Raw genomic sequence first — 144,179 nt, 5'->3', positions numbered from 1 at the left:
CACCAACATCGTTTATATGGGTTTGTTTATGAAATATACAATCTGGTGAAAACATTTTACCAGACGGTCGAGTTTTCTTTTCATTTCGTGCATTTTAAAATCTTGCAAGACCAAATCGAAATGTGGAGTGATATTTTCTGTTCATCGATATTGGTGAGTACTAGAAGCATTGTGGTACTGATAAATAGTAAGTTCGGCATTTAATTCAGTTTGCAAGTATCGAAAATCAGCTCCGGTTGGAGACGGTGAAATTTCCAGTTTTTCATCCAAAAAACATAATATAAACTAAATCTTGTCGTTTTTGGGTGGTATAAATAGCTAAGTATTTATCACGGGGGTTAAATACCAAACACATGACGTCATAACTATTGATCAAATATTTGCCGAGTGAAAATGAAACGTGACGAGAATTCATGTAAACAAATATATGAAATGGGAGTTTTAAAGCATATACCGTGGATGTTATGTGTGATTCATAAGAAATTAAAGATTATGAATCAGGTACGCTTATATATTCTTATCATGTTTTCTTGTAATGAACACAGGCAGTGCTTTGATCAGCCTTTCCTCTGTCACTCTATAACAACAAAGATGCAAAAGTTCAACACTACGCCGCATACTGTGAAACATAATTTTCGTATGAATCGAAAGCTTATATTCTATAGTACTTGGAAAGTGCTGCTAGAATCGTGTGGTTAACATAAATTGATGACAATTCCTTGATCGTATGTATAGAATGTAAAAATTCTGGTAAGGTTTCATGCGAAACTTTGGAATATTTTTTTCTGTGTTTTGAGAGTAGGATTCTAGCAGCACTTTTTATGGTTCAGTGACGTTTTTACGTAATCATTTTCACAAAAAGAAATGAATTATCCCCGGGGTAGTGTTGAACTTTTCACTTTTTCATTAAGGCAATTTTTCTATTTATACCCGTCACGTGATGACGTCGTAGTGGGGTGCTTCTTTTAGCCTAAGACTCAATGACGTCTATACAATGGATAATAATAGTAAATGTTTTATCTATGGCTTTTCCGATTTATCAATGTTAAATTTTACGAAAAAAGTCTAAATTCGCCGAAATATGATCTGTGTACTGCCTTAACGTACCCGCGTAATATATTTTCAATGTTAAACCAACTTAGTCCTTCTCTGATGCCAGACACCTCTACCAAGGGTCATGGATTTCACAAATTTGGTTGAAGGCTAATTGCTCATTATACCCATGCAAATAGTTTGCCTGCTTTTTTCCTAGAGGAGAGAAAAGTATTTTCAAAATTGACATGAATTTTTAATACATGGTAAGCAAAGCCCCAAGCTGCATCTGCCTGTATCCTGGATTTCCACTAGTAGATTGTTGACTTCTCTTAATACGCATGCAAACAAGTTGTCTGCGAGATGTGCAGGAATAAAGAAAATACTTTTAAATATTGCATAAATAAAGATGGCTTTGATTCAATCTTTCAAGTAAAATAATATAAAATGACGCATTTCCATTTTTAGATATAATATCTTTTCAAACAGGCCGGTAGTACGTGTGCAATTTGGGGGGTGGGGTGGGGGGGGGGGGGCTCCCCCACCACACTTTTTGGGAGAATAGTCTTGCTATAGCTTAAATATAAATATTCATTTATTGGCTGCTTGGTCCCTGAACATTTTGTTGCAGTATGGTCAAATTATCGCATTTATAAAAAAGTTTTACCAAAAAGTTATAAAAAGATCCCCCTTGAGTTTAGGCAGTTTAGTAGTGTGTGTGTGTGTGTGGGGGGGGGGTTTCTTGTTTTTTTGTTTGCTTGTCAATTTTTGGGGAGGTTGCTCCACCCCCTTTCAAAAGCGGGGCCTGTCAAAGGCATAATAATGGCTCTTCAAAGGGCATAATAACGCCTTTTCAAAAGGCGTAATAACGTCTTTTTAGAAAGACGTAATAACGTCTTTTGAAAAGGCGTTATAACGCCTTTTAATTTTTTTTTTCTTCTTAGATTGATCCTAATAGGCTTTCGTAGGATTTAGCATATTGGCTTACTATATAGATTGAAAACCATTTGACATAATGATAAATTCTTGAGTTAAGAACTATATTAGAGATGGAAAACAAAAAAAAGTTGCCCTTGATGATTATGAATCTTCACTTAAAAATATCTATGCTAAACCGTCAGATATTAACATGTTATATTACAGTAGTTTGCGTTGCCGATACACCACCCTGCTTAAAACATATTTTGATTTGTTTAAATTCTGTTTGAAATGAACATATTTTTCTTTTATACAATAAACAATACCCAACACTAGGTACAGGTAATGTTATGAGGTATTGTTAGCCCCTGAAATAAAAATCAAAGCAAAGTGAAACTGAAAAATTTTGCTATAATTCAAATTATGTCCGTTGTCATGACAAGTTACGAAAATTCAGTCCGTTGTCAGAATTGTACAGTATACAACATTGGTAAACTACTGTTTAATGCATTCTATTTATCAATTTTACCTGAAAATAGAGGGAAAAGATGTTGGAAAGGAAAACCGGTCATACATGTATCATTTCGCCGAACGAATATATGTAATTTGTCCGAACGAATATATGTAATTTGTCCGAATGAATATCTAATTTGTCCGAAGAAATATTTTATTCGTCCGAACAAATAAATATATTTTTTTTATCTGGCCCTCCAACGGCGCCGTAGGTTTCGAACAAGTTCTTTTAATAGAAACTTTAAAAGCATGTTTCATCGATAACATGGCACTGATTCTTCTATGATTGTTTCTATGAGAAAAACTTAATAATTATGTTCCCCAAACGAAGTTTGGGAACATATTGTTTTTACTCTGTTTCTTCTTCTTCTTCTTCTTATTATTATGTTCCCCAAACGAAGTTTGGGAACATATTGTTTTTACTCTGTTTCTTATTATTATTAGGTCTTCCGTTCACAACGGAAGACCTATAGTGATTGTATTGTTTCTTTTTAAGTCTTCCGTTCACAACGGAAGACTTATAGTGATTGTATTGTTTCTTTTTATTATTATTAAGTCTTCCGTTCACAACGGAAGACTTATAGTGTTTGTATTGTTTCTTTTTATTAAGTCTTCCGTTCACAACGGAAGCCTTATAGTGATTGTATTGTTTCTTTTTATTAAGTCTTCCGTTCACAACGGAAGACTTATAGTGATTGTATTGTTTCTTTTTATTATTAAGTCTTCCGTTCACAACGGAAGACTTATAGTGATTGTATTGTTTCTTTTTATTATTATTATTATTATTATTATTATTCCTCCCAAATTTTGTGAGCGCGATTACTTAGAGATGGTTGGATAGATTTTCACAATTTTTCACATGATAGTAGGCTGATATATGAAGTTTATATAAAATTCCGCTTTTTGAAAAATTCACTTCCGGTCCGAAGTTACGGCCGAATTTCCAATTTTTAAATGGACTTTTGTCCGGAATTTTTCTCGGAAACGGTTTGAGGTAAAGATGTGAAATTTACAGGGGTATTAGATCATGACATTCTCTTTGTTTCGAAGTTGTTTCCGTGTGTTTCCGGTACTTCCTGTCCGAACCGGAAGTGAACTTGTGTTTGGTCAATTTTCAACTTTTTTGTTTTTTCATATTTTTTTCCAGATATTATTATGTATAACAGAGGTTCTTCTACAAATACTAAATATATAATTTGTTTTGAAATCAGATTCCACATTTTGTAGATTTTCGGTACCGTCATTTTCCCTATTTACCTAGTGTGTATACAGTGGGCAAAGAAAGATAACTCTGACTTGTAAGTGAGAATAGAACTTTCGAGATAAAGGCGGAAATAGTATCGATGACGTTATAGACATATACACCCTCCATATCAAAATATTTAGACGTTCTATATTCACTCTTCAAAATTTAAGAGGACGTTGGTTACCGCTTCCAGTGCATGTAAAGTTTGAAGTTGCCAGTGTAGTGTAAGTTTGTATTGACAGTTAGTTAATTTACACATGAATATATCTAAAAAAAATTAATATATATATGCTAGGTAGCTAATTCAAGTAAATATATTATAAGCACTGAATATACATTTATAGTGATGGACAGGCATGCAGTTTTATCTATTTCGTATATTAAGTTCAGAATATGATAGTTATAAGCCTTCTATAATGCAGACGATTTATTATTCTCTATGATCTGAATGCGAAATTATCCCGATTTCCGAGTTTTACTTTCGATATTAAAAAATATTACATACACTCAAAAAAGGAATTAAGCGATAGAAAATTGTAATACAGTACTGTTTTAAAGCCTTTATAAATAAATTGATATCTGCCACTGAAAAGAAAGAAAATCAATCTATAGATTAGATTTGGTTATTACATATATATTAGATAAAAGGTTAAATTATTTATGACACATGATCTATACTCTATATACCCAAGGAATTATAAAAGATGTGAAAAGGCGACTCTTGGATTCTTGTGAAATACTCAAAGAGTTAAAGAGTGTGTGAAATAATGGTACGCTATATGTTTCTTTTGAAAAAAAAAACATGATAAAAAAATTGTACAACTCTGTTGATATGTGGGATAAGTATATCTGAATGAACACAATTTTATGCAATGATATATAATCATGTACATGCAACTGACGTCCGTACTTTTCCTTGTAATTCATAAAATTATCTAATTCCTTTGAAGCCCCCCCCCCCCCCCCGTCTTGAATTTGAATTATATATTCGTTTTAGATTTAAATCTGGAACATGTGAATAACATTACCATTTACATGTATACAGAATTTCATATTTTATAATTATGAAATGTTCAATTTACATGTCTGAGAGAGAGAGAGAGAGAGAGAGAGAGAGAGAGAGAGAGAGGAGAGATTCCCTCTTAATCCCGATCCAGACCAAAAATTAGTTCTTTATCGGTCACACCCATTCTTTATTAGATGTTTTCTGATTTCATAGTCAGTCATGGTCACATCCTGTATATTTTTCAGCTTAAAAAGTATCACACGAAGTGCACGTGTTTTGACCTGTCAATCAAAATCACTTGACGCTGTATGCACTGCAATTAAGTAGCCTGAGTTCGAAATGATCTTGAAGTATGATCTTTAAGTAAATCTGCTGCAACAAACTTGTGAAAAAAATAGAATAAAATAAAAAATAAAATATCTCGGTATTATGAACTTCGACTGTGGGACGTAGAGACCGGTCCTTTGGATGAGATCGTATAAATCGAGGTCCCTTGTCGCAGAAGATGCTGGCATAAAAAAGATTCCCCACTGCTCAATTGCGATAAATGCCAAAGTATAGGACAAAAATTTACAGTCTCCACCGGCGAGTGGTGGCGTCTCCATGTGAGTGAAAAATTCTGGAGAGGGACGTTAAACAACATACGTATAATCAATCAATCAATCAATCAATCAATCGATTGCTGAAGAATTACTGTAATTGAATAATCTGTCTTATAGGTATGTTGTCAAATCTTGATATTATAACTTTACAAAACTCAGTGACTTTACGTTTAATGTGATACTAACTTAATTCATTATATTTTTTATAACACCATCACAATTATGCCAAAACATACACACAGTGAAGTTTATGATAGTACGGTGTTCGTTCGTCTGTTTGTTTGTCTTAGAAATGATTGCAAACATTTTTTTTTAAATTGCTAATGATATACGTATACCTCTTATAGGTGCCAAATGTATTATACAAGATTGATAATGAAAATCAAAGTACCTTAAGTACTGAAAGGACTTTTTTCCAGTTATTTTTTTCTTTCACAGTAAATATGATATGTATGTTTTTTACACAGAAAAAAGCAAATTCTTACAGATTTAGAAGAACGGAAGACTTTTTTGTTGCCATGGCAACAAGAGTCTAGTTATTATTATTATTCCTCCCAAATTTTGTGAGCTCGATTACTCACAGATGGTTGGATAGATTTTCACAATTTTTCACATGATAGTAGGCTGATATATGAAGTTTATATAAAATTCCGTTTTTTGAAAAATTCACTTCCGGTCCGAAGTTACGGCCGAATTTCCAATTTTTAAATGGACTTTTGTCCGGAATTTTTCTCGGAAACGGTTTGAGGTAAAGATGTGAAATTTACAGGAGTATTAGATCATGACATTCTCTTTGTTTCGAAGTTGTTTTCGCGTGTTTCCGGTACTTCCTGTCCGAACCGGAAGTGAACTTGTGTTTGGTCAATTTTCAACTTTTTTGTTTTTTAATATTTTTTCAAGATATTATTATGTATAACAGAGGTTATTCTACAAATACCAAATATATAATTTGTTTTAAAATTGGATTTTGCATTTTCTAGATATTAGGTACCGTCATTTTCCCCATTTACCTAGTGTGTATACAATGGGCAAAGAAAGATAACTCTGACTTGTAAGTGAGAATAGAACTTTCGAGATAAAGGCGGAAATAGTATCGATGACGTCAGAGACATATACACTCTCCATATCAAAAATATTTAGACGTTCCATATGCACTCTTCTAAATGTAAGAGTACGTTGGTTACCGCTTCCAGTGCATGTATAGTTTAAAGTTGCCAGTGTAGTGTAAGTCTGTATTGACAGTTAATTGATTTACACATGAATATATCTAAAAAAAAATTAATATATATGCTAGGTACCTAATTCAAGTAAATATATTATAAGCACTGAATATACATTTATAGTGATGGACAGGCATGCAATTTTATCTATCTCGTATAGTAAGTTCAGAATACGATAGTTATAAGCCTTCTATAATGTAGACGAATTATTATTCTCTATGATTTGAATGCGAAATTATCCCGATTTCCGAGTTTTATTTTCGATATTAAAAAATATTACATACACTCAAAAAGGAATTGAGCGATAGAAAATTGTTACAGTAATACAGTACTGTTTTAAAGCCTTTATAAATAAATTGATATCTGCCACTTAAAAGAAAGAAAATCAATCTATAGATTAGATTTGGTTATTACATGTATATTTGATAAAAAGTTAAATTATTTATGACACATGATCTATACTCTATATACCCAAGAAATTATAAAAGATGTGAAAAGACGATTCTTGGATTCTTGTGTGATACTCAAAGAGTTAAAAAAAAATATGTGAAAACGCGATTCTGTGTGAAATAATGCTACGCTATATGTTTCTTTTGAAAAAAAAAAACATGATAAAAAAAATTGCACAGGTCTCTTGATATGTGGGATAAGTATACCTGAATGAACACAATTTTACGCAATGATATATAATTATGTACATGCAACTGACGTCCGTACTTTTCCTTATAATTCATAAAACATAAAACTATCTAATTCCTTTGAAGCCCCCCCCCCCCCCCCCGTCTTGATTAATATTTGGAGACGTTCGTGCAGCTAGGCATTTGAATTATATATTCGTTTTAGATTTAAATCTGGAACATGTGAATATAATTACCATTTACATGTATACAGAATTCCATATTCTATAATGGTAGATTTGTCATTATGAAATGTTCAATTTACGTCTGAGAGAGAGAGAGGGGAGAGAGATATTCCCTCAATCCCGATCCTCCTATCCATTTACATAGACCAAAAATTAGTTCTATATCAGTCACACCCATTCTTTATTAAATGTTTTCTGATTTCATAGTCAGTCATGGTCACATTCTGTATATTTTTCTGCTTAAAAAGTATCGAAGTGCACGTGTGTTGACCTGTCAATCAAGATCACCCGCGCTGTCTGCACTGCAATAAAATAGCCTGAGTTCGAAATGATCTTGAAGTATGATCTTTAAGTAAATCCAATGCAACAAACTTGTGAAAAAATAAAATAAAATAAATAAAATATCTCGGTATTATAAACTTCGATTGTGGGACGTGGAGACCGGTCCTTTGGATCCTTTAAATCGAGGTCCCGTGTCGCAGAAGGTGCTGGCACAAAAAAGATTCCTCACTGATCAATGGCGATAAGTGCCAAAGTATAGGACGAAAATTTGCAGTCTCCACCGGCGAGTGCTGGCGTCTCCATGTGAGTGATAAATTCTCGAGAGGGACGTTAAACAACAAACAAACAAACAAAAAAATCAAATTTGAGAATTTATCATATATACACCCGTAGTTGGTGCATCACTTTTATTTAAACTTTGGAAGGATGACCAAGAAAAATTTAATTAGAAATTTTAATGAACTAAGCAAACAACCTACTCATTGTTAACACTTTGACCTGTTTCAAAGAAAGTGGGTCCCAACAGTAACGCACTAAAATCGCTTGACTCTGACACAGATTTAGTGTTTCGGTGGTACAATACGAGGCTTATATTAGAATTTTAAATAGGTAATCAATTAGCTGTGAATTTGCCATCATCGGAAAGACGTGTTACTGACTAGACATTTAATACAAGTAGGAAAACGGGCATCTCCAGCATACGTTTAAATTCTACATATCATTCACATGAATAGAATGGATTGATCATAACACGAGAGCGTTTGATTATCTAATACGCTAAATGTTTTTCTTGTCATATAATGTGAGGATTTGACCAGTGTGATAAATGGGCCAAATGATTCTAAGAGAAGAAGATGAATAGTCAATCAATCAATCAATCGATTGCTGAATAATTACTGTAATTGAATAATCTTTCTTATAGGTATGCTGTCAAATCTTAGTATTATATTATATTCAAAACTCAGTGACTTTACGTTTAATTTGATACTAACTTAATTCATTATATTTTTTTATAACACCATCACAATTATGCCAGAACATATACACAGTAAAGTTTATGATAGTACGGTGTTCGTTCGTCTGTTTGTTTGTCTTAGAATTGATTGCAAACATTTTTTTTAAATGCTAATTATCCTTGCTCTATGATATACGTAAATATCTCATAGGTGCCAAATGCATTATACAAGATTGATCATGAAAATCAAAGTACCTTAAGTACTGAAAGGACTTTCCTCCAGTTATTTCTTTCTTTCACAGTAAATATGATATGTATGTTTTTTACACAGAAAAAAGCAAATTCTTACAGATTTAGTAGAACGGAAGACTTTTTTGTTGCCATGGCAACAAGAGTCTAGTTATTATTATTATTATTCCTCCCAAATTTTGTGAGCGCGATTACTCAGAGATGTTTCGATAGATTTTCACAATTTTTTACAGGATAATAGGTTGATATGTGAAGTTTATATAAAATTCCGTTTTTTGAAAAATTCACTTCCGGTCGGAAGTTATGACCGAATTTCTAATTTTAAAATGCACTTTTGTCCGGTGTTTTTCTCAGAAGGGGTTTGAGGTAAAGATGTGAAATTTACAGGAATAATAGATCATGACATTCTCTTTGTTTCTACGTGATTTTCGTTTGTGTCTGGAACTTCCTGTCTGAACCGGAAGTGAATTTGTGTTTCAGTCAATTTTCGAATTTTTTGTTTTTAAATATATTTTCAAGATATTTTTAGGCGTAATAGCGATACGTCCATAAGAGCCAAATATATGATTTGTTTTGAAATCAGATCACCCGTTTTGTAGATTTCAGCTATTTTCGTTTTGCTTAAAAAAAAATCAAAGTACTGAAAGTACTGAGAGGGCATTTCTTACTTTAACTTACATGAAGGTTATGTTTACTTGTTTCTCTGCATACAAAAATCAATACATACAGTATCATATATAAGAATGAAGACTACATTTAATTGCAGTAAATATCAAAGTACCTGAAGTACTGAGAGGACTGTTTTAGATACCCAATTTTTTCTAACTACAGTGTAGTATAAACAGGCATGTTTTTCTATACATAAAAATCAATGCATACAATAAGTTACCTATGGAAGCTATTTTCATTAGCCAGTAAAAATCAAAGTACCACAAGGACTGAAAGAATATTTACTATTCTTTTTTACTTTGACTTATATATAGATGTTTCTCTAAATGCAAAATTCATTTCACTACATGTATTATAATTTGTCATGTTTATATATAAGGATGGTGGATACTTTCATTTTTGTAGTGAAAATCAAAGTACTGTAAGAACTGAAAGGTTGTTTTCTAGATACCCCCCCCCCCCCATTTAACTTTTGAATTTAAAATAGTTTAAATATACTTCTACTAATGAAAAAAAAAACATGCATACAATATCTTATATAAAGACAACAGATACGTTCATTTTTGCAGTAAAAGTCAATGGACTGCAAGTACCGAAGGGACAAATTTTAGATTCTTTACAACTTAATTATTACATACTGTACTACATAAAAAAATCAATGCAAATGGAATCATATAGGAACGGAAGACCTTTTTGTTGCCATGGCAACAAGAGTCTAGTTATTATTATTATTATTCCTCCCAAATTTTGTGAGCGCGATTACTCAGAGATGTTTCGATAGATTTTCACAATTTTTTACAGGATAATAGGTTGATATATGAAGTTTATATAAAATTCCCTTTTTTGAAAAATTCACTTCCGGTCCGAAGTTACGGCCGTATTTCAAATTTTAAATTGCATTTTTGTCCGGTGTTTTTCTCAGAAAGGGTTTGAGGTAAAGATGTGAAATTTACAGGAATGATAGATCATGACATTCTTTTTGTTTCTACGTGATTTTTGTTTGTGTCTGGAACTTCCTGTCTAAACCGGAAGTGAATTTGTGTTTTGGTCAATTTTCGACTTTTTTGTTTTTAAATATATTTTCAAGATATTTTTAGGCGTAATAGAGATAGGTCTATAAGTGTCAAATATATAATTTGTTTTGAAATCAGGTCACCCGTTTTATAGATTTCAGCTACTTTCTTTTTCCTTTCAAAAATCAAAGTACTAAAAGTACTGATAGCGCATTTCTTACTTTAACTTACATGAAGGTTATGTTTACATGTTTCTCTGCATACAAAAATCAATACATACAGTATCATATATAAGAATGAAGACTACATTTAATTGCAGTAAATATCAAAGTACCTGAAGTACTGAGAGGACTGTTTTAGATACCCAATTTTTTCAAACTACAGTGTAGTATAAACAGGCATGTTTTTCTATACATAAAAATCAATGCATACAATAAGTTACCTATGGAAGGTATTTTCATTAGCCAATAAAAATCAAAGTACCGCAAGGACTGAAAGGATATTTACTATTCTTTTTTACTTCGACTTATATATAGATGTTTCTCTAAATGCAAAATTCAATTCATACACTACATGTATTAAATTTGTCATGTTTATATATAAGGACGGTGGATACTTTCATTTTTGTAGTGAAAATCAAAGTACTGTAAGAACTGACAAGTTGTTTTCTAGATAAAACCCCCTCCCCCATTTTAACTTTTAAATTTAAAATAGTTTAAATATACTTCTACTAATGAAAAAAAACATGCATACAATATCTTATATAAAGACAACAGATACATTCATTTTTGCAGTAAAAATCAATGGACTGCAAGTACCTAAGGGACAAATTTTAGATTCTTTACAACTTAAATATTACATACTGTACACGTTTCTCTACAAAAAAAATCAATGCAAACGGTATCATATAGGAACGGAAGACCTTTTTGTTGCCATAGTAACAAGAGTCTAGTTATTATTATTATTATTATTATTCCTCCCAAATTTTGTGAGCGCGATTACTCAGAGATGGTTGGATAGATTTTCACAATTTTTCACATGATAGTAGGCTGATATATGAAGTTTATATAAAATTCCGTTTTTTGAAAAATTCACTTCCGGTCCGAAGTTACGGCCGAATTTCCAATTTTTAAATGGACTTTTGTCCGGAATTTTTCTCGGAAACGGTTTGAGGTAAAGATGTGAAATTTACAGGAGTATTAGATCATGACATTGTCTTTGTTTCGAAGTTGTTTTCGTGTGTTTCCGGTACTTCCTGTCCGAACCGGAAGTGAACTTGTGTTTGGTCAATTTTCAACTTTTTTGTTTTTTAATATTTTTTAAAGATATTATTATGTTAAACAGAGGTTATTCTACAAATACGAAATATATAATTTGTTTTAAAATTGGATTGCACATTTTCTAGATTTTAGGTACCGTCATTTTCCCCATTTACCTAGTGTGTATACAATGGGCAAAGAAAGATAACTCTGACTTGTAAGTGAGAATAGAACTTTCGAGATAAAGGCGGAAATAGTATCGATGACGTCAGAGACATATACACTCTCCATATCAAAAATATTTAGACGTTCCATATGCACTCTTCTAAATGTAAGAGTACATTGGTTACCGCTTCCAGTGCATGTATAGTTTAAAGTTGCCAGTGTAGTGTAAGTCTGTATTGACAGTTAATTTATTTACACATGAATATATCTAAAAAAAAAATTAACATATATGCTAGGTACCTAATTCAAGTAAATATATTATGAGCACTGAATATACATTTATAGTGATGGACAGGCATGCAATTTTATCTATCTCGTATAGTAAGTTCAGAATACGATAGTTATAAGCCTTCTATAATGTAGACGATTTATTATTCTCTATGATTTGAATGCGAAATTATCCCGATTTCCGAGTTTTATTTTCGATATTAAAAAATATTACATACATTCAAAAAGGAATTGAGCGATTTAAAATTGTAATACAGTACTGTTTTAAAGTCTTTATAAATAAATGATATCTGCCACTTAAAAGAAAGAAAATCAATCTATAGATTAGATTTAGTTATTACATGTATATTTGATAAAAAGTTAAATTATTTTCTGACACATGATCTATACTCTATATACCCAAGGAATTATAAAAGATGTGAAAAGACGATTCTTGGATTCTTGTGAAATACTCAAAGAGTTAAAAAAAATATGTGAAAACGCGATTCTGTGTGAAATAATGGTACGCTATATGTTTCTTTTGAAAAAAAAACCATGATAAAAAAATTGCACAGGTCTGTTGATATGTGGGATAAGTATACCTGAATGAACACAATTTTATGCAATGATATATAATTATGTACATGCAACGGACGTCCGTACTTTTCCTTATAATTCATAAAACATAAAACTATCTAATTCCTTTGAAGCCTCCTCCTCCCCCCCCCCCCCCCCGTTTTGATTAATATTTGGAGACGTTCGTGCAGCTAGGCTTTTGAATTATATATTCGTTTTAGATTTAAATCTGGAACATGTGAATATAATTACCATTTACATGTATACAGAATTTCATATTCTATAATGGTAGCTTTGTCATTATGAAATGTTCAATTTACGTCTGTGAGAGAGAGAGAGAGAGAGATTCCCTCTTAATCCCGATCCTCCTATCCATTTACATAGACCAAAAATTAGTTCTATATCGGTCACACCCATTCTTTATTAAATGTTTTCTGATTTCATAGTCAGTCATGGTCACATCCTGTATATTTTTCAGCTTAAAAAGTATCACACGAAGTGCACGTGTGTTGATCTGTCAATCAAAATCACTTGACGCTGTATGCACTGCAGTTAAGTAGCCTGAGTTCGAAATGATCTTGAAGTATGATCTTTAAGTAAATCTGCTGCAACAAACTTGTGAAAAAAATAGAATAAAATAAAAAATAAAATATCTCGGTATTATGAACTTGGATTGTGGGACGTGGAGACCGGTCCTTTGGATGAGATCGTATAAATCGAGGTCCCTTGTCGCAGAAGGTGCTGGCATAAAAAAGATTCCTCACTGCTCAATTGCGATAAGTGCCAAAGCATAGGACAAAAATTTGCAGTCTCCACCGGCGAGTTGTGGCGTCTTCATGTGAGTGAAAAATTCTGGAGAGGGACGTTAAACAACATACGTATAATCAATCAATCAATCAATCGATTGCTGAATAATTACTGTAATTGAATAATCTGTCTTATAGGTATGCTGTCAAATCTTGATATTATAACTTTACAAAACTCAGTGACTTTACGTTTAATGTGATACTAACTTAATTCATTATATTTTTTATAACACCAACACAATTATGCCAAGACATACACACAGTGAAGTTTATGATAGTACGGTGTTCGTTCGTCTGTTTGTTTGTCTTAGAAATGATTGCAAACAATTTTTTTTTTTAAATTGGTAATGATATACTTATATCTCATAGGTGCCAAATGTATTATACAAGATTGATAATGAAAATCAAAGTACCTTAAGTACTGAAAGGACTTTTTTCCCAGTTGTTTTTTCTTTCACAGTAAATATGATACGTATGTTTTTTACACAGAAAAAAAAACAAATTCTCACAGATTTAGAAGAACGGAAGACTTTTTTGTTGCCATGGCAACAAGAGTCTAGTTATTATTATTATTATTCCTCCCAAATTTTGTGAGCGCGATTACTCAGAGATGGTTGGATAGATTTTCACAATTTTTCACATGATAGTAGGCTGATATATGAAGTTTATATAAAATTCCGTTTTTTGAAAAATTCACTTCCGGTCCGAAGTTACGGCCGAATTTCCAATTTTTAAATGGACTTTTGTCCGGAATTTTTCTCGGAAATGGTTTGATGTAAAGATGTGAAATTTACAGGAGTATTAGATCATGACATTCTCTTTGTTTCGAAGTTGTTTTCGTGTGTTTCCGGTACTTCCTGTCCGAACCGGAAGTGAACTTGTGTTTGGTCAATTTTCAACTTTTTTGTTTTTTAATATTTTTTAAAGATATTATTATGTTAAACAGAGGTTATTCTACAAATACTAAATATATAATTTGTTTTGAAATCAGATTCCACATTTTGCAGATTTTCCGTACCGTCATTTTCCCTATTTACCTAGTGTGTAGACAATGGGCAAAGAAAGATAACTCTGACTTGTAAGTGAGAATAGAACTTTCGAGATAAAGGCGGAAATAGTATCGATGACGTCAGGGACATATACACTCTCCATATCAAAATATTTAGACGTTCTATATTCACTCTTCAAAATTTAAGAGTACGTTGGTTACCACTTCCAGTGCATGTATAGTTTAAAGTTGCCAGTGTAGTGTAAGTCTGTATTGACAGTTAATTGATTTACACATGAATATATCTAAAAAAAAAATACTATATATGATAGGTATCTAATTCAAGTAAATATATTATAAGCACTGAATATACATTTATAGTGATGGACAGGCATGTAATTTTATCTATCTCGTATAGTAAGTTCAGAATAAGATAGTTACTAAGCCTTCTATAATGCATACGATTTATTATTCTCTATGATTTAAATGCGAAATTATCCCGATTTCCGAGTTTTATTTTCGATATTGAAAAATATTACGTACACTCAAAAAGGAACTGAGCGATAGAAATTTGTAATACAGACTGTATTAAAGCCTTTGGAAATAAATTGATATCTGTCAATTAAAAGAAAGAAAATCAATATATAGATTAGATTTGGTTATTACATGTATTTTTGATAAAAAGTTAAATTATTTGTGTCACATGATCTATACTCTATACAGGAGTATAGGAGTGTATAAGGAGTTATAAAAGATGTGAAAAAGCGATTCTTGGATTCTTGTGAAATACTCCAGAGTTAAAAAAAATATGTGAAAACGCGATTCTGTGTGAAATAATGCTACGCTGTATGTTTCTTTTGAGAGAAAAAACAAACATGATAAAAAAAATTGCACAGGTCCTGTTGATATGTGGGATAAGTATGAACACAATTTTATTAATGATATATAATTATGTACATGCAGCTGACGTCCGTACTTTTCCTTATAATTCATAAAACTATCTAATTCCTTTGAAGCCCCCCCCCCCCCCGTCTTGATTAATATTTGGAGACGTTCGTGCAGCTAGGCATTTGAATTATATATTCCTTTTAGATTTAAATCTGGAACATGTGGTTATAATTACCATTTACATGTATACAGAATTTCATATTCTATAAGAGTAGTTTTGTCATTATGATACTGAAATGTTCAATTTAAATGCCTGAGAGAGAGAGAGAGGAAGAGAGAGAGAGATTCCCTCTTAATCCCGATCCTCCTATCCATTTACATAGACTAAAAATTAGTTCTATATCAGTCACACCCATTCTTTATTAAATGTTTTCTGATTTCGTAGTCAGTCATGGTCACATCCTGTATATTTTTCTGCTTAAAAAGTATCACACGAAGTGCGCGTGTGTTGACCTGTCAATCAAAATCACCCGACGCTGTATGCACTGCAATAAAATAGCCTGAGTTCGAAATGATCTTGAAGTATGATATTTAAGTAAATCCAATGCAACAAACTTGTGAAAAAATAAAATAAAATTAAAAAAATAAAATATCTCGGTATTATAAACTTCGATTGTGGGACGTGGAGACCGGTCCTTTGGATGAGATCGTATAAATCGAGGTCCCGTGTCGCAGAAGGTGCTGGCACAAAAAAGATTCCTCACTGATCAATGGCGATAAGTGCCAAAGTATAGGACAAAAATTTGCAGTCTCCACCGGCGAGTGCTGGCGTCTCCATGTGAGTGATAAATTCTCGAGAGGGACGTTAAAGAACAAACAAACAAACAAAAAAAAAAGCAAATTTGAGAATTTATCATATATACACCCGTAGTTGGTGCATCACTTTTATTTAAACTTCGGAAGGATGACCAAGAAAAATTTAATTAGAAATTTTAATGAACTAAGCAAACAACCTACTCATTGTTAACACTTTGACCTGTTTCAAAGAAAGTGGGTCCCAACAGTAACGCACTAAAATCACTTGACTCTGACACAGATTTAGTGTTTCGGTGGTGCAATACGGGGCTTATATTAGAATTTTAAATAGGTAATTAATTAGCCGTGAATGTGCCATCATTGGGAAGACGTGTTACTGACTAAACATTTAATACAAGTATGAAAACGGGCATCTCCAGCATACGTTTGAATTCTACATATCATTTACATGAATAGAATGGATTGATCATAACACTAGAGCGTTTGATTATCTAATACGCTAAATGTTTTTCTTGTCATATAATGTGAGGATTTGACCAGTGTGATAAATGAGCCAAACGATTCTAAGAGAAGAAGATGAATAGTCAATCAATTAATCAATCAATCAATCGATTGCTGAATAATTACTGTAATTGAATAATCTTTCTTATAGGTATGCTGTCAAATCTTAATATTATATTATATTCAAAACTCAGTGACTTTACGTTTAATTTGATACTAACTTAATTCATTATATTTTTTTTATAACACCATCACAATTACATGTATGCCAGAACATATACACAGTAAAGTTTATGATAGTACGGTGTTCGTTCGTCTGTTTGTTTGTCTTAGAAATGATTGCAAACATTTTTTTTTTAATGCTAATTATCCTTGCTCTATGATATACGTAAATCTCTCATAGGTACCAAATGCATTATACAAGATTGATCATGAAAATCAAAGTACCATAAGTACTGAAAGGACTTTCTTCCAGTTATTTATTTCTTTCACAGTAAATATGATATGTATGTTTTTTACACAGAAAAAAGCAATTTCTTACAGATTTAGTAGAACGGAAGACTTTTTTGTTGCAATGGCAACAAGAGTCTAGTTATTATTATTATTATTATTATTTTTCATTTTTATTTTTTTGACCTTTTCAAATCGCGATATCTCAAAAACTACTCATTCATTTTCAGCCAAATTTTCAGGAATGATGTGTTATCTCATGCCATTTTGAAATATTGAAAAAGTTCGGAAAAAGTTACTTCCGGTCGGGAATTATTACGATTTTTCACTTTTTCCACTAAAAATCTAGTCCATGAATGTTCTCAGAAACTGTTAAAGGTAGGAGTCTGAAACTTTCAGGTATGATAGAACTTGGTTTGTAGATGTAAGATGGAAACATTTCGTGTGTCGTCGTCACTTCCGGTCGTCACAGGAAGTGATTTAAAAAGGGTAATTTTTTTGAACTTTTTTGTTTTTCATTATTTTTTTTATGATGTTGATAGGCTAAATAAAGAGTCTTACAAAAATGCTAAATATGTAGTTTGTTTAAAAATTGATTAACCCATACTCTAAATATTTATCATTTTTCAATTTTAAGCGATGATGTTTGATAGTGTAATGGTTAGCATGTTGAATTTTCACGTGGGCGATCCGGATTCAATCCAAAGAATGTCCAAATTTTTTCTCAGTTTTTTGGGCTCAAATATAAGATTTTATCTTTAAGGGGGGGGGGGGGGCTATGTCGTTCGACGTCAGAGCAGCGGTGTTTGACGGCACATTATCAGCGTGTCTTCTTACTCCCTCATAAAGAGTTTGCAGTTGAATTTAGCACTAATTAATGTGCATAGATGCAATTGTGATATGACAAAACGAGGAAAACATGTTGGTACAAATGTATATGTAGCTAGATACCTATGCAATTGTATCTTAAATTGGAGAGTTGTCAAATTGTATTTTGAAAGTAGAATTTGTTACTTTCTCATGTTGATTGAATAACATATAGCAATTTCAAATGAGAGAAAAATAAACTTCAATGATATTTTTCTTTGATTTTAGTAGGGCAATATTCCTTTATAGATGCAAGTTACTGAACATAATAGGTGTCAGATTCCTGGAGCGTCATATGGCGAGACGTGTTTTGTTGCGAAACATTCCAGTCTTTTCATTAATGCGTTACTAATTGGAATAATCCACCTTGGGGGTAAAAAGGAATATAAAATGTGTAAGAAAACTTAGCGCTGCATTTATGTTACTTGTCCGTATACGGTATGTTATATGTACAGTGTGATACATGTACATTCTTAGGCTAGAAAGTCACGCTATAGCAACATATCTTTTTTAAAAATTTCATTGAAGCTATCACGTACACTTATTCAATTGAAGACACATTCCAAAGAAAAGGCGCGAAGATTTACTCGTGACGTTTGGCGCGAAATAATTATCTTGACCAGCCTTTCACAAATGGCCTGATGCAGTAGTGTAGAAGTACAGAAAAAAATTACACGGAAATGTCTGAATTTGGAATTGCATAGAATAGAAAGTTGAATGCATAAAGAATAAAGTTACTTCAGGGAATGAGTGCAAGGTAAACATCGATGATGGCTGGTACATTGCGCTAGTGTAGTGGTTTCAATATTAAAGAACAAGGTTCACTTAGGGCCTTTTTTGGCCCCGTGAATTTCAGAAAACCTGAAACTGCTTGGTTTTAGTTGACAATGCATTAAATATCATTTAGACCTTTGATGACTGCGTATCTATCAAAAATGACGTAATTTTCTGGCTAGCCTATGCATTAAGACGTCATGAAATGCGTCATTTTCTTCGTATCCTGAAAATTTCTACAAAACAGCCAATTTTTAAAGCTATTTTTCGATATCTAATATAGGACGTAACCTCTGATCTTAAATATGCAACTATTAAATGATAGAACTATTTCTGGGGATTACAAAACCTGTTTTATTTTTTAGATCAGAGGAGGTGCTCATATTATTTCTTTTCTTTCTTTGTTAAACTAGAACTTGCATCACTTTATTGCATCTCTTTCGCTGTTTTGAAATATGTTAGATTCCACCGGAAATAAAACGTCAACTTCCGGTCTATTGCTTGGCAACTTACAGTAAATGACTGAAGTCTAAAACTTTCAAGACTGATAGACAGTCATCAGTTTATTTGAATCATGAGAAAATCTTGTATCGCCGTTACTTCCGGTCGTGACAGGAAGTGATGCAAAAAAGGGAATGATTAATGGTTAGCACGTTGGATTTTCAAGCTGACGATCAGGGTTAAATCTCCAGAGTGTCTGAATTTCTTTTATCACTTTTTCAACTTGAGTTTTCTTTTTTTCAGAATCGGACGGAAGACCTCTCATTGCTCGCAATGAGTTTCTAGTTATTAAGTCTTCCGTTCACAACGGAAGACTTATAGTGATTGTATTGTTTCTTTTTATTATTATTAAGTCTTCCGTTCACAACGGAAGACTTATAGTGATTGTATTGTTTCTTTTTATTATTATTATTATTATTCCTCCCAAATTTTGTGAGCGCGATTACTCAGAGATGGTTGGATAGATTTTCACAATTTTTCACATGATAGTAGGCTAATATATGAAGTTTATATAAAATTCCGTTTTTTGAAAAATTCACTTCCGGTCCGAAGTTACGGCCGAATTTCCAATTTTTAAATGGACTTTTGTCCGGAATTTTTCTCGGAAACGGTTTGAGGTAAAGATGTGAAATTTACAGGGGTATTAGATCATGACATTCTCTTTGTTTCGAAGTTGTTTTCGTGTGTTTCCGGTACTTCCTGTTCGAACCGGAAGTGAACTTGTGTTTGGTCAATTTTCAACTTTTTTGTTTTTTAATATTTTTTCAAGATATTATTATGTATAACAGAGGTTATTCTACAAATACTAAATATATAATTTGTTTTGAAATCAGATTCCACATTTTGCAGATTTTCGGTACCCTCATTTTCCCTATTTACCTAGTGTGTAGACAATGGGCAAAGAAAGATAACTCTGACTTGTAAGTGAGAATAGAACTTTCGAGATAAAGGCGGAAATAGTATCGATGACGTTAGAGACATATACACTCTCCATATCAAAATATTTAGACGTTCTATATTCACTCTTCAAAATTTAAGAGGACGTTGGTTACCGCTTCCAGTGCATGTAAAGTTTGAAGTTGCCAGTGTAGTGTAAGTCTGTATTGACAGTTAGTTAATTTACACATGAATATATCTAAAAAAAAAAATTAATATATATATGCTAGGTAGCTAATTCAAGTAAATATATTATAAGCACTGAATATACATTTATAGTGATGGACAGGCATGCAGTTTTATCTATTTCGTATATTAAGTTCAGAATACGATAGTTATAAGCCTTCTATAATGCAGACGATTTATTATTCTCTATGATCTGAATGCGAAATTATCCCGATTTCCGAGTTTTACTTTCGATATTAAAAAATATTACATACACTCAAAAAAGGAATTAAGCGAGTGGTGGCGTCTCCATGTGAGTGAAAAATTCTGGAGAGGGACGTTAAACAACATACGTATAATCAATCAATCAATCAATCGATTGCTAAAGAATTACTGTAATTGAATAATTTGTCTTATAGGTATGTTGTCAAATCTTGATATTATAACTTTACAAAACTCAGTGACTTTACGTTTAATGTGATACTAACTTAATTCATTATATTTTTTTATAACACCATCACAATTATGCCAAAAGATACACACAGTGAAGTTTATGATAGTACGGTGTTCGTTCGTCTGTTTGTTTGTCTTAGAAATGATTGCAAACATTTTTTTTTTTAAATTGCTAATGATATACGTATATCTCTTATAGGTGCCAAATGTATTATACAAGATTGATAATGAAAATCAAAGTACCTTAAGTACTGAAAGGACTTTTTTCCAGTTATTTTTTTCTTTCACAGTAAATATGATATGTATGTTTTTTACACAGAAAAAAAGCAAATTCTTACAGATTTAGAAGAACGGAAGACTTTTTTGTTGCCATGGCAACAAGAGTCTAGTTATTATTATTATTATTATTATTATTATTATTCCTCCCAAATTTTGTGAGCGTGATTACTCAGAGATGGTTGGATAGATTTTCACAATTTTTCACATGATAGTAGGCTGATATATGAAGTTTATATAAAATTCCGTTTTTTGAAAAATTCACTTCCGGTCCGAAGTTACGGCCGAATTTCCAATTTTTAAATGGACTTTTGTCCGGAATTTTTCTCGGAAACGGTTTGAGGTAAAGATGTGAAATTTACAGGAGTATTAGATCATGACATTGTCTTTGTTTCGAAGTTGTTTTCGTGTGTTTCCGGTACTTCCTGTCCGAACCGGAAGTGAACTTGTGTTTGGTCAATTTTCAACTTTTTTGTTTTTTAATATTTTTTCAAGATATTATTATGTATAACAGAGGTTATTCTACAAATACTAAATATATAATTTGTTTTGAAATCAGATTCCACATTTTGCAGATTTTCGGTACCCTCATTTTCCCTATTTACCTAGTGTGTAGACAATGGGCAAAGAAAGATAACTCTGACTTGTAAGTGAGAATGGAACTTTCGAGATAAAGGCGGAAATAGTATCGATGACGTCAGAGACATATACACTCTCCATATCAAAAATATTTAGACGTTTTATATTCACTCTTCAAAATTTAAGAGGACGTTGGTTACCACTTCCAGTGCATGTAAAGTTTGAAGTTTCCAGTGTAGTGTAAGTCTGTATTGACAGTTAGTTAATTTACACATGAATATATCTAAAAAAAATTAATATATATATGCTAGGTAGCTAATTCAAGTAAATATATTATAAGCACTGAATATACATTTATAGTGATGGACAGGCATGCAGTTTTATCTATTTCGTATATTAAGTTCAGAATACGATAGTTATAAGCCTTCTATAATGCAGACGATTTATTATTCTCTATGATCTGAATGCGAAATTATCCCGATTTCCGAGTTTTACTTTCGATATTAAAAAATATTACATACACTCAAAAAAGGAATTAAGCGATAGAAAATTGTAATACAGTACTGTTTTAAAGCCTTTATAAAATAAATTGATATCTGTCACTGAAAAGAAAGAAAATCAATCTATAGATTAGATTTGGTTATTACATATATATTTGATAAAAGGTTAAATTATTTATGACACATGATCTATACTCTATATACCCAAGGAATTATAAAAGATGTGAAAAGGCGACTCTTGGATTTTTGTGAAATACTCAAAGAGTTAAAGAGTGTGTGAAATAATGGTACGCTATATGTTTCTTTTGAAAAAAAAAAAAAAACATGATAAAAAAATTGTACAAGTCTGTTGATATGTGGGATAAGTATATCTGAATGAACACAATTTTATGCAATGATATATAATCATGTACATGCAACTGACGTCCGTACTTTTCCTTGTAATTCATAAAATTATCTAATTCCTTTGAAGCCCCCCCCCCCCCGTGTCTTGAATTTGAATTATATATTCGTTTTAGATTTAAATCTGGAACATGTGAATAACATTACCATTTACATGTATACAGAATTTCATATTTTATAATTATGAAATGTTCAATTTACATGTCTGAGAGAGAGAGAGAGGAGAGATTCCCTCTTAATCCCGATCAAGACCAAAAATTAGTTCTTTATCGGTCACACCCATTCTTTATTAGATGTTTTCTGATTTCATAGTCAGTCATGGGCACATCCTGTATATTTTTCAGCTTAAAAAGTATCACACGAAGTGCACGTGTGTTGACCTGTCAATCAAAATCACTTGACGCTGTATGCACTGCAATTAAGTAGCCTGAGTTCGAAATGATCTTGAAGTATGATCTTTAAGTAAATCTGCTGCAACAAACTTGTGAAAAAAATAGAATAAAATAAAAAATAAAATATCTCGGTATTATGAACTTCGACTGTGGGACGTGGAGACCGGTCCTTTGGATGAGATCGTATAAATCGAGGTCTCTTGTCGCAGAAGATGCTGGCATAAAAAAGATTCCCCACTGCTCAATTGCGATAAATGCCAAAGTATAGGACAAAAATTTACAGTCTCCACCGGCGAGTGGTGGCGTCTCCATGTGAGTGAAAAATTCTGGAGAGGGACGTTAAACAACATACGTATAATCAATCAATCAATCAATCGATTGCTGAAGAATTACTGTAATTGAATAATCTGTCTTATAGGTATGTTGTCAAATCTTGATATTATAACTTTACAAAACTCAGTGACTTTACGTTTAATGTGATACTAACTTAATTCATTATATTTTTTTATAACACCATCACAATTATGCCAAAACATACACACAGTGAAGTTTATGATAGTACGGTGTTCGTTCGTCTGTTTGTTTGTCTTAGAAATGATTGCAAACATTTTTTTTTAAATTGCTAATGATATACGTATATCTCTCATAGGTGCCAAATGTATTATACAAGATTGATAATGAAAATCAAAGTACCTTAAGTACTGAAAGGACTTTTTTCCAGTTATTTTTTTCTTTCACAGTAAATATGATATGTATGGTTTTTACACAGAAAAAAGCAAATTCTTACAGATTTAGAAGAACGGAAGACTTTTTTGTTGCCATGGCAACAAGAGTCTAGTTATTATTATTATTATTATTCCTCCCAAATTTTGTGAGCGCGATTACTCAGAGATGGTTGGATAGATTTTCACAATTTTTCACATGATAGTAGGCTGATATATGAAGTTTATATAAAATTCCGTTTTTTGAAAAATTCACTTCCGGTCCGAAGTTACGGCCGAATTTCCAATTTTTAAATGGACTTTTGTCCGGAATTTTTCTCGGAAACGGTTTGAGGTAAAGATGTGAAATTTACAGGAGTATTAGATCATGACATTGTCTTTGTTTCGAAGTTGTTTTCGTGTGTTTCCGGTACTTCCTGTCCGAACCGGAAGTGAATTTGTGTTTGGTCAATTTTCAACTTTTTTGTTTTTCAATATTTTTTCAAGATATTTTTATGTATAACAGAGGTTATTCTACAAATACTAAATATATAATTTGTTTTGAAATCAGATTCCACATTTTGCAGATTTTCGGTACCGTCATTTTTCCTAGTTACCTAGTGTGTAAACAATGGGCAAAGAAAGATAACTCTGACTTGTAAGTGAGAATAGAACTTTCGAGATAAAGGCGGAAATAGTATCGATGACGTCAGAGACATATACACTCTCCATATCAAAATATTTAGACGTTCCATATTCACTCTTCTAAATGTACGAGTACGTTGGTTACCGCTTCCAGTGCATGTATAGTTTAAAGTTGCCAGTGTAGTGTAAGTCTGTATTGACAGTTAATTGATTTACACATGAATATATCTAAAAAAAAAAATTAATATATATGCTAGGTACCTTATTCAAGTAAATATATTATAAGCACTGAATATACATTTATAGTGATGGACAGGCATGTAATTTTATCTATCTCGTATAGTAAGTTCAGAATACGATAGTTATAAGCCTTCTATAATGCAGACGATTTATTATTCTCTATGATTTGAATGCGAAATTATCCCGATTTCCGATCGATATTGAAAAATATTACATACACTCAAACAGGAATTGAGCGATAGAAAATTGTAATACAGTACTGTTTTAAAGCCTTTATAAATAAATTGATATATGCCACTTAAAAGAAAGAAAATCAATCTATAGATTAGATTTGGTTATTACATGTAAATTTGATAAAAAGTTAAATTATTTATGACACATGATTTATACTCTATATACCCAAGGAATTATAAAAGATGCGAAAAGACGATTCTTGGATTCTTGTGAAATACTCAAAGAGTTAAAAAAAAATGTGAAAACGCGATTCTGTGTGAAATAATGGTACGCTATATGTTTCTTTTGAAAAAAAAAAACATGAAAAAAAAATTGCACAGGTCTGTTGATATGTGGGATAAGTATACCTGAATGAACACAATTTTATGCAATGATATATAATTATGTTCATGCAACGGACGTCCGTACTTTTCCTTATAATTCATAAAACATAAAACTATCTAATTCCTTTGAAGCCCCCCCCCTCCCCCGTCTTGAGTAATATTAATATTTGGAGACGCTCGTGCAGCTAGGTATTTGAATTATATATTCGTTTTAGATTTAAATCTGGAACATGTGAATATATATAATTACCATTTACATGTATACAGAATTTCATATTCTATAATGGTAGATTTGTCATTATGAAATGTTCAATTTACGTCTGAGAGAGAGAGAGAGAGAGAGAGAGAGAGAGAGAGAGAGAGAGAGAGAGATTCCCTCTTAATCCCGATCCTCCTATTCATTTACATAGACCAAAAATTAGTTCTATATCGGTCACACCCATTCTTTATTAAATGTTTTCTGATTTCATAGTCAGTCATGGTCACATCCTGTATATTTTTCAGCTTAAAAAGTATCACACGAAGTGCACGTGTGTTGACCTGTCAATCAAAATCACTTGACGCTGTATGCACTGCAATTAAGTAGCCTGAGTTCGAAATGATATTGAAGTATGATCTTTAAGTAAATCTGATGCAACAAACTTGTGAAAAAAATAGAATAAAATAAAAAATAAAATATCTCGGTATTATGAACTTCGATTGTGGGACGTGGAGACCGGTCCTTTGGATGAGATCGTATAAATCGAGGTCCCTTGTCGCAGAAGATGCTGGCACAAAAAAGATTCCCCACTGCTCAATTGCGATAAGTGCCAAAGCATAGGACAAAAATTTACAGTCTCCACCGGCGAGTGGTGGCGTCTCCATGTGAGTGAAAAATTCTGGAGAGGGACGTTAAACAACATACGTATAATCAATCAATCAATAAATCAATCAATCGATTGCTGAAGAATTACTGTAATTGAATAATTTGTCTTATAGGTATGTTGTCAAATCTTGATATTATAACTTTACAAAACTCAGTGACTTTACGTTTAATGTGATACTAAATTAATTCATTATATTTTTTTATAACACCATCACAATTATGCCAAAACATACACACAGTGAAGTTTATGATAGTACGGTGTTCGTTCGTCTGTTTGTTTGTCTTAGAAATGATTGCAAACATTTTTTTTTTAAATTGCTAATGATATACGTATATCTCTTATAGGTGCCAAATGTATTATACAAGATTGATAATGAAAATCAAAGTACCTTAAGTACTGAAAGGACTTTTTTCCAGTTATTTTTTTCTTTCACAGTAAATATGATATGTATGTTTTTTACACAGAAAAAAGCAAATTCTTACAGATTTAGAAGAACGGAAGACTTTTTTGTTGCCATGGCGACAAGAGTCTAGTTATTATTATTATTCCTCCCAAATTTTGTGAGCGCGATTACTCAGAGATGGTTGGATAGATTTTCACAATTTTTCACATGATAGTAGGCCGATATATGAAGTTTATATAAAATTCCGTTTTTTGAAAAAATCACTTCCGGTCCGAAGTTACGGCCGAATTTCCAATTTTTAAATGGACTTTTGTCCGGAATTTTTCTCGGAAACGGTTTGAGGTAAAGATGTGAAATTTACAGGAGTATTAGATCATGACATTGTCTTTGTTTCGAAGTTGTTTTCGTGTGTTTCCGGTACTTCCTGTCCGAACCGGAAGTGAACTTGCGTTTGGTCAATTTTCAACTTTTTTGTTTTTTAATATTTTTTCAAGATATTTTTATGTATAACAGAGGTTATTCTACAAATACTAAATATATAATTTGTTTTGAAATCAGATTCCACATTTTGCAGATTTTCGGTACCGTCATTTTCCCTATTTACCTAGTGTGTAAACAATGGGCAAAGAAAGATAACTCTGACTTGTAAGTGAGAATAGAACTTTCGAGATAAAGGCGGAAATAGTATCGATGACGTCAAAGACATATATACTCTCCACTCTCCATATCAAAATATTTAGACGTTCCATATTCACTCTTCTAAATGTAAGAGTACGTTGGTTACCGCTTCCAGTGCATGTATAGTTTAAAGTTGCCAGTGTAGTGCAAGTCTGTATTGATGTAGTGTAAGTCTGTATTGACAGTTAATTGATTTACACATGAATATATCTAAAAAAAAATTAATATATATGCTAGGTACCTAATTCAAGTAAATATATTATAAGCACTGAATATACATTTATAGTGATGGACAGGCATGCAATTTTATCTATCTCGTATAGTAAGTTCAGAATACGATAGTTATAAGCATTCTATAATGCAGACGATTTATTATTCTCTATGATTTGAATGCGAAATTATCCCGATTTCCGAGTTTTATTTTCGATATTAAAAAAATATTACATACACTCAAAAAGGAATTGAGTGATAGAAAACTGTAATACAGTACTGTTTTAAAGCCTTTATAAATAAATTGACATCTGCTACTTAAAGAAAGAAAATCAATCTATAGATTAGATTTGGTTATTACATGTATATTTGATAAAAAGTTAAATTATTTATGACACATGATCTATACTCTATATACCCAAGGAATTATAAAATATGTGAAAAGACGATTCTTGGATTCTTGTGAAATACTCAAAGAGTTAAAAAAAAAATGTGAAAATGCGATTCTGTGTGAAATAATGGTACGCTATATGTTTCTTTTGAAAAAAAAAAAAAAAAAAAAAAAACATGAAAAAAAAAATTGCACAGGTCTGTTGATATGTGGGATAAGTATACCTGAATGAACACAATTTTATGCAGTGATATATAATTATGTACATGCAACTGACGTCCGTACTTTTCCTTATAATTCATAAAACATAAAACTATCTAATTCATTTGAAGCCCCCCCCCCCCCCATTTTGATTAATATTTGAAGACGTTCGTGCAGCTAGGCATTTGAATTATATATTCGTTTTAGATTTAAATCTGGAACATGTGAATATAATTACCATTTACATGTATACAGAATTTCATATTCTATAATGGTAGATTTGTCATTATGAAATGTTCAATTTACGTCTGGGAGAGAGAGGGGGGGGAGAGAGAGATTCCCTCTTAATCCCGATCCTCCTATCCATTTACATAGACCAAAAATAAATTCTATATCGGTCACACCCATTCTTTATTAAATGTTTTCTGATTTCATAGTCAGTAATGGTCACATCCTGTATATTTTTCAGCTTACAGTGCACGTGTGTTGACCTGTCAATCAAAATCACTTGACGCTGTATGCACTGCAATTAAGTAGCCTGAGTTCGAAATGCTCTTGAAGTATGATCTCTAAGTAAATCTTATGCAACAAACTTGTGAAAAAATACAATAAAATAAAAAATAAAATATCTCGGTATTATGAACTTCGATTGTGGGACGTGGAGACCGGTCCTTTGGATGAGATCGTATAAATCGAGGTCCCTTGTCGCAGAAGGTGCTGACATAAAAAAGATTCCCCACTGCTCAATTGCGATAAATGCCAAAGTATAGGACAAAAATTTGCAGTCTCCACCGGCGAGAGGTGGCGTCTCCATGTGAGTGAAAAATTCTGGAGAGGGACATTAAACAACACATATACGTATAATCAATCAATCGATTGCTGAAGAATTACTGTAATTGAATAATCTGTCTTATAGGTATGCTGTCAAATCTTGATATTATAACTTTACAAAACTCAGTGACTTTACATTTAATGTGATACTAACTTAATTCATTATATTTTTTTATACCACCATCACAATTATGCCTAAACATACACACTGTGAAGTTTATGATAGTACGGTGTTCGTTCGTCTGTTTGTTTGACTTAGAAATGATTGCAAACAATTTTTTGTTAAATTGCTAATAATATACGTATATCTCTTATAGGTGCCAAATGTATTATACGAGATTGATAATGAAAATCAAAGTACCTTAAGTACTGAAAGGACTTTTTTCTTTCACAGTAAATATGATATGTATGTTTTTACACAGAAAAAAGCAAATTCTTACAGATTTAGAAGAACGGAAGACTTTTTGGTTGCCATGGCAACAAGAGTCTAGTTATTATTATTATTATTATTCCTCCCAAATTTTGTGAGCGCGATTACTCAGAGATGTTTCGATAGATTTTCACAATTTTTTACAGGATAATAGGTTAATATGTGAAGTTTATATAAAATTTCGTTTTTTGAAAAATTCACTTCCGGTCCGAAGTTATGACCGAATGTTAAATTTTAAAATGTACTTTTGTCCGGTGTTTTTCTCAAAAGCAGTTTGAGGTAAAGATGTGAAACTTACAGGAATAATAGATCATGACATTCTCTTTGTTTCTACGTGATTTTCGTTTGTGTCTGGAACTTCCTGTCTGAACCGGAAGTGAATTTGTGTTTCAGTCATTTTTCAACTTTTTTGTTTTTAAATATATTTTGAAGATATCTTTAGACATAATAGAGATAGGTCCATAAGTGCCAAATATATGATTTGTTTTGAAATCAGATAACACGTTTTGTAGATTTCAGCTACTTTCGTTTTGGTTTAAAAAAATCAAAGTACTGAAAGTACTGAAAGGGCATTTCTTACTTAAACTTACATGAAGGTTATGTTTACATGTTTCTCTGCTTACAAAAATCAGTACATACAGTATCATATATAAGAATGAAGACTACATTTAATTGCAGTAAATATCAAAGTACCTGAAGTACTGAGAGGACTGTTTTAGATACCCGATTTTTTCTAACTACAGTGTAGTATAAACAGGCATGTTTTTCTATACATAAAAATCAATGCATACAATAAGTTACCTATGGAAGCTATTTTCATTAGCCAATAAAAATCAAAATACCGTAAGGACTGAAAAGATATTAAGTATTGTTTTTTTTACTTTGACTTACATATAGATGCTTCTCTAAATGCAAAATTCAATTCCACACTACATGTTTTATAATTTATTATGTTTATATATAAGGATGGTGGATAGTTTCATTTTAGTAGTGAAAATCAAAGTACTGTAAGAACTGACAGGTTGTTTTCTAGACCCCCCCCCCAATTTAACTTTTAAATTTAAAAATAGTTTAAATACGCTTCTACTAATGAATAAAAACATGCATACAATTTCATATAAAAGGACAACAAATACATTCATTTTTGCAGTAAAAATCAATGAACTGCAAGTACCGAAAGGACAAATTTTAGATTCTTTACAACTTAATTATTACATACTGTACACGTTTTTCTACATAAAAAAAACAATGCAAACGGTATCATATAGGAACGGAAGACCTTTTTGTTGCCATGGCAACAAGAGTCTAGTTATTATTATTATTATTATTATTCTTTTTTTTTAGACAAAATTTTGTGCACGCGATTTCTCGAAAACTATTCAATGAATTTCCTTGAAATTTTCAGGGATAAAAGGTCCTTATATGAATTTTATATAAAATTCCGTTTTTTGGTAAACTCGGTTCCAGTGCCAAGTTATGGACAATTTTCTGATTTCAAAATGCAATTTTGTCCGCGAGTGTTCTCAAGAATGGCTTAAGATATTAACTGGAGACTTGTTAGAGATGATAGAACATGATTTTTAGATTGGAGAGGGCACCTTTTCGTCTGTCGTCGGCACTTCCGGACGCTTACGGAAGTGATCAAAGAAATCGTTAAATTTCAACTTTCCTTTTTTAAATCAATTCTTACATCACTTTAATGCATCTCTTTTGTAGTTTTGAAATATGTTGGTCCCACCGGAAACAAATACGTCAACTTCCGGTTATAAGAGAAAAACTACATAATTTGAGTATTTTTCTTTCCCATTAATATCTTTTGTAGATAAAGTATTTGAAATGAATTTTCAATATGTTATTCAGACAGCAAATGTGTAGAGTAACCTCAAATATCTTTCAAAAATTCACTTCCGGTCGCGTGTTTTTCTGTCCTAAAAATGAGAAGTTGTCTGATCAAGATCTCGGAAACGGTAAGAGATTAAGACACCAGACTTATATGAACAACAGACCTTAAGATGTAGCAAAAACCACTTGGGTTCAGAGCGTCAGCCGTCACTTCCGGTAGTCACAGGGAGTGATCAAAGAAATCGAAAATTTCAACTTTTCTTTTTTTATTTAAAATTGAATCACTTTATTGCATCTTTTTCGCAGATTCGAAAGATGTTGGTCCCACCGGAAACAAAAACGACAACTTCCGGTTATAAGAGAAAAACTACAAAATTTGAGTATTTTACTTTCCTATAAATATTCTTTATAGATAACGTATTTGAAATGAATTTTAAATATGTTATTCAGACTGCAAAGGTTTAGAGTAACCTTAAATATCTTTCAAAAATTCACTTCCGGTCGCGTGTATTTCTGTCCTCAAAATGAAAAATTGTCTGAGCGAGATCTCAAAAACAGGTAAAAGATTAAAACACCAAATTCTTATGAGTAGCAGACCTTGAGGAGTAGGCAAAACCATTTTGGTTAAACGCGTCTGTCGTAACTTCCGGTCGTCACAGGAAGTGATAAAAGAAATCAAAAATTTTAATTTTTCTTTTTTAAATTAAAGTTTGCATCACTTTATTGCATCTCTTTCGCTGTTTTGAAACATGTTAGATTGCACTGAAAACAAAAACGTCAACTTCCGGTTTTAGGTGATAAACTACGTTATTTCGATATTTAACCTTCTCATAAATATTGCTCATCGATAAAGTACTTGAAATGTTTTTATGCATTTTGTAGATACTGCAAATGTACAGAGAAACGTCAGAGATTTTTTATAAAATTCACTTCCGGTCGCGTGTTTACCTGTCCTCAGAATTAGAATTTGTTCTCACAACATTGCTCGGCAACAGTAAACGACTGAAGTCTAAAACTTTCAGAACTGATAGTCAGTCATCAGTTTATTTGAATCGCGAGGAAATCTTGTATCGCCATTACTTCCGGTCGTGACAGGAAGTGATGCAAAAAAGTGAATGGTTAATGATTAGCACGTTGAATTTTCACGCTGACAACCAGGGTTAAATCTCCAGAGTGTCTGAATTTTTTTATCACCTTTTCAGCTTGAATTTATACGTTTTTACTTTCAAAATCGGACGGAAGACCTCTCATTGCTCGCAATGAGTTTCTAGTTATTATGTTCCCCAAACGAAGTTTGGGAACATATTGTTTTTACTCTGTTTCTTATTATTATGTTCCCCAAACGAAGTTGGGGAACATATTGTTTTTACTCTGTTTCTTATTATTAAGTCTTCCGTTCACAACGGAAGACTTATAGTGATTGTATTGTTTCTTTTTATTATTATTATTATTATTATTATTATTCCTCCCAAATTTTGTGAGCGCGATTACTCAGAGATGGTTGGATAGATTTTCACAATTTTTCACATGATAGTAGGCTGATATATGAAGTTTATATAAAATTCCGTTTTTTGAAAAATTCACTTCCGGTCCGAAGTTACGGCCGAATTTCCACTTTTTAAATGCACTTTTGTCCGGAATTTTTCTCGGAAACGGTTTGAGGTAAAGATGTGAAATTTACAGGAGTATTAGATCATGACATTCTCTTTGTTTCGAAGTTGTTTTCGTGTGTTTCCGGTACTTCCTGTTCGAACCGGAAGTGAACTTGTGTTTGGTCAATTTTCAACTTTTTTGTTTTTTAATATTTTTTCAAGATATTATTATGTATAACAGAGGTTATTCTACAAATATTAAATATATAATTTGTTTTGAAATCAGATTCCACATTTTGCAGATTTTCGGTACCCTCATTTTCCCTATTTACCTAGTGTGTAAACAATGGGCAAAGAAAGATAACTCTGACTTGTAAGTGAAAATAGAACTTTCGAGATAAAGGCGGAAATAGTATCGATGACGTAAAAGACATATACACTCTCCATATCAAAATATTTAGACGTTCCATATTCACTCTTCTAAATATAAGAGTACGTTGGTTACCACTTCCAATGCATGTATAGTTTAAAGTTGCCAGTGTAGTGTAAGTCTGTATTGACAGTTAATTTATTTACACATGAATATATCTAAAAAAAAAAAAATTAATATATATGCTAGGTACCTAATTCAAGTAAATATATTATAAGCACTAAGTATACATTTATAGTGATGGACAGGAATGCAGTTTTATCTATCTCGTATAGTAAGTTCAGAATACGATAGTTATAAGCCTTCTATAATGCAGACGATTTATTATTCTCTATGATTTGAATGCGAAATTATCCCGATTTCCGAGTTTTATTTTCGATATTAAAAAAAATATTACATACACTCAAAAAGGAATTGAGCGATAGAAAATTGTAATACAGTACTGTTTTAAAGCCTTTATAAATAAATTGATATCTGCCACTTAAAAGAAAGAAAATCAATCTGTAGATTAGATTTGGTTATTACATGTAAATTTGATAAAAAGTTAAATTATTTATGACACATGATCTATATTCTATATACCCAAGGAATTATAAAAGATGTGAAAAGACGATTCTTGGGCATGGATTCTTGTGAAATACTCAAAGAGTTAAAAAAAAATATGTGAAAACGCGATTCTGTGTGAAATAATGGTACGCTATATGTTTCTTTTGAAAAAAAAAAAACATGAAAAAAAATTGCACAGGTCTGTTGATATGTGGGATAAGTATACCTGAATGAACACAATTTTATGCAATGATATATAATTATGTACATGCAACTGACGTCCGTACTTTTCCTTATAATTCATAAAACATAAAACTATCTAATTCCTTTGAAGACTCCCCCCCCCCACCCCCGTCTTGATTAATATTTGGAGACGTTCGTGCAGCTAGGCATTTGAATTATATATTCGTTTTAGATTTAAATCTGTAACATGTGAATATGATTACCATTTACATGTATACAGAATTTCATATTCTATAATGGTAGATTTGTCATTATGAAATGTTCAATTTACGTCTGAGAGAGAGAGGGGAGAGAGAGAGAGATTCCCTCTTAATCCCGATCCTCCTATCCATTTACATAGAGCAAAAATTAGTTCTATATCGGTCACACCCATTCTTAATTAAATGTTTTCTGATTTCATAGTCAGTCATGGTCACATCCTGTATATTTTTCAGCTTAAAAAGTATCACACGAAGTGCACGTGTGTTGACCTGTCAATCAAAATCACTTGACGCTGTATGCACTGCAATTACGTAGCCTGAGTTCGAAATGATCTTGAAGTATGATCTTAAGTAAATCTGATGCAACAAACTTGTGAAAAAATAGAATAAAATAAAAAATAAAATATCTCGGTATTATGAACTTCGATTGTGGGACGTGGAGACCGGTCCTTTGGATGAGATCGTATAAATCGAGGTCCCTTTTTGCAGAAGGTGCTGGCATAAAAAAGATTCCCCTCTGCTCAATTGCGATAAGTGCCAAAGTATGGGACAAAAATTTGCAGTCTCCACCGGCGAGTGGTGGCGTCTCCATGTGAGTGAAAAATTCTGGAGAGGGACGTTAAACAACATACGTATAATCAATCAATCGATTGCTGAAGAATTACTGTAATTGAATAATCTGTCTTATAGGTCTGCTGTCAAATCTTGATATTATAACTTTACAAAACTCAGATACTTTAGGTTAATGTGATACTAACTAAATTCATCATATTTTTTTATAACACCATACACAATTATGCCAAAAGATACACACAGTGAAGTTTATGATAGTACGGTGTTCGTCTGTTTGTTTGTCTTAGAAATGATCGCAAACAATTTTTTTTTAATTGCTAATGATATATTACGTATATCTCTTATAGGTGCCAAATGCATTATACAAGATTGATAATGAAAATCAAAGTACCTTAAGTACTGAAAGGACTTTTTTCCCAGTTATTTTTTTCTTTCACAGTAAATATGATATGTATGTTTTTTACACAGAAAAAAGCAAATTCTTACAGATTTAGAAGAACGGAAGACTTTTTTGTTGCCATGGCAACAAGAGTCTAGTTATTATTATTTTTCTTCTTCTTCTTCTTCCTGGGTACTTTTTTGTCCGCGAGTGATCTCGTCAACTACTCATCCGATTGAGGTGAAACCTTTTTAGAGTTAATAGGCATGTTATGTAAATATGCGGAATCAAGGTCATTTTGCGTGCACATGCATGCACGTGCGTGCGCGTGCAATGCGTAAAATGACCAATATACTTGATATAGCTGTAACTTTTATACTTTTTGATGAAATGCTTTGATACTCAAAATATTTATATATATTAAAAGTGTAGACAAGATGACATGGTCATCATGCACATGCATGCATGCATGCATGCATATGCATGCACGTGCGCGCGCGTGCAATGTGTTAAATGACCAATATACTTAATATAGCCGTAATTTTTATATTTTTTTATGAAAAGATTTGATATTAAGAATATACAGATATATTAAAAGTGTAGACAAGATGATGTGGACATCATGCTCATGAATGCACATGCGCGCGCGTGCAATGTGTTAAATGACCAATATACTTAATATAGCCATAACTTTTATATTTTTTTATGAAAAGCTTTGATACTAAGAATAAACAGACATATTATAATTGTAAACAAAATGGCATGGTCATTATGAACATGCATGCAGGTGCGCATGCGTGCAATGCTAAGATGACCAATATACTTGATATAGCCGGAACTTATTTATTTTTTCATGAAATGTTTTGATACTGAGAATATAAAGATGTATTAATAGTATAGATGAGATGACTTGGTCATCCTGCACATGCATGCACGTGCGCACGCGTGAAATGCAAAAAATGATCAATATACTTCATTGCCTTATTTAATGAAGCTTACAGGAAATAAGACACCAAAAGGGTGTTGGGGAGCGTTTGGGGAACATCTGTAACGGTCCCCGTTACAATTAAAACTAGTTATTATTATTATTATTATTTTTCTTCCTGGGTACTTTTTTGTCCGTGAGTGATCTCCGAAACTATACATCCGATTGAGTTGAAACCTTTTTACGGTTAATAGGAATGTTATGTAGATTTGCGGAACGAAGGTCATTTTGCGCGCACGTGCATGCACGTGCGTGCGCGTGCAATGAGTAAAATGACCAATATACTTGATACAGCCATAACTTTTATATCTTTTGATGAAATACTTTGATACTCAGAATATAAGAATATATTAATAGTGTAAACAAGATGACATGGTCAGAATGCACATGCATGCACGTGCGCGCATGCGCATTGATTAAAATAACCAATACAATTGATATAGACTTAACTTGTACATTTTTGGATGAATTGCTTTGACACTCAGAATATAAATATATATTAGAAGTGTAGACAAGAAGACTTGATCAGCGCACACATGCATGCACGTGCGTGCGCGTGCAATGAGTAAAATGACAAATATACTTGATATAGCCATAACTTTCAACTCTTTTGATGAAATGCTTTGATACTCAGGATATCAGGATATATTAATAGTGTAGACAAGAAGACATGGTCAAAATGCACATTCATGCATGTGTGCACATGCGCAATGATTGAAATAACCTTTACGAATAATATACACTTAACTTGTATATTTTTGGATGAATTGCTTTGAAACTCAGAATATAAATATATATTTGAAGTGTAGACAAGATGATATGATCAGCGCACACATGCATGCATTTGCATGCACGTGCGTGCGCGTGCAATGAGTAAAATCACCAATATACTTGATATAGCCATAACTTTTACATTTTTTGATGTTATGCTTTGATACTCAGAATATATAGACATATTATAAATGTAGACAAGACGACATTGTCAACATGCATATGCATGCATGTGCGCGCGCATGCAATGTTCAAATGACCAAGATACTTGATATAGCTGTAACTTTTATACTTTTGGATGAAATGATTTGATACCCGAAATATGTAGATATATTTATAGTGTTGACAAGATGACACGGTCATCATGGACATGCATGCACGTGCGCGCGCGTGCAATGCGTAAAATGACAGATATACTTAATATAGCCGAATTTTTTTTATCTCTTAATGAAATTTGAATATAAAGATTATTAAAAATGTAGACAAGTTGACATGGTCATTTTGTACATGCATGCCCGTGCGCGCGTGTGTAATGCGTAAAAAAACCCAATATACTTGATTGCCTTATTTAATGAAGCTTACAGGGAATAAGACACCAAAAGGAAGTTGGGGAGCGTTTGGGGAACATCTGTAACGGTCCCCGTTACAATTAATACTAGTTATTATGTTCCCCAAACGAAGTTGGGGAACATATTGTTTTTACTCTGTTTCTTATTATTATTATTATTTTTCTTCTTCTTCTTCTTCTTCCTGGGTACTTTTTTGTCCGCAAGTGATCTCGTCAACTACTCATCCGATTGAGGTGAAACCTTTTTAGGGTTAATAGGCATGTTTTGTAGATATGCGGAATCAAGGTCATTTTGCGCGCACGTGCATGCACGTGCGTGCGCGTGCAATGCGTAAAATGACCAATATACTTGATATAGCTGTAACTTTTATATTTTTTGATGAAATGCTTTGATACTCAGAATATAAGGATATATTAGAAGTGAAAACAAGATGACATGGTCAACATGCACATGCATGCACGTGTGCGCAGGCGCAAAGCTTAAAATGACAAATATACTTGATAAAGTCGTAACTTTGATACTTTTTGATGAAATGCTTTGATACTCAAAATATTTATATATATTAAAAGTGTAGACAAGATGACATGGTCATCATGCACATGCATGCATGCATGCATATGCATGCACATGCGCGCGCGTGCAATGTGTTAAATGACCAATATACTTAATATAGCCATAACTTTTATATATTTTTTATGAAAAGCTTTGATACTAAGAATAAACAGACATATTATAAGTGTAGACAAAATGGCATGGTCATTATGAACATGCATGCAGGTGCGCATGCGTGCAATGCTAAGATGACCAATATACTTGATATAGCCGGAACTTATATATTTTTTGATGGAATGTTTTGATACTGAGAATATAAAGATGCTTTTATAGTATAGATGAGATGACATGGTCATCCTGCACATGCATGCACGTGCGCACGCGTGAAATGCAAAAAACGATCAATATACTTCATTGCCTTATTTAATGAAGCTTACAGGAAATAAGACACCAAAAGGGTGTTGGGGAGCGTTTGGGGAACATCTGTAACGGTCCCCGTTACAATTATAACTAGTTATTATTATGTTCCCCAAACGAAGTTTGGGAACATATTGTTTTTACTCTGTTTCTTATTATTATTATTATTATTATTTTTCTTCCTGGGTACTTTTTTGTCCGTGAGTGATCTCCGAAACTATACATCCAATTGAGTTGAAACCTTTTTAGGATTAATAGGAATGTTATGTAGATTTGCGGAACGAAGGTCATTTTGCGCGCACGTGCATGCACGTGCGTGCGCGTGCAATGAGTAAAATGACCAATATACTTGATACAGCCATAACTTTTATATCTTTTGATGAAATACTTTGATACTCAGAATATAAGGATATATTAATAGTGTAGACAAGATGACATGGTCAGAATGCACATGCATGCACGTGCGCGCATGCGCATTGATTAAAATAACCAATACAATTGATATATACTTAACTTGTACATTTTTGGATGAATTGCTTTGACACTCAGAATATAAATATATATTAGAAGTGTAGACAAGAAGACTTGATCAGCGCACACATGCATCCACGTGCGTGCACGTGCGTGCGCGTGCAATGAGTAAAATCACCAATATACTTGATATAGCCATAACTTTCAACTCTTTTGATGAAATGCTTTGATACTCAGGATTTCAGGATATATTAATAGTGTAGACAAGATGACATGGTCAAAATTCACATTCATGCACGTGTGCGCATGCGCAATATACTTGATATAGCCATAACTTTTACATTTTTTGATGTTATGCTTTGATACTCAGAATATATAGACATATTATAAATGTAGACAAGACGACATTGTCAACATGCATATGCATGCACGTGCGCGCGCATGCAATGCTAAAATGACCAAGATACTTGATATAGCTGTAACTTTTATACTTTTTGATGAAATGATTTGATACCCGAAATATGTAGATATATTTATAGTGTTGACAAGATGACACGGTCATCATGGACATGCATGCACGTGCGCGCGTGTGCAATGCGTAAAATGACAGATATACTTAATATAGCCGAATTTTTTTTTTTAATCTTTTAATGAAATTTGAATATAAAGATGTATTAAAAGTGTAGACAAGTTGACATGGTCATTTTGTACATGCATGCCCGTGCGCGCGTGTGTGATGCGTAAAAAAAAACCAATATACTTGATTGCCTTATTTAATGAAGCTTACAGGGAATAAGACACCAAAAGGAAGTTGGGGAGCGTTTGGGGAACATCTGTAACGGTCCCCGTTACAATTAATACTAGTTATTATTTTTTTTTTCTACTTTCTTCTCCGGTACTTTTTTGTCCGGGAGTGTTCTCATAGAACCACTCGTTCGATTGACATGAAACCTTTTTAGGGTTAATAGGCATGTTGTGTAGGTGTTCGGAACGAAGGTCATTTTGCGCGCACATGCATGCACGTGCGCGCGCGTGCAATGAGTGAAATGACTGATATACTTGATGAAGCCGTAACTTTTATATTTCTTGATGAATTGCTTTGAAACTCAAAATATAAAGATATATTAGTAGTCTAGACAAGATAACATGGTCAAATTAGCGTGAACTCACGCGCATGCACGTGCGCTCTTCTCTGATTGGCTGATACAAAAATCTCAGTAATTTCCTTGTTTTTTGACAAAATACTTTGAAATTTAGAATATTAGTATATATTATAAGGTGCTACAACATGTTATATAGGAAATTTCTTGAAAACACGCGCATGCAGGTGTGGTGCAATCTGATTGGTTGAAACTTTAAATGTCTATAACTCCCTTGGTTTTCAACAAAACAGGATGAAATTTACGACATGGATAGGCACATAGAGCTCCTACATTATAATACTATCAACATTGAATGCAAGGCCATGCATGCGCGTATGCTGAATTCTGATTGGCTAAAACTTAAAGGGTTACATCTCTCTTATTTTTCAATGAGATTCTTTAATATTTAACACAAATGTATGTATTGTGAGACACTATAAGAAAATAAATGTGAAAAATGTAGAAAACATGTGAAAGCACATGCGCTGAAATTTGATTGGCTAATACCCATATGGCTCTATCGGAGTAGTTTTCCAATGAAATACCCTTAAAAATAAAGCGTCCATCTATATTACAAAAGTATTGTCTAATTTGAAGCTTGTAGGGAATGGGGCATCATAAGGGATTGGGGAGCCGTTTGGGGAACATCTGTAACGGTTCCCGTTACAATTAGCGCTAGTTTAAATTAATTTCAAAGGACCAATCTCATTATAAAACAAAAAATAATTGAATATAATCAATGGGTGGAAGATTTAAGGAATTCAAGATTTACTCAGCTTCAAAGTTAGATTTTTAAGGGTGATCTCCTTAGCAGCACAAAGCGCATGCAGTGGTTAGAGCATTTCACTCTAGTGTGGAGGAGTAAGAGAATTGATCCTTACGTTACTGGTTCGAATTTCGACGAGGACGTTGAGATCGGTATTAGTCCGTGTCATAGTAGTCAGATGTTGGTATCTTTTTCTGTTCTATGTCCACTAGTGCCGAGTACAGATCAAAAGCATCCCTCAACAGGCAGTCAGTAGTGTCCAAGGGACATGAAGCAAGCAAGCAGCCAACCAACAGACTTTGGCATCGTGTATAGCTGACACCTGATAATATTTCACTTTATACCTTTATCTTCACTTTTTTAAGTAAAATAAAACTCATACTATTCAGTATATCTATTATGATTTTTTTTGGTACTGCTGATATGCACACCAAAATACATGCACGTGCCTAGTAGAATTGGAATTGACATTACTTTATTGCATTTTTTTTAATTTTAAATTTCAAATTGTTGAACTTTGAGCTGCTTTCAGACAAACAACAAAATTTAAAATTATTACTACAATCATAATGATATTTGTTTAAATCTGTTATCTCTTCATGCATATAGCATCGCTTTTGAAAGGTGGGGGAGGGGCTAGAACAGTAAAAGGGAATTTACCTGAATTTTTTTTGACAAACTACACAGAGAGAAGAAAATCCTATTTAGGGGGTGGCTTAATTTCCAACTTCTTGGACGAGAGAATTGACTCTACTGAAACAAAAAGCGGGGAGAGGGGGTTTGGGGCAGCCGACCTTTCAAAGAATACTTTCGTACTAATTAATAAACGGTATAAGTTTAAATTGAGGACCACCCCCTCTCCCGATATTATGTGCCTTAAGAATAAATAAATCTGATCATTTCCGCACCATTTCATAGACAGACTAACATGTTAAGATAAGTGACAACTTAACATGTACTGACAACGGACATTTTGCTTATAAATGTCAAGTTCTCATATAGTATGCGTTCTACAAAAGGCTGTTTTATGTCTAATGAAATGAAAATAGAACTACTTTTCAAACTACGAAATTAAAGTGCTTTTTAAATAAATTGACGACGAAAAATTTTTTTTTTCACCGTACGTCCATGCTTTTACACTATGGTATGTATTCGCCAATCAAAACTACTCGGAATATATTTAGGATAACAGAGACATGACTTTTTGTCATGAATACTGAATGCTGTATCTGTTTCCCAATACTTAAGTGTATTCCTGGAATTGAACAAAAACATGATTTTTTATGCATTCAGTAAAAATTCTTGTATATTTTGAATGACTTCGGACGGACATTATCTTAACCTCACCTGTGAGGTCATGACAACGAACCAATTTTAGTGCTTTACTTTAAAGGTCTCTGACAACGGTACTGTAAAGGAACTTAACGTGTTCCTGGCCGTGATGGGCCTTATGAAAACATATATTAGTAAGTTATGGAAAGTACTCTCACTTTCACTGAAATAAGTAGTTTCTTTCGACGGTCTGCAATGATCAGTTGAGTAATAGTTAAGTAATAGTCAAGTCAATATTATTCTTTTCACCATCTCAATACAATTGGCAAAAAATAGAAAAAACGATCGAGGTTCCTTATTATAATCAAGATTTATTTTGCATTTATTAGACCTGTTTTAGAATATGTAGATGTTCTTGAGTACAATTGTAATGAACTCAGTTCTAAGCTATAAGAGAAGATTCAATTTCAAGTATCAAGAATAATAACTAGTATAAGATTCAAGGTCTTGATTATACGGAGAGTTAGGCTGGTGTCCTTTCTGACACATTTTATTTCTTAAATACTTAAGTTGTCATGATGCAGATTTAAGATTTTAAAAACTGGGAAAATTGAAGTGAAAGAAGAAAGAACTAAAAATTGATTTTGTTTTATAAGATTGTCAAAGGTTACACAGCAGACGATTTGTTTGAAATGTTAGAGCCATGCAATGTATTTACAAAATTAATATAATCTAAGACGGGAACGACCAACTTTTCATGCTCTAAAATTAAGAGTGGGATCCTAAATGATTTTTTTTTTACAATTAAACTTTGGAAACTTTGTGAAACACTTATCCCCCCCCCCTTTTGGAATTTTTCTAAATCCAAGGGGCATAACTCTGACAAAAATTGTTCGATCGTACCCAAAACAGAACTTGATTTAGATTTTTTATGGTTGATCTGTATACCAAATTTCATTTCAGTATGTGCAACCTCTGCGAAGAAAATGAACGGAAATTGCAAATAATTGGAATTTTTCTAAGTCAAAGGGGCATAACTCTGTCAAAAATTGCTCGATCGTACCCAAAACAGAACTTGACCTAGATATTCTTACGATAAATCTGTATACCAAATTTCATTTTAGTAAGTGCAACCTCTGCGAAGAAAATGAACGTAAACTGTTGGTGGACAGACAGACAGACCGACCGACCGACCGACCGACCGACCGACAGACAGCAGCAGAGCAATATGCTCTCCCTTCTTCGAAGGGGGGGGGCATGAAAAACATCACTGGCCGCTTTTAAATCAAAATTTTTGTTTATGGAAAGTGAAAGTGATGATGGAAGTGAAAGGAAAACATTTTGCAATGTCAATTAAAAAGATGAGACAGTATTCTAAATGCAGACTTATTTAATGAAATATGAAGATAACAAACCGTATTCAATCTCCAAAGTCCAATGAAACGATGCAAATTTGGAGCAGAGCAAACACGGACCTCAAAATGTAGAGGTGGGATCAGGTGCCATGGAGGAGTGAGCATCCCCTGCCGACCGGTCACACCCGCCGTGTGCTCCTTGTAATGATCGGGACACAAAAACCGGAAAAATCCGTAGACAGTTCAGTGTATAAATAATGGCCTAACAATTAGTATGAAAAACGTCAGTAAGCTTTTGACTGAATGATAGGTTGTTTGTGCTGACAAGGTCATTGTATCTACCATAGAACTTGCGAAAAGATGACTTCAAACGAGACTGTTGATATCCTTGTTTCGTCAACTTGTTTGTCAATAGTTGCCTCCTTTTAGAAATTGTTCATACGTAGAGCATGCTTTTGCGTATCGAATCAACTGAGAGACATAAACCCCATATGCAGGTGATAAGGGTATATTGCTACATAAGTAAGGAACGTTGACGATTGAAAAGTTCAAGTCATCACGTTTATCATAAAGCTTTGTTGTTAGGTTACAATTAACGTCTTTTTCTAGTAAAATATCTAAATATGAAACAGATGTGTCAGAATCTGTGATATCTTTTATTTCAAGCTCACTGAGATATATCGAGTCGACATATGAATGAAAGTAACTATTGTTAATTGATAATACGTCGTCGATATATCGAAATGTCGAGTTTAAGGCCACAGCAAGTGTTTTCTTCTCCTCATGTAGAAGTTTCTGAATAAATTCTGCTTCATATGAATACAAAAACAGGTCTGTTAATAAGGGGGGCTCAATTGGTACCGATGGGAATTCCAACAGATTGTTGGAAGACCTGATCTCCAAAAACTACATAGATATTGTCAATCAGAAACTCAAGCATCTTTTTAATATCAACTTCAGAGTACTTGTGTGTACAATCAGAGTGCTTTTTAACAAAATAATTTTGTAAATGACCAATGACAAGGTAAGTATTTTTACGAGTTCCATTTTTATTGAAAAAGCAGCTTTTCATGATGTCAAAAAGCCTGGACGTTAATTTATCGTGGGGAATGGTTGTACATGTATAAAGTGTTGAAAAATCGTACGTTTTGATGCTATTGATTTAAGTAAAATTTTGTGATTTCAAATTTTCCAAAAGTTCTTTGGAGTTTTTAAGTATCCACATCTGATTTACATCACTTCTCGAATATACTGTTGAACAGTACTTCTGACGTTTCTCCTTCATTTGTAATACAGTAAATATTTTAGTGAGGAGTAAAGAAAGAGGCTTGGTAGAACATTTACTGGAACCCGCTATGTATCTGTTTGTAAGGATTTTTATGAAGTTCAGGAATCCAGTAAAGGTCTGCTAATTGAAATTCATTTTGATTGTTGGGAATATTAAAATTATCTAAAACGGACATAAGGTTTTGAAGAATTTCCTCCTTAGAAAGGGAGATATGGGTGTAAGTTGGATTTCCACCCGTAGAATTAAATCCTAGTTCCTCTAAAATACAATTCAAATAATGAGCATTACAAACAAAGACTATGTTGTTACCAGCTTTGTCAGCTTGGAGCAGTACATACTGATCGTGTAATTTCTCTAATTCTTTTTTCACTTCTGAATTATTGAAGACAAGGATAAATAGTTTTCATACAGTCCCTCAATCGCTTAATGCAAGATTTCAACATCCATCTGATGCTCTTAATCCATTCTGACAAAGTGTCAACGTCTTCATTTTCGTGTTTGGCCCATCGCCTGGCATAATCTTCCACAGAGTTCATAATATTTATAAAATTATAACGCCAGTTGAAAGAACGGGGTTCCCTAAATTTTGGCCCTTTTAAAATAAGGGATTTAATTAACTGACTGTCGTCATGAGAAAAGGGCCCTTATCTTTTGACCTCACAATGCTCAGAAAACGACGTCAAAGTCGCGGTGTAAACACGGAAGTAATTTTTGTCGGCTGCGTTTCGTGGACAAGAAATAAAATTGGAATTTCCAGGTGAAATAAAAAAAATTATATGAGAATTGATGCGGAAATTTGTAATAAATATTATTATTATTATTACTTAGTACATGTATTTATTCATAATTCTGTTTATTAATAAGCATTTTACTCGATATTGCATAATTAATCTAAATGAAATAATGAACACATTGTTAGGTACAGCTATTTATAGCGATGTCTATTTACTACGCATGGCTAAAAATACTGTATATTTGTTTTCCGAGCAATTTGCAAATACTTAAATTTGACTCATATGATTAAAAGGTATTCTTCATGTACGTAAATATTTTTTTCCAGAGAAAGAGAGAGATCAAGGCGCATATACGCGTACTTTATAAGTGCTTCTTTATTTTAAAAATGCCTTCATTTTAAAGTATATTTGGTTATTTTAATTTTAATCCATAGTTAATCATATTGATGATATGCACAATTAGACCAGATTAGGGTGAAGCGTCGATTTTTTTTTTTGGGGGGGGGGGGGGATTATTGAGAAACAAACAAAAAATCGACAAATAAAAACGACAACCAGTAAAAGTTCAAACTAAAAAAACATCTTGTTTTGGATATAGATACTTTTACCATGGGAGATTCGAACCTACTACAGCAAATGAAAGGGGGGTATAAATGTTATATAACTAATTCTATACAAAACTAACAACAAAAGAATATGCTTAGGAAAAAAACAGAGAGAAAGTGCCACGAAAATTTTGCTAAAAATATAATTTTGAAAAAAAAATGATGAATTGATCAAATAAATGCATAAAAATAGTAGTCTCTGATAACAATTTGTATCAATTTTCTTAAATTGTTCCTATAAAAGCTGGCTTGAAATTGAATTGCATATATGCATTAGGAATTAAATACAGCTAATGTGGACTTTTCAATTGCATTATAATCAACGTTGAAGAAAATAACAATTATATCGACAGCAGTAACATTATGCGTGAAAATATGTATGAAACAGAAGAAAAACAAATTAAACAATAGATTAGGCTGTATATAAAGAAATTACGAACTTCTGGTAAATGCTGACACGGCGACATCTTTTGAGAATAAATCACTGATAGAGGAGAAAGCACTATATAGCAACAAGTGGTTATGAATGTCATATTACATGTATAATGTTATGAAAATGTTGTAATCATCAACGATATTAACACCAATTGTAAGCCAACAAAGACAAAAAATCTACATTTTGAGAAAAATAAAAGCAATGGTGATGTTTCGAGAGGGAAAAAAAACGGAGGTTCATGCGAAATTTTGATGACCGTGAAATATGTAAGGAAGCATATATATATTTTTTTAATTGAGTATTGAAATCATGTATGTAATAAATTAGTCACGTTTCGCGTTTAAAGCTTGGACGTCGAGTCTCATCTCGATAACCCGGATATCTCGATATTTTCTGAAAGTTCCGCTGATGCCGGGATACTGGCCAAGAATTTATAATTGTACCTGAATTTAAGGAAAGGATTAAATTAAACAAACACACACACCTTTCTGCTTTTAAACAAAAAAAAATCTTAAAATTTCAGTCGATTCGTAACAGGCAAAAATACGAATCATGTTCTTTAATCTCGACATTCCAAGAAAGGGGTATTCTTTAGAAAATGGATTGCATATTTTACTTTTAGCATATACAAAGTCGCCTATGAAGAGATTCAAGTTAGAGCGGCAGAGTTTCAAACATTCAAGGGAATATTGCTTAATTGCATCATACAAAAAACATAACGTGTAATATTTACATTTGCAAATGTTTTCCTTTATATAACACTATTAAAAGCAACGCGTATCTATATCCGTATAAAAAAGGATTCCTCGCGTTATAAACGTTCGACGTAATTTCTCAGCACTTGACGTCTTAAAGGGTCGACGCGCAATCAATGGATCAAATACGTGCCGTTGAGTTTGAAAAATAAAATATTTCACGCGTTAAAGATTATTATCAGGAAAATTTAAAATATGAATGAGTCATAAATGTAAATATAAGTAATAATGTACCATTTTTAAACATCTATCGGGATATAAATTTATACGGGTTGGTACGAGATCAAATTTACCATAAAGCCCTTCGGGCTTTATGGAATTTGATCTCGTGACCAACCCGTATTTATATCCCGATAGATGTTTAAAAATGATACATTATTTTTTAATTGGACGTAATATTATTGCTAATAAGACATATATATTTACGTTTCATCGCATCGAAATATGAGAAGCTTTGATGTCTGGTTAGCCGATGTCATGGATTAAGATGAATAGTTGACCTTAATTGCGTAAAAATATATCTAAGACTTGCAAGGTATTCAGTTTCAATTTCAAATAGATTTCGTCAAAATTGTAAAGCAAATATATTTCATTTCGCTCAGAAAAATCCAGCTCCGTTAAGTGTGCATATATTAAAAACAGTCAAGAGCAGTACAACCCTCTCTTTCATCAAACTATACGATGTTATTTTTTAAAGAACTTTCCGTAAATCTGAGTTGGAAACCAGTCAATCGTTTACACATGCATTGTGAGTGATTAATATCTGATGAGAATTTATTAGTTCCAAGAATCCAGGGAGGTTATATTATTATTTCAGATCGAGCGCAATGTTACATGGAATTAAATTTTTCTATAGGATTGAAATGTCGAACATTAAGCTTAAAATATGACACGTGTCTGCCGGCTATATTTGTATGTACAGCAGTAGTCCGAAATATCTGACGTTGCAGGCACGTCAAATATAAAATCGTAAAAAAAAAAAAGCCTGGAAAACGTCAGATATTTCGGACTAGTCCAGCAGGTGATAATAAGCATCTGGCAATATGAAAGGGAATTGCCAAAATCATTTTGACATTGAATCATTTTTACAGAAACCAATTTTCATAAAGTTTTCTTTTTGATATTACATTAGCGACCCTTTTAAGAAATGATGAACGATTGTTGTGTCCAGGTGATAAGGAGTTGCGTCGAGAGCACAGGTGCAACCCCCCCCCCCCCCCGAAAAAAAAAACAAAGTGTAGAAGATTTATAACCGCTTTTTTTTTTTTATTAAGCATGACTTACTTTTGAAAATTAAGATGTTAACAGTTTCAATTTTCACGTACGGAATAGCCTCTCTGAAACGACAATCCTTTAACATGAATATGTCTCTCTTTTTTACGTTACTTAGTCAGGCGAAGAAATTGAATTGTATGATGCGAAGAAATTTAATTCTATGATGAACAATGAAAACTTATTAAACATTTGTTTTATCAAAGTATTTTAAAAAAATTCATTTTAAAGAAATCGCTCGGATGTTCAGACCAAATTTTTTATTTATAATTTTTATGAACAGAATATGCTTTAAAAAAAATTAAACATTATGGCGTTTGTATTGTGTCGGGGAGGGGGAGGGGGCTGAGTGAATGCCTGCTTATGTTAAACCAATTTTCAGTGAGAAACGTCAACGTTGTTTTGAAGCACCTTACTAAAATGCTCATAAAATACTGAAAAAGTGAGATACTTTTAAAAGTTATGTATTTTTGCATTCAGAAAGGGTCAGGCTATCAAAATTTACCAAAAAGTCAATTTGTGAAATTTTGACCTTAAGGGCCCTTTTCTCATGACGGCAGTCATTACTATATTTACATCACCACTAATGACGTGTCCAGCAGGACTATAGTTGTAGGGTAAAGAAGAACATGAACACGATGGAGGATTATGTTACAGATGTTCGATATCTAGGCATTGTAGATTTTGTTTTTTTTTTTTTGTAATTAAAAAGTTCGGAAGCAATAGTCGATGTATATTTATAAGAAATACAAGGTGTGGACTTCAACTTGAAATACGGTGGAATACAAAACTGGACCCTTTTGTGATTAAGAATATTACTAATATTAACTGCGTCGATTCCTTTGTTTGCAAATTGAAGTTTAAGGAACAAACGGGTTGTTTGAGCAGTGTTATCTTCCATAAAACGTGGCGGTTTAAAAAGCCTATGATTTGCAATTTCCATAATCACAGATCCAAGCCTGTATTCTGTACATTGCTACACTGTGGACCTAACAGATTCCCAATACTATCGACATTGTCATTACTTCCATATGGAAAAGCTGTGTTTCCTAATCCAGTATTCTCCTCGTTGTCTACGGAAAGGTGTACTCAATGATGGACTATTAGTACATGTATAATGGTAAATCTTTTCTAGAATTCTAACTTTCATTGGTAAAAAAGAATGATCAGGTAAATGAAAGCGCTTGTAGAGAAGCTGCTCCCCCCCCCCCCCCCCCGTTTATTTGAAATCGGAGACCCGATATTCTTTTAGGAAGTGAACCCTTGGTTTCACGAAAATAAATAAGCCCACAAAGATTACATTCTATTCCGTAGACAACATTTGCAGATTTGCAGTTCAGATTTTCTCAAGTTTTGTTATAAACGGTATGTCCTGTCAAATTGCTAGTAAAAGAACAGTTTGTAATCAAAACATCACATGTTTTACAGTTTTTAGCAGAACATTTGGAAATAGATGCCATTAGATCGGAAAAGGATTCATCAAATATATCATTAAGAGAAACTTTACATTCTTTTAATTTTGTGTACGAACTGTTGTTTTTATACCAAAACTCGGAGTCCGAAGATTGTACATAGTTCAAATTTTTAATATCCCTGAGGATTATCCAAGGGACACCAACTGAACTCGTTGAGTCTTTGTCCCTAATAGACTAAAAAGAGTGACGCCTTTTTATACTGGGCGACGCGTCTGCCAGTATCTTTTCGTTATCCTTTGTACTACTTATGAATGAATGAGGACCGAACGACAAGTATCCCCGGGGACAAACTGTCCACCAGCAGAGATACATGGTCGGTGGTTAAAATGAAATATGAAGATAATGAACAGTATTCAATCTCGAAAGTCCAATGAAACGATGCAAATTTGGAGCAGAGCAAACACGGACTTCAAAATTTAGAGGTGGGATCTGGTGCCATGGAGGAGTGAGCATCCCCTGCCGACCGGTCACACCCGCCGTGTGCTCCTTGTAATGATCGGGACACAAAAACCGGAAAAATCCGTAGACAGTTCAGTGTATAAATAATGGCCTAACAATTAGTATGAAAAACGTCAGTTAGCATTTGGCTCAATGATAGGTTGTATGTGCTGACAAGATCATTGTATCGACCGCAAAACTTGCGAAAAGATGACTTAAAACGATACTCTTGATATCCTTGTTTCGTCAACTTGTTTGTCAATAGCTTGCCTCGTTTTAGAAATTGTTCATGCTCTTGCGTATCGAATCAACTGAGAGACATAAACCCCATTTTAACAAACGATATATCATTTACACTGTTAAAGCTGTGCTTATTTCTTTGAGGATAATTTGCATTATTTTTTCCAATTATCCATTATATTATGACTGAAGACAAGTTCTGTAAATAACTTTACAAAATCTTAATGTAAGACCACAGGCACTTGTTTCTGCTATAAATCCTTTAACCCATACTACATTAATAACACAAGGTAATGTTATTATTATACTACGGGTTAAAAAAAGAATTATTACAGAAACAAGTCCCTGTGATTAAGACGCTGTTGATTGGAGTAGACAACTGTGTTTATTTTGATTCCGTACATCTATATACACATGTATTAAACGTTCCAAAGTTGAAATGATATAATGTTATTATGCCTCCGTAATCGAAGATTCGGGGGGCAAATAGTTTTTGCCCTGTCCGTCTGTCTGTCTGTTTGTCATCAAAAACTTTAACCTTGCCCATAACTTTTGATTGGTTGGAGCTATGGCTTTCATATTTCACATGTGTATTTCTTGTGACCTTCATATTTAACTTTTTGACCTTGACCTTGGAGTTGACCCAGTTTTACAAAATTTTACCCAACATTAACCTTGGCCATAACTTTTGAACAGTTAGTGCTAGGGCTTTCATACTTCACACATGTAATCATTGTGATAAGACCTTCCTTTGGATACCAAGAACTTTGACCCTTTGACCTTGGAGTGTGACCTACTTTTGGAAAACTTTAACCTTGGCCATTAATTTTGAACTGTTGGTTCTAGGGCTTTCATACTTCACAAATGTAATCCTTGTAATAAGACCTTCCTTTGGATATCAAGAACTTTGACCTTTTGACATTGACCTTGGAGTTTGACCTACTTTTGGAAAACCTTAACCTTCGCCATAACTTTTGAACAGTTGGTGCTAGAACTTTCATATTTCACATATGTTATCCTTGCGACAAGACCTTACTTTGGATACCAACAACTTTGAGTGTTTTGACCTTGACCTTGGAGGTTGACTTACTTTTGAAAAACTATAAATAATCTTGGACATTACTTTGAACAGTTGGTGCTAGGGCTTTCATACTTCACATATGTAATCCTTGTGACAAGACCTTACTTTGGATACCAACAACTTTGACCTTGACCTTGGAGTTTGACCTACTTTTGAAAACTTTAGCCTTGGTCATAACTTTTGAATGGTTGGTGCTAGGGTTTTCATATTTCACATGTGTATTTCTTGTGAGAAGGCCTTTCCTTGGGTACCATTAATTTTGACCATGACCTTGATGTTTGACTCACTTTTGAAAAACTTTAACCTTTTCCATATCTTTTCAATGGTTGCTGCTAGGGCTTTCATATTGCACAGTTATATTCTTCGAGACAAGACCTTACTTTGGGTACCAATATATTTGATTTGCATTTGAGAAAGTTTAACTTTCACTATAAGTTGCCATACGGGGGCATCAGTGTTTCACAAACACATCTTGTATGTATTTATATTTCATTGCACTTTTTTCAAAAAGAAGTAGATATTAAGTTCTTTTTTTAGCTCACCTGAGCCGAAGACTCAATTGAGCGCTTCTGATCAAAATTTGTCCGTTGTCTGTCGTCGTTGTTGTCGTCGCCATCGTTAACTTTTTCACAATTTCACCTTCTTCTCCAGAACCACTAGGCCATTTTCAACCAAACATGGCACAGCGTATCCTTGGGTAAATGGCTTTCAAGTCTCTTCAAATGAAGGGTCACATCCTCTTCCAAGGGGAGATAATTCAGAAAAGGTAAAAAATTTGGCCGGGGCATTTAAAAATCCTCTTCTCAAGAACCACTAGGCAAGAAAAGATGAAATTTATGTGAAAGCTTCCTGACATAGTGTAAATTCAATGTTGTTCAAATCATGACCCCGGCGGGGTATATATAGAGGGAATCTTTAAAAATCTTCTTCTCAAGAATTGCAAAGCCATGATCAGTCATTTTGTTATGGAAGTGTCCTCTGATAGTGTAAATTCAAATTTGTTCAAATCATGACCCCCGGGTAGGGTGGGGGTAACTGAAGGCGAGCAAAGTTTTCTTGAATATAAATAGGAAGAATCTTTTAAAATATTCTTCTCAAGAATAGGAAAGCCATGATTAATTATGTTAATATGAAAGTATCCTCAGATTTTGTTCAAACCATGACCCCCTGGGGTAGGATGGGGCTACAATGAGGTCAGAGTTTTCCATAGGAATACATAGGAGATATCTTTTAAAAGTCTTCTGATTAAGAACAGCAAAGGCATGATCAGCCATATTTATATCTAAGTAGTGTAGTTTAAGTTTGACACCCGGGGATAGGATGGGGCCACTATGGGCAATCGAAATTTTACATAGAAATAAGTAGGAAAATCTGTAAAAATCTCCTTCTCAAGAACAGCAAATCCAAGATCAGCCATATTCATATGGAAGCATCCACAGGTATTGTATATTCAAGTTTGTTCAAATCATGACCCCAGGGGTAGGGTGGAGTTACAATAGGAAATCAAAATTTTACATAGGAATTCATACAAAAAAAAAAAAATCTTTAAAAATCTTTTTCCCAGGAACAACAAAAACACGAACAATCATATTTATTAAGAAGCATCAGCAGATAGTGTAGATTCAAATTTGTTCAAATCATGACCCCCAGGGATAGGAATGGGCCATAAAAGGTGATCAAATTTTACACGGGAATATATAAGAAAAAGAATCTGTTGATGAAGAACAAGAAGGGCCATTAGTTACTCAGGTGAGCGTAGTGGCCCTTGGACCTCTTGTTATTTTAGCTTATCTGAGCTGAAAGTTCAAGTAAGCTTTTCTGACCACAATTTGTCCGTCATCCATCTGTCTGAAAACTTTTCACATGTTCTCCAGAACAACTGAACCAATTTCAACCAAAGTTGCCACAAATCATCCGTGGGGATTCAAATTTGTTCAAAGGAAGGGCAACGATCTCTTTACAGTTGAGATAATTAAGAATTAGGGAAAATTTGGTGGTATCTTTTAAAAATCTTCTTTTCAAGAACCACTGGGCCAAAAAAGTTGAAACCTTCACTACACAGTGTAAATTTCAAATTTGTTCAAATCATGACCGTCGGAGGTAGAGTGGGGCCACAATTGGGGTCAAAGTATCACATAGGAAACTATAGGGAACAATCTTTAAGACTTGTTTTCAAAAACAACAAAGCCACAATTAGTCACATTTATATGGAAGCACCTGATTGAAGTTTCTTCAAATCATGACCCCGGAGGGTAGGATCGGGCCACTTTCTGCTTTTCTAGCCAAAGTGCTCAGGTGAGAGATGTGGCTCAAGGGCCTCTTGTTTTTTATTCTTGTCTTTTATCCTCCCTCCTCTACCTAATTTAAAACATGATGCTGTATGCCTGTCAAATATGTCTAGCGTACAAAATGTCGCCCATCTGCATTCTTGTCATTTAAAGTTTCTAATCTGTTCAAACTCAATATGAATTAGATTTATATAAATTATTCATATCATAAAACATGGTAACAGGTCCGAGAAGTGGAATGCTTTGATCCGTGAATATGCATCCGTGTAAGCGGAGAAAGCAATGTAGTATCAAAATACCCAGTACATCACCTGTAGACGAAATCAAATTACAATCTGCAGGTAAAAGGTATGTATGTTTTTGTTGTATGTGTGTTCGTTTTTGTTTATATATATATATATATATATATATATATATATATATATATATATAAACTAAAATGAAAAAAAAGTTTTCAATTTGATATATGTAGAATTTTTTCAGCTAAGAATTGACCTATTCATATGTACGACTTTCTGCACAATGCGGGACTCTCAAAAAGTATCAAATACATACGAAGACATGATTTTCCAAAAAGCCGGGAAGTTCTTTAAAAAAAGTTGTGCATTTTTTCTCTGTTTTAGAGACAGCAGTGTCCCATATAATATACAAGTAGAGATAAGATTCAGTAGGTCATTCCAAACACAACTAGTGACCAAAGGACTGTCGCCATGCCACTTACATTTCCAGTAAAGATCTCCACAACCGAAATGCACACGGCAGGACATGTATTAAGGATTATAGAAAATGGATGTCCTGAAATCAAGGGTCAAACACTTCTGGATAAAATTAATTACATGAAAAGTGAATTGGACGAGTACAGGAAATTGTTAATGTGGGAACCGCGAGGACACTACGACATGTTTGGAGCGCTGCTCGTGTCTCCGGATATAGAAACGTGCGAATTTGCCGTCATTTTTATCCATAATGAGGGGTACTCTACAATGTGTGGTCATGGTCTTATAGCTTTAGGGCGTTATCTCATAGAAAAAGGACTCGTTAAAAATGTCACTGTTCCAGAAACTCAGATAAATATTCAATGTCCTTGTGGTCCAGTGACTGCTTACGTCACATATGACGGACAGAACACCGGCGCAGTAAGGTTCCAAAGTGTTCCATGTTTCGTCTTCAAACCAGGTAAATTTACCCACTACACAGTGTACAAAAAATTAAAAAAAAATTTAAAGAAATATTTTCAAGTCAAATTTAAAGTTTAATATTGAACGGTTTTATATTGAATATTTACATATCATTTGCAGTATGCATCATGCTTTCTGAAATGACTGATACTTTTCATATGCATCATCAGTTTGATATCACCATGCAGTCTTCAATACCTAGGTCTGTAGAAAGCCCTGACTTAAGGGATTACACACTTCTTGGGGTGGGGTTGGTACAAATATTTTCATACCAAACTCATTTTAAAGAGGGGTTATCGACAGGTGCGGATCCAGGAATTTTTTCCAGGGGTGGGGAAGTGGGGGGTTCCACCCCAGTCAAAAAATTTCAAACCCAGAAATCTCTTGACAAGCAAAATAAACAATTAAACAAAAAACAAAAAAACAAACTGAAGATGGATTTTGGCCGATTCACTTCACTTCTTTATTGTATAACTATTCCTACCAACTTTACAGGGTTCCACGTTTTCTAGGGGGTCCAATTTCTTTTTTTAATTTGCTTTAGTATATAAATGTAGTAAATCTGCAAATTCCAGGGGGTTCGGAACCCCTCCCCCGACTCCCCTCTAGATCCGCGCATAATCGATGTTAACGCGATATTATCATGATTGATTGTATAGATTTGCTTTCCACTCCTGGGTGTTTTCAGAATGCTACGTTATACATTCAGAGATTCAGAATACTACGTTATACATTCAGACATTACAGAGGCAGATGAAGCAATTTCACGGGGGGTGGGGGTTAAAGTAATTGTATCCAGTCGATCAAATAATATTATTTATTTTGTTCATTACTAGGTTTTCTGTTAATTTATTTCTATTCAATAATACTTAAAATTAAATACGTAAAAAAATATAATATTTTAAAATCTACACAAATATCCCGGAGAAAAAAAATGGGGGGGGGGGGTTAAAACCCCGAGTCTTCCATGTTTGATCCGCCAATGAATAGTATAGGCTTCATAGCAAAATAAGAAATACAGAAAATATAAATATGTGTGTTTGTTTGTGAAATAACCTCGCAGGGGACATTAAAATACACTAAATCAATCAATGAATCATTATGTTCACCACGCAACTGCAAATGAATATTTCACCAGGGAGATTAAAAAAGGACAACTCAAGTTGAAGAATTTACATTCCCAAGACATTTTTTTTCTTTTTTTTCTTCACCACCATCTGTCCCCAAGGAATCAAAGATGATATGTTCACAAAACATATTTGATAGATAACTAAAGTGCTAATGCCTTTTCTTAAAATGTTCATTACAGAAAAGGTCAAATAAATACCTGCAAATAATACTTGCACTAGTGGTTCATTTAGGTCTTTTTGTTTTTCGATGAAATGACTTCATTCTACACGCATAGTCGTGCGAAATGAGATAAAAGGCTTATGTCGTGCGAAAAACACCCTATTTTCCAACATAAGAAGAAAAAAATATCTGAATGCCCTAAATATACCACCGTAAAAAGATGATCTATAAACTGGCTGCGACGTCAGTGTACAGAAAATATAACGTCACTGCTATTTATAAACTGTCCTTTTTTCTGTTAAAGCAATATGAGCTGCATTTTTGAAAATTTTATTTTGCTGTTAAAATGTGCTGTTGTGATCAATCTGTATGTAATTTAATCCTTTATGATCAATAAGACTAAAATAAAGTATTTTTTTCACAAGAAAGATTTCTGTACAATGGAATGTATAAGAAATCAATATTGTACAGGATGACTATAATGTAATTTTGCTTCAGTCAAAGCTTATAGATAGTTCTGCCATCGCAAATATGAACAATAGAAGTTTATAAACATTCTTTTTTCTGTCATTGAAATAGTTAATTACGATTTTGCAACAAATATTTCCGACATGAAAATTGAAGCTCATATTGCTTTAAATTTGAATTTCTATCTTTTATAACTGTTAATAAATATTTTGATATTAAAAAGTGCGCTATACAATCCAGAATTACCCTTGGAGGTTCCTGTCTTTGGTAAAATAACTAAATGTCCATATAAAATTGATAAACTGTTTCTAGGATAAATTTTTAAAAGGAAGACATGTTATTTTTAAGATTTGACTGTGGAAGTCCCTGGTTATGGTAAAATAACTGTCGACATTGTTTACTCGGGAGCATTCTATGCCATTCTGTCGGCAGGGCAGTATGGTCTGGACGTCAGGAACTCGTCAGTGTCCGAGCTGAGGGCAGCGGCCGGAGCCACTACAGGTAAAACACTATTACTTTAAAGAAATTTTGGTTCACAGTTTAAACTAACAGAGTAAGTTTATTTACATTAAGCGTAATGCGTAATGTTTATGATGTCCTTCTTCTTTCAGGCCTGTAGCAACGGTTTCAAAAGGGGGCAACCTCCAAAAAAAAATTTGATCCCCCCCCCCAAAAAAAACCATTTCACTGTCCAAATCCCGGATTTTTTCAGTGCTCGACCTTATAGCAAAAAAAATGGGAGGGGGGCCAGCATCTAAAGGATAATTTACTATGGCAAAATACCATACTCAGAGAAAAGGGAGCCCCCCCCCTTTCCCGGGTTCTGCGGGCCTGTCTTTGCTGTGTCAAATCCTTTATTTGAAAACAGCGAGCCCAGACTCTATATTTATACGACATAAATATCTGTACCATATGTATCTTGAAATAGGATGCTATATAAATGTTTCGTTTTTCTTAAGAATAAGGGTATTTTTATTTTTTAAATACAACAAATATCTATCTTAAACTTCTTTATAATGTTCGTAATCTTCGAAATTTGTTCAGTGATTACCAGTTTAAGCAGAGGACTGTGTGAAGTTGGATACAGAATTAGAATATTTCAAGTCCCAAATTAATTTAATACTTTCAATCTTTTATACATTTGTAGCATCATTATAATAAAACTGATCTTTTATCTGTTTGTCGATCTCTTATAAGACATTTTGAGAGCACAGATGAAGTTTGTTCATCCAGACGTGAAGGGCGTCTCATTTCTGTACGGTACGATTCTGACAGACGGAAAGGATGACTACTCGGATGAAATTACAGACACCATGTGTGTTTTCGCTGAAAGAGAGGTAAGCTCTTTGTTCAATTGTTAAATTTTTCTTTGCCTGTCGATGTCATGTATAATCGGTATATATTCTTACCGTGCATGGAAGGATAATCAAAAAAAAAAAAAAAATAATAAAAATAGGAAACTTAATACGTTTACAATTTAAGTGATATATATTGCAAATCTATATGAAAAATGTTTACCTTTTCTAGACTTTATCTTTCTTTTTAATTCTCTCAACCATTCACGTCTCCCATATTTTCTCTCTATCAAACGCCCACTTCTTAAACATTTTTTACCTCTCAAACACCCACTTCTTCCATATTTTCTACCTATCAAACACCCACTTCTTCCATATTTTTTACCTATCAAACACCCACTTCTTCCATATTTTTTTACCTATCAAACACCCACTTCTTCCACATCTTTTACCTCTTAAACATCTACGTCTTCCAAAATGTATACAAAGTTTTCAGCAAAGTTTCAGTAACACAGAAAATAACTACAGACTCAATGTGTACGGAATGGATATGGGCTGATTACAGAAAGGTTTATTAAAAATAGACATATATTTACATTATTAATCTTATATCCTTTCTGACATATTTTATTTCTTAAATTAAATATGCAACATGGCGACTTTAAAGTCGTCATGTTGCAGATTTTATTTAAGAAATAAAATATGTCAGAAAGGACACTTACCGTAATTATGTTATATAGCACACCAATGTGACTTCCATTAGCCAGTACGTTTTATTATCAATTTAACAGGTAGATAGATCGCCGTGTGGGTCGGGAACATCAGCTAGAATCGCTCTCCAGTACTTTAAAAATAAAGTCACGATCAACCAAACCAGGACCTTTCGTGGACCTTCTGGTGAAGTATTTAAGGCAAAAGTCGTCAAGGAGGTCAGCTGTGGAAATCACCAGGCAGTGGTCACTGAGGTGAAGGGTCAAGGTTATTTCTGTGGAAATTCTACATTCACACTGGAAGAAAGTGACGCCGCAGGGAAAGGATTTTTGTTGCAGTAGATACTGCACTCAAAGCTGTCTTATGATACTCGATAACAACACGGCAGAAAATAAGAACTAAATCATAAAATGTACGAATCAACCCTTTATTTAAGTGGCAATATGCATAGAACATCTATTTAGATACCATATTAATAATAACCTTTCATAAACATGAAAATTAAAATGTATTGTCCCAATGCTGTTTTGCATTAATGAAGAACACGCTTGAAACATTTAGGAACACCTATTAATGGGTGATTGTGTAATATTACTCTTACTTCTTAAATAGGGAAAGTTGATGATGGAAAAGCTGAAGTCATTCCGTTTGCTAATTATTTGTTAGTTGCATATCTATTGTTAGTAAAATATCCAAGTATATGAAACAGATGTGGCAATCTCTGTAGTGTCCTTTATTTCGAGTTCATTATGATATATCAAGTTAAAAAATTGTATTGGTATGTATATAAAACACTATACAAACAAATGTATTCTAAATTACATGTATACTTTTACGTACAATGGTGTGAAAAAGATTAATGGTGAGTAAGGTAACACTGCACATAATATCTAATTAGCCGAACAATGCATGAAAAATGGAAACAATGGCGAATGCAAATCTTGGTGACATGGATAAATTATCAATGTATACACGTATGTATATGAATAAATTAACTTTGAAATGCATACAATGATGTTATGTATAGAGATAAATTACTGTAGGTAAATTATGTGAACAATATATTCTAAAATGCTGGAGTTTCTGATTGACAATATCTATATGTAGTTTTTGGAGACCAAGTCTTCCAACAATCTGTCGATATTCCCAAGGGTACCAAATATTAACCCGTTATTAGCAGACCTATTTTTATATTCATATGAAGCAGAATTTATTAAAAATTTCTACATGGGAAGAAGAAAACACTTGCTGTGGGTGTGGCCTTCAACAGCTTCTTCCATTCGTAAGTCGACTCGATATATCCTAGTGAACTTGAAATAAAAGATACAACAGAGTCTGGCACATCTGTTTCATATTTGAATAGTTTTCTAGAAAAGGAGTTAATGGTAACCTAACAACGAAACTTCATGATAAACGTGATGAATTCAACTTTTTTATCGTCAACTTCCCTTAATTATGTAGCAATTTACCATTATCACCTGCATGTGGAGTTTTATGTCTCCCTGTTGATTCGATACGCAAGAGCATGCTTTACGTACGAACAATTTCTAAATCGAGGCAAACTATTGACAAACAAGTTGATGAAACAAGGATATCAACAGTGTCGTTTCAAGTCAACATTTGGCAAGTTCTATGGTATATACAATGACCTTGTCAGCAAATACATCATTAAGTCGAATGCTGACCGACATTTTTCATACTTAAAGTTAGGCCATTATTTACAAACTGAATTGTTTGAGGATTTTTCCGTTTGCCCGACCAAGACAAGAAGCACATGTCGGGTGTGACCGGTCGCAGGGGATGCTTACTCTTCCATGGCACCTGATCCCACTTTGATGCTTTCAGGGGTCCGTGTTTGCTCTGCTCCGGATTTGTATTGCATGTTTCAATGCATGGACTTTAATTTGAGCTTGATTGCTGCATGTTCGTTATCTCCATATTTCACAAATAAATTAGGTGTATAATGATCTTAAATATATGAACTAGGTAAATAATACAATGGAATTATACCTAAATCACATTAATATGCCTGTACGAAATGGATAAATAAGCTGAACACTACATACTATGATGTTATGGAGAAATTACTAAACAATACATATATTGGTGATTGGATAGTTTTTCAAGCTATTCAAACATTGGTGACATACTGAAAAATGTTCCATGCAAGCAAGGACGTACATTAATTGTGAGGCCCATCTTTAAAATAATATTTATTTGCCCTCTCCTGGCTGATGGTGAAAAAAATTGGGTCGGTAGGTAGGTGAGAATTTTTCTTCCAGAAAATGTCAACAGGATGACAGGATGAGAAAATTCAATATTAAAAAGAAAAAAGAATTATCGTTTCCTGGAGGTTTAAAAAAGTTTTGAATCGGGTCATTTGTATCCAGTTGTCGGGAGAGGGCAAACAAATAATTTTTGAAAGATGACCTAGCTGATATGGAGATCTGTCTAAACAATGCATATATTAATTGGTGATATGGATATATACATTATTTAAACAATACTTACATTGGTGATAAGAATAAAAATTATGTAAACAATGTACATGTATATACTAATTATGATAACGATCAATTATCTTATCATTGCATACACTAACTGAAGATATTTTGCATACATGTTTTATATCTTTATTAGTTTAAGAATGCATCCAGTAGTTGAATGAACTATTGATTATGATAAAAAAAAAAATCAGAAATAAAATCGACATAGAAATTACTGAGGTAGGTTTAACTAAGTGGGAGGAGCTTCTTTTTAAAAGCGTGACTCTGGGGTCATTTAACAGAGCTACAGAACAATCGCCATGCCTCTTGTATTCCCTGTGTCAATCTCCACAACTGAAATGCACACAGGTGGAGAGCCCTTAAGAATTATAGAAAATGGATGTCCTGAAATCAAGGGTCAAACACTTCTGGATAAAATTAACTACATGAAAAGTGAATTGGACGATTACAGGAAACTGTTAATGTGGGAACCGCGAGGACACTACGACATGTATGGAGCGCTGCTCGTGTCTTCGGATATAGAAAAGTGTGATTTTGCTTCTATCTTTATTCATAATGAGGGATACTCTACAATGTGTGGACACGCTGTAATCGCATTAGGACGTTATGTCATAGAAAAGGGGCTCATTAAAAACGTCACCGTTCCAGAAACTCAGATAAACATTCAATGTCCTTGTGGACCAGTGACTGCTTACGTCACATATGACGGACAAAACACCGGCGCAGTAAGGTTCCAAAGTGTGCCGTGTTTTGTCTTCAAACCAGGTAGGCATGCATCAAACTTTCAACTTTGGCTCAATACTTTTCCATAAGCAAACCGTACAATCTTAGGGGCTGATTCTTCCTACTAGGCTTGACCCTGTTTAAGGATATCTGATCTTCAGCCAGGAAGGATAACTCTTTAATTTATTTAATTCAAAAAAGTCTCAAAATGAAGCTTACAGCTTCAAGCTTCCAGATTGTTGGAAGACTTTATCTCCAAGAACTACATAGATATTGTCAATCAGAAACTCAAGCATCTTTTAATATCAACTTCGGTTTACCTTATTGTGTGTACAATCATAATATTTTTTTTTAACAAAATAATTTGGCAAATGACCAATGACAAGGTAAGTAATTTATGAGTTCCATTTTCATTGAAAAAGCAGCGTTCTATATACTAGTATATGATGTCTGAAAGCCTGGACTTTAATTTGTTCAGGCGAATGATTGTATAAAGTATTGAAAAGTTGTACGTTTTGATGTTATTAATTTTGGTAAAACTTGGTGACTTCAAAGTTTCTAAAAGTTCCTTGGAGTTTTTTTAGTATCAACATCTGATTTAAACCAATTCTCGAATATATTGTACAGCACTCCTGCTGTTTCTCCTTCACTGCTGTCAATGATTTAATGAGAAGTAAAAAAGAAGCTTGGTAGAACATTTACTGGAACCCGCTATGTTTCTTTGTTTACAGGGATTTTTATGTAATTTAGGAATCCAGTTTGGGTTTGGTAATTCAAATTCAATTTGATTGTTGGACTAAGACAAATCATGAGTTTATAATAAAATCTGGCAAATTCGATGATTCTGTTTTAAAAATTGCTTGCTTTGAATTATTTATCTAAATTTATTTTTAAAAAGATTTAAACATTTTCAAATTAATGTGAAAAGGAAAGATATTCTCAAAATTACATTTTGGTCTATAAAATTACGTTTCAGTCTTAGTCGTAAGTTCTTTCTTAAAACGGGTCCCAGGTCCTTTAGTGTTTTTCTTTGGTGACTCTTTTCGACTTCGGGTCGGATTGCGATTTTAACTCATCCGCCTTATGCAGTTTAACGACGAGAAGTTGTAAATTAAAAAAAGTTAGTTTACAGAGGGTGTATTTTTAACGACCATTTTCTTTTTATCTTTCACAACGTGGATACTAGAGCAGAATTGTGAACCATAAACTAAGGTGTTTTTTTAAATGTTGCTTTCAGTATGTTCGGGGGGAAAAATCGACCAACGATGACCTTAGAAATACTGATTCTTTTACCTCTCATTTTTATTTATTTATTAATTATTATAATTATTTATTTTATTTTTTTTTATTTTGAGAAAAAAAATATTACAACAATTACGAAAGCCTATTAGGATCAAACTACGGTAAAAAAAAATTTAAAAGGCGTTATAACTAGAGATGGCAATCGAATACAGAATTGCTAATCGGTTAACCGTAAGACGTTCCGACCGATTAACCGGTTAATCGTATCAAACTACACATTTTCTGGACTTTTATTCAAGTAGCTTTATTCCTACGCGCAAGAAGTCTTAAAAAAGATGTTAGAGGTCAAAAACGTTCTTTTTATCTTTATTCTTGACCAGAAAACTACATGCATATATTTTTTTTATTTCAATAGACAAGAAAAAAATTCAGAAAACCATGAAACATGCCCGAAAAATCTTGGATAATTTTCCAAACGAATGTCACACAAGTTTATTCTTCATTGTCACCATAATCGAAACTAAGTCTTAACTGTATCACTTAATTTACAATGTTTGTTTAATAATTTAATTTGATAGATAGATAGATAACTGCAAAAGATACACACACCAATTCAAAATGCTCTACGGTGATTATTATCATTAAAGAATTACAGGACAGTCGGGGGTAACGACGTGGTGTTTTAACAGTAATTAACACATCACAGACTATCCAATTACCCCACAATTTTAATCCTGAGAGCCACAAATACCTCCAAATCAGCTTAAATAAATATGTGAAAACGCTAAATTATCAACGTTTAAGCAAGAATTTCTTTAAAAAATGAATTTTTTAGAAGAATGCTCTCTATTTTACTTATATTTTAATTTTTTTTTCCGACTAACCGATTACAGATTTTCTAACCGATTGCCATCGTTCCGACCGACTAATCGGTTAACCGGTTAGAAATTGCCATCCCTAGTTATAACGCCTTTTCAAAAGGCGTTATAACGCGAAAAAAGGCGTAATAACGCAAATAAAGGCGTAATTACGCCTTTCCGAAAGGCGTTATAACGCAGAAAAGGCGTTATTACGCCTTTTAAAAAGGCGTTATTACGCCTTTCCAAAAGGCGTTATTACGCCTTTCTTAAAGGCGTTATTACGCCTTTCCAAAAGGCGTTATTACGCCTTTTAAAAAGGGGTTATTACGCCTTTCCAAAAGGCGTTATTACGCCTTTCGAAAAGGCGTTATTATGCCTTTTGAAGGGCCATTATTATGTTTTTGACAGGTCCGTGCTTTTAAAGTGTGTGTGTGGGGGGGGGGGGGGGGAGGGGTTCCCATAAATTTGACAAGCAAACAAAAAAACAAGACCCCCCCCCCCCGAAAAAAAAAATAAACTGCCTAAACTTGAGGGGAAACTTTTTCTAATTTTTCGGTAAAACTTTTTTTAAATGCAATGACTTGCCCGAGTTTAACCATACTGCAACAAAATGTTAAGGGACCAAGCAATCAATTAATGATTTTTTATATTTAAACTATAGCAAGGCTATTCTCCCAAAAAGTGGGGAGGGGGACACCCCCCCCCCCCAACTCACATTCGTACTACCGGCCTGTTTGAAAAGGAGTTGTATCCAAAAATGGAAAGGCGTTATTTTAAAATAGTAAATATATGAAAGATTGAACCAAAGCCATCTTTATTTATGCAATATTTAGATTATAGTTTTAATATTATAAATTATAGTATTTTCTATATTCCTGCACATCTCGCAGACAGTTGTTTGCATTTTGCATGCATATTAAGAGAAGTCAACACTCTACTTTTGAAAATCCAGGATATAGGCAGAACCAGCTTTGGGCTTTGCTAGCCACGTATTAAAAATTAATGTCATTGAAATATTTTTCTCTCCTCTTGGTAAAAAACAGGCAAAGTATTTGCATAGGTATAATGAGCAATTAGCCTTCAACAAAATTTCTGAAATCCATACACCTTGGTAGAAGCGTCTGGCATCAGAGAAGGACTAAGTTGGTTTAACACTGAAAATATTTTACACATTTAAAAATCTTTTTTCCTCGAAATCTAATTATAATCAGCCCCCAGGGTGGGCTAAGTAAGTCATGTATTGAAAAAAAAAGAGGCGTAATAACGCCTTTTTAAAAGGCGTAATAACGCCATTTTAAAAGGCGTAATAACGCCTTTTGGAAAGGCGTAATAATGCCTTTTGGAAAGGCGTTATAACGCCTTTTTAAAAGGCGTAATAACGCCTTTTAGAAAGGCGTAATAAGGCCTTTTGGAAAGGCGTTATAACGCCTTTTTAAAAGGCGTAATAACGCCTTTTAGAAAGGCGTAATAACGCCTTTTGGAAAGGCGTAATAACGCCTTTTCAAAAGGCGTTATTACGCCTTTTTTCGCGTTATAACGCCTTTTGAAAAGGCGTTATAACGCCTTTTAATTTTTTTTTTTACCATAGTTTGATCCTAATAGGCTTTCGTAAACAATTAATGGACTTTTATTATATGTCCATATTAAATTGATAAACTGTTTCTAGGATAAATTTTTATAAGGAAGACATGTTATTTTTAAGATTTGACTGTGGAGGTCCCTGGTTATGGTAAAATAACTGTCGACATTGTTTACGGAGGAGCTTTCTATGCCATTCTGTCGGCAGGACAGTATGGTCTGGACGTCAGGAACTCGTCAGTGTCCGAGCTGAGGGCAGCGGCCGGAGCCACTACAGGTAAAAGGGCTTTATTTTAGTTTGCACATTTGAACAACGGCGGAGTTTCGCAGTAGTGGTTAGAGGTAACAAGAAAATTAATTAGTCAGCCCTCGGGCTGACTAGTTACGGTGGGATGAAACTGCAAGTGCGCTTGCGTAATTTGGAATTCTGGGAAAAAGATGTACACGACTTGTTCTAAAGAAACTCGTGCTATTTGCTAAAACCAAAGGGCGTGATTCTTCACAAACACCCTCTAAACAAAGACGCGAGCTCGATCTATTTATAGAGTGCATTGTTTTTCGTCGTTCTCGACGAAAAATTAAAGAAGAGACTGTTCTAAGTGGGAAATATGATACTATGAAAATATTTCAGTGCTTCTTATAGAAGATGAGAAGTTTATATGCAGAGCACATTTAACACTTGATATATATACCCTCAATCGCCGTTGCAATTTCACGGATTTACAATTGTGTATTCCTCTGAATGCCTGATGCAAGACTCACTCGATCAATACCTTGCATAAGACATGTACGGGTCGGAATTCACACAATAATCCACTTGCACAAAGGTCCCAAAACAGTGAAAAAAAGAATCTCTTTTTACACTTTAATAATGAAAGTTATGAAAACGTCAGATCACTTAAGATGTGTAAAGTCTTATAATTTACACGATGATAGACATGTAAGTGTCGCTTGTGCACGTGAACCGCGCCCACAGGAGAAAACTTACCACAGTAGAACTTGAGAGTAACATAGACAGCCCCCCTCCCCCCCCCCCCCCCCCAATTAGAGAGAGTGAGAGAGATGGAATCCAGTATCCTTTTAGGGTATACGTACTGTATGTATAAAATATTTTGAATTTCCAGTCTATTACTTTATTTTGGAAGCAATTCTTTTCTTTCCTAATAACACTAAAATGAATGCTTAAATTTAGAAATTGAATTAAATATACAATTAAAGTCATACAGTATGCACCCCCCCCCCCCTTCCCCTATCATGCATTGCCTCGAACCTGCACGATTAAAAACTTTTATCTTATAATAATTAACACAATCTAACCCAAGGTCTACCTTCATTTTAAGCATCATAATCTATATCATTTATAGAATTTAACAGTAAAATTGAAAATGTATACATTCTTCAACGTTCAATGATTGGGATCATAGTGGCTTTGTTCATTTCTGAGACGAACTTTATCTCATGGCCGTAGGAAGCGGGGGGGGGGGGGCACGGAGGGCCGTGCCCACCCCCCAATAATTTTTCCGATATATAGACTACTATAGAAAACATAGCTACCATATGCTTGTGCCCCCTCAATATAAACGTCTGATGACCTTTTTTAAATTTTTTTTTTTTGCTTGTCAAGGAATTTTTGTTAGTTAATAGTGCCCCTCCAATTCAAAATGTATGGCTGTGCCCCCCCCCCCCCAAACTGAAATTGCTTCCTACTGGCCTGTATCTGATGTCCGCGCCCAAGAGAAATTAATTGGAGGTCATCATAAAGATCACGATGTAGTCTAACTTAAATTTATTCTATGCTTTATTATTTATTATGTACAGCATTATGTTACAAATAAGAAAACGACTGGGCGAATTTTAACTTAGACGACAATGACTTTTAATGGACACAACATGATGGATAAAACAAATCATATACCATCACAAAACAGGAAAGAAACTCTGTATTCCAGTGGCTGAATACCTTGCGTTGTCATTGTGGGCTCCGCAGCTGCACGGCGTTGGTTCGCGTTGTATTCGCTTATAATAAAGTCCATCTGCATGCGCGGATCTAGAGGGGGGGGGAGGTTGCTGTCAGGAGGGTTCCCATGGGAATGTCATTGTTATGAAATTTGTATAGCAAAGTAACCAAAACTAAACTTTGGATCCCCTCCCCCTAAAAACACCGATCCCTGCTTAAAGAAAAGTACCCCCTTTTTTATTGTCAAAATTTTGCGTTGGCTTTTCTTTCTTTCACTCCTTTTTTTTTTTTTGAGTGGTGTGGACCCAGCAGGAAAAACATTCCTGGGTCCGAGCATGTCACTAATTTAACATTGAAATTTGATCTACTGCTTTTTAAATTTTTAAATCTATCTTTCCTTTTTTATGGTTGAAAATTTCCTTTCAAGACATTTTGAGAGCGCAACTGATGCTGGAGCACCCAGAAACTGATGGCGTGTCGTTTCTGTACGGTACGATTCTAACGGACGGAAACGATGGCAATGCAGATGAAATAACAGACACTATGTGTGTGTTTGCTGAAAGAGAGGTTTGGTTATTGTATTTTTTTGACTATATACGGGTTACTAGAATTTCCTTTAGCCTACAACTTTGCTTGACCCAAATAATATATATGATACTCAGTTGATAAGCGTTTAATTTCAACAAGATGAATATGTAAACTTCAGTGCAGATGATATTTGTATCACAAAATCAACGTTGAAAATATTGCACCAGGACGGCTAAATCAAAGTGATGGAAAAATCTTGAAATATTTAGAGGAAAAAATCATCCTTTAATTATCATTAGTGAAAATTTTAGAGTTATCCTGATTAAATCATTTTTCAACCACGCACTTACCTAACTTACTTTCCTCTTGACTACAGCAAAACTTTTATTGTCAATTTTTCAGGTAGATAGATCTCCTTGTGGGTCAGGAACCTCTGCTAGAATCGCTCTTCAATACCATAAGAATAAAATCAAGCTCAATCAACCCAGAACCTTTCGTGGGCCCTCTGGTGAAATATTCATTGCAAAAGTCGTCAAGGAGGTCAGCTGTGGAAATCACCAGGCAGTGGTCACGGAGGTGAAGGGTCAAGGTTATTTCTGTGGAAATTCTACATTTACACTGGAAGAAAATGACACTGTAGGGAGGGGATTTTTGTTAAAATAATCACTGTGTCTAGTTCTGAATTTTTAATAACCATTATAGTATTAACAGAAGAGAACTGGGACATAACGAGAGACACTGTACATGTATGTATGTCTACAAGACGAATGCCCTTCTATTGGTATACATTGCAAAATCATTAAATGTGACCCTAAAATCTACGGAGAGTAAAGGTAGCAAATTTTAAGTTTGATTAAAATGCTTCCAGGAAAATGTTTCTTTGTAGGGGTATGTAAATCAATATGTGATTATCGAAGTACAAAATATGAAAAATGTAAGTCTGGATCCGCAGTTTTATTCTAATGAAATATTTGTATGAACGATGTAAGTAATCAACAATGTTCAGGAAAATAAGCGAAATGCAACATACAATAATTTAAAGTCAAGCCCATTGAGATATGGTAAAGTTGAAATAGTAAATTATACAAGGAGTTTAATGATTATTTTCCAATTCCCTAAGCTTAATGCAAGATAAGGAAAATTTGAGGTCATACTGGTAATTTTTTGCAAAGCTGGACTTCACACAGTTTTCCATCCATGGTAAGTTGACCAGGTAGAGGAATCTTTGACCAACATGATTACTACCAATCACTTAGCTATGACGTCTCACAACCGCTCAGCTATGACATCACTACCTATGCCAATGCATTTCGAAAAGACAGCTTAGACTTCATAAAAATCCTTACAAAGATACACTGCCGGATCCCACAAATGCTCTACCAAGCCCCTATCTTTACTCCTTACTAAAATATTAACAGCAGTGAAGGAGAAACTTCAGATGTACTGTGCTCTAGAAGATGTGGATCCTCAGAAACTCTAAGGAACTTTTAGAAAATTAAAATCACCGATTTTTTTTTCCAGAAGTCTATAACATCAAAACTTACGACTTTTCTACACTTAAATTTATGCAACCATTCCTCACGATAAATTTAAAACTAGGCTTTTTGATATCATAGACAATTGCTTCTTCAATAAAAACGGAACTCGAAAATTTTAACATCTTTTGCTTGCCATAATTACTTTGTTGAAATCACTCGGATTCTACACACAAGTACTCTGAAGTTGATATTAAAAAGATGGTGGAATTCTTCGTTGACAAAATTTATGTACTCTTTGGAGACCAGGCCCCAGGATCATGAAACAGACTTAGACTTAAGTCAAATTTTCAATCAGCTGTAAAATGTTTAAATTAATTATTGAATTAATGAAATATGTGGAGATAACGAACAGTATTCAAGCGTAAAAGTCCATTAAACATTACAAAATAGGTGCAGAGCAAACACGGACCTCCAAAACATCAGAGGTGGGATCAGGTGCCATGGAGGAGTGAGCATCCCCGGCCGACCGGTCACACCCGCCGTGTGCTCCTTGTCATGATCAGGAATAACGGAAAAATCCGTCGACAATTCAGTGTGTAAATAATGGCCTAACAATTAGTATGAAAAACGTCAGTCAGCATTTGACTCAATGATAAATTGTATTTGCTGACAAGGTCATTGTATCGACCGTAGAACTTACGAAATGATGACTTTAAACGAGACTGCTGATATTCTTGTTTCAACAACTTGTTTGTCAATAATTTACCTCGTTTTAGAAATTGTACATACGTAGAGCATGCTCTTGCGTATCGAATCAACTGAGAGATATAAACCCCGTATGCAGGTGATGAAGGTATATTGCTGCATAAGTAAGGGAAGTTGACGATTGAAAAGTTAAAGTCATCACGTTTATCATAAAGCTTGGTTGTTAGATTACCATTAACGTCTTTTTCAAGTAAAATATCCAAATATGAAACAGATGTGTCAGACTCTGTAGTATCTTTTATCTCAAGCTCACCGGGATATATCGTATCGACATAAGAATGGAAATAACCATTGTTAATTGACAATACGTCGTCGATATATCTAAATGTCGAGTTGAAGGCCACAGCAAGTGTTTTCTTCTTTTCACGTATAAGATTTTGGACAAAGTCTGCTTCATATGAATACAAAAAAAAGGTCTGCTTATAACGGGGCGCAATTGGTACCCATTGGAATTCCAATAGATTGTTGGAAGACCTGGTCTCCAAAAACCACATACATGTAGATATTGTCAGTCAGAAACTCAAGCATCTTTTTAATGTCAACTTCAGAGTACTTGTGTGTACAATCAGAATGTTTTTTAACAAAATAATTTTGCAAATGACCAATGACAAGGTAAATAAATTTACGAGTTCCATTTTTATTGAAAAAGCAGTTGTCAATGATATCAAAAAGCCCGGATTTTAATTTATCGTAGGGAATGGTTGTATATAAAGTTGAAAAGTCATAAGTTTTTAAGCTGTTGATTTTGGTAAAATCTTGTGATTTCAAATTTTCCAAAAGTTCCTTGGAATTTTTAAGTATCCACATCCGATTTACACCACTTCTCGATTATATTGTTGCATAGTACATGTACTCTTAAAGTTTCCCCTTCACTACTGTTAATATCTTAGTGAGGAGTGAAGAAAGAGGCTTGGTTGAATGTTTACTGGAACCCGCTATGTATCTTTCTTTGTAAGGATTTTTATGAAGTTTCGGAATCCAATATAGATAAGGTAATTCAAATTCATTTTGGTTGTTTGGAATATTAAAAATATTCAAAACTGACATATGATTTTGAAGAATTTCTTCCTTAGAAAGAGAACTAATATGCAGATAGCAACACTTTTGTGAAGCAATATTCAAAAAAATTTAATTTTGGTCTGCTTGACGTCTACATTTTAATACAACTGAAAGATTTTGACTTTAGCTTAAGATGCTTTATGATCCTACTGGTTGTTCCGTCTACTTGATCAATGCATAGGCTCACGGCGGGAGTGACCAGTCAACAGGGGATGCTTACTTCTCCTAGGCAGCTGATCTCACCTCTGGAATTTCCATGCAGGGGTCTGTGCTATCATATTTGTAAATAATTTTTTTGTAGTTTTTATGAGATCGATAACTGTGCGTTATCTTTCACCCTTTTTTCATTTCTTATTGGGTGATAGGGACAAAAGGGAAAAAAGAAACAAGAAAACTTAATAAACATAAAATCAAATGTTTAGTTTAATATGGAATTTATTTCACTCGTGAAAAGAAATGTTTTGATATTTTCACAAGTGCTTACACTATTGAAACAAGAAGTTCAATGACGGTCTCCTGATTATAATACAACACTGTAAAGGACCGATAACGTATAGAATAAAACTCGGAGGGGAGATCAACATTACTGATGAAGATATGTTGCCTAAAAACAACAGAAATAGGATGAGCAGGGATCAACAAAATAGATGTACTGTAATCTAGTTCTCAGTAACAAATCATAGTGTAGATCTATTAGTACTTGCCAATGCTAATGCACTCCCATTCGTCACTATCACCCTACAGTAGTGCTTCCATGTAGTAAACCCATCTTATTCTCTCCCACCCTGGCCTCTCTTGTTTTTAAAGAACATTTAATATACAAAGATAAAGATCGGGTATTTTTGTCTCATTTTTATTTATCTATTATTTACAAGTCTACATGACCTTAAAAACTATGGGAGTACTTTTCGTATTAAACATAAAAAAATATTGCATATACTTATAGTCGATTGACCTATCAACTATATGATTTACAATGATTAACTAACATAGTTGAATAGCAAAGGGGAATAACTTCTCTCAGAAGAATACAAATTTCTCTACAAGATTAATAGTACCTGCCCAGTACCAGAACACTTAATCCAATGGTCCAGAATTTCACAAATTTGGTAAAAACACACTTGCTCATTACAATGTTAATTGTACTCTGTTGCCAAGGATCAGTGAATATTTTCAAAGAATTAATGCACTTCCACTATATGATTAATAGATTCCTGCCCTAACACCATAACCCCTGACCCTGGGGCAATGGATTTCACAATTTTGGAAGAAGTACCCTTACTCATAATAACTATACACTTAGTTTATCTGCTAAATACCCAGGATCAGAGAAGATTTGTTAAAGAATTAACACATTTTCACTATATAATCAATACAACCCTAATACCAGCTGAACCCCTGACCCAGGAGCCATGAAATTCACAATTTTGGAAGAGGCAACCTTGCTTATCATAACCATGCACTTAATTTATCCATTAAATACCCAGGGGTAGAGAAGATTTGGAGTAATTTATGCATTTTCATTATATAATCAAAAGAACCCTGGTGTAACACCAGAAACAAACCTTTCATAGTTGGAAGAGGCACCCTTGCTTGCCAAAACCATGCACCTTGTTTTTTAAATATACAGGGGAGAGAAGCTCTCTGAAGAATTTATGCATCTTCACTTTATAATAAATAGACCCCCATCCCCAAAACCCCTGAACCAGGGGTCCATACATTTCACAATTTTGGAAGAAACATTCTTACTCATCATAATAACCATGCCCTTAGTTTGTCTGCTTGATACCCAGGAGAAGCAGAAGATGTTCAAAGACTTAATTAAGGCAAATGATCAATGGAGCTCCATCAATACTCCAGAACTCCTGATTCAAGGTCCATATATTTCTAAATTTTGGGAGAAACACTCATGTTCATCATGACTATGTACTTAGTTTGTCCGCTAAATATTCAGGAGCAAAAAAAAAACTTAAGCATTTTCACTAATGACCAATACAGCCCCATACTAACCCAAGAACCCCTGACCCAGGGGCCATGAATTTCAAAATTTTGGAAGACATTCTTGCTCATCATAAACCTGCACTTTGTTTGTATTCTAAATACATGTACCAAGGAGCAAAGAAGATTTTCAAAGAATTAATGCATTTTCACTATATGACCAAAAGAACCGTGACCTTGGGCTATGAAGTTCACAACTCTTGTTCATCATAACTAAGCACATAAATTATCAGCTAAATACCCAGGATCAGAGAAGATTTTCAAAGAATTAATGCATTTTCACTATACAATCAATGTACATGTAGCCCCACCTAACTCAAGAACCCCTGATCCAAGGGTCCTGAATTTCATTTTTGGAAAAGGCACTCGCATTGCATTTAGTTCATATTCTGAATACCAAATTGGTCAAATTGTTATCAAGCGCTGGATTCCTCTCCCCAGCATACGTCTTTATTTTCCATCGACTGAAATGTCGAACATTCATTAGTGTATCCCTCTGATATTAATGTCCTCAACAAAATACACGTAAATCTGTTTCTGACTGTCTATAGAAATATATTAATCTCATAGACAGTGAGGCAAAGCCACACAGTGAGGCAAAGTTGCACTGAAGTCAGTCTGTGCAGATTCTAAAATTTAGCTAAATGCAAAAGTTCAGGGACCAATAGATGGCAGGATGGCAAATGTACTGCTGGCAATATAAGTGGTTAGAGCATAAGAAAAGAAAACACTCAATGTCCTATCTTATTCAACCCTTTATTCAAATGACAACCAAACTTTGAAACAATATATCTATTGAATGCAAAAACAACACAATATCTAAACATGGAAATTAAATAACTGGAATGGGGTTCAACAAGGAAGCAACCTGTTTCATTGCTCATGTACACTGAGGAAATAACTAACACAAAACCAGAGCTACACTGCCAGGGATTGTTTTGATAGGGTTTATCACACTAATAAGTAATAACCATTTGGTGGTGGTTTAACAAGAAATGTACAAAACTGATGCTATATATTTGTAATTTTCATTCAAAATTTAAATAAATACTATGTGTCCATGTGCAAAACCAAAACTAATCAACACCTTATTCACAAGTACTGTATGTGTGTAATAACATTTGAATGACTTTGCAATGCTTTTAATAAATATATTATGCCTATTTACATGTTAGTATCACAGAAAAAATGGGTTCTATATTGTAACAGATCTCGTACACATCTTAACAAAAAAACTGATAAAAAGAAGATATTTATGTCTCTTAAAACTTCAATTGGTGACATTTAAATACAAACTCTAATTTACATCTTGACCACTGTGACATCATTGGAGATTCTATATATATTCCAATTCAAGGATCACCACCAATAATCCTTGGAGTCATGGTAACCAATGGTAACATGTCAAGGACTAATGGTAACCAATGGTGATGGTAACCAATGGTGATGGGAATGTAGGTCAGATTTGGAATAATGATGTATTTACAAAGCATGGGAAAGAAAATGTCGAGACAGCGGAGACAATATATATCAGATGGTACATAGTATAAAACAACTTCTGCATATAATTAAAAAACAATGCCTCCTGTTTAAACAAACTGGGAGGACTAAAATTCAATATACAATGAGACAATTCTTGAATATTTTTAGGATTTCTAATAGATAATATGTGGTTATTTACTGGACATTCTAATCACAAACATACATCACTGATTTTTTTTGTACAATGCCATAATGAGAAGGAAAAATTGACAACCAAAGTACAATGCTTATGAGGCCTCTCTGGATCTATGTATGGTATATCATTTATAGCCCATAACACTTGGAAAAATTGTGAATAACATCAAACTTATCACTGTTTCAGATTCAATGAGAATTATTCCAGTTTTTTAATAGCTTTGTTTTCATTTGCTTGTTTCTAGCAGAATTTACCGTTAATGAAAGTGAGAATTGATACATTTGTGATATACGACTAGGAAGGAACTGTACTGATTACATTGAAAATTATACTAAAAACAATATGTATATATACTTTAAGACAGTCACTTCAGTGTAAAAAAAAAAGAATTAATACTTTTATACACAAAAAAAAAAAACCAATTAATTTTTCGTCAACTAAAATTAAATATAGTCCATTACATGCATGTACTAAATGCATAGAAATTTCATATAGCCTGGTAAAACCAACTAATATACATACATAATGAAATTTATACGTAAAATTAGGCCAGAAATCTGCTGCTTTGATCTTTTAAGTCCTGTTTGATCTGACTGGCAGTGACTTTGATTTTCTATATGCTTGCATATTTCACATTCATGCAATGTAAATGTAGAATTGTGTACAAATGATAATAAATGCGTAACACTAAAAAATAAAAATAACAACAAACAAAATATAGAAATAAAACAAAAGAAATCCCTTTAAAAAATAATTCAGTTCATAGCTTTCAAAATGAAAAATAAATTAAACACAAAAAATTATAAAGTAGAAGGAGATGTTTCACTTAGAATGTTTACTTTTATCTAAGTGCCTGGGTATACCCAAGTTATTGCCTGCTTCTGTCTAGTAAATTCTATCTCTCAACATTGCTGATATTTTTTGTTAAAAGTGTATCATGACACCCCCCCCCCTTTCCCCCAAAATAATAAAATTAATATCTGGAAAAGCTTTACACATGTTTGCAATATAGTATTATTTCTACACAAACAATCTTTTTTCACCCATTAAAAGAAAAAAAAAGAAGACACTGACACCTGCATTACTGCTCAAGCATTGAGGTATAGATAAAATTCATGCATGATGCAAAACTATGGATGCTCATATTCTCACAATAACCAAAACAACGTAGTATTACTCACTGACCCTAACAGAGACATGAGAATGCTCATTTCTAGGTCATGTAGGTATTTCATGTCCACTTGCTTTGAAAGCAATACATGTACAAAACATAAATATGACATGCACAAAAGAGGTAGAAGGTTTGTCATGTACCTGTGCACTAAACACACTTGTTGTAAAATCAAAATTACTCCTTAATTCATGAGATGGGATAAGTGTAAATAAAAAAATGCAAAAAGAAATATGAAACCAAGTAAAGGATAATTCCACCTAAAAACAATAAAGAATATACATTATTTCTAGTTCATGAGCTTCTATCAATACAAAAAAAAGGATCAAGTAAATAAATAAACCTCTTACCCAATATTTAAAGCCGAGTGATCTAAGAGAAATAGCACTCAAATTGATATATTACTGACTCCATTTTTATTTTTTCTACCTGTGTGATATGTTATATTCTATTGTAATTTTAATTTTTTGTTAGAAAGTTGTCATAATTAAAGATAACTAAAAGTACAGATACAGTCAAATCTCTTTATCTCAAACTCAGAGATTAAACTTTGAGATATCTGAGGATTTGAGATACATGTAACAAGGTTAAAAAAATATAAAGAAAAAGTTGTCAGGACTGCCAAATCAACTGGACATGTTCCTAGTGTTCAAGATATCGGTGTTCAAGAAGTTCAATTAAATTTCTATTTTAGTAAGTTCAGGGGACATTCTCCTTTACATGTAATCACGGTGATGGAAGATTTCCTTTCAACTAGACTTGCTTCTTGGAATTTTTTTTAAGCTTTGGATTCCTTTCTATGAAAAAAAAATTTACAGGTATCCTTTACATTAGGTAAGGAAAAACCACCCTTTACAACCAAATCCATCCTGAAAAGTTCAATTCTTTTAAGACAATATGGTTCTCTCAGTCAGGGTTTTGGGGTTGCAGTAAGCATCAGTTCTAGTATTTCCATTTCAATGCTGGTCACATAATCTTTGGATAATAACAAAAGATTGCATAGACAACAAGAAAACTTTGAGCATTTTTATCTGCAACAAAATCCCCCATGTCCCCGCCTGTCCTGCATAACTAAATAGCTGGTATGGAGCAGTAGAGAGTGCTCAATTATCTTAATTACTACAGTCTGATTAGAATGATGGAATGACACAATAGCTAACCATTGATGACATTATGATGTAAAACAACCATAATGATACAAAGAAAATAACTGTTGGAATCCGAAGCTTAGTTGGACCACCCAGTTCTCCTCCAAATTTCCTACGCACCACAATAATCGTGCAGCAAATAACTGCTTCGATACAGAAAATGGTGACCGAAAATGCTAGTGCACCTGGATCTACTTCAAAAGGCTTGCCATTTGCTGCATGGTATATTGCAGCAATTGTCCATGCCAAGCCAATACCTAGGAAAACATTGACGGCATTACTTCCTGTGACATTCCCAATGGATGAGTCAGCGTACCTGTCATTGATAGCTGCTACTTTACTGGCAAACGTATCTGCAAGAACAATGAAGTATTTTTTAAACATAAATCAAATTAATTTTAAATTCAATCAGGAAGTAAAACAAGAGGCCAATGGGCCACAACGCTCACCTGAGTAACTTTGGCCTTGCTGTTTTTCACCCGATTCCCCCTTGTAGTACTTATTGTGGCCCCGCCCTACCCCCAGGATCATGTTTTGAACAATTTAGAATCTACACTACCCCAGAATGCTTCCACATAAGTTTCAGCTTTTCTGGCCCAGTGGTTCTCGAGAAGAAGATTTTTAAAGATTTTTTCTACATATTTCAATGCAAAACTTTGATTCCCTATTGTGGCCCGCCCTACCCCAAGGGGTCATGATTTGAACAATTAGAATCCACACTACCCCAGAATGCTTCCACATAAGTTTCAGCTTTTCTGGCCCAGTGGTTCTTGAGAAGAAGATTTTTAAAGATTTTTACTACATATTTCAATGTAAAACTTGGATTCCCTATTGTGGCCCCGCCCTACCCCTGGGGGTCATGATTTGAACAATTTAGAATCTACACTACCCCAGAATGCTTCCACATAAGTTTCAGCTTTTCTGGCCCAGTGGTTTTTGAGAAGATTTTTAAAGATTTTTTCTACATATTTCAATGTAAAACTTGGATTCCCTATTGTGACCCCATCCTACCCTGGGGGTCATGATTTGAACAATTTAGACTTTACACTACCCAAGGAGTTTCAGCTTTTCTGGCCCAGTGGTTCTTGAGAAAAAGATTTTTTCTACATATTTCAATGCAAAACTTGGATTCTCTATTGTGGCCCCGCCCTACCCCTGGGGGTCATGATTTGAACAATTTAGAATCTACACTACCCTAGGATGCTTCCACATAAGTTTCAACTTTTCTGGCCCAGTGGTTCTTGAGAAGAAGATTTTTAAAGATTTTTTCTACATATTTCAATGTAAAACTTGGATTCCCTATTGTTGCCCCGCCCTACACCTGGGGGTCATGATTTGAACAATTTAGAATCTACACTACCCAAGGATGCTTCCACGTAAGTTTCAGCTTTTCTGGCGCAGTGGTTCTTGAGAAGAAGATTTTTTAATGACCCCACCCAATTTTTGTCTTTTCTTGATTATCTCCCCTTTGAAGGGGGCTTGGCCCTTCATTTTAACAATTTAAACTCCCCTTTACCCAAGGATGCTTTGTACCAAGTTTGGTTAAAATTGGCCCAGCGGTTCTTGAGAAGAAGTTGAAAATGTGAAAAGTTTACAGACGGATGGATGGACAGACAGACAGACGGACGGACGACGGACAATGGGTGATCAGAAAAGCTCACTTGAGCTTTCAGCTCAGGTGAGCTAAAAAATGAACTGTTACAAAGTAGAATCTCTTGGCTTACCTGGTACACTTGTACCAAGAGCTACGACAGAGATGGCAGTAACAGCATCCTTCAGTCCTATAGTACAACCAAATTCTGTAGCCAAGTCCTGGATAAACATTGTCAGCACACCAATCATAATGATACTGACAGTAAAGCAGGCCCAACCACCAAGGTAATCTACAATGTTACAAACATCTCTGTGACTAAGATAGACTACAATGTTACAAGCATCTCTTTGACTAAGATAGCCTAGTACAATGTTTTAAACATCTCTTTGACCAAGATGATCTTTAAAAGTCATCTAAAGTGTACCAGTATAACAAGTACAAGCTTTTTCAAAAAGCTTTGCTGTCTTCAGAAACAATCTTACCCTGTAAACCGACACACACCCATCATGCAAAATTATTATTGAGTACTGTCGTTCTTGTCTTTGCACTTCTCAACAGCTTTTTACATATGTACATTAGCCATATACCATATGAACGGAGGAAAAAAAGAATGTATATACACACATTTCAACTTCTGCAGGCAGAAAAAGAACTTAATTTCTGTAAACCATGAAAATATAGAGAAGGTTAATTATTTGTTGCTATAAAAAGTGAAAGTGTCAGTTTCCTTTACTTCCATTTTTTGGGGGGTTCATTTTGTTGAATTTTCTAAAGATTGAAAATCGTGTAAAATTGTTAAGTCGTATGAAAATTAGATCACCAGAAAATTATTTCCCTTGCCTAGCACAGCATTTCAACCAGTGAAATACTTGAAAATTTTCATATCTTGCATTTTCTACCAATCGCAGAAGAAAGAAAGTGCATAGTCCAAAGACTCTAAAATACTTCAACTCTGTACACCATCTTCCAAGAAAGACAATAACTAACAAGAGATGTTTGTAAAACACTTATGCCCCCCCCCCCCCCAATAATTGGAATTTTTCTAAGTTCAAGGGGCATAACTGTCAAAAATTGTTCGATCATACCCAAAACAGAACTTGCCCTGTCAGTAACGAAATTCAAAATGCAGTAAATATACATGTATACAGTAACAGAGTTATCTTTCTTTTACCATAACTGTTTCAAATTATACCATTTGCAAGTGTGATAGGGTAATAAGAACCCTACATGTTTATACATCCTAAAATCAACCCTGCTAGTCAGAACATATAAAGACATTTTAGATTAGACATGTAGAGCAAATATTTTTTTGATGTAGATGCTGTCAGTGAGAGCTTTATAATAGATATTCAATCTAGCTAAGCCCACATTTTTTACACCTTGGTTTCTCTCCAAACTCCACTACAAGATCAGATTAAAATATCTGCACAAAATATGACATTCTAGCTTTCAGATGTATCAAAATATCTTGTGTGCAAGGGTACAACATTTACTCCAATTGATTTTGCCATAGACCATAGTGGCACCCTAGGGGGTAGTCTTCATATTGCTTTATATTGAATATCAAGGAGAGACAAAATATGTACATCAGATATATGCTATTATTAACATCGCAATAAAAGCTACTAAATCCCCAAGGCTGAAGCTTCCAGTCTGTTTGAGAATTAATGAACTGTAATAGTTCTTATGCTGACTAGCCTATCATTTAAATCTAGTACGTGTCACATCAATACTATTCACCAGAGTGAGCACACCTATTGTTTACAGCTGCATGATTATAGTTATTGTCTAAGCCAATTAAAACATGTACTACTGTAGATTCCTTATTTTACATGAGAACTTAATATCGCGAAATGACCCAAGGGCGTCAAATCGCGAGAAAAATAATTCGCGAATGGGTGATTTATCTAGAGATTTTACATACATTAAAGCACCATAAAAATAAAAGCGAGTAATTTTATTTTGCGAGTGGTGCTTTTCGCGTAATTACGCGATAATTTATTCCTCGCGTATATTTAGGAATCTACAGTATACAGGTATCCACTTAATGCTGTCTACTTTCCAACCTCTACTTATCTTTTAGACTTATTTAATGCAATGTCTTCTTCTGAACTAAGTCAATCTAACCAATATCCAATCCATTATAACATAAAGCACCTGCAACTTGACAGTCACCTGAGTAACTCCACTGTCACCCTATGCATTGTAAAGCCACTTTTATGTCATACACCATCTTTAAAAACCAAGGGTTTTTGGATTGCTACATCCCAAAAACTTTGCAGATTACCCTGGCTGACATTAGAGACCTCTTCTGGCCATAAATAAATTTGAATTCTAGATTCTACCCCATCAAATTGCAACCCAGTATCCATTCAACAAAAAATCAGGATGAAGTAATTAAAGGTTTATCAATGTAAGAGAATAGAGATGGTGTGAGTACAAAAACACAGAAAAGCATATAGTTTACATCTGAATGTTTGTCTGTTCCTTTATTTTTGTGAAGTAATGCAACAAGACAGCTACATGTCATTGGTACCAAAGGTCTAAACTTGGAACAAATATCGCTACAGTTTTACAGGCGTAATCTGCCAAGGATTTTTGAGGAGCATAGCAGACCGTAAACCTTTGATTTGTGAAGATGGTCATATACAAGCTTTTCATATTTTTCTATTTTAAAAAAATAATAAAAAGACAAAAAATCCTAAGAAAACTTTCATGCTTTTTGAAGTGACCTTAAACATTTTCATTTGACCTTGCAGCAGGTTTACAATTGCACTTTTTTGAGTGACTAGTGTGTTTAATGAAGATGAGTGGTTCAGTTGCTACAATGTATGTCATTTAAAAAAGGTAATGGTACTGTGATATGGAAATTTTCATGTGGGTGTCATTTCTGTGAACGAAGTGACGAGCAAAACCTTAAGATATTTACACTTAAATGAAATATTCTTGCCATATCTGATATTTTATATGGTCAATCTGATTTTCCTTATTTGCAAAAATGATCCCCATGTAGAAATTTTGGTAAAAATTGTCCATGCTACAGAACAATTGTGTAGAGAAAAAGCACATACCAGTTGGGGGGACACAGGCAAAGAGAACTTTCCAGAAGAGTGTCAGGAAATGCATGACATAGTCCATACAGGAAGGAAGCTTCTCTTCTTCCTCATCCTCCTCATCACCTAAAAGAAAACAAATTGGTCTTAATTAATCCCTACATTAGTACTGCCCATCTCCCCTACCACACATTGGACATAATTTAAGTGTAGAAAATTTGTTGACATTTTAGCAGAAATTTATTGGACATGCGGAAATATAGTATGAGGACATTTTAGTAGATAGTTTAATAGTTAAATATATATAAATAGCTCTTCTGTTAGCCAGAACAAGTCTGTTGTCCTCTTCTTGCGAACCTGGGTGTGTGTGTGTGTGTGTGTGTGGGTGGGGTTACAAGTAAGATTTCGAGTAGGATAATGTTCATTAAAATACAGTTGATGTTCAAGACATCAGCACTATTAAAAAAATCAAATCAGCACTAAAATACAAAATATTAAAAATATTTACATCTCAGCATTAGCTCCCATACTGTGGACATCTATTAATTATTAAATTTACCTGTGGAAACAAATCCACTAAAATGTCCATTGAATTTTTACAGGTAACTGATTTATCTCCACTAAAATGTCCTATAAATCTTCATTAAAATGTCCATTCATACCTTCTGCAAATCTGCTAAAATGTTCTTCACCCCTTCTATCAAACTCAAATAACACTGGACATGAATATCTTGGTGTCAGTGTATCCTCAAAGCCCAGCAAACTTTACAAAACACCAAAAAGTAGCCAATCATTGCCTTTTTTGTACATTTGGCTTGTACAGAACATCTTAATATAAACCAATTGAATAATTTTATATCAAATTTGTCATAACCATGTTCAAATGAGACTGTTAATCACTTTAAAACTAGTAACTCTTATCACCTTAAGGGCTTTTTAAAGATTTTTAAAAATGAAATACTGGTGTGTGTGTAACAATCACCAATGTCAGATTTTTGATTTTCTCATTCAGCTTTCTCCTGTACAGAATAAATTTTATTCATTGAAACTGTAGGTTTCTATTATAACAGGAGAGGAGCAAAATGCAATGGACCAGAATGGGATTCAAACCCGGGCCCCCTGAATCTCCAGTCAGGTGCTCTACCAACTATTGGCTACCGACGATCGAACGCGCCTGACCGCCACATTTCTCCCTCCTTAAAGGTCTTCGGCCTCCGAAGACACAAACCCTGGCAGGTCTTTCACCTGTCACTTCCAATCCTGGTCAAGGCACCAAATGTAACCGGAGAGGAAAAAAATATGAGACCAGGCCGGGATTCAAATCCGGGCCCCCTGAATCTCTAGTCAGGTGCTCTACCAAATGAGCTATCTGGCAACCAGCGATCTAACCCGTCTGATCGCCACACTATAATTTACAGCAGAATTTCTCCTCAAAAGACAAAACATGGAACATCAAGTGCAATAACTGGAAGATTGAAATGAATGTCATATCAATGTTAACCACTACTGAGCTCCTTCACAATTACTTTGACTTTAAAATGCATAATACGGACAACATCCATGCAATGTAGTTTTTGCCTGTTTATCCAAAAAGAAATAAATTTTATATTATTAAGAGTATTTTGAGAGTAGTATAGTTTGCCCCCCCCCCCCCCCCCCAAAAGCTCTGAATTTAACACATTTTAAAACTTAGAGAGCATAATTATATTATAAAAGTGATAATTATGCAAATTTTATTTACTGATCAAAAGTTCTCAAGGATGTGGAAAATTAATGTGAATTAGTCCTTGTTTTTCAGAGGTGACACCTCCCCCAGCGGTAGGGGGACAGCTCCCTCCCACACCTATTACCTATAAGGCTTCATCCCTCAATATTTACATTTCCAAATATTTTTTCTTAAGATTCTTTGCAAATTAGAATGCTGTTCATTTTCTCATGAACTACCATGGATGAGCATGAATATCTCCATTGTTACATCATAATACCGCATTTGACGTCAAAACTATAGTGCAAACTGTTTTGCTTTAAAAATGACAGTTGAATGGTGAAATTTGTGGTAACTCATCAGAAAAATAATGTAAATATAAGAAATGAATTTAATTTTTGAAGATTCATGAGGTACATGAACTACAACGCTTCACGCCGGCATATTTATCATGAAGTGCTAACGCGCTTCATGAAATATGCCGGCGTGAAGCGTCGTAGTTCATGTCCTCATGAATCTTCAAAAATTAAATTCATTTCTTAAATTATTCTATGGTTTCATTAATTGCCTGAAAACATTGCTAGCTATGCCTCTGTGTTAATGTATAGACAAAACAAAAAGATTTTTCAAGAGTTGTTGAGAGATTGTTAACAAATTACCAATATACTTTTCAATCATATAAATATCCTTGGAAAATACATGTACAGGCTTTGGTGGGTTGTCGTATATGCAGTTTGTTTTATACTTCATATATGTATTGATGACCCCCAAAAAATGTTTTTGCAATTTTTTTTTTATATAAACACCATCTTCATTTATCTAATGGCTAGTACCATGAAGTGTCATATAAACATCCTCATTCAGAAAACACGCATTCACACAGAGAATTTAATGAGAATTAGTTCACAGAGCTAATGTAAAGTAATTTGATGTGCAGTAAATTAATTTGAATTAAACTGCTTTGCATTAAATTCTTTGGGTAAACTCAGTTCAAATTTAATTCACAGTAACTTACATTTAATTCATATTAAACTCTCTGTGTGAACAGGGCATTAAATTGGCCCAGTGGTTCTCGAAAAGAAGTCAAAATGTGAAATTTTATAGACTGATGGATAACCTCTGGACAATGAGTGATCAGAACTTTCAGCTTCATTGAAAATAAAAGCTGGGACTTGTTTTATTTAGAAATTATCCAATTTGTTCAAACATTACATCATGTGTCAGATAATTCTTTTTTAATTTTCAATTTTTTAAAAACTTTCTTTGAAAGGTTTGGACTACTTATAAACTCTATACTTGTGAGGGGGCTGCACCTGAAACATCAATTTTATTAGAAGACTTAAGCTAAATTACTTTTTTCCCCTTTAAAGGAGTGCATTAATTGAAATATTTTATAAGAAAGTTAACAATATGCAATGGAGTCTAAAATGTCAGTGAAAATCAAAAGCTTCCTAAATATTTAAATAAAAAAAAGAAATTTCCAGTCTGCATTGAGAATACTGAGCAAATGCCCTGCCATCTTGCCATCTTGGCCTATTTGTGGTATGGTTAGTGCTGTGCAACAATAAGCCTCCATGTCAAGATTTGGCAGAGAGTTTGGATGTCCAATAGTTCATTGCCTGATATTAAACATTAAGAACAAACTGGTTATTACCGAGATGAATGGGCAAGTCTCATTTTATAATGGATATCAAACGTAAATCAATACAAACTAATGCTGTAGACATTTGTATTATCAGAGAACTGTGGTTTTTTTCTGCTGAATGTGAATGGACATGTTTCTATGAATGAACAAAAATATTCATGGTTTCATGAATGCTTTTACTTCTATGAATTCAAACAGACAAAAATATACAGTAAATCTTGGTCATTATAACAAAGTCCTGGGGACCTGTGAATAAAGTTCACTAAACAGTGCTCCCCCCTTATACCCCCCCCATTATAATACCACCCCCGCTTACCACCAAAAAAAAATTCAAAGTCCCGATTTCCTCGCTATATAATACTCCGTTTTAACACCATTCCCCCACCTACCATCATCCGCCAACGTATTTCCAGAACAAAACCTTTATTACCATTATTATCACCCCCGTTATTACCGCAATTAGAATCCTTTTTTTTTTTTTTTTTTTTTTTTTAAATCAGATCAGTAGCTCTGTGTTATAAAAGAAAGTTAATAGAGAAACATATATTTACACCCCTCTAAAAATTATTTAACATCATGTTCAAAACTCATTTATATTAATCATTAACATGATCATTACATTGTTAAGTTACATCCTTCTGTGTTCAATATTTCAGAATTGAAAAAATTACATAGACTACACAATCAGTATCTACTGGTCCCAGCTGACAAAGCAGGTAACAGCATTGTCTTTGTTTGTAAGGCTCCTTATTTTAATAGTATTTTAGAGGAACTGGATTTAATTCTACAACTGGTAATCCAACTTATACCCATAGCTCCCTTTCTAAGGAGGAAATTCTTCAAAATCTTAGTCAGTTTTGAATATTTTAAATATTCCCAACAACCAATATGAATTTGAATTACCATACTTATATTGGATTCCGAAACTTCATAATTTTGCTTACAAATAAAGATATATAGTGGGTTCAAGTAAATTTTCTACTAAGCCTCTTTCTTTACTCCTCACTGAATATTAACAGCAGTGAAGGAGAAATTTCAGGAGTACTGTGCAACAGAATATTCAAGAAGTAGTGTAAATCAGATGTGTAAACTTAAAAGTTCCAAGGAACTTTTGGAAAATATGAAATCACAAAATTTAACCAAAAGCAATAACATAAAACTTATGACTTTTCAACTCTATATACAACCATTTCCCAAAATAAATTAAAGTCCAGGCTTTTTGACATCATTGACAGCTGCTTTTTCAATGAAATTGGAACTTGTAAATTTACTTACCTTGTCATTGGTCATTTGCAAAATCATTTTGTTAAAAAACATTCTGATTGTACACATAAGTACCAGGTACTCTGAAGTTGATATTAAAAGATGCTTGAGTTTCTGACTGACAATATCTATGTGGTTTTTGGAGACCAGGTCTTCCAACAATTTGTTGGAATTCCCATGGGTACTAATTGCACCCCTTCATAAGCAGACCTATTTTTGTATTCATATGAAGCAGAATTTATTCAAAATCTTATGCACAAGAAAAAGAAAATGCTTGCTGTGGCCTTCAACTCAACATTTAGATACACTGATGACGTATTATCAATTAACTATTAACTATAGTTCTTTCCATTCATATGTCGACACAATATATCCAAGTGAGCTTGAAATAAAAGATACCACAGAGTATGACTCATCTGTTTCATATTTGGATATTTTACTAGAAAAAGATGTTAATGGTAATCTAACAACAAAGCTTTATGATAAACGTGATGATTTTAACTTTTCAATCATCAACTTCCCTTACTTACAGCAATATACCCTCATCACCTGCATATGGGGTTTATATCTCTCAGTTGATTCGATATGCAAGAGCATGCTTTACGTATGAACAATTTTTAAAAAGAGGTAAGTTATTGACAAACAAGTTGATGAAACAATGATATCAACAGTCTTGTTTAAAGTCATCAGTTCACAAGTTCTATGGTCGATACAATGACCTTGTGAGCAAATACAATCTATCATTAAGTCAAATGCTGACTGATGTTTTTCATACTAATTGTTAGGCCATTATTTACACACTAAATTGTCGACAGATTTTTCTGCTATTTCCCGATCATGACAAGGAGCACACGGTATGTGTGACCAGTCGGAAGGGGATGCTCACTCCTCCATGGCACCTGATCCCTCCTCTGATGTTTTACAGATCCGTGTTTACCCTGCTCCTGATTTGTATTGTTTGAATGGACTTTCGAGCTTGAATACTGTTCATTATCTCCATATATTTCATTAAAGTATATATTGCAAATTTGCGATATATATGTTCTACTTCAAGTCTGACTAATGAATATGTTCAGGGAAGTAATAAATACAAAATTTGACTTCAATTTCTTAAGTTTTCTGATGAATTGAATTTCAAATATGAATACTTATAAAAAAAATGTAGGTTCAATATTTTAAATTTCAATAAAAATTCATTATAAAAGATGTAAATATTGTTATTTTTAACCTCTACAGGAAAAAATCAGTTTGTTATATCCATAAATTTGTTATACCAGAATTCGTTATAACTGTAAAACTTTACAATGCATTGTTAAAAAATTTGCTGGGAATTAAAAAAAAACTTCTCTTCTGTAAATTCTCTATCCGGATTTGCACTGTACAAGTTTTACTGTAGTTTATAAAGAAAAATTCAGAGATATACTTATCTTTATTGTGTTAGGAGAATACCAATCACATCTACTCTGGCCTTTCTGGCAAGCTTGGAAAAAAGCCTCGAATGTATTTACCTCACAGGATGTTAAAATTTTATACAAGATGGAGTCGCTTTTTATTTATTAAATTACTGGATAGACAGAGTTGAAAGTCCCTTCTGTGGCATATTTTAGATAATATCTTCACATTCAATGAAATTTAGCTCCATACTTTACAGATAAGAGATCTCCCTACATTTAATACAAAGTTTATGAAAAGGGAGTTGTCATGGACGCCTATGTAACACATTCGAGGTTGTTTTTCCTCCTGTCAGTAAGGCCAGAGAAGTTGCAATTGAGAAGAATACCATAGAACAAACACAGAAAAAAACACTGCACAAAGTTCTTTGTATATCATATATGTGCCTTTACACTTAAACACTGGTACTAGTCTACCCTTCAAATTTTGGTTTTCATATATAATAGACAACATTAATAAGTGCAAGAGTTTGATGTGGGGTATATCAAGGGTTGATTGGGGTCATCCATCTTGCATACTGCAATAAAAAAAGTTATGTTCTAGACAAAGTTTTAATGACAAAGGGTCCTCAAGTAATGGCCTACACAATATTTGGATGAAGAAAATGAAGAACAGACAACAATATGTCTCCCCTTTAAGGGGAAGACATAATTTACAAAATCTAGTGTGATATTCTTCTAGGGACCCTAATTTTAGATGATTACACTACTTTAAAGGCATAAAGCAAAATAGAAACATATGATTATATATTTTAGTTAGTTACATTAAGTTACAGCTTTGCTGGTATTTCCACATTTTTATCACATGTTTACCCCTTTATCCCGTGGATATCACTCATTGGACATTTTTTTCATATCCCCTTCCTGTGACATCACAATGGGTTTTGCGTGAAAATGATAAATAAAATAATGTGGATTCATATTTGAAAACAGTGTAAAACATTGATAGTGATGTATAAAACATGTGATAAAAAGAATCTCCCATGATTTGTGGATGGATATAATTTTTATCCAACTTGTGTGTTTTTTATCCCCTCGCCAAGGCTTGGGGATAGAAAAAAACCCACACAACTCGTTGGATAAAAATCATATCCAACCACAAATCATGTGAGATCCTATATATATTCAATCACATTACAAAGATATTAGATTATCACTGTATTATTTTATTTATTTTCAGTCTACGAGTACGTGAATTTTTATCAAAAGCTACTTATAGACAAGTGTAACAAATATTAAAGGGTTTTTATCACGTCTCAAAATTTTTGGATATGACAAAGTTAACATGCTATTAAAAACATATATGTAAAAAACTTTGTAAGAAAATTAATATTTTTGATGTTTCAGCGATTCAAAGTTTGAATTTCTCAGTATGCATATTTTGATCGCTGGTGTTACGCGCCATTGCTCTGACGTCATAGGTGTCAATCCTGGTCAAGCGAAGTACTTATTGTATAAACAAAAGGGCTCATTTGTTGTGTCTATTAAACCTGTTAGAAAATAATTAAGAGATAATTAAATAATTGATAGTTAGTAACATATAATTTAGGCTTTAGGATGCACAAATGTGCACAAGAAAGGTTTCAGGAAGAATTTTTTTCCACATTTCCTGGACTTTGTCGAAAGATGAACACTGATGAAAGGGGGGCCTTTTTCTGCAAATGCGATGGCGTTTATCTTCATTCAGAACTATCATTTATCAATCACGATTTTTTTTTCTGTCCTGTAAAATATTTTAAAGAAAGATACCTTTAAAAAATAATAAATGAAAACACACATTTTTTTAAAAGTCGCACTGAATCTAGTAGGAATGTTGTGAACTTCGTAACGGCGTACGGCGCCATTGAAAAAGTGTCATTTCTAGTACGTGATATTCACTGCTGGAACAGATAGAAGATATACAGGATTTATTTATATATAATTTAATTTTGTTTGTATTCTAGCCTCTGATTGGTTAATATCCAAAAAAGGAACACAAATTATTTCTGTATAACCTGGTTTGGTATGGGGACACCCCCCCCTGACAACCAGCTGAATCATCTGTATCCATACAATCCTCTCATTTCCAGTCCTCGGGATTCATGGAAAATTCCAGATTTAATAAATGTACCAAACAATAATTCAATCTTACCACATGTAAACAAACAACAAGGCTGCTAGGCCTATGTATCAGTTTTTACCTCCCCTTGCTTCCCATCACTTCCAGAACTTCCATTACTACGGTTGTATTATTGAGCGGCAAATTTGAACTGATAAAAAGCAACGAAATTTTACACCCATAGTTATTTAATGATTTTAAAATTAAATTATAAGGAATGACTCTAATTCTTGGCCAAATTATTCGAGTATAAACTGGTTTGGGTCAGTTTACGCTGTTTTATAATCCGCTTCGCGGATTATAAAGCGTAAACTGACCCAAACCAGGTTATACTCGAATAATTTGGCCAAGAATAAGAGTCATTCCTAAAATAATTAATTAAAATACTAATGAAGGGGAATTTAAAATTCCCATATTTATAAATGTTTACGAAGTTAAACTTTAGTAATTCGTCCTATCTATCTGAGTTGTCAACGGCTTCGTCTTCGGTGACCTCTGTAATTTTCGGCATATTTTCTGGTTATTTCTCTCTGCTAGATGTTCATACATAAAAGATTGACCGTCCATAACCAAAGGAATATAGTCGATGTCAAAATTTCAACCGACCGTATTGTGTATTCTATTTATTTAGCGTAAAAATCTATTCACTATATTTTGTTCTTATGATAAGCTTTACGAGTTCTATTGACCATTGACACCTATGATGTTTCAGTACCACGTGACCCCTATCTAATTAGTGGAGATTTTTACTTCGAGGACCCAATATTACGACCATTTTATCATCTAATTTTCAACAATATTTCATAATTAAACGATAATTATATGTTTCAGGAATATAATAGTGTTTCATTTTTAAGAAATTTAGATACATGATAAAAACCCTTTAACAAATGAAAGAGTATAAACAAGTTTTAGAAGTAGTTGAATTTTTATGAAGCTTAGATATTATATTGAAGAGCATTTCTGATTATGGAAAAGTGTAACATTTTTATCCCCAAACTTCTGCACAGAGATTCATACATACTTATAAATAAATTAATATTTAAAAAAAAAAAATCATGTTTTTCTTTAAAAATTTTTTTTTTTCTTCACTCAACAAAAACTACCCCCCCCCCCCCCCCCCCCCCAAGCAGCTGGTGTACCGTTTATATTTGCTTCAATCATTCTGGATTTCTTAATTCCTTTGTGTTAAAAATTCTTTCTTCAAATACAGAATAAGTTTTTTTTGTGATGTCTATCCTTGATACGTCTGAAATGATGTTGACACCCCTCCTCTCCTCCCCAACCCAAAAGAGTAATACTAAGATGAGTTCAGGACATTAAGCTGGAAAATATTGAACCTAGATTTTCCTATCAGATATAATGTTGGGAAGGGGATTTCACCTCAATATGGAATATTGACCCTCCTCCAAAGTTTCAGTGTTGGAGGGGGATCAATACTCATGGCCATTTTAACATTGTGACCACCTTCTAAGCAATGACAATGGATGAAATAAACCTTTTTCTGTGGGGACAGCAAGGGTATCAATATGTTGTGGATTTGTTACCATTTTTCAAAAACAAACAAATACTGTAAGAAGATCAAGGAAATCAATTTTTTGAAGTTTATATACTGACCCTCCCCCCTATTCAGTAAAAGGACAAGGAAGTTTTAAATATTTCATGGAATAATATCTTAACCTTGGAATTAAGAATTAAAAGACTCATAATTCATAATTGAAATATAATGACCAAACTGGGGACGGGAGATGAGGTAAATATTGTTACTTTAAAAACAAATGAACTTTGATCAACACATAGTCATCCAAGGGTATATATATATATATATCAATTTTGGATTTAATAATACTCTACAACAATAATCTCTAACATACTGCATGTAATTACTGTTTGTTGTACACCCAACCACCAAAGCTCAGTTCTTGACACTTGGAGTTTATATCTAATATCTCCACTCTCCAGATTTATGAACTGCTTTGATAGGAATCTAACATAATCACAGTTATAAAGAACGAAGACAGAATATATGAGCTACCAAACAGCACTGAAGCACAAGTGGTTTGTTAGAACATAAAAACTCTACTTAAATGCACACAGTGGTTAGAGCCTATGGTAGAATGGTTAGACACACTGACAGACAGACAGACCATCTCATGGACACAAAACATTACCTGATTCTTTGTCTGCAGGCAAATGTAAAGCAAATAACAAGTCAGTCAACACACTGCAACAATGAAATTATCATACACAAAGGTTAAGGCCAGATAAAAATTAAATTTTAGATTCTCATCCCCACCTACCCCTCTTCAAGTGTTTTTTATTTGTTTTTTTTTCCAAAAGTATTTATTACATTTAACTCAACAACAAGACGCGTAGGCCACAACTCACATGAGTCATTAATCCCCATTCTGTTCTACATCAGCAGATTTTTTTTCTCCTTTATATATTCCTTTGTTAAACTTTGATCACCCATTGTGGACCCTCCCAACTTTGATCCCTTTTGTGACCCCGCCCTACCTCCAGGGGTCATTATCTGAACATACTAGAATCTACACTATGCTGGAAATCTTTTGCAAAAGTTTCATTTTTATGGTCCAGTGGTTCTTCAAAAGCAGTTGGCATTGACCACTATCAAAGTTAAAATGTTACTCCCCATTTGTACTAAAAGTTGCATGTTACTATTTATAGCATGAATATGTGGAGAAGGGAGATGAGCTGTTTATATGTAGGGAAAATATGCCAGTATGGAGAAGGCAGAAAAAGCAAAAATAACAGTTATAATAAGTATTGATACTAATAAATACCATCAGCAAGTAAAAGTATAGCAGAACAATACAACATCTCGTAGCAAATGACAGTTGTATATTTCATACAGTTGTATTGAAAAAGCTTTTTGGCAGGTTTTAGAGGATAATAGTTCTAAGGAAATGGTAAATCTTAGAACTGTTCAGCATAGGCTTTCCTACAGAATATTTTAGACACCCTGCTTTGCAAAATTTTGAAAATATTGAACATGTCAAAAACAAAAAAATGGATGTTATCATGTAGCTGAGGACAGTGGAAATCTGATATTTTCATACAAATGAATTGAAGTTGTTTGTCAAACTCAAAGGTATTTGGAGAAAGGCCAATGAGAAGTGGTGACTGCCACATACAGCAAAAGCATGTGCAATTTACTGGGATCCACACCCCATTTCAAAGCAGCAGTTGTGTCAGTGTGACATGTGCTATACATGCATGTATACTTGTAAAATCATTAACATTGTGAATATTTTTAATAAGAAGAATCTTCTGTAGATATTTAAAAGAATTAACAATAAAAAATCTATTCATATTGGCATTGACAATGTGAAAATTTTGTATCATCAGAATTTTTTATTTAGATATTTTTCAATGATAAAAAATGAAAAAAATCAGCCCGCCCCAAATTTAAGCACATTAGGATGAGAATCTAAATTTAGATTCATGTACTTGGCATAACAGACATACATCTGGCAGTCAATTAAAGGTTTAAGGACAAAGGAGCAACTGAAACATTTTGAACTATCTCCAAAAAAAAGGTACCGGTATATAAAGCAACATTTGTCTAAATTTCACTGTAAAAAAATGAACTTCAAGGAAAAAAATCATAATACGCACCATTTCAAGTTCAACCAAAGGCTGCTTCATAAATATCTAGGATGATATTTTGCAACCGTTTTCTATTCAATATTAATCTTTGGAAGAATTCAAACTTAAAAACTTAAAAATTGGGGAGGGACAGGGTAGGGGACTTTCCAATGCTTTATCTCAGACAGTTGTCTGGGCATGCTTGACCTACCTGCACTGACAGTAATGGCCTCAAGGAACTGTTCCCTCCAGGAGGAGGTACCCACAACTAGAGAGACATTGGCCTTCTTTAACAATTTGTCTACCACATTCTGTAAATAAGACAACCTCAAGACATTCAACATCAAATTCTGTATGGCAAGATGAACTGCCTTTATTGGAGAAAAATAATAATTATTAGAAAAAATATAGCAAGTTTGAATACAATGCTGAAGGAGTAAGCATGTTTAATTATGGTTCCAGTGTCATGTGATTTACATTTGCTGAAAATACTTTCCTCTCTGCTGTTCACCAATTATTTTTTTAATTGAGCTGTTTTGTCGGCATTTGGTTTGCTGTCAACTGACATTTCCAGTAAAGATGCTATATATGGTGTTATATTGCAGAATTTTAGAGAACAAGATGCCCATGGGCCACAACGCTCACCTGAGTAACTTTGGCTCTGCTGTTCTGCATCAGATTTTCCTCCTTGTAATACCTATTGTGGCCCCACCCTATCCCTGGGGGTCATGATTTGAACAATTTAGAATCTATAGTATCCCAGGATACTTACACATAAATTTAAGCTTTTCAGGCCCAGTGGTTCTTGAGTAGAAGATTTTTTTCTATATATTTCAATGTAAAACTTGGATTCCTTATTGTGACCCCACCCTACCCCGGGGGTCATGATTTGAACAATTTAGATTGTACAATACTCCAGGATGCTTCCACGTAAGTTTCAGCTTTTCTGGTCCAGTGGTTCTTGAGCATATTTTTTAATGACCACACCCTATTTTTGTCTTTTCTTAATTATCTCCCCTTGTAAGGGGACTTGGCCCTTTATTTTATTAATTTAAACTTCCCTTCACCCAGTGATGCTTTGTACCAATTTTGGTTAAAATTGGTCCAGTGGTTCTTGAGAAGAAGTTGAAAATGTGAAAAGTTAACAGATGGACGGATGGACAAAAGGTGATCAGGATCGCTTACTTGAGCTATCAGCTCAGGTGAGCTAAAAAGATCAAATGTCTTTTGAGTAGTGTGGTGTGGCCAATTATTTTCTGAATTAAAATTGTCTTGAACTGTCAGGCAATCCTCACTTGATACAAACCCATGTCACTAATTACAGCTTGTCCATTTATATCTGGGTCTTTACTGAATTTGTTAATCACTCTTTGTATCTATCAATAAAATACCTGACCTTGAACTCGTAGCTTTCCTGGATGTGTACACAGAGAGTCTTGATATCGCCTAGACGTGGTTTGGCCAATTCTGACAAGTGCTCCTCTTCTTGCTGGGCCTCAGACTCACGTCTCCCTAGTAACCAAGCATTATGGTGACAGTGAATATCACATCAAACATTCCAGTTTTAATGAAAGTTTAATTTGCTTTATAAAATTGAAAGTTTTCCCCCGTATGAACCAAAAAAAATTATTCCATTTATTTTGTAGCCATCTAATGGCAAGGCAAATTATATAAGGGAATGAAAATAAATTGAATTCCAGTCATAAACTGGAGAATCGATATTGTCTTTGACTTGATTATCTTTGTCAGCTTTTATCACAATCCCTGTTATTTTCTATCTAAATCATACAGGTCTTCTGGGGTTCTATGTGAATCACACAAGTTGCTTGTGTAGGAAAACATTCAATCTAAATCTAATTCAGTTTATGAAATACAACTAATGTTTATGGAGGACACAAAGCCAGTAAATTTGTTATTCTAAATCACTCCAGGTTCTGCAAGTAACTGTCATCTTAAGCTCCAAAATCTATGGAAACTGTACACACTTTAAAAAAAATGAATCGCATTTTCCACATAAATTTCATTTCCTAAATTAATCATAAAGCTGGATAGAAAGGTATAAAATCCAATAACTGTAAGAAATGTTTACACACAGAATGTACCAAAAACAACTAGATTAAGAAAAAACACATCATTCCCCATTTAACTAAAATGTGTGTAAAAATACATCTCTTCAGTTAAAAAAAAAAAAAATAACAACATGAAAATAAAAACTTGATCATGACTTGCTTCTTTAATAAAATTAGTGTTGTAAATTAGCCATGGCTAAAATTATGCTACCAGTAATACTGCGGACATGCAAGGCATACAAATCTCTCTGATGATTCAACTGCTGCAAAAACTAGTGGAAACCAGTATGGCCTTTACATTTAGACTTGATTAAAATAAATGTACATACAAACACAAAAATACACTGAATACTTATCTCTCTCTGGTTCTAAGTCATCCTCATTCTCTAAAATTCAATTAGTGGTTTGTAGAGTCATAAAGTTCATCATGCTTCATTTCTACTGCTAATAAGGAGTTTATTTAGTACATTTATAAGTAATTAGCCCACCTAGACATATCATTGAAGTACTAATAACTAATTAAAGCTTTATAGCTTTGCAATTTGATATTTTTTTCTGATAGCATTAATTATTATTAAACAATGAAATCAAGAATTAGAACAAACCACATTTATCCTGTTTTAATTTAATAATACAAATGATTAACAGAGGCAACACCTGTCATGTTCAAAGACTACATTGATATGAGTGCTATATTCAGGAGCTCTCTTCAATATCAACTAGCATGATGCATGATAGAATTAATTCCAAAGAATGCATGTGCAATTGCTAAAGTGCATTTGAGAATGATTCCATTTAATTAATTGGTGTTTGATGCATCAATGTTCTAGAAAACAAGAGGTCCATGGGCCACAACAATCACCTGAGTCACTATGACCCTTCTGTTCTTCATCAGCAGATTTTTTTGCCAAATACAGTCAAACCTCATTACCTCAAACTCAATGGGACTAAGAAAAAACTTTGAGATATATGAGGATTCAAGATATCTAGAGTAAAATACTTAAAGAATAAGGGGTTGGGACTTCCAAATCACTTCGACATATCCATGGTATTTAAGATATCAGTGTTCGAGATATCGAAGTTCAACTGTATTTCTACATAAAACTTAGATCACAAATTGTTGCCCACTCTACCCCTGGGGGTCATGATCTGAAAAAAAACAAATCTACACTACCAAAAGATGCTTCCATATATAAATATGACTTATCTTGACTTTGCTGTTCTTGAGCAGAAGATTTTTTGAAGTTTTCCCATGTATTCATATGTAAAACTTTGATCGCCCATTGTGTCCCCTCTCTACCCAAAGGGTTCATGATTTGAACTTGAACCTATACTATCTGAAGATGCTTCCAAACATGGCTTTGCTGTTCTTGGGAAGAAGAATTTGAAAAAAATTTTCCTCTTTATTCCTATGTGAAACTTTGATCGCCCATAGTGGCCCCACAATACGCACTACGCAGGGGTCATGATTTGAACGAATTTGAATCTCCACTACCTGAATATGCTTGATTTTAATATGACTAATGATGGCTTTGCTGTTCTTGAGAAGATTTTCTCTATAGATTTCTATGTAAAACTTGATCCCCTGTCTTACCCCTAGGGGTCATGGTATGAACAAATTTGAATCTACAGTATGTCTCACACAAGTTTCATCATTTTTGGCCCAGTGAGGTTCCTGGGAAGATTTTTTTTAAATATGACACCAAATTTTCACGAATTCTTATTTATTTCCCCTTGAAAGAAGGCATGCCACTTCCTGTGAACAAACTTAAATCCCCTTCACCCAGGTATGCTTTGTGGCAAGGTTGAAATTGGCCCAGTGATTCTTGAGAAGAACTCAAAAATGTAAAAAGTTTACAGGCAACAGAAGACACTGGATACTTTTTGATCAGAAAAGCCCATTTGAGCCGAAGGCTCAGGTGAGCTAAAACTATTAAGATTTTTTTTGGACTGGACAGCCTGCAACAACAATGACAACACACAATGAGCAAGGTTCACTTAAGGTCTTTTTTTTGGCCCTGTGAAATTCTGAAAAATCAAATTGCTTAGTTTTAATTGACAGCGCATTAAATATCACTTGGAACCTTGGTGACTGCACATCTATTGAAAAAAGCATAATTTTCTCAATAGTCAATATATGTCATGAATGCACCATTCCCATATTGTGACAATTTCTTCAACTGGCCAAAAGATTAAGCTATTTTTCAATATTTTGTATGTACAGCACAACATTTGATCCAAAATGTGCAATTACATAATGAAAGAACTGTTTCTGAACATTATAAAGCATGTTTTATTTTTTGGATCAAGGGGTGTGCTCATATTTTTATTCTTTACTGAAGGTAAAAATATACATTAATGAGAAATGTGTCATCTGCCCTTAAAGGACTTATCGCATGTTTCCAAATTATTTGAAATTAAAAGCATAAAACATTCCTTATGACCACAGTTAATAAATTTTGTGTTTTTTTTACTGCGGATAAACCGCGGTAATTAACCAATTATTGACTCAAACGAAAACCCCTGAATTAAAAATCTAAGTTAATTAGATAGTGATCACATGACCCTGTGACGTCAAAGGCGACAATGGCTGATCAGCTCTTCACGTTAATCTTACTAAAATATATGCGATACAACCTGAATTTCCGCGTTGTTGATGACCAAATCACTGATTTTATGAAATTGAATATCCAACATTATATATTTAAAATTGTCCGCAAGAAAAAATATGAAAAATCTGTTAACGTTATAAAATTAGCAGTGACAATAGCTAGGGAGACACAGCTAAGATGAAGAAACTTGCCATCACAATACAGTTTGATTTAATTGTCATTTTATCACATGTATTAGCTTATTTGATTCATAAATTTAATATTATATAACTTGGTTATTCTTCGTTTTTAACATAATATTAATTTAAGCATGTATATATGCCTTCATATGTTCTGTAAAGGATGGCGGTCTTGAAAAATAATTTTCCGATCACGAAAGATTATTGTAATCAGAGCTACAGACTCGAAATGGTTGGAATAAAAAAAACCGAAAATATCTCGAAAGCCTTATACCTTAGAACTAGTTAATGTTTCTATAGTAAATGAAAAGCACATTAGGAATTAATTTTTTTCAGCATTTTTTCGTAATTAATCTGCATTTGTCGTTGATAACTCCATAAATAGTGTGCATATTCTCATCTCTCTATCACTGAATTGTCGCCCATGATGTCAGAGCAGTATTTTGCTGAAATCTGACTGAAATATGCATATTGCCGTATTTGAATTTCAACTCTCAATATCTCTCAAAATGTTATTTCAACAATGTTTATTGTATTCAGTATTTTAATAAACAAGGTTGTAGATAATATTTTTTTTATAAAATTACGATTTATGAAAGATCATGCGATAAGTCCTTTAACTATCCCACTCTGAAGCTCGGTTCAACTTGCATTTAAGAAAGTTTCCCAGTGCTTCAGTTTCTGGATTTTACAAGAATTTCAAAATATTTCATCTTAACACCCCCCCCCCCCTTCTTTCAGAAAAACAAGAGGTCCATGGGTCACAATGCTCACCTGAGTCAATATGGCACTGTTCTTCATCAGCAGATTTTTTCAAATTATATATTCCTATGTAAAACTTCTATTCCAGTTGTTGTGACCTAACTCTGCCCCCTGATGTCATGTTTTTTTAATAGACGTAGCCCCCCCCCAAGTCATGATTTGATCAGATTTGAATCTACACTACCTCAAAATACTTCCATATCAATGTGACTACACATGGCTTTGCTGTTCTTGAGAAAAAAGATTTTAAAGAATTTTTTCTAAAAATCCATATGTTATAAACTCTGCATTGCGGCCCAACCCTACCTCAGGGGGTCATGATTTGAACAAACTTGAATCTACACTACCTGAAGATGTGTTTCCAATTCAGTATGACTAAAAATGATTTTGCTTTTCATGAGAAGATTTTTAAGGATTTTTCCCTACATATTCCTATGTAAAACTCCGATCCCCCATTTTGGCCCCTGGGGGGTCATGATTTGAACCTGCACTACCTGAGGATGCTTCCATATTAATATGACTAAACATGGCTTAACTGTTCTTGAGAAGAAGAATTTTTAAAGATTTTTCCTATATATTCCAATGTAAAACTTTGATCCCTCATTGTGGCCCCACCCTACCTCCCAGGATCATGATTTGAACAAACTTGAATCTACACTATGTGAGGATGCTACCACATCAATATGACTAATGACAGCATTGCTGTTCTTTATAAGATGACTTTTGAATATTTTTTCCTATATATTCCTAAGTAAAACCTTGATCCCCGATTGTGGCCCCACCCTACCCCTGGGGGACATGATTTGAACCAATCTGAATATACACTATGTAAAGAAGGTTTCATATAAGTTTCAACTTTTATGGCCCAGTGGTTCTTAAGACGAAGATTTTTAAAAGAATGCCACCACATTTTCACTAATTTCTTAATTATCTCCCTTGAAAGAGGGTGTGACCCTTCATTTGAACAAACTTAAATTCCCTTCACCCAAGGATGTTTTGTGGCAAGTTTGGCTGAAATTGGCCCAGTGATTCTGGAGAAGAAGTTGAAAATGGTACAGTAAAACTCGGTTATAGCGAAGTCCTGGGGACCTGTGAAATTACTTCACTATATCCGTAATTCATTATATCTGTATTAGTTGAAGGAATTCGTTAAATTTATATAGCTGGGGATACAAGAAAACTTTGTTATATCCCTGAATTCGCAATATCTGTGTTCATACTAAACGAGTTTTACTGTGAAAGTTTATAGACGAACAGACAGATAGACTATGGACAAAATGTAAGCAGAAAGCTCACTTGAGCTTTTAGCTCAGGTGAACTAAATATATATAAAAAGAGATAGGATTTGGCATTCAAAACTTCTGTCCTAAAACCTTTACATTCATCTGGCGAAAACTAGTTTGTTGGTTTCAGAATAGACATACATGTTAAAATTTATATAAATATATACATATATATGTCAAAGTTCTCCTCCTGTAAAATTATAGCTTTGGTACACATTCCAGTATTAACTGGTATCATATTAAGGTGTCCTAAAACTGGGATTAAAAAAGTCATTCCCTCACACATTTATTAATGGCCTGTCTTTCAAATCTCAAGTTATTGGGAGAGTGACACTTACGTCTCTATTTTAGTGATATTGAACATCCCCATAGGGACAAATTCACCAGAGATTTATGTAAATTTCGATAATTTCCCTGGCAACAGTTCCAATAAGCACATATTTGTGTTAACAACCTTATCCCACCAAAACATTAACACTGCAATACTGGAATAATATCATAAGATATCTGCATTCATTCACTGGTTAAACCACTGTGTCTCAGTATATTGATCAAAATCTTCCTCTCTATTATGTAAAATTGGTTTCCATTGCAATTTTCAAGTATCCTGTTAAAAAGTTTGCTTCTAATATTAATTTTGGTACAATAATAATTTTGCCTTACATCAATCAAATCAATGAAGCCTATTAAATGAGACCATGAACTTCAAATGCAATAAGAATTTTTATTCCTCTTAAAGAGTATATATATTACAGACTTTTTAATATATTTGTATCAATTCTATGTAATGTTCATAATGTGTGTTGTAAAATGTTCTGTTTTAAATGTATATTTCACTTTAATCTTAAATGTCAATTTAATTTTAACTTTTTCTATCCCTGACACTTCACAGGACTACAAGTACCAGAAAATAAAAAGACACACCCAGCATTTCCAAATAATTATGAGACTCCTAGAATTTTTTTATCAAACTACTTCATTGAAAGTGTTCCAAAAATCATAAAGGACTAGATAGGCTAAGACCCCCTTTTGGCCCTGTTTTTCGAGGTCTCTTGGAATTATGCAACAGTTCTAATCAAAAACCTGTTGTCATTCCTGTTTCAAAATGGGTATTGATTTTAAAACAATTCACAGATTCACAGAGGTCACAGAAAAAAAAAGGTCACAAAATTTGTCAATTTCTGAATTTTCTAATCTGTTACAACAATCAATATTTCCAATAAAATTCTAATAAATGGCTAAATAAATACTTCAAACAACATCTTTAACAATTTTATTTTTTTTATATTCACGTTTGTAGGATTTTGGCATCCATATAAAATTACCATGATAGATGCTTCTAGTTAATCTTCCAATGATTGGTTAAATAATATGTTTAAATTGCAAGAACCAATGAAAATAAACGTCACACTGAATCAATGAAGTAGGTTAAAGTGGACCCAAAGCAGATTTTTTGAACAAAAACGGTATAATTGGAAAATACAGAGAGACTTTAAAAAAAAGGATATATATTTTAAGGCCCTGTCACACCAAGCTGCGTCCACATGGAGTCATTAAGGCGTTGTAAAAATGTTAAAATCGCAGTGGAATCGCAGGAAAATCGCACAAATTTCTGTAAAATTTTTACAATGTGAAGATGTCACGGCGTCCCTACGGCGACCCACGCGTTTCTACGGCGTTCTCACGGCGTGTTACTGCGTTCCCAATGGAGATCTCTTCGCCATTGACTGCACTTCCGCGGAGCTTTTACGGCGTGTTAAGAGTTGTCACCTAGCGTTCACGGCATTCTCACTGCGCTTGCTGCATTCACAATACGTCCACGATGCGTTCTTCACTATGGATATATATTCAGATGGAGTGTAACACATTTTTTTTTTAAGATTCGAGTCACATAACGAAAAGACTTCAAAAATGATATATTTGAATAATTTAGTACTAAATTACTGTTAGTTTTATAATTAAAACCCTTCTTTTTTCAATTATATCAATTCAGATGTGTTTTTTCTTTGATTTTATTAAGAATGTAAAAAATAAACACACTGAAAAGTTGTTATAAAATTTATAAGTAATTCCATCGCAACTCCACTGAAACAACAGAACAGGTTCTGGTGTAATTTTTACTTCCCAATTCTACTCCCATGCTCCTGGCCAGGAGTGCAACAAATACGTTAAAATTATTGCTGATCAAATATGAGGCCATTGCTCTTGTTTTGTGAGCTGGCTGACAACGCTCTAACAACGCCGTGAAAGCGCATTGTGATCGCCAACGTACGCGGTAGAGACGCCAAGGGAGCGCAATGATCGCAGAAACAACTTCTTGTTGTCGCTGTGTAATCGCAGTCAAAAATATCACAAGACAATTAATCTCATTAGAAGTGCCGTAAAAGCGCGATAGAAACGCCGTGACATCTCCAAGGACTCCGCGAGGTCTCCGTGGAAGCGCAGTCTACTACCACTGCGTTCATGCTGCGATCATGTGCGTCTTCACTGCGTGCGTACGGAGCTCCCACTGCGTTGTTGGAGATCTCACCGCGCTGCTACGGTGATCATACTACGTTTCTACTGCGTTCTTATCAGACGGTGATCACACGGCGCGTACTTTGTGCATGCCCAAAGTGCGCGCCGTCCCCTGGCGTTCTAGGAGACCCTAATCGACCCTACCGCGTTCAGTGGAGATCTCGCCGCGTTGTCACGGCGCTGTAGGAGACTCTACTGCACTCACCTCGGCGTTTTGCATTTTTTATGGACGCCGTGCAATCGCCGTGAGGACGCATTCCCCGTGTGACAGGGGTTTTAAAACACGAAAACAAATTTAAATTGCAGAATTCTGCTTTAAAGTGGGAAAAAAAACATGTCTGTAAAACATGTATCCTCTAAAGCCCTTATTTACAAACTATCACAATTATATCTGCCCATACCGAAATAAGTTATAACTAAGTTATAACTTTTCTGTAACTTTTTTTAACCTCATGAAAAAGTTACATTTTAGTTATAACTTTTCTGTACCTAAAATGGACTTAGCCATTTTTAGATGTAACTAAAATATAACTTTTCTGGACTTTGTCATTTTACTGTATAACTTTTTTGTACCTTTTGAACTTAGCCATTTTCTGGTGTAACTAAAAGATAACTTTTCTGGACTTTGTCATTTTACTGTATAACTTTTTTGTACCTTTTTGGACTTACCCATTTTCAGATGTAACTAACTGTTTCGATTTTTATATCAATTAAGAGACCAAATGTGGCAATATGAAAGGTTTCTCAGAATAGCATAAATATATTTTATTTCCTTACATCAGGCCACATTCTTAAATAAACTTTTTATTTCGGAAAAAACAAAAAAATAATATACTTCTATATCTTCGCAATTTCAACCAAAAAAAAATTTCCTTGCATTACATATCTGTATATGAGTTAAATGAAATGCACATCAAATAAGTTACACAGGGTAAAATTTCTACCAATTATCACTCATTACTTGGAATTCTGACATAAATTACTGATATTATGCGATGAACAATAATAGACTAGTTATCAGATAAAAAAAAAAACTAATAAACAGTTACCTGACCCTCTCCGAACAATAGTTGGTTCATCCAAATGAATCTGGAAAGCCTCATTCTTTTCATATTCTTCATCATCATAAATCTTTAGCAAAATGGTCTTTCTGAAGAAAAGAAGACATTTTTTTAAAACAAGTCTTTACTAATTACAGTTTCTATATCAAATCTATCTAAATATTTTTTTTAAGATTAAATGGGTGGGGTTCTTATAATGGGGGAAGTTGCTCAGGAGAATGCAGTACATGTATTATTATCCCCTCACAACGGAGCTGGAGGGGATATAGTAAAATGCTTGTGTGTGTGTGTGTGTGTGTGTTAGTTTGTCCTTGTGCTGGAAGTGACAACATAATTTCCATAGGGATCTAATACTGCCTTGATTTATATATATGCTAATTTCGAGGGGATGCTCCACTTTGCGGTTCTCTTATTTAAGTCAGTGGACTTAAATAGGCTTTTTCTTCATTCAGCAGGATTTAGCGATTTTATTTGTATACTATAAGTATCCATTTCATGTGACATTGAATACATTGCAATTTTACACAGTACCTGCATGTACTTACAAGTCAGCAAAAAATATATTGCATTGTTTGTTACAAAAGAAAGCAAAATAACAAAGTTGCCTTACAGCAGAAGGATTATAGCACATCTTCACAGGTAAAAGCATGAAATTCTCAGCTTTATAGTTCACATGCAAAAGAAATCTTTTATTCTTCATAATTACTCTATGGTACACCAACAATAAAACATGTTCTCTTGATGCACAAGTTCTTTTTTATTACATCTACCCACTGTCAGACCAAGTCCATTGTCTGAATCCATTTACAAAAAGGTAAGTAAATGTCTACGGAAGATACAAAAACAGGGACCTCATCATGTTCATACCAATATAACTAGCCTGGCAAACCATACAAAAAACATTGGTGGTGACTTTAATTTATTGTTTGTGACTTTAATTTATTACTTTTCCAAATAGATTCTGAACTTGCCAATAATCAAACCCAACTTTATGCTAGTATTTTCTGGTAGACTGTCTGATAATAGTTTTATGTGTCAAAAGCTGGATCTCTTGACAACATCATCAAGTCTGTCTTCAGCAGTAGATAATACACATCTGTTTTTCATCCTAGACTGAGTACCTAGCCCTTAATGGTGTACAGATGTGAGGGCCAATTTTGTACATACCTCTATTGAAGATATATCAGGAAAAAAGAGCTCCTCTATTTGTTTGCTGCTCAAAAAGAATGCTATGATCAATAAATGTGACTTTGTCCCAATGAGAAACAGAAAACTTGATTCTCATGCTACAAGTCTTACGTCAGTCAGGGAAAAAACTTTTAACAAAACTCAATCTTTGTGAGTCGGTATCACAGTGTTATGTCACTGAAAGGTTACTTGTATGTCATATTACACATAACACAATAGGCATCCTAAATGCCATGCAATACTTTAGTATATTAAGCCCACCTTCACAAGGTGTTGCATGCCAACTTAAAAAAAATCTATAATACATTCTGTATGACTACATATCTCTCTCTGGATGGTTTGGGAAATTCTATTAGAATCAATATGTGTTCTATTCTGACAACAGCAAATCCTGACAATTATCATTAATTCTTAATTCTGTACTTATCAGTGGTGTATACAATGTAGAGAAATGAAGAATGGGGTCTTAATTAATTCTGATCCTTTGATTTACACATTACATCTCCCATATTCACTCTGAAGAGGTTCTCTTCTCAGATACAGCAAATAATTGTTCAACTGTAAACAACTTAAACTTCCCAGATCCCCTGAGAAAAAGCTTGTATTGATCATTGTTGTTCTTCTTTTATTTTTTTTTAAAGTGAATAACATTTTGAGGCAACAGGATTGGGAAAAAAAGAAAACATTGCATAAATATAAATGCCTACTGCCCGCAGAAACTATTTTCATCAATACACAATGATACTAGCCTTTACGCAAAATGAAAAACATGGCTAGTACCCCAAACCAATAACCACAAACCACAGGGTCTAATTAATGAGACAAGAGAGTTCTAATAAAAAGCTAGATGCAGTAGTTAGAATCAGAGGCGTCCACTACTTGTCTGAAGCCTAGCTGTCCTGACGTTATGCAGCCATCCTTTGGGAAACATTGAGAATGATTGTGATGTACCACTCTCCTAAATACAGACAAACCACATCTCCTGCCTCTGCCCAGGGAACCGTATGATGTGCTGTTTTACATGTTTATTGGTTAGCTTGTAAATGGTATATTGAAATATATACTCAATTCCAATTTTAGCTTCAGTGTGTTTATATTGAAAATGGCATTATGATATTCCAATTTTTTAAGTAAATCTGAGACACATTGATATGGTCCTGATTTCTCTGTCACACTGGATCAGCTGGTATAACCCTGGCAAACATCCATGTTTCCAAAGCTTGTCCCCAAGAGATTTTCTTCACAAGTGAATGTAGAATTTCTGCATCAAACTCATTTACAGTGTACTAGTAACTAAATATTTTCAGTTCGTGTCAGTGCATTTCAATGGTACCATCAACTTTGGTTCCATGCAGAGACATTCTATGGAAGGGTATAAATTGTACAAATGTTAGTTTTACAAGTTTGACTACTACTACAACTATTCTGTACAGCTTTATTTTCACAAAGAGCACCGGCCAGTATCAGAATTCCTACAGAAATGCCAGACACACTCATACTTCTGGTATTCTGAAAACCCATCTCTCTGACTATCACATTATCATGCCTTCACAAACATGATCAAAGTTTCCTTAACAATATTAGTTTCTCTGCATCCAATTCAATTTATCAACTAATCCATACATTCACCTGTTGGCTTGTTTTTATGAAAAACAGCAAAATCATCAAAGAGACAGGAATCTAGTGATTGATAATGCTGCAGTGCATTTTCAAAGAATGCTTAATAAGTCTGTCTTGCTCCTGGAGGACTTACCATCATCGCTAAACAACAAGAAAAATAAATACTAGGCCTTAAATCACAATGATCACATTTTCACTGACAAAACACTCAAGGTTTAATTACTATCCAAACAAAAAAAACTACCATTCATCATCTAAGTCTAATATCAACAAATCATTAATATTGGCAAACCACACAATAAAGCAAGAAAAAGGTTAGGACATCTCTTTATCTTGCTTTGTCCTATTCAGAATTAGGATACATGTATTGTCTTTAGATATAAGTACCTATCTATACCCAGATTTTATTTATTTTACCAAAAAAAGTAATATATAAGGTTGTTAATGAATCTAGACTTAAGGACAATCACAAAATCTGCTCACCAAGTAAATAGACTTTTGTAAAAATTCAATATTCGTAACACTCACAATCAAGTTAATTGTCAAGGTCCCTAGAGTATTTATAACCTGGAGTTGCCAGGTCACAGTTGGAAAAAGTCTAATTAATTTCCAATATATTTCCATTGCAAACTATTTACTTTGTGAAGGCTCTTCTGAGATCAATGCTCCCTCCATTGATTGCAGGGAGCAGGACTTTATACAAAGCTCGTTCTATAAGAGTGTAATTAAGCTTCAATCAACCATGCTCTGATAGGACCAATTTCAAATTCATATTGCACTTTGCCAGAAATTCTACAAAGACCAAACAAGAGAAATTACACAGCAAATAAAGAGTCATACAGTTAAAGTCTTCATTAAATACCTGCTAAATTAATCTGTATACACTGAAAAATAAACACCACTACTTTCTGCACAGCATCAAGTGTACTTCAATGTCTTTGATTCAAAAAAGTTGATGGAAACCTTTAATTTTGCTCTTGTTGAATGTTATAAGATTAGTCAAAAAAAGACCAGATTTAAAAGACCACAGAAAGAACAAGTTCTATAAGTTGTAACATGATAACCTAACCAAAGGTTTAGCATTGGTAAGGTGACATTTTAGAATTCTACTTGTAACATTATAGCCTGACCAAAGATTCAGTATTAGAAGGGTGACAATTTATACTTGTAACATTATAGCCTGACCAAAAGTTTAGCATTAGAAATTGACAATTTAGAATTCTACTTATGACATTATAGCCTGATCAGAGATTCAGTATTTGTACCTTGATACAATTTTTTGTGCATTATGGTATACCTTTAAATGTATCTTTTCATTTATCAATAAATCCTCTGAAAACTTTTTTTTTTCTAAAATGATATCAGTTACCAGTATACCATAATAATACAGTATGTTTAAATATCTAATTGTCAGTATTCCTTAAGCATAGGATTGTTTTTGATAATACTGGCTCATTCTTCCCAGATTACTTCAGATGGTACATGCTTATTCAGGAATTGACTGGTATTATGACATTTATCAAGATGAAGTGTAAATAACGGCATATAAAGGAAATTGAAAGAAGCATTATCTCTGCAAACATGATGGAGATATCAGGCAAAATTCAGATAAAGTTCACCATTTCTCTGTGCAGCATACTAATCAACCTGGCAGCTTCTTCTTATCAGTCATCAAACACCAAAACCCCTTGTCACTGGCTATGTTGTATATTCCAGTAGTAAACTCAATTTATTGCTTAATACAGAAAGGAATTTGAAATACAAAATACTATTCCTGATCTTTGTGTAAAACAAAAACACAATAATACCATATACTGTAGATTACTTATTTTTTGCAAGTACTTATTATCGCGAAATGGCTCCTATTTTTTAAAGTCGCAAGAACAATAAATTGCAAGTGGAAGGTTGATCTAGAGGTTTTACATTGATTTCAGCACCATATAAATAAATTTAAAGTGAGTAATTTTATTTGGTCTCAGAATTGCAAAATTACGCAATAATTAATTAGTGGTGCACAAAATCTGTCCCTAAGAAATACGAAAGTGGCTGATTAGAGGTGCTCAAATCTGTCTCTAAGAAGACAGAAAACGGGAGCTTACCAGAGGTACCTTGGTACTCAAGATCTGACCCTAAGAGATACGAAAACAGATTTATTAGCAGCTAGTGCTTAAGATCTGTCGCTAAGAGAAATGAAAGGGGGCTGATTAGTGGTGCACAAGACCTGCCCGTTAAAGGTGGAATAGAGGGACTAATTAGAGTTACAAAAGATCTGCCCTACGAAGGAAGAAAAGATTTACCCCTGTACTACATGAAGTAAGAGGTGTACAAGAGATAGGAAAGGGGGTTGATAGAGGTGAACAAGATCTGCAACTCAAATGGAAGATGAACTGACTAAAGTGCACATAAATAATCTGCAACTGTAAATGAAATATTTTAAGTAGGTATAAAACAGTGCTAAAAGTCATACTTTCTATCAGGTTGCTAAATGACGACCCAAAATTATATTTGGTTGCCAATACATGTATCACATTTAGTATATTATAAAAGCAAAGAACAAACACTCATAAATATGTACATGTACCGGGTACATGCATCTTTTTTTAAATAAAAGATTACTTATTAATGTGACTAAAACAATTTGCTAAGCTGAGGCATTACCAACTTATGAAATATTGTTATTACACAGAACCACCCATATGGTTGTGCACAGAAGAACACAAGTGATTTTATCCTAAAATTAAAGTTAAATCCAATAAAATTCATTCAAGTTTGACTGATGTGTGCATCAGGTGGAAACTTTGAGATTGGAACTTTGTCAGCTGTTTGTTATGTTTACTTTATTACTATGAACCTTACCTATTAAACACTGCTGTTAATATCGCCAGAACATGATGATATGCCAGCAATATTGACCAAATGCTCCATTAACAATTAAAAATTTTACAATATTTGGCAGTCGTTCTATACAGCATGCATTCTCTATCCAGATTGAGTTATCTTCCACTACGCTTCCAACACCTGTCAACACTTGTGGTATTAGATTCTTGTATGAGTTTTAAACAGTGAAAATTTGAAAATTAAAATAGTAATTTATTATTGTAATTATCGATAAAGATGATAATTTATCATTTATTTTAAATCTATCAATCCCTCAAAATGATTACTTTTTAGGGAACTAATTTGCAGAGAAAAAATTAAAAACTTAAAGAAAAAATCCTTTTAAGGGGTAATAAATTAAAACAAATCATGTTTTCTGATGAGAAATATAATTAAAAACGATTATTAATAAAACTTTTAATCATTTAGAAAATTTCAAAGAATCTTGTATACATGTAACAAGTGTTGACTGAGGTGTATGTGGAAGCTTAGCAGGAACAACAACTCTGGATAGATATTGATACAGCATGCTGTCAGAACATTAAGTAATCTCAGTCTTTGCGATGCTTTACAAAGTTTTAGGAATGTCTTCAAACATTTTCTTGATAGAGAATCTTGGGAAAAAAGTAATCTCGAACCCCATCATAAAAATGGACAATCGCCAGCCCAAATTTTCTCAGTTGCAAAAATGCGAGTTGGTTTTAATATCTAGCTGCAAAATTAATTTTATGGTTGCAAATGCAACCATTTTAGTCAAAACTTGGAGCAAGGTAAAAGCAACTTGATGGGAATATTCTTTCTATACCGAAATAAAAGCTAAAAAAAAGAAAAGAAGAGACTTCTCTCTCTTTATATCTTTAGAATAACTGTGTTTTAATAAAATGTACTACCTTTTAAATCATTTTGCAAATGACAATATAAGACTAGAATTCAATAACCTGAGGCTATATATCTTAATTAAGAATACTTCTTTAAGCCCTGCTCTTAATATCTTGGATTATTTTTTTTAGCCCATCAAAGTAATCTCAAATTTCAGATTTGCCAATAAAAATCTAGAATACTGAACCATCTCCACCCAAAAATAATATGCCAGTGTGGGAAAATACATCAACTGTGGCACACACAGTATATCATTATCTGTATTTTCTTTAAATCAGAGTTATCTCTTCCCACAAGATAAGGGAGGGTATCTTTACTGGCCAATCAATCTGTCTTTTCAAATTCATCCCTGTTTTTATTTAATACTCTCAATATTCCTTCTACATTTCTGAAATTAACTTCAGTCATAGAGCTAAAGGTGCAAAGCCTCATTTTATTGTAGGAAAATTTAGTGCATTTTATCCCCCCCCCCCCCCTTCTAAAAATGTGAAAGAAGCATCTACATTAGGATATAGTATATATAATTTACATTATTTTTACATCTCAAAACAGAAAAACAATTGCATTGGAAAGCTCTTTAAAACACACACACACAAAAAACATTTAAATTGGGTTATGCATGAAAATGCATATTTCAATGGCTACCATGAATACACATATATTTAATTAGTTATTACTCTAACATTCACGAAAACTTCATTAAAAATTAAAAAAAAAAAGGAAAGAAATTAAATAGTGCTACATCACTTCATTCAAAATGGTCTTAGAGACTCTCATCATTGCCACCGGAATTTTGAGTGTGAATTGAAAATTTTCTATAAATATCAGATCGATGATAATAAAAAGACACAATTCCTATTCAGTTACACCACTTTAAGAAATAAACATTCAAGCATAAACAAGTGCAGTATGGTGTACATTCAAATATTCTACCACTGAATCTTCATTTTCACTTTCGTGTCTGAAGTGATATAAGCAATTTATTGAATCCATGTCTAATGGCTTATGCAGTTCATATCAGAAATCACAAATCCCTCTATGTATCTGCAGATTATGCATCACTTGGTTGGAGAGAAGTTTATTTACTATTCCTGTTGGGTACATTATTAAGGCTTGATTACTGAATATTATTAACAAAAAAAAAAATGTCTGCATGGACACTAAAAATCTTACAATATTTCACAGAAGGAATATGTGACTAAACCTTTTTTTTTATTAACAGTTAATATGCATTTATAATTAAAAATATATATACAACTAAATTTAGTCATTCTTAAATGAATCTATGTGAGCTCGCATATTAAGTATTTTAAATATATGATAAATAATATAATAATAGAATACTACATACTAAAATCCATATCATATATCATATCAGCCAGAGTGGCCCCATATCAGCCCAAGGGCCTTCATATAGGGCCAGTCGGGCTGATATGACATATGATATGGATTTTAGTATGTAATATTCTCTATGAAATTAACTAGACTGCCTGCTCAAAAAAAATTCTCATGTATATTTGTATTACTAAAGATTATATAGAACAATATCCAAAATTCATGAAAATTATGTCTCACTTATAAATACCAAATCACCATCGTGCGAAAATAAGATGTCACAAAAATTTGGTGATCTACAGTATTCATCTCTCTCAGTGTCTTAGTTATGAATAATAAAATTTGAGTCAAAATTATTCTGGCAACATAATACATGTAATGTAATTGGTCAAGAAATATTACTAAAATAGACTTGTTTTAAATTAACAAGGTCATTGGAAAGGTTTTGTTATAAGTCATTTAGGGAATTTGTTGTGCCCCCTAGAGCAGAGAAACACTTAAGGATCACTTTACCCAGAATCTGTCTAGCTGTCCATCTGTCACACCTTGTATCTCAACAACTGCAAGAAGTATAGACTTGATATTTTGTACATATATTGATTGGCATTATGGCTTTTGTAAAATACCATGGTTACCAACTTCATGACCCTTGAACTTGATCTGTGACCTAGCTACCTTTTAAAATAGTTCCTTGTACCAATATACAGCATATTTTTGACATTTAAGATGTATAAGTCTATGCTACATGTATTTAGCATGTACACTAGCTGTTTTTCATCAAACATTATGAAAAAATAACAGTGTTGCAGTCCAATAAACCTTGACCTTTGACCTACTTTGAAAAAATACTTAAGATAGTTAATTTGTCTTTTGAATTTTGAGAGGCAGGGTGTTTATAATTAGCATTTATATCACATGTTTATGAGCTTAGGATTTTACTGTACTTTGAAACTGTATGATATAAAGTTACCACATAAACTATGAAAATTCATCAGGATAGGTATACCAAAATTGTTGAAGTTTGAGAATTGCAGTAAAGGCAGGCTGACATCTCTGTTGGGGGATTGTTGAATTTATAAACACATATTAATGAAATGAAATAATTATTTCTAATCATTTCAATTTCATTATTCATTTTAGCTTTGAGGTTTGGGGAATCACATTTCTATTTGATTTTCAGATTCTATCGCAGCCTTACTATCTGTGGAGTTTTTTTTATTTTTTCTTTGCAGGAAAATGCATAAACTATAATGTAGTAGCAAATAAATAGCTGACCACTCTTGGACTTATTTACATCATTAATGATGCTATAAAGCAGGTGACACATGTGTTCCTTGGAATATTCTGTTTCCTACTGTAGTACTGTCTATACCTTAAGCTGTATTACTGTATCTCATATAAAAGGAAACTCAAATCCTTAACATGACTTGCAGCATCAACAGAATTTACCTGGGATACTGTATTTTTAACTTTTTAAGTCATGCCAGATCACATGGTATGTTTAATTTTACTGTGACATCAGATGACAAAGAATTATGTTCTAACCAACCAACATTGTACAAAGTTTTCTCCCACAAGACATTACAGTGATAATTGTTGCCTTGACAAACACTTATAATGCCTACAGCCCCCACACCAGACAGTGTTTTGACAACTTGATACTCATTTCTGGCACTTTTCTTCAACTCTAGGGATCTTCATAATGTGGTCCATGTGTATGAACAAAAAAAAAAAAAAAAGAAAGAAAGAAGAAAAATCTTCTCGGGGCTTGTGGGAACAAGTTCTATATACCTGTCTATGTATGTGATATTGAGGAAATGTAAAAATATGCTTAAAAAATAAGATCTGGGTTTATTTTTAAACATATCCCTTTAATGTACTATTAATACAGTATAACATGCATATAGCGAAGTGCAAGGGACCGACAATTTTGATTCGTTATAAACGTAGTTCGATCGTTATCTCCATTAAGGGTCCTCCACACACCCCCAATTTATGTTCTCATATTACTGAGCATTACTTTTAACAAGCATATCAACCTTTAAAAACTGGCCAAGAATTGAAATATAATTTATACTGATTTTTTTAAAATTTAATTTCATAAGTTTTAAGATTTTTTCCCCACTGAGTTTTTATAAGTAGCACAACAAATTTTATGTTCTCCTGGAATATATTATTAAGCCTAGAAAACAACCACAAAAACTTAATTTTATCAGTGAAGATATTTTTTAAAAAAAATAATCAAAGTTATAAAAAATAAATATATCTCACTTACTCTAAAATTCATGGAGAAAAAATTATGGAAGATTCCTGGATAGGAGAAATATTAATGAATTAAATTACAACAAAAAATTGATTCAAAATCAAATTTATTGATTTAGAAAAAAATATTTTCAAAATCTGTAGTATCAAAGTTCCATTTTGACAGTTATCTTTCCTGTTACCCAGGACTCAAAAACTTTGGTAAGTCTCCGCATACGTCATCATACATGTACTCAGTAACTCGTTATTCACAACTGAACAGGACAGATATAAATGAGCAAAACTAGAAATGCACACTTTATCAATATTTATAAACACACAATGAGATAGGTATTATTGAAACGCACAAATCAGTGTACAATAATATCAACTTTTCACAAGAGTCTTGTTGTCGATATCGCAATGGATTTATTAGCCTGAAAGTATAATAAACTTAAACGTTTTCGAGTAGATATACCTGTTATTTACGAATCATTATGCAACAAAATCTCAAATGTCTGCTGTTTTTTATTGAAAAAGATCGACACTTTTTCTTCTTTCGGTCATGTCGTGATCATGCCATGTGTTCGTTTATGATCAGGGTGTCGTTCTAGGTTGACTGCATACTCTTCCTTTGACAAAACCTTTATATCTAAAGCGTTTATAAGACTCTCTTACAGGCGGTGCCAGTCAAATCGTCAGTGCACAAACTATATAAAACCGGAAGTAAAAGTATTTTTTCTCGATATACGTCACAAGTCACGGGCTGTGGAGGACCTTTAAGTTTACAATATGTTTTAAAACAATGGGGAATAAAAATCACTTCACTCTGAGTGTGAATTCATTATAAGGTGTTTGTTAAAACTGTGTTTTAATGTATATCTTCTGAATCATTTAAATTTGTTTGTCGATTAAAAACTAATTACACTGGAAAAATTAGTATCAAGGCCTGGGGGCCATGAAACTAAGTTAAGCTCACTTTTGATCTCAGTCTCACTTTTCCACTATAAATTCCTTTGGTAAAAGTGAGAATGAGATCAAAAGTTTTATGACCCTAGGCCTTGATACTAATTTTACGTCCTTCAGAAACAAACTTGGTGGATTTTCACTGTTTTGATAGTTACAGGTTTACAATATATTATTTACATAATAAAACCAGTAATTGTTTTTAATTACTTTATTGATTAGGGATTTTTGTGATCTATCAGAATCATTGTTAAATATCCAAGATAATGTGTGTTTCAAACAGAGATAACTCTAACTAATAAGGCTGCATGTCCACAATTTCAACATAGTCATGATATGTGATGCATGTCAGTACCGGTAAGTCAACCACTATGTTCTAGGGATATATCACTGGAATATAAATTAGAAACATTATTGTAATTCTTTTTATTCTAGAATATATGATAACAAAGGTATGAAATCCTGGTTGAAATGTTCAATATAATACAAATGTATTCAGTAAAATTGTATGTATAAAGCTTTTGAACATGCACAGGTAACTACAGTTAATATATAGGGATAACAGCTGGAAAGTAATACCAGTCTCTCTACTTCAGAATAGGTCTGGATATGGAAATCTGGTTAAAATTAATTGGAGTTAAATGAAAAGCCTTTGATTACATAACTCATCTGTGTTTGTTTGCAAACATGTCAGCAACCATTATCATTATCCGGCTTTACATCATTTCAAACAAATTTTTTAATATTATATTGATTATTAAACATGCATTAAAACTGTGCAAAATAATCTCAAAGAATGAAAAAGTACGCAACTTAATTGGCACCAAGTCAAGATTATGATATGACATAAAACCTGTCTTGGACATTAGCTTCCTGAATGTCACTGAAATATTGGTAGTGCCTTATGTACAATGAACAAGCATTTTCATAAGTTCACCTTGAGTAAAAATTTCAATTTATCAAGGCCCACAGAATTCCAAACACCAAACAACAATCAGAAATTGATACAGTGGCCTTGACCTTGTTCATAAAAGTAAGCTTTTACACCATATTGTGGAAAAAACTTATAGTCAGGGTCCCAGCAGGAACTTCTTCTTAGAAATTAAAAAAAAGACAATTTAATGTAAAGCAAAACAAACTCAAGAATTATCGCAAATTTAAGACTTTTTTGCTGGGTGAAAATTCTTTAAAAAACAGGATTTTACATGGTTTTTAAAGAACATATGTTTATTTACATGAGTTTCTTATCAGAGATTTCTGATTTGGAACAACATAAAAAAGACTGTATTCAGTTGAACCAGATCACCATAGTTGCTCAATCATTGTAAGTGGAAAGTCAAGATAGAGTTTGTCTCCTGGTAAGGACCTATAATCTCAAAATAGGTACATTGTACAATGTAATCTGCATCTAATTTACAAATCAAAGAGCTATGCATGAAATCTTTTTTAAACAGAGGTCTTGTCATGGTAGGCTGTAAGTGCATGACCGACACAATATGGAATCCTCCCTGCACTTGTCAATGAACAGATCGAATCTTACTAGTATCTAGTTATAGTTGGACTTAACCTGTAGCTGTGTTTTTAATAGGAGTTCTATCAACAATGACCACAGTCAGTGTCATGAATGCTTTACAACAGGAGACCTTTTGGGTCCTTAAGGACATATGCAATGTAGTTTGAACTTAATTGTCTTTTTCCCTGCAGTTGAAGAGTTCCAATACTAAAGGAACTGTGTTCTACATTTTAATGTATGCTGTTGTACACTTTTTCTAAAACAAGTTTGGATCAACAAAACATCTAGAATATATCTTTAGTAATTTTTGTATATATTTCTTTGAATTATACAAGAATTTTCATCAACTGATATCTTTTAAAAACCTCTGGTAATGCATGCTGATTTTTTGTCTATGAACATCTGATGGCACTATAATCGTAAAATTAAGAATATCTTGAAAAATTATCAGTAGGTAAGGTACGTTGCTTATGTCCATAAAATCATGTTTCACAATTCGTCAAGTTATTCTATGCAAAATAAAATTACACAGCAGGGCTCTAATTGGCAACTAATTTAGTCGGCCATGGTGCCTAAAATTTTTTGTAAGCGCCTAAAATTTCTCTGTAAGTCGCCAAATTTGTGACCATTTCAAATTGACTTGGCCATTGTAGAATTCTGGAACTATTTCTAAAGAGGAGAAGAGAAGTTTAAAAGTTAGCAATGGACAGGTCTTTTGTTTTCTTTGTCATCTTGTTTATTTTTTTTTAGTCATGCACATGTGAAAAAAATTTCGCCTCACGTTAGTGTACACATGAGAGCTTTGTCATGGAAATGCAGACTCCGGACGGTGGCATTAGAGGATGGAATTTACATGCATGTTTTAGATAAAATCTTTGGCATTTAGCTAGGTTATATTTCTTGTTGATTTTTTTAAGGTTGCAATACCCCCTTCCTGTAACTAACCCAATGGGTCCATATATTAAGTAATATGAGTTTTAAAGTTGGCGCCTAGAAAAATTGCCTGGCGACTAAAAATTTGCACTGGTGACTAAATTTTGTTTATTAGGAGCCAGCTGGTACCTAAATTTTTAAGGTCACTTAGAGGCCTGCACAGAATAATCATTTAAAAAAGATCATTTTTCTTTAATTTAAAATTATACTCTATATGAATTTTTGTTTGATATTAAAGAAATAATTTTACGTTACCATGTTAACACCAATGAAATATGTGGACTTTTTAACTGTTATAAACATTTTTTAAAAAAATTCCTAGCTTCAAAACTCACTTATTCCATGTAAAAACTTAATGTATTTTAGTATGTTGAATGACAATTTTCGAAATCAAGAGTGACAACATTGTGCTGTGCCTTTTCACACACAAAATCTGAATTGATTGCAAATTGTGTATTGATACAAATCTTAACAAACAGAAATCTAAAAACTTTACATGCAAGATTAAACAACTGCTTATTAATATTTCAAATTTCAACATTATCTTCCCCTGTCCTAAACATTCATTATTATAGTTTATGTATTATATCTGCAAATAGTCTAAACAGATAACCCAGATGTTTAATTTTAATATCACACTTTCATGTAAATTACTTGAATTCGGTTCTTCAAGAAACACCATTTCCAGTAATTATTCTAAAACATGATCCTCCCCCAATGAAGAGAAAACAATCTTTTTCTGTGGTATATTCAGTCATTAGTGTTCATATAAATAAGGTGATGTAATTTGTTCTCATTACATCTCTATAGATATGCATGTAATCAATTAACAAAACAAACCAGAGAATGTGTCTACAAGAAACATTGTTTTAATGGTCTCCAGTTCTGCTTTTTTATGCCACACTTCTGCAACACTTTGTAACAATTTGTGGAGCCAGAAGCAATTATTTTTAGACAGTCTGCAGAATGGTACTAGCTAAGTGATAGTGAAGCAGAAAGGTTACATTCTGTGCTGCAATTCTCAACAGGAGAATGTGAGCTCACTGTCAAAAGATCACTGGCTGTGGAATATAATGTTGCTTAGCTACATCCACTATTAAATACTAAGAAATTGTATCTATCAAATATCGAAGTACACCTGCATAAATCTTAAGTGTAAACATCAAAAGCATAAATGTACCTTACATTGGAGTCTTATATTTCATACAATTTTATTTGCTTACACAAAAAACAGACACAAAATGTGATGCTATAATGCCTGACTGGTGAATTTAGAAGCAACATAACATTCTGATAAGAACATCAAGAAATAGATGAAAGCATTTCATTAGATCTTTAAACATGAAAATTAATAGCCATATATCATGATGACCACTTTTCATGTGTGTTTCTAATGCCTCAATAACCATTCCTCTAGACTAGAGTACAGCTTGGAATTCCTCTAGCATATGATATGATGGCACCATAACAAAGTTATTTTCCACAGAAAGGTAATGGAACCAAACATACTCTTGTGCAAATCAGATGAAATAAATAGAAATTGTACATATTTACCAATAAATAGATGTTGATGAAGCTTAAAATAGCTCCTTTATCAATAATGAAAGCTAGTACTTGGGAAATACAAAGAGGGTTTTGTTGAGATATAGCACAGAGTGGATCAATGGTTTCATTAACACTGATACATTCTATACATTCTCTTGTCAGCAAATAAAGAAAAGTTTGTATGGAAATATTTTGTGTCCATGTCCATACTTTACTGCAGTATTCAGTATTTTAAGTCAATTGTGAATTTACGTCAATCGTCAGTAATTTCTTTTTATAATGATACCTACTTTATTTTTAAAAGGAAAAAAGGAGGGTGTTTAAAATTCTATATATAGACAGTTATAAATACATTAGTTACAAACTAGTGCATGGGTTAAACTTAAAATAAGAGAGAAAAATAATATAAATACATTAGTTAAATTTAAAACAAAATAATATCTCATAAATTACGAACTTTAGTAGACCAAACTTTTAAAGTATTCTGATGGAGTCAATATTAATGTTAACTAAAAATATGTCATATATAAAACAGTCTTAAAAACATGTTAGACCTTAGCTTCTCATTTCTTTCTATCTAACAAAGATGGAAAGGGGTGGGGGATTTGAGACCATAAAGATTTGTAAAAATAAACAAAACATTCTTCTGCAGAGACTGGGCAGCATTCTCCTGAGATATGTTGTACACAAAGAAATATGAAGAATGAAAACATACAGGTCCAACTTTGTCAAACACAGACTAACAGTTCTAATTAAGGCAGTGCAGGTATTAAGCCAATTAAGGTATTAATTAAGCCTCAGTTATTAAGCCAACCATGCAACAATAGATGAAGACTGAGTGACGGGAGAAGCACAGTGAGAGTTCTGCACACTGGTTTCATTCTAGAAATAACTTGTACATCTGCCATTCAGATTTGGTCACAGAAAACTGCTGAAGCCTCAACTGTTTTCCTGACTCCCCAAATGTTGCATATGTTGCTGTCTAGCTCTAGGATCAATATGTTATATCTAAATTTATCTAAAGCTGTTGCCTTTTTCCTTTTGTCACATAACCTGATGTATACTGAACAAATGTTACTGAAATATACAGCAGATAATATCAGCTCTAGAGGTACACTCTAGCCCCTTCTTATAGACCAAATTTATCTTTCTTGTATATACCTCTACCCTTCAAGATATCTGCCTGTATTTTGAAGCATGCCCATATTTCCTTGACAAAGCTTTGCAGGAGGGCTTCAAAACAGTGTTTCTCATATCACCCCTCTTCAAAGATTGTAAAATTAGAGAGCATACTTTTGGTTTGCTCCTCTCATTTCAAAGCATAAATTGTTAACAAGAAAAAGCCATTCCAAACATTCAATCAGCACATCAGAAATTAGTCCCTGGAGTTAAGCATAACTGCCAGCAAATTTAAACAGATTTGAGAGTTATATGAACCATTCTACAAACATTATGGTGTGAAGCTCTCTTCATCATGTACACAACAAACTCTTATTATCCATTTATTTTATACAAATTCTCAAATGTGTTTATGTCTAAATTTTTATCTTTTTTTTCGGTGTTTTAGAAATATGGAACAGCAATATCATTAACATGATGGCTATACATCTCAAAATTATCTACTTTTAAAGTCACTAAAAAGTCATTTGTACTTGTTACAGAAACCGAAAACCCGAAAAATATATTGTTTTGTTCCTGATAAGAAATATAGAATTTAGTAATGTAACATGCTCAGCAAGGCAGCATAGCTAATTCTTAAAAAGTTTGGGTTGTGTCATCGGTCATAAGAAAATCTGATTGTGCGAAGGAAGTGTTTTCTTACTGATTCAAAAATGTCCAATGTTGTAAGTAAAGATGTCGAGTATCCAAGTGCTCGACTATCATTGGTCATACCAACTATCAACTAAACATTTTTAACTCGGTTACTCATTAAAATGTGTTACCTTTTACTAATAATAAAATTGGATTCACCTTATTTATTTCTAAATGCATTAGTATTTTTTTAAGTAAACTTACTGGTACATATTAGGGTAAAGCTTAACGGACTATTCAATGACTGCTTCATTTGAAGGAATCGGACACCAACGCAGAAAAAATTCTAACTGGGCCCGATGGACAAAAAATTGGTCGGCTGATGAAAAAAGATGTCAAAATCGGGCAAGACAATGGACGATGAACTACTGACTGTCGCCAGAAGAATCCTATTTTTGCCTCAATACCTGTCAGCCATTGGTCGTTTTTGGAAATGTGACTGGGGTTTTAGCTCGAACTGAATGTGTAAATGCCCTCGGGTATGTTTAGCCAATCACGTGTACGGTAATTAGAGAGGGCAAGCAAAAATATTTGAAAAGCTTATGTAGATAACATATGCAGTAACAAAATGAATATGAAATCAAATATATTAAGTTAAAATATTTATTTCTACTTCTGAATCAATGTTGAATCGAAAATACTACGTATGTGATGGTACATGTAGCGTGGAATAAATATTGTACCAGTCTGAAAATGACAAAACATTGACATTGACAAACACACACAAAATATTTTAACAAGTATTTGACCATAGCATCCAACTTTTTATAAAATTTCTTTATAAGGAGAACACTACCCTAAGTTGTAGAACTTGTGTCTTATCCTTTTGACTTTGTCAATAAAATATATTTAATTCAAAATTCAATTCATAGCATTTGATTAAGCTGTCTGAGGGAAACTGACATCCCTATAATTATAATAAAAAGAAAAACGTCGTCTTTTATTGTGGACTTGTATTTCTGTACTATACTGTTTTGTAATATTTTGAAATTATAGATCTTCAAAATGCCTGTCCTCTTAAATATTAGTGAGGTCGTAATTAAAGCATCTTACTATGACATGAAAGATTTCTGCCTTTATGGTGTCCTCATGGCCTATGAAGTTTCAAAACAAAGCAACAGACTCTGAGAGTGGTAATTAACAGTAAGAAATACTAGTTCTAACAGACATTTCCAGTATGAGATTAAGATGGAATGAAATTATTAAAACAACCATTAATTTTTTTTTTCATTTTCAGTCTACACGAAAGTCTAAAATTTTTACAGGACATAAAGTCTGGTAAAAATATACATTTTACCAGACCAAGCATTTACTTACCAGACCAACCTTTTTCTTTAAATTCATACATCATTATGATACAGAGATTGAAAAGGGGGGAGGGGGGTATTCTCACTGTTTAATTGAACCTTAAATTGATCCAGAGTTGAGATTATAAAAACAAGAGGCCCAAGGGCCTTGAATTGCTCTTCTGATAAACTGTACTACCTATCACTTCTATTTGATGATTCTAATCCAAATAGTACCCCAAAAATATTAAATACAGCCATAAAATTTCAAATGTAGGTCAGGGTGACCTACTTTTCAGTTGTCGTACTCCAAGGACCCAAGATGCATCAATTGACTAAAGTTTGATAATTCTAAGCAAATTGGTTCCTGAAATATATAATTAAAGCCATAAATTTTCAAAAAGTAGGTCATGGTGACCTACTTTTCAGTCAACTTACTCCGAAGACCCAAGATGCATCAACTGACAAAGTTTGATGATTTTAAGCCAATTAGTACCTGAAAATATTTAATTATAGTCATATAAATTGAAAAGTAGGTCATGGTGACCTACTGTGATGACCCAAGATGCATCAACTTACAAAGTTTTATGATCATAGGCCTTAAAATGTCCAAAGTATGCCTCTAAAACGCTTTGAAATCGAATGCCTACAAAGTTCAAAAAGTAGGTCACTGTGACCTACTTTTTAATACATATGTTTTATGGCCCCAAGATGCATCATCTTGCAAGATTTCATGATTCTAAACTTCTCAGTATTCACATTATTGACCTTAATTGTTTTGAAAAAGATTAGCCATAAAATTCAAAAAGTAGGTCAAGGTGACCTACTTTTTATTTGACGTACTTCAATGACCCAAGATACATCAACTGACAAAGTTTGATGATCATAGGCCTTAAACTGTTCAAAATATGCCTCTAAATCATTTTGATAAAGTATGGCCGCAAAATTTAAAAAGTAGGTCACCGTGACCTACTTTTAAGTCAACATGATATGAGGTCCTTAGATGCATCAACTGACAAGATTTGATGATCCTAGTCCTTATAGTAAGCAAAATATCAATATTTTAATAAAATGTAATTTTTCGTCAACTTTGAAGTGACCTTGAGACCATGCCCTTTGCCTCAGGGTGATGCCTTGAACAATTTTTTAATCTACAACATATCCTCATCCTTTTTTGTAAGTTTGGTGATAATCTGCCCTGTGGTTCTTGAGAAGAAGATTTTTTAGCAACCAGTACTTTTATTTCTATTTTCCTAATTATCTCCCCTTGTTTAAGGGTCACAACCCTAGTTTTAGTATAAAAGGGAGCCCTTGGACCAAGGATACCCTGTGACAAATTTGACAATAATTGGCCATGGGGTTCTTGAGTTATGGCCCATATTCTAAAAAGTTTATGCACACCGCACAAATGGCCATAGCATTAGCTCTTTGAGCCTCTGGCTCAGGAGAGCTAAAAATGATTTTATTGAAATGAACAAACTTACTATTAATAATTTTCCTTTTTGAAAGGTAGTATACAATTGCATACAATTTTCTCTTTTCTGGTTATTTAATTGACACATACGAACGAAATAGACAGTGTCAAAGATTTTTTTACACTTAAAATGCACTTTAAAATATATTTATTTCTTTCCTGAACTAACTCAAAACGGTTACTCTTGTTTAATAATGAAAATTATTCCCCACAACTGAATCTACGTATGAGCTATCTAGAGATCTATATTCCAAGACAGAGGAAATTCGAATTAGAAATAAACGATCATGACAGGGTTGTTATAGATTAAAATTAATCATGCATTACTGCTAAATGGATCGAATAAAGGATATGTGTGGACAATAAGACCATATGTACATGTAAATTAAGATTTTTAGGCCTTATTTTTTCATCGGACAATTGGTCCGGAATCCTGAACTTTTTTACCGACCTGAACCAAATTTTTCTGGTCCGGTGACTTTCGCATAGACTGCATTTTATTTTAGCACCACTGTGAAAATGAAAACTTCAGGGTCCACAGAAGTTTTTCCTCTCTCCCTCAATCTTCTACAATATTAACAGTGGTGAAAGTTTTTAACAGCTCTGAGGCAGTATTTTCAATACATCTCCCTGATACATGTCTACTGGTAATTTAAAATCAATGCTGATGCAGATGCATTCCTCTTATGGAGACCAAAAAAGTGAGGAATATTTGACTACACATGCTGTCCATTATGAAATTGCAAACAAACATAACCTGCGTCCATTTCTCTTTAACCAAAGCACACAAGTCTATGGAGGAACATAAAAAATGGGAGAGCTATGGCAGAATATGTCTGTTTCCATCAAACAAAACCTGCCTGATGACAGAGATACTTTTTTTTTTACCTGATTCAGGAGTTATTTTGGTACTGGAAACAATATCTGACTTAGGTGATGTTGCAGACTAGCAGGAAAAATGACATGCCAGCTTCTACAACATTCCCTAATACTTGCACACCTGAACATCATTACAGTGATGTGCTATACAATGCAGAACAAAACACACCAGAATTACATACCATTACAAATGCTTGTAATCTACTAGACTTACCAAATACAGAAAAATAAGTACAGCCATTGCAGTACATATAACCATTATGCCTTATCTTACAGATTCATCAAATATATTTAACTATCTTCAACAATAAGGAATTAAGTCATTGTAATACAGAACACTTTCAGTTCTGAGGAATTACAGAGTCATTTTAATACAGAACACCTACACCTGGTAGTCGTTAGGAATTACAGTCATTTTAAGAACATCATCAGTCTTTAGGAATTACATAGTCATTGTAATACACAACACCTTTGGCTCTGGGGAATTACAAAGACTTTGTGATACAGAACACCTTCAGCTCTGAGGAATTACATAGTCACTGTAATACAGAACACCTTCAGTCTTTACGAATTACATAGACAATGTATTACAGAACACCTTCAGTCAGGAATTCCAGTCATTGTAATACAAAACACCTTTAGCTCTGAAGAATTACAAAGACTTAGTAATACAGAACACCTTCAGTCCTGAGGAATTCCAGTCATTGTAATACAGAACACCTTCAGTCTTTAGGAATTATATAGACATTGTATTACAGAACACCTTCAGTCAGGAATTCCAGTCACTGTAATACAAAGCACCTTTAGCTCTGAGGAATTACAAAGACTTTGTAATACAGAACACCTTCAGTCTTTAAAAATTACAGAGTTCTGGTACAGAACACTTTTAGCCACTAAATAAATGATTTGTCAATAAAATACAAATTGGGCATTTTTAGCATTAGAAAATTTTTATAATGAAGAACATTTTCAGCTTTTTATCATTACAGAGTTGTTACAGTACAGAATATTTTTAGCTCTCTGTCATTATGTTAAAGAAAATTATTCAGCTTCAAGGTATTACAGAATCATTCCAATCATCTGGCAGCCAGAATCCGGTGATTTCCTTTGAATAAAAATCTGAGAGAAAACACTACATAATGGTTACAGTTCAGTGTTAGGTTACTGGGTATGCAGCTACACTTAAGACTGTAATATGATAGATCTATCTGACATTGAATCAGACAAAACCTTAAGTAGTTTCACTAAAAGAGGAACTGATCAAACTCTCGGACTGGAATTTCTCAGGTCAAAATATACCTTTACCTTAAAAGCTATATTTAAAGTAAGTTTGACTAAGATGTGACCAAATAACTTGTAAAAAATCATCTAATTTAGTTCAACATTTTAAATATTTAAAGAGGTCATTGATTGGCTAATCAGACATAGAAAAAACTTAATATTCATTAATTGTTGGCAAACAAATTAATAATTAAAATCTATCGTTCCTATAAATCTCTATCCAAGCATATTTAATAATCTTTTGAAATACAATAGTCTATGGCTCTAGCAAATGTAACTTGATCATGTATACTTTTTTAATAATGGTTTGCAGACCCAACCATCATCAAATACAGTCAATAGAAATATAACAAAAATGAAATATTAAAAGCTCCCCAACTTTTTACTGTATCCTTCAAAGTGCACAATACCAATTAAGTCTATATCATCTCTAAGACAAGTAAAAGGATACCATGCAAGCGAAACAATGCCATGTAAATTGTTTATCTTAAAAAAAAAACAACAAACAAACAAAAAATAAAACAAAACAAAAAACCCTTTATATAAATTTTCATAAAAGGTTTGGACCCTAGTGTAACAAGTGGCGTCAGACCCCTTTTGGTCTCTCAAACGAAGAAAAAAAGAAAAGAATCCACACAACTTAAGAACGTCTGCATATTCCATTTGAACAAATTTGAATCCCCTTATGTGACCAAAGGATGCTTTGTGGCAAATTTGGTTGAAACTGGCTCCCAATGGTTCTAAAGTCAAAAACGTTAGAAGTTTACAAACAGACAGATGGATGCTGAGCAATATGTGATCATAATTCACTTGAGCTTTCAGCTCAGGTGAGCTAACAAGTAAAATAAATTGTCACCCACCTGTAATTTTCAGTAATATCCTATTTATTTACATTAACCTGTATTTTTCAATAATGTCTGATTTATTTACACTTATCAAAATGAATGAATACAACATAAAATCTCATTAAAAAATATTTTCATTTAAATGCAAGGAAAATACAGCAAAAGATTTAGCTGATCCCACCCACAGTGTGACATAAGCGGTCCAATATCTCATCCACATGTCAAATATCTCACTCTCTGTGGTCAAACATCTTTTTTTTTTAAGACCGCTCCGTAAATCATTAGAAATCTTAGACTTTTTTTTAGTATAGATTTATATAGGAGCTAATTCTTAAAGGTAAAACAATATGACATTATTGACTAAATACTGATCAGGAAATGACATACATGTGCCATGCATTTCAACATCCAGATCTTTTTTTCCCCAATAATAAATGATGATATTAAGTAATATTTATGTACAGTTAAATGTAACCTATATTTTCTTCTTTAGCAAAGCTATGAAGAGAGCAATTACAAGCTTCACTAGCTTTAGTATAAAAGTATAAAAACCTGTCACAGGTTAACAATGAGCCTTTTGAAACTAATCTTAGTACTGTCAATCTGGTCATTCAATTTATAGGTGAAAAGACACATGAGAATCTTTAAATTTTAAAAACTTCGATTTTTAAAAAACCTTCAAGTCAATTGCAATCATTCGTCTGTCTCAAACATGAACACAGCATGAACAGTTAGTCTCGAACAGAAAACGTTACCCATTTAATGAATTTCAAATAATTTTGATTTGTCATTAAATATTTGAGTACATAATAAATGTAGCTCATTACTTCATAAGGAAGGCCTTTTCATTCCCTTATATTCAAGCTTCCTTTTGTCAGGTATATATCCCAAGATAAAATTATTACTTGATAGGATTTAGAGTCTTTTTTCTCCGTCGTCATGGAGAATATGGTGTTAAAGAGAAAACTGTAATAATGTGTATGTGTGAGGGTGTGTGCATGTGTGTTTTAAAATTTATACAAAACTTTAATTACTCTGCACAACAGTGCCTTTGAGGACTGCAGGAGTCTAACAACTTTACTGAAAACAAGAAACCTTGAGTAAAGAGGGGTGTTGTATAAGTGGTGCAAAAATTCTTTTGACAATACCAGAAACTCTATCTTTACATGCTAAAATTTATAAAATTCTATGCATGAAAAATACAGAAAAGTCTGTTTGATAGTAAGAATGACATATGTTGTAGAAAAAGATGGAAGTGCGAAAGTCCATGTGCGTTATCGGTGTATTCATATTATGAATTACTGAACATGTTACTAACAGTTTAAGATGTCAGTCTGTAAATAAACATGTTTCAAAAAAAATTAAAGTCAGTAATTAGTTTCTAGATTATTTCTTTTTAAAAGAAAACACATTTGTGAATTGACTGATTTAGTAACACCCGTGATAGAAAAACTCATGGAAATGGTGCGGCCATGCATGCAAACGATGGAATTGGTAGGCATGAATTACATTCAATATGAAAATGAAATATCTTGAGTGTATATTCAAAAGGATTTACACTGAGAAAAATTATATGCATTCTTTGTTTAAAATTCTAATCATATTTCCAGTACTTTCCAACAATAATAAAATCCCGAGAGATAGTCAACAGTACTGTTGGAGCATCAAAGGATAAAGAAGCGCTAAGTTTTTGTCATTAAAGTACCTGGGTCCAATATAATTTAATCAACAAATTAAACATTGAAGTATAAGTCATGTGACCAAATATTTGAATGCTAAATTTCCATTCCCTGGCCCTGGTCTTAGGGACAACCCTGACTTAATTACTTAAAACCCTCCTTCCCCCTAAAAGTTATAAAAGTACTTACTCAGTTTCATCATTATGGAAGATGACTTCGGTATCTGTTGTTTCAAAGTCCCTCCCCTTTTTAGCAGATCCATCAGTTGTATGGTACGGTACTCTAACAGTCCCTCTAGCTCCAGAGGACCGAACCACTTTAATTTCGACCTCACCAATAGCTTCTGGTACATTTAACTCTTTCTCCTCAAAGTGGAAAATTCCTGGATGGTCATCATCCAAGATCATTACTGTGGCCACAAAAGGAGGGACAAGCTTAACTTCACATGCATCTGTGTTGTTACTGTCAAACATGCCTTGGGAGTCTCCAGTCCGCAAGTTACTAAGACGAACATAGAAATGCTCATCCTCCTCAAAGACATCATCATCTATAATGGTGATTGGAAATTGCTTGTGGGTTTCCATAGGATAAAAGATAATTGTTCCTTCTGCATTTTCATAATCAGACCCAGCATTTGCTGTTCCATCTTCTGTTTTGTAATCCACATACAGGGTTTTATTTAAGTCTCCTCCTTCTCTGGTTACTGTCAGATAAAATGTACCCACATTCTCCATGACCGTGTAGTGCCCAGGATCAAAGAACACCCGAGTTGTGTTATCATCCTTCACTTCTATTTTCACATCCTCAAGACTTGCCTTTCGTTCAATCTTACTCTTTTTCACTACGTTTCCTCCTCCTGTCAGCTTACGTGTGGCCTGAATGCGGTAGAAAGCTCGACTCTTTGGTCCGCGATTGATGGCCTCATACTCTGCCATTTCCTCCAAAGTTTTCATGTCTGCATTGGGATTTTTCTTTCTGAGTTCACGAAGAATATCCATGTATTCTTTCCGATGTTCTTCAAATTCTTTGATTTCTTTTATATCACTCTCTTCACTAATTCCTTTGAAAATGACTTCATCATGATGATTTGCTTTGCCGTCTGCTAATTCATGATCTCCTTCTGTAGTTACTACCATGCCCTTGTGTCGACTTGATCTGTATTTTTTTGACAAAAACGTATAAGGGAAAAGCTTTCTGTCAGCTATGTATGCAGTGATGACAGTTGCAGGGAAAAATAACAAAGTCACCACAGCCTCCCAAATCTTAACTTCACCACTTGAAGATACGGACAAAATAAAGTAGAGCCAGAGGTATGCAATTATACTCCAGGTAGCTGTGAGAAAGAAGACATGTAAATGTTTTATCGTACGATATTCTCCATTTGGTATGCAATATACACAAATGGCAGTAATAATGAAAAGGTTAAAAGCTGCACTGCCTACAATGGTGCTAGGACCTAGTTCACCAGCCTTAAAGTTATTGATACAGATTTCAATTACAGACAGAAGAATCTCAGGGGCTGATGAACCAAGAGCCATCAGTGTCAGATTAGACACTGTTTCATTCCAGATCTTAATGTTAACAGTTGTTGTTGTTCCATCGGACTTTCTCACAATGACTTCCTTTTCTTTGGAAGTGATGACTTCAATGGAGGACATAAATCGGTCAGCCACAATGGACACTCCTAAAAACATGTAGACCATTCCTAAGAAGTAAACAGCACCTCGTGCAATCTTGTCACCTATACTTAGATTTAATACCGGTTCCCATAAAGGAAAAATAAGTCCTCCTTTACATGGTTTTACGTCCACTATACATGTAGATGTCGTGTTAGAAGCTGAAGAAAGTGGTAGTTGAAGAAGAATGACTGTTAATAAGAGAACCGGAATAACGGGAGACATTCTCCCCTTCATCTCTGTTATAGACATGGCTACTGGACAATTACCGACCAATGCTGATGACTTTATTCAATCCCAGAAGCACATCCTGTAATTAAAAGTAACATACTATTATTAAACAATAGAATCTTGTACAAATTACTATGATAGCTTAGAAATAGATAGCTGGAGATTATAGGCATATAATGACATCGCTGAAGCATATATCATGATATACAATGATACACAGGGACTATATCACAATATATCACCTTTCATAATTTTTTAAAAGAATTTTTGTCCTGAATATTGAAAATGTTTACATTGGATATGCAGGTATACATTTTTGTCCCAAGATATACTATTTTTTATGTATTGCAGTAATAATACCAGTATATCATTACACTCCTACTTGATATAAACAAAGAACAAGATCTGGTAATGTCCAAATTTGGCCTCTTATTTGATAGCAGAAGTCTCTGACGAGACTGTAGCTCTACTGGTTTGATCTTAAATTAAGAAAGAGAAAAGCAGCATCTGGGCTTGAAACTTAGCAGCAATAGCAACATCGATAATTATGATCCTTGTTTAAGTTTACTTGTGTACCAAGTTTTTTTTAATATTTAGACCAAAAACATAGAAGGAGCAATGTTTTAAATGAATTCTAATATTATCCTGTTTATAGTATACATTGCAATAGTGTTCATCTAAATCAAAACGCGGTATACAGAATTATGTATCTTGAAAGTATTCTACTTGTGTACAAAGTCATACATTGAAATTGGAGCAAAACTGTAACAGGAGAAGTGTTTTATAAGAAATTTTGCCAGGGATTTGCTATATCCATGTTTGTACTTATTAAGTTTTACTGTATATGTTAATAATTCTTGAATTTAATTGATCTACCAATTACATTATTCACAGGTATTAATTACCGTAGGTGAATACCATATAGTGGGTTTTGTTTAGTGGGTGTAAAATTTGGCGTTTTGCTTGCTCAAAGGTATGCCAATAATTTTGGCGAAACTTTTTTTGGTGGACACAAAGTATTATGGCAATGCAAAAGAGATCTTCTAGATGAGTTTCATGATCTCTAATATTCATTTGAATATTCATTTACACAAGAGACTGGGTAAAAACCAATACTAGATGAATGATATAATGTTCATTAACAGACTGATCAAAGTTATTTTTCTTGTACTCAGTACTTGTATGCAAGGGTGCAAATTTAGAAATTAGTGGGCTACTACAAAACCGCTTAAATAAGCCAATGATAGCACCCTGCTAAAAATTCTCGCTATACGGTAGTAGGATGGCAATCGAATACAGAATTGCTAATCAGTTAACCGCAAGACTTTCCAATCGATTAACCGGTTAATTGTATCAAAATACAAATTTTCTTGACATTTTTTTTTTTTAAGTAGCTTTTTTCACATAAACACAAGAAGACTTAAAAGGATGTATACTTAGATATTAGAAACATTATGTTACCTTGACCAGGAAACTACATGTACATGTATTTTATTTCAATTTCATTAGACAAGAAAAAAATAACTTAAACCCATGAAACATGCTTGAGAAATCATTCATTTATAGTTTTCCAGAGCAGATGTCACACAAGTTCATTCTGCATTCTCATTGTAATCAAAACAAAGTTGGAACTTTCACTTAATTTACAATGCTTGTCTAATAATATAATTTAATAGCTAACTGCAAAATTCATAGTGCTTAAGTTCTGATTTATTTACTATCATTTAAGAATTACACGACAGTCAGGGTAACAACATGTTGTTTTAACAGTAATTAACACTTCACAAACTGACCAATAACCCCACAATCTCAGTCCGGAGAGCCATAATAACCACCAAATTAGCTTAAACAGACACATGAAAATGCTAAATAATCAAGGTTTAATCAACATTTATGCAGAGGTTTCTTTTTTAAAAATGAATTTTTAGAAAATTGTTTTTCAAATTTACCTTTATTTTATTTTTTCTGACAAACCGATTACTGATTTTCTAACCAATTACCATCGTTCTGACCAATTACCATTGTTCTGACTGAGTAATTGGTTAACCTGCTACAAATTCCATCCCTAGTGAATAGCAAAGGGAAATAACTTCCCTCAGCAGAGTACACATTTCCTGCCTAGAACAGGAGCACTTAACTTAGTGGTCTAAAATTTCAAAAATCTGATAAAAACATCCTTACACATTTCAACTTTTTACTCTGTTTGCCAAAGAGCAGAAAAGATGATTTTCAAAGATCACTATAAGATAAATAGAGCCCCATCCTAACATCAGAATTCCTGAACCAAGGGCTGTGAATTTCACAATTTTGCTCACCCAGAACTAATGCACTTAGTTTGTTTGCTTATGCCTAAGAGCACAGAAGATTTTCAAAGAATAAATTCCTTTTCCCTAAATAATCAATCGAGCCCCACCCTAACACCAGAACCCCTGACCCTGGTGTCACAAATTTTCACAATTTTGAAAGAGGTATCCTTGTTTATCATAATCTTGCACTAGGTTTATCTGCTAAATACCCCAGGAGCAAACGAGATTTTCAAAGAATTAATAAATTTTCACTATATGATCAATCAAGCCCCAACCTAACTCCAGAGCCCCTGACCCTGGGTCCATGAATTTCACAATTTTGGAAGAGGGCTCGATGCTTACTTTAATCATACCAGAAGTTTGACTGCTTGATGACCAGGGGTGAAGAAAAAGATTTTTTAAGATTGCATAAATTTCGATGGTTTTAGCCCCACTCCTCAGGCCCAAGGAGACTGAAATTCACAACTTGCCCAATTTTACATCCAGCAACCATTTGAAAAATCTTCTAAATTAAGAACTATTTATTCAAAAATACTTTATTTTGGCAAGTTCTAAGTCTTACAAAAGCATGTGTAAGTAAACTCTTGCATATACATATTTAATGTTATTTACAGCAAACATCCAATGCAAGCAATGATTTTATTTTTCTTGGATTCAGACCTATGAATATATTGGTAGGAGCCTTTAATGGTTCAGGTGAGCTAAATATAAAGCAAGAGCATTATCTGATTGATGCCTTTCAATCTTCAACAATGGTATTTCAGCTTTGAATTTTTCTCTTCTTCTAGATTCTTTACATAGCTCTAGGAATTATGAACATGAATAATTGAGGTTTCCAAGGGCTCTTCACACCTCGTTAAATTTGATTCATAATATATGTCAATGTGTTCTCTCTTCAAAGAAAAATAAGATCCAAAACCTCCAATCAGAACTACTTGTAACTTCCAGGTTCTCAAAGCTAGAATAAATAGACCTTTATTTTTTTGCCTCCAATAAATCAAATTCAGGCAAATTTCTTTGCATCAATCACAAAAAATTGATCCCATAAACAAGATTTATCATGGTTAAATTCTGCAACTTTTTTAGCACAAAGCAGGAAATTTTCTCAGATGAAGCTTTTACTAGAATAGCTGTTATTTATGCAAAGCTATTCCTCCCTCAATATCCTAATTTCTGTAGGAACACAGGTTAAGACACAAATTTGGGAGGGGGGGGGGGTCATAAAAAAAGTTCTACATACAGAACTATGTACAATTTTCCAGTAGTTCAAACAAAAATTCTAATTTTATATAAACACTAATAATGAATGCCAAAATCAGAAACTTATTACATAAAACATGTTTTCCTCTGAGAGTATTAGACATTGTTAATCTCTGCAGGTCAGATAATTAAATGCATGATCTATAAGCTTGATTAGGATATAGCACTTTCCTTTATGTCCTGACTTGGAATTCAACAGTAGCATGGCTGCCCCTAAATGTCTCACGAGCCTATAAAGCTAATTCAATTGAGTATACACAGTACAGTATATAGAAAACTCCAACATGTGGATTTCATTACTCTCCCTTCTAATTAATGTTTATACTTACTCTGCATAACACTCAAATGTATATATGTATACATCAAATTGATTTAAAGCCTTCATCTACATCAATGTGTATCATGAAGCATGCATATACATGTACCATATATAAATATATGTCCTAGATGAGCCACAGCTAAGTCATCTTGAAAATGACTGTTACAGTATTTTTCGTAAAAACTCAAAAAGTACTATATGACCTGCAAGTGTGAGCATAGTAAATGAAAAACAGACTGTTCTATAAATAGCAGCAAGGCTTTTTCTCCATGCACATGACGTAACTGTGTAATTACCTTTTCTGAGGAGGTAAATACTTCTGATATCTGTGAAGTCTTAATGGCATAATTACTAGCATGCATCACTATTTCTGAGTATTTAGCAATGCTTAGCAACAGGTCAAGTAAGACAATATATTGCCTTCTTTTAGCAAATGATTTTGTCTGTAATGATAAAATGATAAATCTATAATTTCTCTGCTACACACAATATATCCCTCAAATTGATGACCCAATCAGCTCGTTACTTTACACTGCATTACCTTCCTTCAGGTAATGATTATATATTATTTTCATATGAATGGTGCCAAAGATGTTAGATATCCATAGTGTAGGCCAATTCTGGCTCTGTCCACATCTATCAAACAGTCGGATCCCTAACTTATTGGAATATTTAACAATTTTGCTCAGAGCTCTAACTCTCAAACTTCTTTCTGATTAGATATAGGCCCCAAATCCCACTGTGTAATTGCATTTTTTTTCTCTTTTCTGCTCATCCGAAGTGTACATGTCTACAGTTTAGTTTCTAAGAAGAATGTGATGTAAGGGGTTAAGTGTGAATATAACTAATTTTGAAAAACTTCAGAATTAGTTGCCCAATATTCAGTGAACATATTTCAACAAATTACATTAAACTTTATATTTAGATTATGTACATCCATTTTTCCAAGAAACGAGCTGTATAAATTAGAAAAAGAGTACATGTCTGATACAATAGCTACATCCTGTTTATCAATATCAATTTTAAAACTGAAAGAAGCACCAGGTAGTCACATTTTGTGTGTGTGTGTGTGGGGGGGGGGGGGGGGGGGGGGGAGGGGGTTCTACCTTGACCAACTTTTTATACCAGTGCATTGTGCACAAAGGTTTTGTTCAATCTACAGTTTCCCTATACAAGTTCAACTAAAAGGTCAATAGGGGGAAAAAGGAAGGTTTTTCGTCTATGCACTACCAAACATTTGGGCATGCTGCAATAAATTCATAGTGTTCAAAATTTTTTCTTCCGTTGTATGGGTAGCCCCATTCTGGGGCAATCAAAATACAAGATACTAAAATATATAATAAAATATTTTGTGATTATTTTTAAGTCAAATGACAAAGTTACATACCTGAAAATAACAAAGGCCAGTGTGAGAATTTTATGGTTTTCCCCCAAAGATGTTGGCCAAGGGACATAACTATTGAAAAGTGTGGATCTGACTAATAAGGTTGAGGATGGGAGGCCTTTTACACATAAAAAAATGTCTATATTGAGACCAGATCATTGTTTAAGGAGTCATATGACCCTTATCATAACAGTTGCTTTAAATCATATGTAGATTCAAGGTTCTGAGATACTATTTCCAGCAGTCAACATCTGGTTTAGATAGTTGTATGTGGTATCCAGTGACTTCTATTGAGAGCCTGACTACACAGATCTACATAATGTTGAGGCACACGGCTCAAACCTTCAGCTCTAGGAGGATTATTTACCTGCTGTGAGTGTATATGTCTAGGCAGCAAAACAGACTCCCAGCTTAATAGCAGAAGGTGTAAAAAAGTTCATTAGACATGCACACAATGTGAGAAGCAGATAAACAAATTAGGGATGTAGGATGTCCATAATGTGTGCATATGTGAAAGATTACTAGATAAACATGGCATAAATACATGTCAAGTGTCTGTTACAGAGTCAAGAAACAAAACACTGTACATGTATGTAGTATGCATATTTTTTTAAAATCAGCATTATAAAAATTTATCTTCTCAGTTTTCAATAAACAGTGTATTTTTCTTTGTCAAATCAAATAGCAAGTTATTTAAAGCAGAAAAAATACGGGGCAGTCAAAAACATAAACTCTAACTTTATCAGTTTGGACTCCTCAAAAATTCTAACTATGTCTTAAAAAAAAGGGAGGTGGAGGGGGTATCAATACTATAATACTGAGTGGCTGTGTTACCATTTTCAAATCACATTATCACTTCCCAGTCCTCAACAATGTTCCTTTAAGAACTAACATAAATCATATAGTTAAATTCTTGTGAACATTTAAACCATAAATGTAGCACAGTTAGTTTAATAGATTACTGTGTACTTAGGAAGAGAACGTGTAAACACACTGAAGATCAATAAACATTTTAAAATCCAAACACATCTATACACTTTGAAGAACCCTATATTATAACAGGAGTTCATATGGTCTTCTGTATTAAAAAGAAAAGAATTAAAAGAAATGAATGAAGGTAAAAACAAAGCAAATTAAAGCTTTAAAACAGAAGACAATATTATAAAATATCTCACACAAGCTGACACAAGTCAATTGTTGCTGGTATTCAATAATCTATTTCTGGGGGAAAAAAACGTGTATTTTTCTATTCCTGTGTCTGCCTTATTTTAAAATGTACATGTGTTTCATCGAAGGCAATGTGGAATAAAGACTAGTGATTTTGTCCATTAGTATACATTAACGTGGACAAATTGGACAAATTGGCAGAAAGGGAATTTTTAGAACGACATCTCGACAGCCAATTTTTTTCCACACGTTGCTTGTTGTGGCTTAGTGTCAAGTTACAGCGTCAGAGTGATACATGTACTGTATATCCATAGAGGCGAATCTTCGATTAATTTACAAAAGGTTTCCCAAACACGTCAGCATAAAAGAGGATGAATTTTTCATAATTTTAGTTTGAAGATATATCAAAATAAGACCAAGTCGTACACTCAGATGGTATCTCAAAATAAAAATGTACTGGAGAATGAATCGAAGCATTATTTCAAACTCTTACACTGATTACGATTTTTTAAATTGAAAGATTTTACCCTATTTTCTGTACATTACCTGTCATTGCAATTAAAGGAATCCAAAGTGTTTCATCATCTGCCATGCACCATAGTAAATTCACCATCAGCAGCGAGCGCCGCAGATCACATACAAGTCGTCAATTACGCTAAATAAGGCATTGTGGGAAACGACACAGCATCCAGCGCAGTCTGTGAGCAAAGGGCATGCAACTCTGCTAGGTATTGTCAACAAAGGCGAAAACGTCAAAACCTTTCCGTGAAAATCAAATAGGTATAATATTGTCAAAAAGGCATCTTGTCTTTCTGCGAAAGTTCGATGAACTCGAACTAACTTGAAATACCAGTAGAGTAACTTGTGTTTACATTATCTTTATGATTATAAAGGTTAATATAATCACTCAAGCGAAAACTCCCACAACTTTGATATTTAAATAGAGGCCATTAGCGTACACATAATGACAAAAATAAACCTGAGATTCCTAAGTGTAATTTCTATCTTTAATCCCAGTAAAGGGACGTCAAAATTTATATTGCCTTCAACTGTGTATTGCCTTTTACTGAACTCTGATTGTAAGTCTGGGTGACATTAAAGTACAATAAATAAGGTTTATTTACGTTCAACTCAGTTCTGACTTTACAAAAAAAAAAAAAAAAAAAAAACGTTAATCGAGGTACGTAGTGTTGATAGTTTGGAAATAATGATATAGATATTTCAATAAGTCCATAGTAAATGAAGAAATCAATATTATTTATAAATTGTGCATTTATATATGTGGAAATGCCTCTCGGGGCCCTTGGAAAATAAAATATTTGTATCTTGTATAAGCGCCTATATATAGTCTGATAGTAGAATAAATGTTCGTCACCTCAAAGATTAACCGTTCAGGTAGGAAACGATTAATCTTTAAATCTACAATTTGTGAAAAACTATGTAGAACCAAGCAGTTGTTTGACCGTAAGCATATATTTGTTAATCAGTATTACTAATCATATAAATTTCATCGTATTTGTGTGTGTGTGTAACTGTATTTTCACGTTTTATCTTAATAATTAAGCGTTAGGACGAACGCATTTGGCAAATTTTAAAGACAGCATTTAACTGATTACATCCTCGTCATATTTTAAAACAATTACAATTAAAAACACAAGACCGAATAAATCAGAGAATCAACTCACATCCACTCAGTCCCCCACTGAAAAAAATGGGTGCACAACGCGAATGCTTGTTTGTTGTTTAACGTCCCTCTCGAGAATTTTTCACTCATATGGAGACACCACCACTTGTCGGTGGAGGGCTGCCAATTTATACTAGGCATGCAGGGCCAGTGAGCAGTGAGGGATTTTTTTCGTGCCAACACCTACTGCGACAAGGGACCTCGGTTTATACGGTCTCATCCACAGGACCGGTCTCCACGTCCCGCAGTAGGTTCGAAACCGCAACGTAAGGACCAACTTCCTACTCCGCGCCTCTAGAGCAGAGGCTCTAACCACTGCACCATGCAGGCGACCGAATGATTGTACAAATACAACCGTTTCAAAAAAAAGAAGAACCTCCATAGACCCACATAAAAGACAACCAAATACAAGTTTTACTCACATTCCTTATTAATAATCAAAATTAAAAATAGACCACCCTTCCTTAAATGTTATCAATTTTAAAGTAGTACTACTTAGTAATGTAGTCTTAAAATAGCCCCCGCCCGGGATTTTTTAAAAGGTTCTATGACCAATTCAACCCCAAAATTATTTTTTTTTAAATTAATTGAACTCGTATATAATTAATGCAATATCGCACACCAAAAGATTGATTTATTAATCTTATGTATATTTTTGGTCACAAAAGGGGGGGGGGGCTTGTCTCACTCTTAATTCCCCAGAGCTACAACTCGGCGCATACATTCAGCTGCATTTGAGAGAGACCTACGTCGATAAAAAATAGGTAGCATCTTTTCCTTCGCCAAGCGCTCGGCACTTTGAAGTGAAAGTTGCGGGTCCTTCGGATGAGACGTTAAAAACAGAGACCCCGTTTTACGGTAGGCGTTGGCACGATGCTCAATGACCCCGAGTGCCGAATAAAGGTCTAAATTTGAAGCCCTTCATCGGTATATGGTGACCTCTCTAAATGAGTGAAAAATTCTCGAACGGGACGTAAAACAACACACACAATCAATCAATCAATGTTTCATATATATAATGGATGATAATGTTAATTATTAGAGACTTCTTTACAGCACAAATTATATCCATCTTACTTCAGCAATGTTTGTTCAGTATTTGATTGAAAGTTTAGGTTAAAACACGGTTCCCACTGCATGTCGTGCGATCCACTTCTTAGCTGATCTCAGAACTTCTCTGGATTTTCGGGTTGGATACGAGGTGGTATACATACGATTTATACCGCTTTGATGCGAGAAGGTCATTAGTCAATCATGATTGAGTCTACGATTGGATCTCGTTTATCACAATCAAGGTCCCCGATTTTTGGCTATGTTCACATTCAGCGTTGAATTATTTTGCGGTAGGATACGATTATAATGATGAGGGCGATCCCTTTATGAGGTACGACTGGATCCCGACATATAGTCCGACCGACCTTTGACGTCATTGTTTCCACAGATGAAAATTGACAATTGATGTTAAAACCTATTTCTTTAGCAATTAAAAGAAATGGATAAGTAGGTCAGGTGACTTAATTATGTAGGGTCCTTCGAAGGTTCCAATTTAATAGTTATACAACTAGATAAGATATTGATGTGTAAATGTTTTATTCATTTAATTTTAAAATGAAGTAAAAACTGAAGCATGAATATGACTTCACTTTGTTATGGAAAGGTTTAAAAAAGGACAATGTCAACAATTTCAATCAAATTTAACGTGGGACATCGCAACACATCTGAACATGGTGTTTGCATTGTCCAATGATCCCGATCATCACTGATCATTGCGATCTGATAATTACTGTTAGATGTATTGATGCGATGCTGGGTATGTCGCGTTCTGTTACGATGCAATACGATTTCATGCGATGATCTCGATTAATAATTAATCGTGTTGATCGTAGAAAACTTTCTGACACGTCAAAAACGTTCTATACTATCAACACGTAACAATTGCCACGACTGACCTAAAGATATGATAATATTTAAAAGAATCCGCCAGTCACATTTTTCCGTTTGATCATAAATGTATGGCAATTGATACACCAACTTAAAGACCATGATACCAAATACTGAGAAATGAGTCCCACTCTCATGCATATATAGTAGGTATAGCTAGCCCTGTGTAAACATGACGGCATGTGAGGGTCACAGATCCGAACAATTAAATCGTTTTGCAGCTTACCGGTATTTGAGGAGATAGGCGATGAGTGTCTTATCCATTTCTCATCAGGATGACTGGCAATATTTTATTGATAATCAATAATTTACTCTAAAGATCTCAACATAGAGTATGGGGTGGGGGCTGTATTTTATATTGAAGATCACAATCAGTACATACTTGGTTTTTCACTGCATAAAATGATGAGAACTCCGAGGTACACAGACACGTACGTAACCGTTTGAAAGGGGCAACAGAAATAACCCACAAGCCCCCATCCCCACCAAGCAAAAAAATGCCTGGAAAAACTTGTGAGAAGAAGAAGAAAATGATATCTGTAACTCTAAAAACCCATTTTTGTGTGAGTATGATGTGTAAGTTCGGTTCCCATATATACTTTGTGGACAAAATTTTAATGGAAAGAGTTAACATGGGAGGGTTCAATCTGAATCGATCATCCTTCAACAAAAATTAAGTGGGAGGATTTTCCATACTAAATTAACAGCAAAAGACTAGTCTTGAATACCCCCCCCCCCCCCCCCGGTACATCGTGATTGATATACACGAAGGGGTCAATGTTCCAAAATTAGAAATGGCAATATTTTCCTAGCCAGCTTTGTAGGGTTGGATTTACCCAATAGTAAGCATTCCCCCGATCTGTGCTCTAGAATGATTTCCTAGAGGAAATTTCAACCCAGAGTTGGGATTTTCTCCTTTCTTTTAAAAATACATTGTAAGATTCAGGGTCATAATATTTTGGCTAAACGTTTATTTGAAAGTAGTCAACCGATTTTAAAATGGAAAATGAATGTTTTCGAATCATAAATTGTTAAATTTTTGTAGGATTTAAAACCATGGAGTCTCGGCCTAAAATGTTAACTCTCAAAAGAAATTATAAAATTAGTCAGTCGTTTGATTGTTTAACGTCCCTTTGAAATCTTTTCACCCATACTAGTATATTGAAACGCCATCTCTTGCCGGTGGAAGGCTGCAAATTTCTCGGCACTTTAGTATGGCCTTGAGCAGTGAGGGATCTTTTTCGTGTCAGCATCTACTGCGATATGGGATCTCTATTTAAAAGGTCTCAACTGAAGGACCGGTCTCCACGTCCCGCAGTGGGATTCGGACTCGCAAAGTAAGGATCAACTCCCTACTCCGCGACACTGACCACTGCGCCACGAGGGCGACTCAGTCCTAAAACTAGCGATATCGTATGACCCAATGTCTCACCTCGAACAACTAAAACTTCAAAATAAAAGACATCTTAATTATGTGAGTACTTGTAATCAATGGACAAAATATCTGTGACATACAGTTCCTGGAATTTACAGTCAAAGATTCCAAACTTGAAAAATCACTCTTTGACAAGATTGTGTCACTTATAAATATTCAGCTTTATTTAAATATATTTCAAACTCAACAGCCATAACATGATAAATATATAAAATAAGCATTTTATGCATGTAAAAATCACAAAATGAAAGAAAATTTATCACATACAACTTTGAAAATTGTGTGTGCAAATCAATAAATCTCTTAACAATCAAATCTAAAGCAACATTTCAAATAATGCTCTGAACATTCTGCTGACCATCTATACATTTCAATAGCTGTCAGAATAAGGATTTTCCCAAGAAAATATTGAATAATACAGCATGAAATAACATGTTAGCTGCAGGTAATTATTTTAATTATTTTTTTTGTATGAGATAAAATGCTTCAATCTAAAGGGGATGGGGTGGTTGTGTTGTTAGTTGAGCTGTTTTCCTTCTGGACCCCTCCCCTCCCCAAGATCTGCCCACTAAACAATATCATATTGAATCTAAAGAAAGCAATCCTAGTTCTCATTTCCTACTGCCTCCTCCCTCCCTACCCTCCTGTAAAGGGCATAATGTTTTTCCTGAACAAATTTTAATCCCCTTTGACAAACCACATTGAATAAAAATTGGCCCTTTGATTTTTGAGAACACGAGAAAACTGCATAACAATTATACTAAACATACAGATACCACACTAGTCAATTGAGCCTACGGCTGTCAATAGACACATTTTAGTACAAAATGTTCACTCATTCCATACCTCATGACATAATGGAAATAAACAAGAGGCCCATGGGCCACATCGCTCACCTGAGCACACTGGCTAGACTAAGGCACAAATCAGTTCAGTAATGAACGGGGAGGGGGGGGGGGTTGAATTTTAAACTACCTGATGATGCTTTCATGTCAATATAACAAATGAATTTGTTGTACTTGAGAAGATTTTAAAAGAATTTTCCCATTTCTTCCTTTGTAAAAATTTGATCCCCCATTGTAGCTCCTCCCCATCTCAGGGGTCATCATTTGAACAAATTTGAATCTACATTACCCGAGGATGCTTCCATATCAATAAGACTAACATAGCTTTTCTGTTCCTGAAAAAAAAGAAATTTTTTTTTCTATATGTTCTTATGTAAAACTTTCGATCCCCCATTGGGCCCCACCCTACCCCCGGGGGTCATCATTTGAACAAAATTGAATCTACACTACCTGAGGATGCTTCCATATAAATTTGACTCATCATGGCTTTGCTGTTCTTGAGAAGAAGATTTTTCCTATATATTTCTATGTAAAACTTTGATCCTTCATTGTGGTCCCGCCCTACCCCCAGGAGCCATGATTTGAACAAAATTGAATCTACACATCCTGAGGATGCTTCCATATAAATATGACTCTTCATGGCTTTACTGTTCTTGAAAAGAAGATTTTTAAAGATTTTTCCTATATATTTCTAAGTAAAATTTGGATCCTCCATTGTGGCCCTGCCCTACCCCCGGGGGTCATCATTTGAACAAACTTGAATCTACACTACCTGAGGATGCTTCCATATAAATATGACTCTTCATGGCTTTACTGTTCTTGAGAAGAAGATTTTTAAAGATTTTTCCTATATATTTCTATGTAAAATTTGGATCCTCCATTGTGGCCCCGCCCTACCCCCGGGGTCATCATTTGAACAAACTTGAATCTACACTACCTGGGGATGCTTCCATATAAATATGACTCTTCATGGCTTTACTGTTCTTGAGAAGAAGATTTTTAAAGATTTTTCCTATATATTTCTATGTAAAACTTTGATCCTCCA

The 144,179-nt window shown here is 33.6% G+C and overlaps 3 protein-coding genes across 4 annotated transcripts; 2 read left to right on the top strand and 1 right to left on the bottom strand.

Moving 5' to 3' along the window:
- Positions 1-54,225: 54,225 nt before the first annotated feature.
- Positions 54,226-61,540, top strand: LOC133181831 (trans-L-3-hydroxyproline dehydratase-like). Its single transcript, XM_061316458.1, has 5 exons — positions 54,226-54,346; positions 54,622-55,174; positions 57,283-57,435; positions 58,132-58,271; positions 59,021-61,540. The coding sequence occupies exons 2-5, from the start codon at positions 54,709-54,711 to the stop codon at positions 59,279-59,281; spliced, it is 1,020 nt and encodes a 339-aa protein (XP_061172442.1). The 5' UTR covers positions 54,226-54,346; positions 54,622-54,708; the 3' UTR covers positions 59,282-61,540.
- A 94-nt stretch (positions 61,541-61,634) lies between these two features.
- LOC133181830 (trans-L-3-hydroxyproline dehydratase-like) lies at positions 61,635-69,167 on the top strand. Its single transcript, XM_061316457.1, has 4 exons — positions 61,635-62,212; positions 65,975-66,127; positions 68,235-68,374; positions 68,738-69,167. Exons 1-4 carry the CDS (start codon positions 61,747-61,749, stop codon positions 68,996-68,998), a joined length of 1,020 nt encoding a protein of 339 aa, XP_061172441.1. The 5' UTR covers positions 61,635-61,746; the 3' UTR covers positions 68,999-69,167.
- An 8,119-nt stretch (positions 69,168-77,286) lies between these two features.
- LOC133181822 (sodium/calcium exchanger 3-like) lies at positions 77,287-137,928 on the bottom strand. 2 transcript variants are annotated; one of them, XM_061316444.1, is made up of 9 exons: positions 137,776-137,928; positions 129,076-130,872; positions 104,522-104,622; positions 96,476-96,505; positions 95,447-95,565; positions 94,262-94,361; positions 82,298-82,405; positions 79,357-79,515; positions 77,287-77,985 (listed from the first exon to the last, which is right to left on the bottom strand). In XM_061316444.1, the coding sequence occupies exons 2-9, from the start codon at positions 130,812-130,814 to the stop codon at positions 77,615-77,617; spliced, it is 2,727 nt and encodes a 908-aa protein (XP_061172428.1). In that variant the 5' UTR covers positions 130,815-130,872; positions 137,776-137,928; the 3' UTR covers positions 77,287-77,614. The 2 variants fall into 2 exon arrangements, with proteins under 2 accessions (XP_061172428.1, XP_061172429.1); XM_061316445.1 differs by lacking the exon at positions 96,476-96,505 and having other exon boundaries at positions 95,447-95,562.
- Positions 137,929-144,179: the final 6,251 nt, after the last annotated feature.

Source organism: Saccostrea echinata, unplaced genomic scaffold (assembly GCF_033153115.1).
Source record: "Saccostrea echinata isolate AGI-Se365-2 ecotype Australia unplaced genomic scaffold, CSIRO_AGI_Sech_v1 ptg000009l, whole genome shotgun sequence".
Taxonomy (NCBI): domain Eukaryota; kingdom Metazoa; phylum Mollusca; class Bivalvia; order Ostreida; family Ostreidae; genus Saccostrea; species Saccostrea echinata.
This window is presented reverse-complemented; position numbering and strand designations above follow the sequence as displayed.

What these genes read in the sequence shown, in the direction of transcription:
- LOC133181831 (XM_061316458.1), top strand. Translation starts at nt 54,709, where the DNA reads ATGCCACTTACATTTCCAGTAAAGATCTCCACAACCGAAATGCACACG. An exon ending in AGCGGCCGGAGCCACTACAG is followed by an intron (nt 57,436 to 58,131) that starts GTAAAACACTAT and finishes ATCTCTTATAAG; the next exon opens with ACATTTTGAGAGCACAGATG. An exon ending in GTGTTTTCGCTGAAAGAGAG is followed by an intron (nt 58,272 to 59,020) that starts GTAAGCTCTTTG and finishes TCAATTTAACAG; the next exon opens with GTAGATAGATCGCCGTGTGG.
- LOC133181830 (XM_061316457.1), top strand. Translation starts at nt 61,747, where the DNA reads ATGCCTCTTGTATTCCCTGTGTCAATCTCCACAACTGAAATGCACACA. An exon ending in GTGTTTTGTCTTCAAACCAG is followed by an intron (nt 62,213 to 65,974) that starts GTAGGCATGCAT and finishes GTTATTTTTAAG; the next exon opens with ATTTGACTGTGGAGGTCCCT. An exon ending in AGCGGCCGGAGCCACTACAG is followed by an intron (nt 66,128 to 68,234) that starts GTAAAAGGGCTT and finishes TTTCCTTTCAAG; the next exon opens with ACATTTTGAGAGCGCAACTG.
- LOC133181822 (XM_061316444.1), bottom strand. Translation starts at nt 130,814, where the DNA reads ATGTCTATAACAGAGATGAAGGGGAGAATGTCTCCCGTTATTCCGGTT. An exon ending in AGGAAAGCTACGAGTTCAAG is followed by an intron (nt 94,362 to 95,446) that starts GTCAGGTATTTT and finishes TCTTATTTACAG; the next exon opens with AATGTGGTAGACAAATTGTT. An exon ending in TGCCTGTGTCCCCCCAACTG is followed by an intron (nt 79,516 to 82,297) that starts GTATGTGCTTTT and finishes GTAACATTGTAG; the next exon opens with ATTACCTTGGTGGTTGGGCC.